Source organism: Capricornis sumatraensis, chromosome 2 (assembly GCF_032405125.1).
Source record: "Capricornis sumatraensis isolate serow.1 chromosome 2, serow.2, whole genome shotgun sequence".
NCBI lineage: Eukaryota > Metazoa > Chordata > Mammalia > Artiodactyla > Bovidae > Capricornis > Capricornis sumatraensis.
In genome coordinates this window covers 16,529,938-16,663,693 of record NC_091070.1, presented here as the reverse complement: position 1 = coordinate 16,663,693, position 133,756 = coordinate 16,529,938, and the positions used below count along the sequence as shown (strand labels likewise).

At 42.3% G+C, this 133,756-nt stretch overlaps 4 protein-coding genes across 5 annotated transcripts; 1 reads left to right on the top strand and 3 right to left on the bottom strand.

Annotated features, from left to right (window-relative positions):
- Positions 1-6,527: 6,527 nt before the first annotated feature.
- Positions 6,528-12,002, bottom strand: ACYP1 (acylphosphatase 1). Its single transcript, XM_068966212.1, has 3 exons — positions 11,902-12,002; positions 11,427-11,524; positions 6,528-6,761 (listed from the first exon to the last, which is right to left on the bottom strand). The coding sequence occupies exons 2-3, from the start codon at positions 11,514-11,516 to the stop codon at positions 6,546-6,548; spliced, it is 306 nt and encodes a 101-aa protein (XP_068822313.1). The 5' UTR covers positions 11,517-11,524; positions 11,902-12,002; the 3' UTR covers positions 6,528-6,545.
- Positions 12,003-17,133: 5,131 nt separating this feature from the next.
- On the top strand, positions 17,134-25,959 carry ZC2HC1C (zinc finger C2HC-type containing 1C). The gene is made up of 3 exons (XM_068966637.1): positions 17,134-17,185; positions 17,978-19,325; positions 25,696-25,959. The coding sequence occupies exons 2-3, from the start codon at positions 17,997-17,999 to the stop codon at positions 25,957-25,959; spliced, it is 1,593 nt and encodes a 530-aa protein (XP_068822738.1). The 5' UTR covers positions 17,134-17,185; positions 17,978-17,996.
- A 3,028-nt stretch (positions 25,960-28,987) lies between these two features.
- NEK9 (NIMA related kinase 9) lies at positions 28,988-68,739 on the bottom strand. 2 transcript variants are annotated; one of them, XM_068966772.1, is made up of 22 exons: positions 68,521-68,739; positions 65,935-66,112; positions 63,991-64,046; positions 63,370-63,440; positions 62,051-62,156; positions 60,267-60,398; positions 58,606-58,716; positions 57,542-57,606; positions 52,829-52,879; positions 52,175-52,367; positions 50,248-50,392; positions 49,368-49,598; positions 49,164-49,216; positions 47,791-47,946; positions 46,072-46,180; positions 45,044-45,205; positions 40,883-41,053; positions 40,083-40,142; positions 37,352-37,554; positions 35,810-35,971; positions 33,222-33,431; positions 28,988-31,722 (listed from the first exon to the last, which is right to left on the bottom strand). In XM_068966772.1, the coding sequence occupies exons 1-22, from the start codon at positions 68,737-68,739 to the stop codon at positions 31,600-31,602; spliced, it is 2,967 nt and encodes a 988-aa protein (XP_068822873.1). In that variant the 3' UTR covers positions 28,988-31,599. The 2 variants fall into 2 exon arrangements, with proteins under 2 accessions (XP_068822873.1, XP_068822874.1); XM_068966773.1 differs by having other exon boundaries at positions 49,164-49,210; positions 49,398-49,598.
- Positions 68,740-74,161: 5,422 nt separating this feature from the next.
- On the bottom strand, positions 74,162-108,888 carry TMED10 (transmembrane p24 trafficking protein 10). The gene is made up of 5 exons (XM_068963603.1): positions 108,633-108,888; positions 90,690-90,801; positions 85,261-85,334; positions 78,146-78,272; positions 74,162-77,701 (listed from the first exon to the last, which is right to left on the bottom strand). Exons 1-5 carry the CDS (start codon positions 108,855-108,857, stop codon positions 77,580-77,582), a joined length of 660 nt encoding a protein of 219 aa, XP_068819704.1. The 5' UTR covers positions 108,858-108,888; the 3' UTR covers positions 74,162-77,579.
- Positions 108,889-133,756: the final 24,868 nt, after the last annotated feature.

The following is a 133,756-nucleotide window of genomic DNA, read 5'->3' as shown; positions in this document are numbered from 1 at the left end:
GAATGAGTCAGCTCTTCGCATCAGGGGGTCAAAGTATTGGAGTTTCAGCTTCAACATCAGTCCTTCCAATGAACACCCAAGGCTGATCTCCTTTAAGATGGACTGGTTGGATCTCCTTGCAATCCAAGGGACTCTCAAGAGTCTTCTGCAACACCATAGTTCAAAAGCATCAGTTCTTCGGTGTTCAGCTTTCTTTATAGTCCAACTCTCACATCCATACATGATTACTGGAAAAACCACAGCCTTGACTAGATGGATCTTTGTTGGCAATGTCTCTGCTTTTGAATATGCTGTCAGTTCAGTTCAGTCGCTGAACTGAACTGACAGAGTCGTGTCCGACTCTGTACGACCCCATGAATCGCAGCACACCAGGCCTCCCTGTCCATCACCAACTCCCGGAGTTCACTCAGATTCCCGTTCATCAAGTCAGTGATGCCATCCAGCCATCTCATCCTCTGTTGTCCTCTTCTCCTCCTGCCCCCAATCCCTCCCAGCATCAGAGAATTTTCCAGTGAGTCAACTCGTCACATGAGGTGGCCAAAATTACTGGAGTTTCAGCTTTAGCATCATTCCTTCCAAAGAAATCCCAGGGCTGATCTCCTTCAGAATGGACTGGGTGGATCTCCTTGCAGTCCCAGGGACTCTCAAGAGTCTTCTCCAACACCACAGTTCAAACCCATCAATTCTTCGGCACTCAGCTTCTTTCACAGTCCAACTCTCACATCCATACATGACTACTGGAAAAACCATAGCCTTGACTAGACGGACCTTAGTCGGCAAAGTAATGTCTCTGCTTTTGAATATACTATCTAGGTTGGTCATAACTTTTCTTCCAAGGAGTAAGTGTCTTTTAATTTCATGGCTGCAGTACCATCTGCAGTGACTTTGGCGCCCCCAAAAATAAAGTCTGACACTGTTTCCACTGTTTCCCCATCAATTTGCCAAGAAGTGATGGGACCGGATTCCATGACCTTCGTTTTCTGAATGTTGAGCTTTAAGCCAACTTTTTCACTCTTCTCTTTCACTTTCATCAAGAGGCTCTTTAGTTCTTCACTTTCTGTGATAAGGGTGGTGTCACCTGCATATCTGAGGTTATTGATATTTCTCCCAGCAATCTTGATTCCAGTTTGTGCTTCCTCCAGCCCAGCGTTTCTCATGATGTACTCTGCATATACATCATGGAGAAAAGGAAAGATATACTCATTGGAACACAGAGCTTCAAAGAATAGCAAGGAGAAATAAGAAAGCCTTCCTCTTTAAGAAAGCCTTTCCTGCTTAAATAAGCAGGGGGACAATATACAGCCTTGACGTACTCCTTTTCCTATTTGGAACTAGTCTGTTGTTCCATGTCCAGTTCTAACTGTTGATTCCTGACCTGCATATAGGTTTCTCAAGAGGCAGGTCAGGTGGTCTGGTATTCCCATCTCTTTCAGAATTTTCCACAGTTTATTGTGACCCACACAGTCAAAGGCTTTGACATAATCAGTAAAGCAGAAATAGATGTTTTTCTGGAACTCTCTTGCTTTTTCTATGATCCAGCAGATGTTGGCAATTTGATCTCTGGTTCCTCTGCCTTTTCTAAAACCAGCTTGAACATCTGGAAGTTCACTATTCATGTATTGCTGAAGCCTGGCTTGGAGAATTTTGAGCATTACTTTACTAGCATGTGAGATGAGTACAATTGTGCGGTAGTTTGAGCATTCTTTGGCATTGCCTTTCTTTGGGATTGGAATGAAAACTGACCTTTTCTGGTCCTGTGGCCACTGCTGAGTTTTCCAAATTTGCTGGCATATTGAGTGCAGCACTTTCAGAGCATCATCTTTTAGGAGTTGAAATAGCTCAACTGGAATTCCATCATCTCCACTAGCTTTGTTTGTAGTGATGCTTCCTAAGGCCCACTTGACTTCATATTCCTGGATGTCTGGCTTTAGGTGAGTGATCACACCATCGTGATTATCTGGGTCGTGAAGATTTTTTTTGTATAGTTCTCTGTATTCTTGCCACCTCTTCTTAATATCTTCTGCTTCTGCTAGGTCCATAACATCTCTGTCCTTTATTGAGCCCGTCTTTCCATGAAAAGTTCCCTTGGTATCTGCAATTTTCTTGAAGAGATCTCTAGTCTTTCCCATTCTTTTGTTTTCCTCTATTTCTTTGCATTGATCGCTCAGGAAGGCTTTCTTATCTCTCCTTGCTATTCTTTGAAACTCTGCATTCAAATGAATATATCTTTCCTTTTCTCCTTTGCTTTTTGCTTCTCTTCTTTTCACAGCTATTTGTAAGGCCTCCTCAGACAGCCATTTTGCTTTTTTGCGTTTCTTTTTCTTGGGGATGGTCTTGATCGCTGTCTCCTGTACAGTATCACGAACCTCCGTAAATAGTTCTTCAGGCACTCTGTCTATCAGATCTAGTCCCTTAAATCTATTTGTCCCGCCGCTGTATAATTGTAAGGGATTTGATTTAGGTCATACCTGAATGGACCAACCTAGATAGCATATTCATAAGCAGAGATAATACTTTGCCAACAAAGGTCCATCTAGTCAAGGCTATGGTTTTTCCAGTGGTCATGTATGGATGTGAGAGTTGGACTGTGAAGAAAGCTGAGTGCCGAAGAATTGATGCTTTTGAACTGTGGTGAAGAAGTTCAAATTGATGCTTTTGAACTTCTGTGGAGAAGACTTTTGAGAGTCTCTTGGACTGCAAGGAGATCCAACCAGTCCATTCTAAAGGAGATCAGTCCTGGATGTTCTTTGGAAGGACTGATGCTAAAGCTGAAATTCCAATACTTTGTCCACCTCATGTGAAGAATTGACTCATTGGAAAGACTCTGATGCTGGGAGGGATTGGGGGCAGAAGGAGAAGGGGACAACAGAGGATGAGATGGCCGGATGGTATCACTGACTTGACGGACCTGAGTTTGAGTGAACTCTGGGAGTTGGTGATGGACAGGAAGGCCTGGCGTGGTGTGATTCATGGGGTTGCAAAGAGTCAGACACGACTGAGCGACTGAACTGAACTGAACTGAATGGTCTAGTAGTTTTCCCCACTTTCTTCAATTCAAGTCTGAATTTGACATTAAGGAGTTCATGATCTGAGCCACTGTCAGCTCTTTGTCTTGTTTTTGCTGACTGTATAGAGCTTCTCCATCTTTGGCTGCAAACAATATAATCAATCTGATTTTGCTGTTGGCCATCTGGTGATGTCCATGTGTAGAGTCTTCTTTTATGTTGTTGGGAGGGTGTTTGCTATGACCAGTGCGTTCTCTTGGCAAAACTCTATTGGCCTTTGCCCTGCTTCATTCCATTTTCCAAGGCCAAACTTGCCTGTTACTCCAGGTGTTTCTTGACTTCCTACTTTTGCATTCCAGTCCCCTATAATGAAAAGGACATCTTTTTGGGGTGTTAGTTCTAAAAGGTCTTGTAGGTCTTCACAGAACCGTTCAACTGAAGTTTCTTCAGCATTACTGGTCATTTACACAGCATTACTGTGTGATTAAGTGTTTTGGAAATTGACCAACCTTCAGTTGTTTCTTAGTCTTGTTTTCATTGGGTATTTTTATTTTAAAAAATTTGTATTTATTTTTTGCTGTGCTGGCTTTCTCTAGTTGCAGTGAGTTGGGGGTACTCTCTGGTTTGAGGTGCACAGGCTTCTCATTGTGGTGGCTTCTCTTGGTGTGGAGCACAGGTTCTAGAGTGAGGGCTCAGTGGTTGGGCTGTGAGAGGTGAGATCTTCCTGGAGCAGGGATCAAACCTGTGTGCCCTGCACTAGCAAGTGGACTTCCAACCTCTGGCTCACCAAGGAAGTCCAAAACCTTGTATTTTTAAAGATTGGAATTTATGACCAACGTGTCAAACCCAGTAAGCATTTGATATATACTTTTTTAATGGCTGACAAAACCAAATCAGGAGATAGATAATCTAAGTCTGATGAAGGAAAATGCTTACTGCTTGAATTAGTTCATTCCAATCCCAAAGAAAGGCAATGCCAAATAATGCTCAAACTACTGCACAATTGCACTCATCCCACACACTAGTAATGTTCAAAATTCTCCAAGCCAGGCTTCAGCAATACGTGAACCATGAACTTCCAGATGTTCAAGCTGGTTTTAGAAAAGGCAGAGGAACCAGAGATCAAATTGCCGACATCCGCTGGATCATGGAAAAAGCAAGAGAGTTCCAGAAAAACATCTATTTCTGCTTTATTGACTATGCCAAAGCCTTTGACTGTGTGGATCACAATAAACTGTGGAAAATTCTGAAAGAGATGGGCATACCAGACCACCTGACCTGCCTCTTGAGAAACCTATATGCAGGTCAGGAAGCAACAGTTAGAACTGGACATGGAACAACAGACTGGTTACAAATAGGAAAAGGAGTACGTCAAGGCTGTATATTGTCACCCTGCTTATTTAACTTATATGCAGAGTACATCATGAGAAACGCTGTGGAAGAAGCACAAGCTGGAATCAAGACTGCTGGGAGAAATATCAATAACCTCAGATATGCAGGTGACACCACCCTTATGGCAGAAAGTAAAGAGGAACTAAAAAGCCTCTTGATGAAAGTGAAAGTGGAGAGTGAGAAAGTTGGCTTAAAGCTCAACATTCAGAAAACGAAGATCATGGCATCTGGTTCCATCACTTCATGGGAAATAGATGGGGAAACATTGGAAACAGGTATCAGGCTTTATTTTGGGGGGCTCCAAAATCACTGGAGGTGGTGACTGCAGCCATGAAATTAAAGGACACTTACTCCTTGAAAGAAAAGTTATGACCAATCTAGATAGCATATTCAAAAGCAGAGACATTACTTTGCCAACAAAGGTCCATCTAGTCAAGGCTATGGTTTTTCCAGTGGTCATGTATGGATGAGAGAGTTGGACTGTGAAGAAAGCTGAGTGCCGAAGAATTGATGCGTTTGAACTGTGGTGTTGGAGAAGACTCTTGAGAGTCCCTTGGACTGCAAGGAGATCCAACCAGTCCATTCTGAAGGAGATTTCTGGGATTTCTTTGGAAGGAATGATGCTGAAGATGAAACTCTAGTGACTTTGGCCACCTCATGTGAAGAGTTGACTCATTGGAAAAGACTCTGATGCTGGGAGGACTGGGGGCAGGAGAAGAAGGGGACGACAGAGGATGAGATGGCTGGATGGCATCACTGACTCGATGGACATAAACTCCGGGAGTTGGTGATGGACAGGAAGGCCTGGCGTGCTGTGATTCATGGGTTCGCAAAGTCGGACACGACCGAGCGACTGAACTGAACTGAACTGAATTAGTTTGCTAAGGCTGCCATAACAAAATACCAGACTAGACAGCTTAAACAATAGAAATGTACCTTATCCCAGTTCTGGAGGCTAGAAATCTGAAAGTCCAAGTGTTGAAATGATGAATGATGATAAGGCCTCTTTCCTTGACTGGTAAATTGCTATCTTCTTCCTCTATCTTCACAAGTTCTTTCTCTGTGCACACACACACCTGTGTCTAAATTTCCTCTTCTTATAAGGACACTAGGGTGTATTGGATTAGGGCCAACCCTAATGACCCCATTTAACCTTAATTACCTTTATAAAGTCCCTCTCTCAAATGTAGTCGCATACTGAGGTACTGAGAGGACTTCAACATGTGAATTTGGCAGGGGTGAGGGGGTAACATAATTTAACACATAGCATCAGTTTATGTGAATTCCTTACCTGGAGGACAGAAATGACAGTAGAAACTCCAGAACACATAAAATAATTAGTCCAAGATATCATTTGTGTATGTGCTGTGCTCAGTCATGTCTCTTTGCAACTCCATGAACTGTAATAACCCACCAGGCTCCTCTGTCCTTGAGATTCTCCAGGCAAGAATACTGGAGTGGGTTGCCTTTTCCCCCTCCAGGGGATCTTCCCAACCTAGGGTTTCCTGCATTGGTAGGTAGGTTCTTTACTATCGAGCCAACAGGGAAACCCAGATATCATTTGAACAGTTAACAAATGGAACTTTAGGATTTTTGTTCTTTTTAAAAAATATTTATTTTTATTTATTTATTTGGCTGCACAAGGTCTTAGTTGTGGCATGTGGGATCTAGTTCCCCAACTAGGGATCAAACCCAGGGCCCCAGCATTGAGAGCTCACAGTCTTAGCCACTGGACACCAGGGGAGTCCCAGGATTTTTGTTCTTATTAGGTACAATTTCCTGAAGAAAATTTCATGGAAACTATTAAAAAGAAATGATGAAAAGTAACTGCTTTTTCTTTCAGACTTCCTTAAGTTACCTCCAAATTCTCTTCCCAAAGATGTTCACAGAGTAAATGCCTCTTATTTTGCCCAAAATGAAGTTCATCAAAAAGAAAATAAGTTATCTTACACAGAAAGTTGTTTTTATTGATTAGAATTGCATATAGTTGTAATTCTTTCATCACACATATAATACACAGTAACCATCAAGTAACGATGCTAAAATAACTTATTGACAAATTCTAATATTGAACACAGAATAGTTCTATCTCTATTAACAATGAAAAACAAAACCGCTAAGTATCTTGGAAAATTTAAATGCAGACCATTATTTCACAATCTGGAAGTCTGCGTAGTCCAGCTTTACGATGACCTTCTCATTGTGGAAGCTTGCCCTGTCGATGTGTGACTTGGGACTTCCTTTTGTCTCAAGCCATTCCTGCATATGACGTACTTTGGAGGTAGGCCCTTGCAATCGTCCTTGCACTGTGCCCTGGTCAGTGTTCTGGACCCAGCCTACTAATCCAAGCTTTTTACCCTCAGCCTAAGGGAAAGAAAAAGACAAGAAAGAGAAATCCAGTGAGACTGAACAAAACAAAGCGAGACGACAATCTCTTGCCAGAACCTTGGCCTACAATCAAGCCACTGAAACTAATTTGATATTGTCCAGCACAGTCAAAACAGAACTACAGCAAGGAGAATCTCACTGCTGATCTTAACATGAAGTGTTGACCACTTGACTCCATTTCTTTCTTCTACCCTATAAAACCCAGGCACCAGAATTTTTCACTGTTTAGTCAATTTGATTAAGTACTAAAGGTTTAAGACCAAATCAGATGTTTTCAAAATGATTCTCTAAGGCTGATTGTTGTTAGGATACTGGACTATATCTTGTTCATTTTCCTTCTCCTAATCAAGAATCTAATGAATATATTAAATAGAAAAAAGCATAAAGTTATCTGATCCTTCTGTTTCTCTTTAGCCAAGACCATACCTAAACAAACCCAGATGATTAAGTGTCCATTATATCTTTAAAGATCATTAGGGAGTATTTCACAATTTCCTGGGCAAATCATTCCATTGTTTTCGCTGTAGAGAAACTGTCTAATCCAAGGTCTTTACCTTGCATTCAAAGCCCACTTTCTCTCATCCTCTGACAGAAGGAAAAAGTTGCTGGTGATCAGCCTCTAAACACCTACATTTCATAAGACCACGTTAACTATTGTTTTCACTTGACTTTCTTCTGTCTAAATAATCACAAGGCCTTTAATGCTGAATAAGCTTAGGAAAAACATCTAATCATTGTAACCGCTCTTTTCTTAGACATTTTCTTGTTCTTTCCTATAAAGCATTAACTGTGAAATAACTGAAAACTGGGGGAAAGCAGTAATGTTTCAGAGCCAATTTTATTTTTGTAAAATTTCCAACTAAGGATTTATAAAAGTTATTGCTTGTTACATTCTATCTAAATAGAAGGAGTTGGATTACAAAAGAAAATGGGAGTTAACATGACTGCATGTCCAAATGCTGGACTAGTGATCTAGTAAATATGGGAAATTGCTGGAGGTGGCCAAAGAAAATGTTATGCAGAGCAAAAGTATGTTTGATGAGGAACTGAAGTATTCATCAAATCAGTTATGTTCAAAGCAAAGACATGTTTGCATAATGAACAAAAGAGACTTTGGTCAAATAACAGTTTAAAGGATAGGGAGGAAATTAAGGAATGAAGAAAAATAAGAGATATCTACAGCATGATTAAGGGTTGCAGACTGAAGCATTAAAAAAGAATACAGAAAATGGATTTGAATAAGACTCCATATCCCACTGACTTTGTGCAACAACTGCACCCTCTCCTACTTCATATTAACCCAGGGGAGTGGGCCGTGTCTAGTTCGTAGTTACCTTATATGGTAACTTGCTATAAGAATGATTGTGTTGAGGCTTTGAGCAGGAGGTTATAATAGTTCAATACATTTTTAACTGCAGCGTGATTTATGTGAACTCCTGAGAGTAAACAAAACACTCCTAACTTTGACAGGTGTTGAGAATGGGGATTTCCTATGGGTTTTATCTGGGCACTGGATTCTGTTATTTTTAAATGGTAACACAATATTGCTGAGTCATGTTCAGCTTTGACTATATATCTAAACAAGCAAGTAGTGTTCTCTCCTAAGAAAATTCCAAAAAGCTGATTCTCCCTCATAACCGTATTTCCTCTTGAACAGTCATCTGGAAACATTTTAAGGATTATAATCACCAATTCTAGTCTCAATCTAAAAAAAGGTTATCCTCAAACCAATAACCTAGACCTTCCACATTAAGAAACTAGAAAGAGAGGAGCAAACTGAACTCAAATCAAGCAAAAAAGGGAAATAATAAAGATTACAGCAGGAGTTAATAAATAAAACAGAGATAAAGAAACTTCTCTGGTGGTACAGTGGTTAAGAATCTGCCTTGCAATGCGGGTTTGATCCTTGGTAGGGGAACTAATTTCCTACATGCCCCAGAGCGACTAAGACACATGACCTCCCAAACCCCAACTAGGGAGTCGTTGCTCAACAACAAAAGATCTGCAGGACTCAACGAAGATCCTGTTAGCCACAACTAAAAGACCCACCACAGCCAAATAAATATTTAAAAATTGTTTTTCTGTATTATCTCTTTTTACACTGAGGGTTGGGAGGTGCTATAACGATGGGCTCTCCTGCCATCTGCTCCTTTTCTCTCAACAACTTTAATTAATCTTCATTAATTTTTAATCCATTTATTAAGCCACAGGAACTTGCCCTACATGAAAGTGAAAGTTGCTCAGTTGCATCTGACTCTTTGTGACTCCATGGACTATATAGTCCATGGAATTCTCCAGGACTGGAGAATTCTCCAGGCCAGAATACTGGAGTGGGTAGCCTTTCCCTTCTCTAGGGGATCTTCCTAACCCAGGGATCGAACCCAGGTCTCCCGCATTGCAGGTGGATTCTTTACCAGCTGAGACACAAGAGAAGCCCAAAAATGCTCAACTGGGTAGCCTATCTCTTTTCCAGGGGATCTTCCCAACCCAAGAATCAAACCGGGGTTTCCTGCATTACAGGTGGATTCTTTACCAACTGAGCTATCACGGAAGCCTACCCTACATAACTGGAGGCAAAGCTATCTGGAACATAGCTCTTGCTATGACTTTCAGTAATTCTTTTCTTCCAACAGGCACTTCATATATGAGCAGGGAACAGGGGGAACTGATTTGCAAATCATTGGAAAAAGAGGTAGTGGCACTTAACATTCACATTTCAAAGATTCAGGTTTGAACTTTAAAGTGGCTTTGGCAAGTTCTGCAGTCTTAACTCATTATCTTTGGGGTTGGAGATACACTGGGAAGGCAATAGCCTGATATTCCCCTATAGAAGACAGAAGGCAAACTAAGATTTCATCTTTGTCATTAGAGAAGATTGATGAAAGTGAAAGAGGAGAGTGAGAAAGTTGGCTTAAAGCTCAACATTCAGAAAACAAAGATCATGGCATCTGGTCCCATCACTTCATGGGAAATAGATGGGGAAACATTGGAAACAGTGTCAGACTTTATTTTTGGGGGCTCCAAAATCACTGCAGATGGTGATTGCAGCCATGAAATTTAAAAAAAGACGCTTACTCCTTGGAAGGAAAGTTATGACCAATCTAGATAGTATATTCAAAAGCAGAGACATTACTTTGCCAACAAAGGTCCATCTAGTCAAGGCTATGGTTTTTCCAGTGGTCATGTATGGATGAGAGAGTTGGACTGTGAAGAAAGCTGAGCGCCGAAGAATTGATGGCTTTGAACTGTGGTGTTGGAGAAGACTCTTGAGAGTCCCTTGGACTGCACGGAGATCCAACCAGTCCATTCTAAAGGAGATCAGTCCTGGGTGTTCTTTGGAAGGACTGATGCTAAAGCTGAAACACCAATACTCTGGCCATCTCATGTGAAGAATTGACTCATTGGAAAAGACTCTGATGCTGGGAGGGATTGGAGGCAGGAGGAGAAGTTGACAACAGAGGATGAGATGGCTGGATGGCATCATTGACTCGGTGAACGGGAATCTGAGTGAACTCCGGGAGTTGGTGATGGACAGGGAGGCCTGGCGTGCTGTGATTCATGGGGTGGCAAAGAGTCAGACATGACTGAGTGACTGAACGGAACTGAACTGAACTGAACTGAGTGAAGTTAAGGCAGAGGCTGTCAATAGTCTGTTCATCCCCTCAATTACTGATATGTCACAGTAATACCAGGCTCCATGTTCAGTGTTACTATTACTTACCCCGGAATGAATAAAGTATTTTCATTAGAAAAGCTTCACCTGGAAAAAGTGTTGTTGCTTAGTCCCCAAGTCGTGTCTGACTCTTTGTGACACCTTGGACTGTAGCCCTCCAGGCTCCTCTGTCCATGGCATTTCCCTGACAAGAATATTGGAGTGGGTTGCCATTTCCTTCTCCAAGGGATCCCCAAGGGATCTTTCTGACCTAGAGATAGATAGAACCCACGTCTCTTGCATTGGCAGGAGATTCTTTACCACTGAACCACCTGGGAAGGCCTCCCCTGGAAAAGGTACTTGTTCTTCAAGAGAATAAAAGGTCTGAAGAAAATGCAACAGCTACAGATGAAGTAGTTACATAAATTACATAGTTATTTAAATGTCATCTCTTTGATCAGTGTTAACTTTCCTGTAAGAATTGTGATTTGTTTTGATGATGCCCCAATAGGGAGAACTGGGAAAGCCCTTTCTCTTTGTAAAAGAGAAGCTCATCCATATGTGTGTTGGTACTCAATACCACTTAGACCAATAATAACAGCAGACAAAGCTTCCAGTAGGGATTCCCAGGTGACTCAGTGGTAAAAGAATCCACCTGCCAATGCAAGAGACCTGGGTGGAGAAGATCCCCTGGAGGAGGAAATGCCAACCCACTCTAGTATTCTGGCTGGGAAAATCCCATGGACGGAAGAGCCTGGCGGGCTATATAGTCCATGGAGCTGCAGAGTCGGACATGACTGAGCATGCACACACACAGAGAAAAGCTTCCATTTGCGTTGTGGTTTACCCATTGCAAAACATTTTCATACCTATTCTTCCACAAACCACCTCTTTGCCATTCAGCTACCAAAGAGCCAGCTTCTCCAAAGCATATTTTTCGGGAATATGTCTCTTGTTTCCATGCTGATAACGTAGGTAGGGCCACATACCTGAGTGTACTTGCGGAAAAACACTCCTTGCACCTTTCCAAAAATTTCATAATCCACTGATATCAGGGTATCCCCTTCTGCCATGCTCATGCTCAAACCTGTCAGAGACCAGGAGAGCAGAAAAGTAAAGGACTCATTATCCTATTCCAGGGCCCCCAATCATTAGACAGAAAGGGTCATCACACCCATAACCCCTACATCCTTAACCACTGCGACCTCTCCCTGACCTTAAGGTGCCCGTACTTCGGATACGAGGAAGGGCGGGTGTCTGAAGTAACAGGAAGACACCTGCAAGGGAGCTTCGGGTCGCGATTGCCCACAGAGGCCTCTTTTGGGGCAATTACCTGCTTATCCAAATACCTCCCTACACCCATCCCTGGTCCCGCTCCCTCTCCATCCTTCCCTCTTCCCACAGACCTGCCTTCCACGCCGCCAGTACCTCCTCCTAGTAAATTTTATGCCTAATCGAACTCACAGGCACGCCCCGGGTCCCTGTCCCAGGCTCAACCTCCTTGTCGTCCTCTCAAGCTTTAGGGACTAGCCGGCAGACCACCAGGCCAACAGTCACCCCTCAGCCGCGTAACCGCCGCGCCCGGAAGCTTAGAAGGCAGCTCCTCCTTCGCCGCCTCTCCTGTCCATCACCTGCACCGGCCAATCACGTACGGTACGCTCGGCCCAGAGCCCGCCTAGAGGGTGGGATTTCGGGAGGCGCGTGTCTAGGAGCGCCCGAGCCTGGGGCTTGGGGAGGATCTGTCCAGGGTCTCGGCCACGAGTCTACAGACCGAGTTCTCATCCTACCTTGGTCACTAAGCGCACCTCACTTTTTTTTTTTTAAGTTTCTCCTGGGGAGAAGGACGAAGACGAAGAAACACTTGAGATAAATCCAATCATTCTGTAAATAATTACTGAGAGCCTCTGTGCCAGGCACAGTTCTAGGTCCTTGACACGCGTTAACGAAAAGAAAGGATCCCTGGATTGGAGGAGCTTAAATTCTGGAGACAGAGACAGACGGCAAACACTAAACATCATAAACAAAACAAAAAAATCATAAATTTTTTCTGCCCTTTTCCTCAGTTCTCCTCCAATTCTGGGTCATGCCTAAGTTTGGAATTGGTAGCAGCAGCGATAAGAGTATAGGAGGTCGCACACAAGGTTATTTCTCCCACTGTGATTCTGGAAGCTGCCCACCAGAGTCTACCTTACTAAGTAAGTCTACCTTACTAAGAAAACTCTAAACAATGCTTATCTAAAGCAACCAATCACAAACACAAACAAAATAACCCAGGGCTCCAGAATCACAACTGAATCAGTCAACCTAAGCCAAGTGACCCAGAGAAGGCAATGGCAACCCGCTCCAGTACCCTTGCCTGGAGAATCCCATGGACGGAGGAGCCTGGTGGGCTACAGTCCATGGGGTCGCTAAGAGTCAGACAGGACTGAGCGACTTCACTTTCACTTTTCACTTTCATGCACTGGAGAAGGAACTGGCAACCCACTCCAGTGTTCTTGCCTGGAGAGTCCCAGGGCTGCTGTCTATGGGGTTGCACAGAGTCGGACATGACTGACACGACTTAGCAGCAGCAGCAAGCCAAGTGACCAAGTTGCATGAATTTCTTTAGAGAGAAGGGAACTGTCTAGGAGAGTTGTGGGTGTTGATTGTTAAAAGTAGGGTCATCTCATGTGTATCAGTCACTCAGTCATGTCTGACTCTTTGTGACCCCATGGACTGTAGCCCACCAGGATCCTCTGCCCATGGAATTCTCCAGGCAAGAATACTGGAGTAGGTTGTCATTTCCTTCTCCAGGGGATCTTCCCCACCCAGGGTCGAACCCAGGACTCCTGCATTGGAGGCAGACTTTTTACTGTCTGAGCCACAAGGGAAGCCCAAAGTTCACCTTGCAGGCATTTATATCCAGATATCCTATGATTAAGAATGCATATGGGGCTTCCTTGGTGGGACAGTGGATAAGACTGTGCCTGCCACCGCAGGGGACTTGGGTTTGATCCCTGGTCCAGGAAGATCTCACGTGCCTCAGAGCAACCAACTCCATGTGCCACAACTACTGAGTCCATGCTCTAGAGCCTGAGAGCCACAACTACTGAGCCTATGTGCTGTAACTGCTGAAGGTCAAGTGCCTAGAGCCTGTGCTCTGCGACAAGGGAGGCCACTTCAATGAGAAGCCCTTGCACTGCAAAAGACAGTAGCCCTCACTTGCCACAACTAGAGAAAGCCTGAGCACAGCAATGAAGACCTAGTGCAGTCAAAAATAAACAAACAAACAAAAATTATATATATATGTAAAGAATGTGAATGAAGGTAAACTGTGGTGCTTACTGTTGCCCTTTGGAGTGCTGTGTACCTTACATCCCTCCATTTAAGACTCCATATGTATGCCAGGTTGGCACACTTGCCAAGGTGAGATGGATTTGCAGGCCATGGAGATTCATTATTCCATTAGTTCCCCACTACAAAGTGAGGGTCCAGATCCTGGAGAGTCATATGACCTCAGTGCTGGTATGGGGGTGGCAGTGAGGTTGGAAACTGGATTGAATTGTCATGCTAGGCAATATTTGAAAATAATGCTGAACAGAGTAACTGGCTGATGTTATTTCCTTAACATTTATTTTAAAGAAACCTAGTTTCTCTGTAGCATCAAACTATTTAGTACCTACATGTATACACACTGTAGGATATACAAAGATGGATGGTATATAATCTTTGTCCTTAAAGAGCTTTTTTATTTCACATAAGGGACAAATATGCATGCAAATGATGACAATGCAATGCACAACATGCAAATTCAGTTCCATGAACATCCATTGAGAGTTCATCACGAGCCAGCCCTGTGACAAAAAAATATTATGAGAGCACAAAGGAGCAGAGCGATTCCTTCTGGCTGGCAAGACTGGGAAAGCGTTCTTGGAGGAAACGGCATATTACCCAAGGTTACACAACCACAAAGAGTAAGTGATGGAGCTGGGATTTAGTTCCAAGCAGTCTGAGTACAGAGCCTACTCTGTACTGAATGCTATGTTCTACTACTTTCCAGCACATGGAGTTGGAGGAAGGCCACTGAGGTAAGAGAGTATGAGTAGTCAGATGTGGCTGGACCCTGAGTGTATATTACTGAGTATATACTACTGATATACTACTGGGTATATATCAACCCTGGCTGTACATTAGGACTTTGGGGGAAAGTTTACACAAGATTGATACCCAGGCCTTAACCTCCAGAAAAACTGCTTTCCAGGTAGCCCTAAAACACAGCTAGGATTGACTCTGGGGAGGCAAGGCATGTTTCAGCTTTATCCTGTAGGTAAAGAAGAAGCCATTGGGTAGGAGAATGACAGGTTCAGATGTATTTAGGATTTAGGATAGGGACTTTCCCAGGGGTCCACTGGTTAACCTTTCAATGCACATTCAATCCCCAGTCAGGAAACTAAAACACACATAATAACTAGAGAAGCTCCTACACACCACAATGAAGACTCAGAACAGCCAAAAGAAGCAGATGTATAGCAGTTAGGAGAGTGGTGCCGTCCCAGTGAGAAGTGAAGAAGAAACTCACCTAGGGTAGGAGAAATGAAAAGGAAGGGACATATATGAGACACTGGAGAATAAATTCAACAGAGCCTGCTGACCCGTTAGAAGGGGTGACAAACAGGGGGGAGTGGAAGAAGACTGAGGTTTCAGCATGAGAGGGAACACTGGAGAAGTGGCTTGGGAAATAGGGAGGTAATCACAACTGTGTTTTCTGTCTTACTGACTTTGAGATACCTGAGGAACATTCACGTGCATGTGCTACGTGGGCACTTGGAAACTTGAGTCTGTTACTAAGGGGGAGAACTAAGCTAGATGCCACTGAAACATAGGTGAGAACTGAAATTCCAGCATTTGGTTGAAATCATTAAGGAAGAGAATGTCTGAAACTGCATTTATATGAGAAATAAGCGGGCTTTGGAGAACAACTACATTTGGGAGGCAAGTGAGGAAAAGACATAAATGCAAGAATATGAAAGAAGATGGAACAAGGACATGAAAAAAGAAACCAAGAAGGCACAGAGAAGCAAGTGAGAAGAGAGTTCCAACAGAGAGAAAAAATCAATATTGTCAAAGAGTAGGTTGAAGAAATAGCAGCTTTTGTCTTTAGGGTCATTGGAAGGTCACTGGTAGACTGGCCAGTTCAAAGCAGAGACGGGGAAACCAGACCACAATGGACCGGACAATGAGGGAGAGTCAAAGAAGTGAGGCCAGCTAATGTAAAGCTTTCTATTAAGAAATCTTGCGGAGAAGAGGAGAAAGGACTGGGACCCTAAGGTGAGAGGTGAGGTCAAGGGAAAGGAAGTTGTTTTTTTTTTTTTTTTTGTAAGGAAAAGCTAAGCATATTTTAAAACCAGAGTGTGTGGATGGATACAACTTGAAGTTAGCAAGATGGATGGGTATGGTGAGTCAATTCCTGGAAGGTACTGAAAGGGACTAAGTCAAGAGAACTCAAGGAAAGACAAAGATTTTTTTTCCTCAGAAACAAGATGGAAAGGAGTCAAGATGGAAGGAGGCACCCTGGGAAATTCTGCTAGGCTAGAGGGGAGCTTTGGGAGTTGATGACAGGCAAGCCCCATGCTGAGATAATTGGGACCTTGAAAAGAGTGACAAACCTCTGGAAATGCATACACAGAGAGGGCAGTTGAGAGACAAGTAGAAGGGAAAACAGGGCATCAAAAGACTGCTTTGGAGCACCGCCAAGGAATTTCTTTATAACATGTAAAAGCTGCAATATGACATGTTGAAGTAGTAACACCGACCACTGCTGTCTGTATTATTTTCCATGGGCATGAATCTTTTTAAGTAGTTACAAGGGAAAAAGAGTAAGCTGCCTATTTCAAACAGCTTGCACAAATGAACTGAAGTATGAAGACAAATAAACTCTCTTCTGATGTTAACAAGTTATGGGATATCTTTAGGGTTGAAACCAGGTTATACTGAGTATTTTGGATCTGGTGGTTAACTTCATTATCATTACACTTGTCTGAGTCATTCTTGGGCCCTAAGAAGACAGGGCCAGAGTTACCACATGAAAGGAAAACATTATATCAAAATAATGAGATTGGCTACAAAAACCTCCCCGGGAAGAGACTGCGTAGCAAAAGCTAGCGGAGTTGCTAAAATCTGACGCAAGCTCCAAACTATGTGCGAGGAAAAGCATGGACAGAGTCGACAGCCGTACCTGGGGCCGGTACCAAGCAGCCGAGCGTGCCGAGAAAGGCGATCAGCATGCCCACTCCCGCTAAGAGGAGGGCCGACACCGGAATCTTGCGGCAGAATGACCTGAGGGCGCATCTAGGCGCTCCTTTTTTTGCCAGAGAAGGGCACACCCCAGGATCGGAGAGCATCGCTCTGAGAAAAGTACAAGCTCTTTGATGGAGCCCCAGAAGAGCCTCTCCCACCCCCTACCCACGTTCCCCAAGGGCAGGGCTGGACTGAGCTGCAGAGTTGGCGGGACACCGAGTCTAGTGACCCTGCTGGACCGCGCCCGCGGCCCCGGCGGCCCCGGGTGCGCGGACTGCGCTTGCGCACGCCCCGCGGAATTCGCGGCGGGGCGGGGGTGGGCGCGCGCACGTGCCCCCGTCTCCAGGCAACGGGAATAACAGCTGCCCTCTGAGAGCGCCTGCGCGGCCGGCGGCTGCTGGAGGGCGTGTGGTGAGGAAGCCTGAGTCCTGCGGCTTCCCCTAAGCGGGAGCCGCCTCCAAAAGAGCCTCAGGTACGCGGAAGGGCGGGAAGGCATGGGGTCAGCGCATCGATCTCCCAAGGCCCGACGGACTGAAGAGCTGAGGCCTTGTCTCCGAAGCGGAGTCACAAGTCGGGGACGTCCCGGGTGACCCTCTAGGACAGAACGCAACTTCCGCGTTCCGATCTAAACCCGCGGTGGCCGGATCGTGTGGTCCTTGCGTGAGGGTTTGGCAGCCAGGCACCTGCTGCATGCCCTGAGCCGGCTCTGTGCTCTTTAGGATCAAGCACGGTTCCAACAGGAGGGAAGCCCCGAGAGTTTTTGTGCCGGTCACTTACCAATGGGCTGCAGTTTTCTCGCCTATAAAATGATGGGGCTGGACTCACAGTCCAACGGCCCCTAAATTCCAGTCCTGTAACTCTGGGCGAATCCCCAGCGAGGGGAAGCTGCTTGTCCTGTGTCACAGGCCTAAAAACTGACTTTCAATCCAATAGCTCTTTCCATCTGCTGTGGAGTGTATTATTGTGTATGAGGAAGCGTCACTGTGTATGGCAGAGGCTGGTAGTGATATAAAGGAAAGGTAGGTGGCAGGAACACCTGTATCACACTCCTTTTTCTATCCTCAGAACCTAATAAGCACCCACAGAACACAGTAAGCATTCACCAAATGCTTATTGAATGAAAGCTCTGGTGGACCCAGCACCAGCGTCCCTAAAAAGTCTAAGGGGAATTGTGGGTAGGCAGATGTAGAAACAGTTATACTTTAACAGTGGAGGTAAACCTCAGACAAACTCCTCACATGTGTCTGGTTTAAATCTCCCCTAGGCTTCAGTCCAGGCTCTGAATGGCTGGTCTCCAGTTGGCGTTGCCTCTGCCTATGGGCGTTATGCTCCCACATAATAAAAGGGATGCTCCAGAGCTCCATTCAGCTAAGCAAGACCCCTATGGAAAAGGTGACTCTTCCCAGCGGTCCTCTACAGGGCACCCGAGGAACAATTTCCAGCAGAAGCTTTTGAGTAACCAAGAACTGATGCTGGATAATCTCTACACTCACCCCAAGTGGAACACCTGCACAAAAGCCCAGAGCTGTTCGTATCCCCACTGTGCTGGAATGAGCCAGCACGATTCAAGGAGCAATCCCCAGGGCCAAGCCAAGGGTTTGTTTTACACATCAGACCCTCAGTCCCGGTATCCCAAAACAAATGACCAAGAATTCATCCCCTTGACAAAGAAGCGAGTGGGGGTTGACCGAGCATACCCTCTGAAACCTGTGTTTCATCGGAAGTCCCATAGTACAGGTGAGGCTGGCACTGATGGAGACCGGAACGCCTCTCCAAGAATCCCTGAGCCAAGAAAGTATTCGTACAGTAGCTTTGGTTCGAGGAACTGGGTGAATTCATCGATGGTTGGTCCAGTTGCTGCCACTCAGGAGGAAAGGGTCATGGCAAATGCCAACAGGACGGAGTGGATGCAAATCCAAAGACTAGAAGCTGCAGGGGAGAGCTTAGGGGAGGAAATCCGCAGAAAAGAGACTCTTCTGAGGGAAAAGCTGAAGAAGACGGAGGAGGAACTCAGAAGGATCCAGAAGGGAAAAGAACAGGCTGAGGAAAATGAAAAAAGAGAGCTTCAGAGAATGGTGCTCTCCCAGAGGAGAGTAAAAGATAATAGCATCACCACATACAAACCTATCTTCTCTCCAGCACTCAGGTCTGAGGAGGTCTTCAACAGAGACACAGGAGAAGATGAAACTTGGGGACAATCTCGAGAGAATTCTAGTCCATTCCAGTTCTCTAATTATAGAATTCAGAAGCTCAAAAGGGAAAGACTGGTGGCAAGCAATAACAAAATCCGAGACCGAGTCTCAAGGCCATTGAAGGAGAAGTTTTCTCAAGCTACAGAAGCATCGCTCAGCGCTTTGCAGAGATACACCCGCAATTCTAGTTCATCCAGGGCACCAGACTCCTCAGGCTCCAGCTGTTCCACTGAAGAGCCAGAACTGGGCGAGTGCAGCCACTGCGGCCGAAAGTTTCTCTTGCTCAGGCTGGAGAGACACTCCAGCATCTGCCGCAGGATGCAGGGTTCCAAGAGGAAAGTGTTTGACTCCTCCAGGGCCCGGGCCAAGGGCACAGAACTAGAGCAGTACTTGAACTGGAAGGGTCCAGCTTCAGTCAAGGTAACAAGGGCCTTATGGATTTGCCATTGAGTGGGGATCACTTTTAAGAGCCTGTTATGTCCTCATCCGTTTTCTTTAGAAAGATTTCATGTGTCTTACAGGGAGAACGAATTCACATTTGATTTATTGATTACTACTGTGTGCCAGTCACAGTGATGGGAGGTTTTCATATGTTCCTCACTACAGCCCTGTGAAGATTTCATTATCTTATCAGTTCAATAATCAAGTCTCAGGTTAAGCTGCTTAAGATCACAAACAGCTTTAAATGGCAGCATATAAATCTGGGTCAGAATGACTCCAAAATCTAGACTTTAGAAATATGTCATTTTGATTGTATAAGTAATAAACACTTACTGTAGAAAATTTAAGAGAATGAAAAAAAAATATGAAGCATTTCACTACCCTGACAAAATTCCTCATTCTTTATAATATATTCTACCATCACCCCAAATTAGGACTTGTTACCACTCCTGGAACTCTTATCTAATTTTTCCAGTTTGGCTAATTTTGATATACCTTCTTAGTAAATAGATGAAACACACGATTAAGTTTGGAATTCTTTTTCTCCCCTTTTAGAGCGTAAACAACTTAAAGGTGGAGGACTTTATTTTTTTAATAATTTTTATTGGAGTATAGTTGATTTACAATGTTGTGTTAGTTTCAAGTGTACAGCAAAGTGAATCAGTCATATATAGGTATAGATATCTCTATATCTATACATATATAACTCTTTTTTAGATTCTTTCCCCATATAGGTCATTGCAGAGTATTGAGTTCCCTGTGCTATACAGCAGGTCCTTATTAGTTATCTATTTTATATATAGTAGTCTGTATATCTCAATCTCAATCTTCCAATTTATACCCCCCCCCAACTCCTCCTTGGCAACCACAAGTTTGTTCCCTACATCTGTGACTCTTATTTCTGTTCTGCAAACAAGCACATTTGTACCATTAAAAAAAATTTTTTTCCACATATAAGTGGTATCATATGATGTGTGACTTTCTCTTCGTTCAGTATGACAGTCTCTAGGTCCATCCATATTGCTACAGATGGCATTATTTTATTCTTTTTTTATGGCTGAGCAATATTCCATTGTGTATATGGACCGCATCTTTATCCACCCCTCTGTTGCTGGACATTTAGGTTGCTTCCATGTCTTGGCTATTCTAAGTAGTACTGCTGTGAACATCGGGGTGTGTGTATCTTTTTGAATTATGGTTTTCTTCAGATATATGCCTAGGAGTGATTTTTTTGGGGGGATAGAGGACTTTATTTTTGGTGAACATTCCTAGCTGCAGAAAAACTAGGTTGTAAAAAGTGACTTCAAGACACTTCCATATGTTTGGGAGAACTTCATAAGCACATTTGGACAGTCAGATCGGGAGAAGATTGTCTGGTTATACCTTGTCAAGGTTATACCAGCGGGATTGTAAATAAGTGTTTCTCAAAGTATGGCATGCTGACAAACACTTTTTAGTAATTTTAATGTGTATTAGGAAAGTAAACCATAATAAGCCCTTGATTTCTAGGAATATTGGCTTTAAAGAAAAATAGTAAGGAGGATAAGGTGAAAGTGGTATGCAAATAACCAAAATGTGGGAAAGCCTAGACCACATGATCTCAAAGCCCTGTCTCTAAACTATGAAAGCATTATTTTATTTTCATTTCCTTCCAACCCTCCCCACTGCTGTGCTAGCATTTCTTGTCCATTAGCACTTTATAGTTTATGTGTGTATTTGTGGGGCCTTTAAAAACTCACATTTATGTGATGGCTGTTAAGAGATGTTTTTTGCAGTTAGAGTTATTTCTTTTAGTATGGGAAATGACTACAAGAAAGTGGTTTCTATGTTTATCAATGATCTCCCTGAAATCCTGTTGCCAATGAGAAGTCAACATTTTGCTCTTGCAGATAATGATATGATCACAGGTTCCTGTTCTTTCCTGTTTTCTTTCTGGTCAACCCAATAATCCACCGGGGAGTTCTCTGTCCCACTACAGTGGTTCATTTCTGGCCAGAGCCAAAAAGAATCTTGTATTTCTTAAATTCCCAAATACCATAGCAATGAAGCAAAACAACTGGATTTCTGAGATCAGATGCCCTGGCTTTGTGGAAACTTGTTTGAGGAAACATGTTGCGTTGAGGATAGAAAGGCAGGAAGTATCTGGATTGAGATGCACTCCCCTCCTCGGACTGTCCTGAGTCTTACTCCAAAGCTTTGTGCCTTTGCAAGCTGAATGGTTTGTGTCTGTCATTCCTTCTGTGTACTCAGAAGAATGGGTGATTTTTCTTCTCTCCTTTAATATTCACATAATTTCCGATAGACTCATACTTCTGGTCTCTCTACTGTACATCGTGCATTTGAGTGTAAGAGGCTACATCTTTGTGCTTTGTGATTCATAAGTGTTAATTGAATGAACTTCAATACAATGAAGAGTTAAAGTGTAAGTATCATATGGTTGAGGAACTTATACCATCTCTAACACTGATTCTCTTACCTTGTCTCTTTCAGTAAGACTCACTTGATGGATCCTTCCTTTCCCTTTGATAACATCTCTTCCTATATTCATCACCAATAGCTACTTGCCTTTTTTCCCCTTGTTTTTAATATTAATTTTATTTTCATCAAATGGTTGAATAAATTTAAAAAATCATGTATTACTAAGTGACCTGTAGTGCAGATCAAGAGTCTTCTGCCTCATCCCTCTCTTGCCTTTCAGCTATCCCCCACAGGCAGTTCTGATAGATGACTCTTCTGGTATATATATTTCTAAATAATATACTTATTTTCTTGATTTATCAGTTTGGCACAAGATCTGTTCACCTCCACTTATGGACACTGTGGGTTCATATCCCCTCTCCTCCCACTTCTGTCCTTCCATTGTCGTGAAATCCCAATTTTGGGTTAAACCAGTAGTCAGCTATTTATGTTATAATAATCACATAAATTTTGTTCACTGCTCAGGGAACAGAATCTGCCCCTGCCCACATGTACCCAGAGTTAATAATTGACTCATGTTTTAATTTGCTTGGTTTCCTACATACCGATCTCAAATGTTTTTCCCTCCCTAAATGATCCTCCCAGGTCAGACACCTGTTAATGTTTTTGTAACTGCCAAAACACTACTCATAGTCTATCTGTTTGACTTTTTTATTCTGAAACCTCCCTCCCATTGTTTTCTTCCTGCTCCAGTTCAGACTGGCTCTCCTCGAGGCCTGGTGCAGACCTGTTGTCTGGGACCTTTTCTTTGCTTCTCTTCTGTTCCTAGCATCTTGAGTCTTCCTTTTTCTTGCTTGACTCCTTGCTTTGGAGAAGCTTATTAAAAAAGGTGAATGGGGGCATTTTTTTTGTCATGGGATGAATGAAAATATCTATCTTACAGTCTTATTTTTGACTGATGAATTGGCCAGATAGAGAATTCTAGATGGAAAATTATTTTGTTAGAACTTTTATGATAGTTTCCCACTAGCTTTCAGCATCTAGTGTTACTGTTGAGAAATCTGGTGCTGTTTTGTTTCCTTCTCCATTATATGAAATCTATATATTTTTTCTGTTTATTAAAGCTTATAGGATTCTCTCTTTAATCTGAAATTCTACAGTGATTGTGTTGGGTAGTGCATAGGCCATTTCAGTCTCAAGGGTAAGGACCTTTATTTCTAGGAATCTTTAGTGTCTTATTTAATAATTTCCACCTTGTCCTGTTTTTTGGAACTCCTATTGGTTGGTGTTGGATTTTCTGGATTGGCTTTCTAATTTTCTGATGTTTTCTGCTTTCCATCTTAATTCTTTTTTCCCATTCTGAGTAATTTTTCTGACATTATTTACAACAGTTCTGTTTTTTAGCTACCACAGCATTAATTTATAATAGTTACTTCTGGTTTTCTCATTACTTTTTCATAATATATATATATTCTCATTTCATAGACAAAATCTCTTCTAATACTTGTTGATATTATGATTTTTAAATAAACTTTACTTGGAGGATAACTGCTTTGCAGTGTTGTGGTTCCTGCCACGCACAGGCGTGAGTCAGCCATGGCCTGCCTCTTGCACTGTGCCTGCGCCCCCCGGCTCACCCCACCCGTGCCAGGTTGTCAGGGAGCGCCTGGCTGAGCTCACGGCACCCTACAGCAGCTCCCACTGGCTCTCTGTCTACAGATGGGTCAGTGCTGCGCTCTCATTTGTCCCACCCTCTCCTACCCCTGCTGTGCCCACAAGTCTGTTCACTGTGTCTGTGTCTCTGCTGCTGTCCTACAGATAGGTTCATCAGTACTATTTTTCTAGATTCCATATATATGTGTTAATACGCAATATTTGTTTTTCTGAGTTACTTCATTCTGTGTAACAGGCTCTGGGTTCATCTACCTCACTATAACTGAGTCAAAATTTGTTCCTTTTTATGGCAGAGAAATATTCCATTGTATATATGTACCACAATTTCTTTATCCATTCATCTGTTGATGGACATCTAGGTTGCTTCTTGGCCTAGATGTCCTGGCCATTGTAAATAGTGCTGCAATGAACACTAGGATACATGTCTTTTAAAATTGTGGTTTTCTCAGGGTATATGCCCAGTAGTGGGATTATTGGGTCATATGGTAATTTTATTCCTAGTTTTCAAAGAAATCTCCATACTGTTCTCCATAGTGGCTGTATCAATTTACATTCCCACCAACAGTATAAGAGGATTCCCTTTTCTGCAAACCTCCTGTAGCATTTATTGTTTGTAGATTTTTTTGATGATGGCCATTCTGGCTTTCCAGGTAGCTCAGTGGTAAAGAATATGCCTGCCAATGCAGGAGACATGCATTCAGTCTGTGGGTGGGAAAGATCCCCTGGAGGAGGAAATGGCAATCCACTTCAGTATTCTTTCCTGGAAAATCCCATGGACAGAGGAGCCTGGCAGGCTACAGTTAATGGGGTTGCAGAGTTGGATATGACTGAACACAGAGCAGAGATAGAGCATTCTGACCAGTGTGAAGTGATATATTGTAGTTTTGATTTGCATTTGTCTAAAAAGAAGCAATGTTGAGCAAATTTTCATGTGTTTATTAGCCATTTTTTATATCTTTGGAGAAATGTCTGTTTAGGTCTTTACCCATTTTTGATTGAGTTGTTTATTTTTCTAATATTAAGCTGCCTGAGCTGCTTGTATATTTTGGAGATTAATCCTTTGTCAGTTGCTTCATTTATAACTATTTTTTTCCATTCTGAGGGATTATCTTTTCATCTTGTTTATAGCTTCCTTTGCTGTGCAAAAGCTTTTAACTAGATCTCCTTTGTTTATTTCCATTACTCTAGGTGGGTCATAGAGGATCTTGCTGTGATTTATGTCACTGTATTCTGCTTATTTTTTCTCTGAGTTTTAGTTTCTGGTCTACGTTTAGATCTTTAATTCGTTTTGAGTTTATCTTTGTGTATGGTGGTAGGAAGTATTCTAATTTCATTCTGTTACATGTAGCTGTCTTGTTTTCCCAGCACCACTTACTGACAAGGCTGTCTTTTCTCCATTGTATATTCTTGCATCCTTTGTCAAAAATAAGGTGCCCATAGGTGCATGGGTTTATATCTGGGCTTTCTATCTTGTCCCATTGGTCTAAATTTCTGTTTTTCTGCCAGTACCATACTGGCTTGATGACTGTAGCTTTGTAGTGTAGTCTGAAGTCAGGAAAGTTTAAAGTCAGAGCTTTACTTAAATATCTAGTGATCCTTGTCTGTCCATTCATATTTAAGCTTAAGTGGGGCTTGTTGACTGAGGGCTTTCGTATTAGGGTTATCAAACAGTGAGCCTTTTAAGTGGGGTTGCTCAGAGTCATCATTTCAACTTCTCTCAACTGCCTGATGCATCCAGAGAACTCTCGTCTCCTAGGAGGGTGCCAGTGTGCCTGGTACTCTGGAGGATGGTGGGGGACACAATATATCATGTACAACTTGCCCTTCATCCCATTTCAGCTCCTAGATTAACCCTGTTCTCCATTATGCCTGGATATCCTGAGTCTGAAACCTGTCTGGTTCAGTTTCTCCAGAGAGGGTGTTGGAAGTACTGGGCACTCGGACATGCAAGGTGGAGAGGAGCCATCAGAGCCGACCTGTTCCCAGCCCTGTGCCTCCCCTTTCCGCTACCTGTATTTCCAAGCATTAAGCCTCTCAGGGAAAACCGGCTTGCCTCTCAGTGATATCCGCCTTTGCAGGCCCTTAGGTTTAAGTGTCTCCACTCTGGCAAGTCAGTTATCATTGTTGCTCCTTTCCTGTTCTCTTTGACCTTGTGTATTAACACCCTTTTAACTTCCTTACTATCATTCTAACGGAGACTCAGGAAGGGGATGACCTAGACACCAAGTTAAATGATCAGTCTTTCTTCAACTTACAGGCTGAACCTCCTCGGAAGAGCAACTGGAGACAGAAGCATGAATCCTTCATCCGTACTCTCCGTCAGGCTCGAGAGTTCCAGCAGGTGATTGCCAAAGGTGGAAACCCCTCAGACCTGCCTCCCATCCTGCCTGTAGAAAATCCAGACTATATTCAATGCCCTCACTGTAGCCGCCACTTTGCTCCCAAGGTGGCAGAGCGGCACATCCCCAAGTGTAAGACCATCAAGAACCGTCCTCCGCCTCCAAAAAAGCACTACAGTTGAGCAGACAACAGTGGAAGCCTCCCTGATGGTCCAGAAGGCTTCTGCTTCTCTTGAGCAGTAAGTAGGGACAGAGTCATTTGATGCAGAGCAGAAAGAACTAACACTTTTACATATCCCAGATCTGCCTGCAGAGCTGAGATCAGTGAAGAAAGAAAGACCCATTGCTAAGCAGCAAGATGCAAAAGGATGCCTCAGCTTCCCACTAAATCACCGCCTCCGGGTGATGTGCCTGATATAATTGCTCTGAGAACTGATGGGTGAAGAAACTTAAGAGCAGTGAGCAGGCTGCATTAAAGCTCTCTTCTCGCAAGCCTGATTATGGTTTGTGCTAGTTAAGGGCCTGCATTTGTTGTGCCTTCTTGCCGCTGCCTCTGCACGTATGTCTGTGGTTCCGGTTAACTCTTCTCGTTCTTGTAAGAAGCTGGCTCACTGGTGTCACAGGATCATGCACGGTATCTCTCATAAAAAATACACTTCTGCTGTAAGGCAAATGACCTCCCTGGTACATGATCCTGGCAGAAAGTCAATCCAAGCATGTAAGGTTGGGGCGCCAGTATGTCCTAAACCCTCCCCATGTGGTACTGTGTCATAAAGGGAACCTCATCTTTATCTACTTTACAGGGTAGGGGTGGGAGAAAGCACACTATGTCTCTGTAGTTGTTCTTTTCTAATGGATTTCATATGTCAAAAAAAAAAAAAGGAAGGAAGCAACTTTAATTTCAGCTGTTGCTAGCACTCTGCTTTCAAATCAGTTTGGTTTGATGACTTTTAAAATGACGCAGCAAAATGTACCCTCCAAGCAAGCTGGGACATTTCAGTGTCACATGTCTGTACTGATTATATCACAGTAAACTTCTCTTCTGGAAAGTAAACTTTGAAGGAAAAAATGCCAGATCTAAAATTTTCTCAGCAGAATCGTGCCTACTGCAAGTAACTTTCATAATTAGGCACTGAAAAAATAGGTTTGGGGAATTTAAAATTAAATCATAAAATGAGTGAGTCCTAGAGTTGTCAATGGAGAAAGAAATGGCACCCCACTCCAGTATTCTTGCCTGGAAAATCCCATGGATGGAGGAGCCTGGTAGACTACAGTCCATGGGGTCGCAAAGAGTTGGACACGACTGAGCGACTTCACTTTCAGACTTGTCAAACAGGAGAAGTGATAAGACAGTGTCTGATGGGGGAAATATCAGTTCAGGTAGAATCAGGTGAGCACAACAGATCTGAAATACTAGTTAAGATTACTGTCCTGAGAGCATTATTCAAATTGTTAGTTTAAGATACTGGAGAAAAGTCAACGAAGCTGACCCGGGCAAAGGGGACTGTGCAGACCACAGAACCATATTTACTAACTACAGATGGCCACTCACTCTTGCTCCATTTCCTCTGCAGCTTCTACCGAGTGGCTGGGCCAACAGATCAGACCAATTTGACATGCCCGTCTTTAAGGCTTTAGCTGTGAAGCTGCTGGACACCAGGCTGAAAACAAAATCATATATATTTTAAAAAACAGCATATATTGCTTTATGCTTTTCCTGTTACAAAGAAAAAGAGGTATAACATAATGGCGCCTCTGGTTGGTCATTTAAAGAAACCTCACAGAGAAACATCAGATATGTAACCCAATATATACAGTTCCCCAGCAAGTTTAACGAGGTACCCACTTTTAAGTTTCACACTTGATAGTAAAAGCAATAGATGATGAGAATGAGTGGTAGCCAAGGTCACGAAGTGGTAGCCTGTGGACTGCTTTGCTTCACAGGTATGTTTTGACTGACATAGCATTAAAAGTATAATCTGACATTTAAAAATGGTGATATGGAGCATCTTTTGAAAAACTGTAAGTTCTGGAAACCCTGGGCCTGCAGCTCTACTCAGCACTGAGTGGGGTTCGGAACCAGTTGCTCCTTCCAGACGGGGTGGAGCACAGAGAACACCACCCGCCTGGCATGCTTCACTTATTTGCCTTGTCTGTCTGGTCAGAACCCCTGGATGATGTTATAAGGTCACAAGCCAGGGGCCTCCAGGGAGAACAAATGTGTGTGTGGGGAGTGCTTTCTTATGCTGCTAGAGAAATAAACAATAGTCAATGCCCTAGTGTTCCCTTCGATCTCAACATGTTTAGGCCTTGATTACAACAGGAATATCCATTAGCCTTTTAAATTTAGCTTGATTGGATCTTTGGGAAGAAGTAAGAACCCTTTTTCTAAGTCTCTTCCTGGATAGCAGAGGATGACAGAGGATAAATAAATGCTGCTTGTTAATGTCTCTGTGTTATACTACTGTATCCAAGAACCTTTAGTAAGTAGACGCTATAAATTTTTGAAGTTCAAAAGGTTAAGGAATGGGAAAAAAATCTCAACAGTAAGACTCACTTCCTTGAAAAGTATATGCAGACATGCTGAGAGTATTAGCAGCAGTCTGTTGAATGCAGCACAGCACCTTTGGCCAACATTTGCTGTAGGTCATCCATTTGTCACTTTTCACAGCTACACAGGAGGTAGCAGAGAAATGATATAGTGTTTCCCTCCTTAATGTTCATGATTCTGTGAGATTTAATGATCAGCATGAACCACTAAGTTATATCCATGGTTAATCACTGCAGCGATAAATGATTTTTTGCTTTGTGGCTGGAAGGAACATGTTTTGCCGTCCTGACTACAGCCACTCTGCCCTGACACTACCGTGAATAATACTACTTTGGAGGCCCAGGGATGCTCATTTGAAATAATTTATTTACAATACATCCTTGCACCAGAGTTGTTCTATTATGAATGTTTCCAAATATATGGCAAAATCGAATGAAATGTGAGTTTAGGTCTGTTCTTGCTTTTAACCTTAGTGAAATGTTCAGCCAAGAGAAGTTACAACTTGGCTGTGCTATGTCAGGGAGACCAAATACAGTTCAGCCTTTTTGAGGGAAAACAGTTTTATAAACATAAACTGGCAGTATCACTTGAAAAAGCCCACTGTGACTGAGGAGATAAGTACAAGACATCACCCTTCCTCTTTTAATGGCTCATGTTTTTTTCCTTCGGCACTTTGAGCACTATATTTTAGAAGTTTGAGGGTCAGGGGAAGAAAGTTGTAGCAGCAAAAATGATTCTATTAGCAAGAAAAAACAAATTGGAAAGAAGCAAAGATTATTTCTTTGCAAATGCCCCTTGCATTTATTTATTTATATAAAGACTCACTGAATCAAAGATTCACGAAGGCCTGGAGTCTGTGTGTATCTGATCCCCAGTGACTAAGGTCATGTGCAGGCTCAGAGGCATAGCACTGATTGAGAGTTGAAATGTTTATTTAAAACAGAAATGCCAAACCACTCCACCCTCAACCTTTCAAACATCTGGCTAACAACAATAAGCTAATTCTTCAGCAACAATGTCAGAGCAAAGGAGTAACTCAGGTTATACTATAAGGCAAAAGCAATACTACTGGAAAACTTAAAACACCTAGCACTACATAAAGAAGAAAAGTAGGACACAATTTAAAATTAGCGATAGAAAACCAGTCAAAGGCATTTCTGCTGCCTCACCTTTCACTTTTTTATCTGATGTGTGGTTGCCACCTATGAACTGGTTTCTGTTTGCATAGCTTTTTGGTGGGAAAAATCATATGGCTGTCCCAGGCACAATTTGGGAAAGTGCAAATTGTCTCTAAGGCACAGAACTTAGATTCTCAGCCAGATTAACAGCAAACCAAGATTTCCCAAGGGAACATGCTAGAGCAAACGACCCCAGCGTCTCACTGCTGGAGAGTGACTCCCTCTCCGGAGCCAGGGCTCCCACCCTCCCTTCAGTGCTCCTTCACCCCACGGTCTCAGCAACGTGCCCATGTCCCTCGGTTCCATGGCACAAGCAATACTCATGATTAACACCCAAACTGACCCTGCCTCTCAGGCCTGCTGAGATGGTGAGCATAAGGGATACAGGAACATGAAAGGCCAGTCAGTCCTTTTTAAAAAAAAATCAAAGCTGCATTTACATGATGAACCAAAACCCACTGTTAGGGTTTGTTGCAAACCCCCCAAGTCCCCAGAACTTGTAACTTTAATCCAGGGTTGGCCCCTTCCCTTATTTTAAGAAAAGGCTTCGGTGATTACATTAGTACCATTGTACTAGGCTTCCCAGAATTGAGAAAACAATGGGAATATCAAACCAAAGAAGATCCCATTGAGTAGAGTTGCCCATCCCCAGCTGTGGGGTTTTCCTGGAGCAGCAGCCTTCACACCACCAATTTTAGGGAAATGGCAAAATTTCCATTGCACAGGTCCTTCCAAAATATTAAATAGATACCAAACATTTACTTGTTGGTTGGGGAAAATGAAACAGATCATTTCAGCTCTTTCTAAGGAGGTAGGATGTGACAGTCATCAAGGCAGCTCATGTAAAGGTGAGCTGGAAACACAAAGCTCACCTCCTTAAGTAAAACCATCAAACGTTTCTAGGACACTTGCTCTCTTTGGAAGAGCTGGCTTGCTGCTGTCTACAAGGACACGAAGACACAGGGATTGGCTCTCAGCCAAATTCCTCTCCAAATTGGCAGGATCCTCCTGTTCTGTCAGGCTTCAGGGACTACCAGGTTTGGGTGCTGGCTCTGGGCCACTCAAGTAGGAAAGATGATACAGATTCACTGATATGGCTTCATAAAACACCAAAAGGGGAAAAATACTGACTAGACATACAGAAAGGGAGTGGCTGGGGCTGCTGATGTCAAGATTAGAACCCTAAGAGCCACGAAGGCAGAGGCACAAGTAGCCTTCTCAGGGGAGAAGACTCAAGTCACTCTAGGTCCTCTCGAAGATGCCAAGCAGAGGCAGCTAAGGAGGATCTCCCCTCATGGTTTCCTCCAAAGTCCATTCCCTCTGCCCCATGGACTCAATTCTCTATGAGACGCCTCATCTCTCAAAAGGCTTTTCCAAAGCTAGGAAATCCCACCCTGACACTCCTGCTGTGTGACGAGGAGGGACCTGCCCTTCTTTCTCTGCTCCTCACTGAAAAAGTTCCACTCAACTCTCAGAGAAAAAGCAACCTAAGCCCATTGTTCCTCCTAAAGCATTCAGCTGCACAAAGTAATTCAACTTTCTGAAAACAAGCTGGAGATTGGCTCCACCAGACATACTTTCCTGGACTAAGGCTCCTGAGAGGGCTTAGAACACTTCACCACTCTCCAGATGACCCTGGACGGGCTGCACCTGGTTGCAGCCCTCTCCAGCTTTACACTTTAACCTCCTCCACCCAGAGGTGCAATGCCTGGCACTGAATTCCCAAGGCAGCTTCCAATTAACGGTGAAAGTGATAAGTGGGATATAAGCTGCTAGCAGCAAAATGAACGTGAGCATCGTGTCTCCTCTTCAAAGGTGGGATCACCAGATGAGGTACAGAGCTGCTGTTGCTATGGCAGTCACTGAGGACAAAGCCAGGGCCATGGGGCCCTCCGTTCTCCAACACAAAACCACTCCTAGATCCTAATAGGCAGTGCTACTCTCCAAGTGTACACGGAAAGTGCTTCAGAACCTCCGCCTTGCGCTCCTTGTCTGCAAGTGAACGAAGCCAGGAAAGCGCGCTCTGCGTTCAGTAAGTGTGCTGTGAAGGTCTTTGGATCCCAGTTTCCCGGAGGCTAGACAGGCTCAGGAGACTAGAGGCTGGGTCTACAGGAGTCTGTTCCCAGGAGACACCAGGAATCTGAATCTAAGTCAGGCTTTGGATCCATTTCCGTCTCATCCTTTGCTGTCTGAGTTCCTTTGGAATGCATCCCCACCTGTCCAGATAAAACACAGTTCCAGGTTAACTGCCACTTGGTTACGGCAGTTCAGGACTACATTTTCAATGCCAACCCCTAAGAATGTATAGGGCTTTGTATAGGGCTCACGGTTTTGTGAGCCCATACTACTACCTGAGTAACAGGACTTTATGTAAGGTCCACTCCTGTACACTTGTTGCAGGTAGGGTGACCAAGTGTTGCAATTTGCCTAGGGCTGCAGGGTTTTCTGGGCTGCAGAATTTTTGGTTTTAAAACTCTAACAGCCCTAGGCAAAATGGTCCTCCTGCCTGCTACTGCTGCCAATCACTCCATGCTTACCTCAAGTGTGTATATTACTTTCCAAAATACCTTCACAGACATTATTTCATTTCATCCTCAAAACAACCATACAGGGTAGGCAGTATTATTTTCTTCTTTCAGGTGAAAACAAGGGCTCAGAGAAACAAACTGATTTGTGCAAACGTGTAAAGCTGGTAAAGGAAAAAGCCAATGGTTCACAGTATTTCCCTATCCTAGTTCACTCTATACAGAGCAATACTATGACCCTTTAAAAATGATGCAAGCAGCAACACCAGTGAAGTATTTTTTACCAAAAATGCTTAGCTTGAATCTTATCAAGCCTTAAGTCTAGCTTATAGTTTACAGAAATGACAAGGGACAAAAGAACAAGTGAAGCAACATCTCGAGAAGATAAAACAAAGCCAGAATTTAGGACATTCTGTTACACGACTGACCCTGCTTCTTCTATAAACCAATGCTATGAAAACTATTTTTAAAAAGCAGGTAGGAGTGGTAATGCAGGGAATTGTTCTACATAAAAGAAATAAGAAACATAATGTAAAAGGAGGTTCTTAACTGGTTGCTGGTCTGATAAAAAGTTGTAAAGAACATTTTTTTTTGTGGGAAACCTTGGAAAATTTGAGTGTCAACTGAGTACTAGTGAGAATTAAGAATCCTAGTGTTATTTTTGTTAAGTGTGATAATAATATTATGGTTCTCCAGAAGAATGAATGTCTATTTTTGGATGTATGTAATAAAGTATTTAGGGCAGCTATGTCATGACTTTCATAATTTATTTGAAAATGGTTTAGCTCAAGAAAAAAAATATATACACACATACACACAATCCTATTTCAAATACACACGGATAAATACCAACACATATTTAAACATATACACTTTTGAAACAATCACAGCAACATATTAACGACTGCTGAATACAGATGGTGGATATACGGGAGTCCACTGAACTGCAATGTTTAAGATTTTTCATAAGTAAAAGAAAAAGGTAACAAAAAAACAATGGAAGTTATGTGATGAGATGATTCAATCCAGGTGCCTAAAGACAGACCGAGCTTCTGGGGTTAATTACAAAAACTACACCATCAAAAAATAAGTACTTGCAAAGAAGTAAGTCCATTTCAGTGACTGGTGTTCTGTTTCTGTGATTCCTCAAAACAAAATTAGAAACTGAATTATTCTTTTAATGCTCTCACCTGCTGCCCTCCTTCTAATTTCTTGTTCAGCTTCTGTAGTTGGGTAAAAATCTGAAGGTTTTCTTGTTGTAACTTCTGTTGTTCAGCCAGACACTTCAACACCAGACCCTGCAATCTCTCAACCTCCACCTGCAGAGTACTGCACGCACAGGTAGGAGCCAAGGGTGTTGCCTTCCCAGCACATGTTCCTGCAGGATTCAGCCGAGGTGGCTAGAGAGACAGGAGAAAAGGGGTCATAGGAGCTTCTGCCTGGATGCTACAGCTCCCTAATCCAATGTCCCTTCTATGTGCTACCAGATTTTACTTTTAAAGTAACAAGAAAAAACACACATACACATGAAGTCAATGTAAGAGAAACAGAAAACTTCTGGGATTACTGTAGAGGCTGGCTCTAACGTCACAGAGCAAGGGAGCTCTCAGTGCCTCAGTTGCATTATGGTAAGGTAAAAGAAAAATCATCTATTTTGGAGGACTCTGTGAAATAATTTAAAGTCATTAATATCTTCCCAATATAAAGTTGTGGGAGAATACACAATTTGGTTTGGAACAAGTATGATCACAGTGAGGACACCATAATTCAAAGGGTCAGTATTCATGAAATATAGTGGATCACACTTTAGAAGAGATTTAAGAGGTGTTCCATAAACTGTATCACTAAAACAATTCAAGACTGCTAACTGACAGAGGAATAAAAATGTTTACCTTGAAGTTGCAAAGGCCTTATTTCCTCTTCAGGGAAGCTTTTCAATTATGCTAGCCTGGATTTTTCTCCCGTCTTCTACTATACTTTTTAAAAAGGATTAACAAATGATAGCCATAGGCCAAATCCAGCCTACGGCCTGTTTTTGTAAAATAAAGTTTTATTGGAACATAAACATGCACATTCATTAGGCATTATTTTTGGCTGCTTTTATGCTACAATGTCAGTGTTGAGTGGTTACAAGAGAATGTATGGTCTGCAGAGCCTAAAATAATTACTATGCAGTCCTTTAGAAAAAGTTTGATGATCCCCAGTTTACAGTTTTATTGAGATATTTACCACAATTTGATTTCTACCAAAGTTGAGAATAAATGCATCGCTCTCCCAATAGACTACCAGTATTATTTCTTACATATACTTAAAACTCCAACCTACCCTCACAATGTCAGGAAAAACTGGTCTTGAATTTTGGAATTTCAATTTTGGTACTTCTAAGGCAGAGAGAAAAACATCGACTACTGCTTTATTGACTACACCAAAGGCTTTTACTGTGTGGATCACAACAAACTGTGGAAAATTCTTAAAAAGATGGGGGGAGTACCAGACCACCTGACCTGCCTCCTGAGAAACCTGTAAGCAGGTCAAGAAAGCAACAGTTAGAACTGGACATGGAACAACAGACTGGTTCCAAATCGGGAAAGGAGCATTTCAAGGCTGTATATTGTCACCCTGCTTGTTTAACTTACATATAGAGTACATCATGAGAAACGCTGGGCTGGAAGAAGCACAAGCTGGAATCAAAACTGCTGGGAAAAATATCAATAACCTCAGATATGCAGATGACAAGACCCTTATGGCAGAAAGCGAAAAAGAACTAAAGAGCCTCTTGATGCAAGTGAAAGAGGAGAGTGAAAAAGTTGGCTTAAAACTCAACATTCAAAAAACTAAGATCATGGCATCCAGTCCCATCACTTCATGGCAAACAGATGGGGAAACAATGGAAACAGTGAGAGACTTTATTTTTGGGGGCTCCCAAATCACTGCAGATGGTGACTGCATCCATGAAATTAAAAGACGCTTACTCCTTGGAAGGAAAGTTATGACCAACCTAGACAGCATATTAAAAAGCAAAGACATTACTTTGCCAACAAAGATCTGTCTAGTCAAGGCCATGGTTTTTCCAGTAGTCACGTACGGGTGTGAGAGTTGGACTATAAAGAAAGCTGAGCACCAAACAATCGATGCTTTTGAACCGTGGTGTTGGAGAAGACTCTTGAGAGTCCCTTGGACTGCAAGGAGATCTAACCAGTCCATCCTAAAAAAATCAGTCCTTAATTTTCATTGGAAGGACTGATGTTGAAGCTGAAATATTTTGGCCAATACTTTGGCCACCTGATGCGAAGAACTGACTCATTTGAAAAGACTCTGATGCTGGGAGAGATTGAAGGCAGGAAGAGAAGGGGACAACAGAGGATGAGATGGTTGGATGGCATCACCGACTCTACGGACATGAGTTTAAGCAAGCTCCAGGAGCTGGTGATGGACAGGGAAGCCTGGCGTGCTGTAGTCCGTGGGGCTGCAAAGAGTCGGACACGACTGAGCAACTGAAATGAACTGAACTGAACTGAAGGCAGAGAGAAAAGAAAGACAATCATCTGGTATAGAAAGGTGTGGGCCTGTCAGAAATACGAAAGGGTAAATACTTTCCACAGAAGTCAGTTTAGCCTTGCGTAGAGGCTTTAAGCACTACTGAACAGGAGGTGTGAGTTGATGCTGGGCAGCTGGGAAACAATGAAGCTAGAGGGAGAGACAGGGAGGCCAGGAGAATGGGGCAGAGCTTACAGCCACTGTTTATCTAGTCTTGATTTAAAGGCAAAAGCTCAGTTACCCAGGCTCCTGCTGGGGGCCTGTGTTCCAAAGGCGCTTCGGAAGCCATCTTGAGTCCTTGTAGCTCGTCATATGGCAGAGTATCTTTCTCAGATTCTGAAAAAGCTGCACTTAGGGGAGATGGGCTGTCAGGCATAGGGATGAATTCTGCATTTTCCAGCTCCTACGTATGAGAGAAAGAATCTCATCAGTTCCATCTGAGCCTTTCACTTTCGTCCAAATTCCTTCCCTGCTATAGCTTTCACGCTGACGTGTCATCGGCACCCTCTAGCGGAGCAGGACAGTTGTGGTTACAACACAGCTTGCCCTGTCAGTCAATGGACTGGCAGTCCTTCCTTTGAGGAGCAGATAGGGAAGGGAATTCAAACTCAATTTCAAGAACACTTTTTGATACCCAGTGTGATGCCTCAACACACTCAGTCAACAAAGGCTATTCAAGTTGGGAAGCTCTAAGGTGATGGCCGTGAGGCTAACTGCCAGGCTGCTAAAGGCTGAAGCTTTAGATGGAACTGTGCGCTGCTTCTTTCATTCACATTCCTAAGTAGCTATCAAGTTTAATATTGTTACAGAGGGAGCCTTACATCTAGAGGTTCCCTCTTTTTTGTTGGGGGTGGAGCGTGATTTAAAATTTCTCTTTACTATAATTTTAAGATTTTCTTTTTTAACGTGAACCATTTGTAAAGTCTTTTTATTGAACTTGTTACAATACTGTTTATGTTTCATGTTTTGTTTTTTCTGGCCACTAGGCATGGAGAAGGCAATGGCACCCCACTCCAGTGCTCTTGCCTGGAAAATCCCATGGACGGAAGAGCCTGGTAGGCTGCAGTCCACGGGGTCGCTAAGAGTTGGGCACGACTGAGAGACTTCACTTTCACTTTTCCCTTTCATGCACTGGAGAAGGAAATGGCAACCCGCTCCAGTACTCTTACCTGGAAAATCCCAGGGACAGAGGAACCTAGTGGGCTGCCGTCTATGGGGTCGCACACAGTCAGACACGACTGAAGCGACTTAGCAGCAGCAGTAGCAGGCATGTGGGATCTTAACTCCCAAATCAGGGATGGAACTTGCATCCCCTGTTTTGGAAGGCAAAGTCTCAACCACTGGACTGCTAGGGAGGTCCCTAACTATAAATATTGACTGTAGAAAATGTGCAAATATTGATAGGCAAAGGGACATGATAAAAATCACCTGTAATTCCATCACTCACAGGTAACCACTGTTAAGGCATTTTTCTACTGTAAGGCATTCCAACTACCTTGATATTCTACGAACCACAGTACAAAATCTATAAGCTTAATCTTCGCACACATGCATTACAAACACTTCTTTCAAGGAAGGCTACGTTAATTTCCATTCACTTAAGTAATATAGGTATGAGACCACCTTATCTTTTCTTGTCAGAAAGAAAAAGGATTAGAGATTTTATGATTTCGGCTCAGGCAGAAATCAGAAACCTAGATGCCTGCTGCAAAGCACTTGAGCAGCACATGGGAAACAGAGATCCTTCTAGCCCCTACAGAGTTCCTGTCACCAAAGGAACTACCTTTCGAAGCCAGCCAGGACAGGAGCTGCTGGCCCCACTGCTGATCCGCATGGCCTCAGTGGGACTGACGAGACCTTCCATGCCTCGGTCTGCTTCCATTGTTCCTCGGAAGCCTCCACTTGGATCAGGAGTTTCAGATTCCTGCTGACTGTCGTCTTCTCTTCCGCCACCGCTGCCACCTCCTGGGCTAGAGCTCTGAACCACTGGCAGATACACAGCACAGAAATATAGAGCTTTGCTATGCAACAGTATTTACCAGCTGACAGCCCCACCAACCCCTGGAGAGTTTCTGAGAGTTGCGTGAAGTGGAACAGCAACAGTGTAAGTCAGACACCTGAGCCTAAATTTCTAGTTCTTCACACAAGGTATTGTGCATCAGGATCTTTATGACAGTATTCACTTCTACTTTCCAAACTTGCTTGTACTTATGTTCAGCAGATTATCAATGTTCTACTAGATTACTGAATAATCACCCCAACTACTGCATCCAAACCTTAAATATTCAGACTCCAACATCCTCCATAGAGGTTCATCTTATATATTGAATACAAAAGATTTTTCACATTTGAGCCAAACATCTCTTAAAGTTGCCAGATAAACTCACCATTAATTCCCTTTCTAGGAAAACAATTGAATAGAGAAGTCCTCAACCATTAAATTCATCAAATTCTTTACTGACTATCTGTAAGAATTTAAAAAAATATGAGGGCTTCCCAGGTGGCTGAGTAGTAAAGAATGTGTCAGGAAGATCCCCTAGAGAAGGAAATGGCAGCCCATTCTAGTATTCTTGCCTGGGAAATCCCAAGGATAGAGGAGCCTGGTGGGATATAGTCCCTGGGATTGCAAAAAGAGTTGGACACAACTCTTAGCAACTAAGCACAACAACAAAAACAAAAAATGTGATGGCTGATTCTTTAATGTCACGCAGCAGATTCCAAGTTACCTTTAATGAAGATGAGCTGATGCACAGTCAGGAAATGAAACTGAATTTTCAAATGGGCCAAAGAAAAATATAACTAAGAAATTTGCCAAAAAACAACAACAAAAAGAATTGCATGGTATCTTCTACAGTTAAATGTAAAGGATTATTTATTCATGGCCACCAGCTAACTTGGTTTGAGGACTGCACTGTGCCACACTGTGCTCGTATTGAAGCAGCACAACTGTAGATGCCAAAATAATCTCTGAAGCTTGCTTTTTTGTCTTAAATGGCTTTTAAAAAATTACATTACAAAAAATAAGTTATATTACCATTGACATATACATAAGGCTATTTATAACGTGTAAGTTTTGAAGCCTAACAAAATAAACATACATGAATCTACTATGTGAAAGGACAATTACTTTCCAATATGCTAGCAATTAGCTATATTTTGTTATTTAAATTTAAACAGGATTAAAAATTCAGTTCTTCAGTCACAAGAGCCACTTTTTAAGCGCTTGGCAGCCACATGCGATTGGCGGCTATTACACCGGACAGCACAGATACAGAACATTCTGACTGTTGCAGAGAGAGTTATAGGACAGGACTGAACAAGGATATTGCTCTATCGACCTTGTGAATTCCCTTCCTTCTCTGGCATCCTACTTAGATATAACAATCTGATTAATTTTGTATTTTTCATTTCTTCTTGAGAAAAAAAAAAACAAACTTTATCACACACTTATGTATCTTTATACAATATATTATTTATTCTGCTTGAACTTTATAGATGTTGTTCATTTGAACACATATAATATTTCACTGGATGGCTGTAACACATTCAATCAGCAATACTTACTGACTAATTATAATACCATTTGCAAGGCACTCTTCTAAGCAATGTGGATAAAATTATTGAAGAGAAAAGACAAAAATCCCTGCTCTTACAGAGTTTACATCTTCCAGATAACGGACATGTGCTTTTAATCTTATGTTTTTCCTTTAAATACTGTTCCAGTAAAATAAAGCTATAATAGAACAGCTGTGTTTAGCAAAAAGATACTTTATCATTTGTAACAGATATTAATATGGACAAACAGATGCTGAGCAATGAGTTACTAAAGAAAACTAATAATAGGTATGATGCGTGTTTGTGTCAACTAGAGTTTAACAAGTCTGGATTAGATTTTCAGCTGTCTTTTTGGAGGATTAATCTGCTTTCATTCTGGGTCTTTATCTGTTTTGATTCTACAAAATATCCAGTTTTGAGACATCAAGGACTATAGATAGGTACTCTAGCAAATGGAAAACTATTCAGTTTCCTAGCAAGGCCCTAAACAAGGGAACCATGAAGAAAGCAGCCAAAGGAAAAGTATTAGAGACTTTTGGGCTGACTTTCCTGACCACACTGAAAGTAAAGCCAACTTTTAATTCTGAGGGCCTGTTTTGAAGGCCTATTTCTATAGATTAGAATATCCCTGGAACACCATAGAAGTAAAGGGTGGCCAGAACACATGGCCCCCGGCATTCTAAGGAAAGAACAGTACAGAAGTCACATTGCAGTGTTGGGCTAGCCGCGTAATTACTCCCACATGTGTGGTGGCAAAGATGTACTCTCCCCCTGACCACAAAACGAAAGTCATCATCTATTGTGAAATCTACCAAAATATGCTCTTCCCTCTTGATCACTGTGCTCCTAATTTCCCAAAGATATTTCCTATTTCCTTTTTTTGGGGGAGACTGCATGGAATTCAACCCAAAGACTCGCACCTGAGAAAAACCACTGGTACCTGAGATACTGCTACTTACCAGTTCCGATGGATAAGCCACTGCTATTGGAACGGATGGTCTTAGAATTCAATACTTTCTCTGAGGAAAAATATTCAGTAGGTAAGCATTGTTTACAGCTAGAGGCAGGAAAAGTGACAAGACTTGGATAGGGACTTAATCTAGGCAATAACTGCTATCTCTCACACCAGACAACTAATTACTATTTTAGATATAAATATTAGAAGCCAAGCACCACTAGCAGCTCTAACTATAATCACTATGTGAAGTAGCAACTCTACCTTAACTATTCTTTGGAATTAGCTGGGAAGCTTTAGAAAGTAGCAATGCCTAGGTCCCAATCCAGAGGTTCCGATCTAATTGGTCAGGACAATGGGATTTCTGAAAACTCCTCAAGGGATTCTAATGTGTAGCCAAAGTTGAAAACCACTGACCTTTGAACTTGTAGACCTTTACACAGGCCTTTATAATTTAGTTCATAACAAAGGAATCTTTATGCAGAAAATAGTTATGATTTAGTTTCTTTTTAAAGGTGTACTAAATGTTTCTCACCAAAGCATGATTACAGATAAACTAATTAGCAGACGACCAGAAGTAACAAATTCTATGTTAAGGGGGCAGAGCCCAAAGTTTTCATGAGATAGCAAGTGACAAAACTGAGGAAATAACAATGTTCTGTTCCTCCCATCTGATCACTGTTAGATTACAGAAGTAGCTTCTTTTCTTTAGGACACCTTGTTTGTAAGAGTGTGACCCTCAGTAACTTAGGTGTGGGTCAATCCTCTGTCAAAGCCATCCTAACCAACACGTGGAACCCTTACCAACAATGAGAATGGTGTGCCAGCCTCGGCAAGACAGGTCTGGGACATGATGCAAAGATCCAAAGATGGGCCGAGGCCATGAAGTGCAGATATCTGAGCCGTGGGGTCTCTCTGTGGGGGTCATTGCCAAGCGACCATTACCACCATTGCCCCAGGCAAAAATGTGATTATCTGTAAGAAATAAATAAATAGCAGAAAGTTGAACAGAACACTGGCTTCCCAACTCTTTTGGATTCCCCACCTTTATGCTCTAGAGCTAAAAAGATTTTTTGCCCCTGTTTATTCCCTTGTATAAAGCCTAAACAATTTCTGATGCCACCCAGGTAAAAATGACCATCACTTCTACACCCTGCCATCCATTCATTCACTCATTCAACATTTTTGGTCATCCATTCAAGTATTTATTGGGCATCTACTTCATGACAAGCACTGCTTGAGGTGCTGGGAAGACAGCAGTGAACAAAACAAAGTTGCTGCCCTTGTAGAACTGACCTTCTAGTGGGGAGAGACTGATTAATTACTTTAGGTAGTATTAAGTGCTTTGAAGGAAGATCAACAATAAGGAAAAGTGGAAATAAACTGTAACAGTGGAGTATCATTTCTTTAGATAGTGTAGTCAGAGAAGTGCTTGCTGATACTTGAGCAGACCTACTGAAGTGAGAGGGAACCAGGTCTATCCAAGGGAAGAGCCTTCCAGGCAGAGAAAACAGCTGAGTACAAAGCTCCATGTAGGTAAGGTGAGTATCACAAACACAGAGGAAGAAGTCCTCTGCAGGTGGAGCAAAGTAAAGGAGTGGACGGTGGCTACAGAAGAGGTCAGGAGGTGACTGAGGTCTGGGTCATGTGGGCCACTGCAACGACTTTAGTTTTTATTGTTTGAGATAGGAGACCAGTAAAGATACTTAACAGTAGGTATTTAAAAGTATCCCCCAGGTTACCATGAGGAGAACGGACTGCAGGGGCCCAAGGGTAGAAGTAGAGAGATCAGTTGTAGTCATGAACTGACGTAGTAGTGAAGTGGTTGGATATATTCAAAGATAATCTATAGAATTTGCTAATGGATGGAATGTGAGGTGTAGGACAGAGGTGTTATTTTCCGAAACAGGAAGGCTGCAGGAAGAACGAATTTGAACAAAAAATCAGAGATTTGTTTTGGAACACAGTAAGTTTGTTTGGGATGCTCATTACGTCTTCTACAAATCAGGACACTTTTTAATGAAAAGGGGGTGCTATTAACAATTAAGCTCAGAGAATAGGCATGAATCAGGACCAATCTGGGAAGACTGGGCTATAAAGCCACCTTATCTTTAGACATTCTGTTGAATTAGTGGGTCTGGGAGTCAGGGATGGTAATATAAGGCTATTAGTGTACAAGGGAGGATTTAAGGAAATAACCTCACTCAGAAAATGAAGGGAGGGAAGGATTGAGCCCTGGACACTTTAAGCTTTAGAGCTGGACACTGCAATTAACAGCAGAGAACCTACCTGACTGCACTAATCTGTTTATATGTGCATCTCCCCTACCCTACTAGACTATGAATTCCCTGAGGAGAGCAGCTTTCTAAGACTTTTTTTTTTAATTTAAGTATAGTTGATTTATAATATTTTATTAGATTCAGATGTACAACATAGTGACTCAATAGTTTTATAGATTATATTCCACTTAAATTTACTATAAAATAATAGCTATATGTTCTTATGCTATGCAATATATCCTTGGTGCTTATGGTTTTTTTTTGTGCTTATGTTTTATACACAGCAGTTTGCATTTCTTAATCTCATGCCCCTAATTGCTCTTCTCTACTTCTTCCTCCCTGCTGGTAACTACTAGTTTGTTCTCACTCTCTCGGTGAGTTTGCTTGTGTTATGTCATACTCATCCATTTGTTTTATTTTTGAATTCCACATGTAAGTGCTAATATAGAGTGTCTGTCTTCCATTGACTTATTCCACTAAACCTAATACCCTCTGGGTCCATATACGTTGTTGTAAATGGCAGTATTTCATTCTTTTTAATGGCTGAGTAATATCCCATTCATTGTATAGGTATATCACATCTTCTTTATCCAGTCGTCTTTTGGAGGACATTTATGTTGGTTCCATGTCTTGGCTATTGTAAATAGTGTTGCTATGAACACTGGGGTGCATGTATATTTTTGAATTACTCTTTTCCTTTTATTTGGAGATAAGCCCAGGCATGGAATCGCTGGATCACAGTTCTATTTTTACTGAAACTCACTTCCATATTCCCAGGGTCTAAAAGAGGATCTAGAGCATAGTAGGCACACAGTTGATGTCTGCCATGTGAGTGAGGTGATCAAGTCCAGTTCAGAGAAGTAGAGGAACATACATCAATAGGTAATATGCCCAGTCACAGAATCTAATTCTAAACTCATCATTCTGAAGTTTAACTTGAAAAGTACACAGATGTTTACACTGAAGAAACGTTCCCTCTCTAAGGCCCTGTCAGAAAGTGGTACTGAATTTGCTACAGTATTTTTAATTCTCAATGACATCCTGATTCTATTTCTAACATTTCCAGTTATCTAGCATGAACTAACCAGTCTGTTCCCTAAAACCCGCTGTTTTGAGACAAACAACTCTGAAGGCTGGTTCACTTCCTTAAGTACGGTAACAGATCATTTGTCTGACACTATTGCTGGATCTCTCCTGTATAAATACCAGGCACAGACTGAAAGAAAACAAAGACATCTCTGAGCATGAGCAATAACAACAACAAAAAAAGAGTCAACAGATAAGAAAATGAAACGTGTTTTGCTGTTCACCACTTACCAAAAAGAAGTGGCTACAAAAATCAAGGTGATACAGGAAGAGAGAAAAAAAGAAAGCAGAAGAAAGAGGAAAGGGAGTAAAGGGTAGCAGAAGTAACAGCAAGAAGATGCTGAGGAGAAGAAATAGCTGAAAGGAAAGAGAAGAAAATCCCATTAGACCAATTCAGAAAGTTGAGAGACACACGGTATACAGCCTTTCAAGTTTTAGCAATCCCTTATGACCAACCTAGATAGATAACATGTTGAAAAGCAGAGATATTACTTTGCCAACAAAGGTCTGTCTAGTCAAGGCTATGGTTTTTCCTGTGGTCATGTATGGATGAGAGAGTTGGACTGTGAAGAAAGCTGAGCGCCGAAGAATTGATGCTTTTGAACTGTGGTGTTGGAGAAGACTCTTGAGAGTCCCTTGGACTGCAAGGAGATCCAACCAGTCCATTCTGAAGGAGATCAGCCCTGGGATTTCTTTGGAAGGAATGATGCGAACGCTGAAACTCCAATACTTTGGCCACCTCATGCGAACAGTTGACTCATTGGAAAAGACTCTGATGCTGGGAGGGATTGGGGGCAGGAGGAGAAGGGGATGACAGAGGATGAGATGGCTGGATGGCATCACTGACTCGATGGACGTGAGTCTGAGAGACCTCCAGGAGTTGGTGATAGACAGGGAGGCCTGGCATGCTGCGATACATGGGGTCGCAGAAAGTGAGACACGACTGAGCGACTGAACTGAACTGAAGGACGTCACTGCAGTGCAGTGACCTCAACCTAGGAGCAAGGTCAAATCATGATGTTCTCCTCTCTAGCCAGGTGGCACCAGTGATAAAGAATCTGCCTGCCAATGCAGGAGACACAAGAGATAGGTTCGACTCCTGGGTCAGGAAGATCCCCAGAGTCAGGAAATGGCAACCCACTCTAGTATTCTTGCCTGGAGAATACCATGGACAGAGGAGCCTGGTGGGCTACAGTCTGGTGGGTCACATCGAGTTGGACAAGACTGAGCACAAAGGTGCGCACACACATTCATCTCTCTAGCTACTCAGCCAACATTTATTGGAACCAATATGGTGCTGGGCAAGGTATAAGTATTTGATAATTCTTAAAACATTGTGCCAAAAAAGTAAAAGTAAAAAAAGTAGGAATTTAAGAGTACTAACTTGCCATTTCCTAGAAATCTAACCTTTTTACAACAATCACTATGTTGGACAGATGAATAGTTAATAAGGTTACATAAAAACATGACCACCAATTTAACACAAATAAAAAAGTAAACATATGACCCAGCTATACATGACCAGTCCACCTCTTTCACACCCCCAAATTAAAATAGACCCATCTGTCCAGCAAGTTTGAAATAATGTGAACAGACTCACCATCAGTAGCAGCAATGGTAAACTCATCACCGCAGGAGACTCTGATCACTTGTTTTCCACCTAAGGGTCCCCCCAGCAGGTTGATTCCTAGACGCTTCTTATAATTTCCAACGCCCAGCTGTCCACACTTATTGCAGCCAAAGGTCAGCAGCCGGCCTCGCTCTGAGACAGAAGCAAAAATAAATAACCGGGTACAAATGGTCATGAAACAGAGAAAAGGCAGACAATGCAGAGTCCCATGGACTAGCTTCTGGTTATTGAGAGTATACAAGTATAAACTGCCACATAACTTCGGACCTAGGGCAGTTAGGGGAACTATGACCAATTAGAGAGAGGGAATGACTCAATATTATATATTCTTAAAAAAAAAATAATCGTATTTATTTATTTTTGGCTGGCTGGATCTTCACTGCTGCAATGGCTTTTTCTCTGGCTGTGGCGAGTGGGAGCTACTCTTTCATTGCAGTGTGCAGGCTTCTCATTGCCGTGGCTTCTCTTGTGCAGCACAGGCTCTAGGGCATGTAGGCTTCAACACCTACACCTACACACAACACCTGCAGCACAGTAGTTGCAGATCCCAGGCTCTAGAGCACACGCTCAGTAGCTATGGTGCACAGGCTTAGCTGCTCCGTGGCATGTGGGATCTTCCTCAACCAGGTATGGAACCTGGGTCTCCTGCATTGGCAGGCAGATTCTTTACCACTGAGCCACCAGGGAAGCCCTATATACTCTACTTTAAAGGTGGGAAATGGGTACTATTTAACTTAGAAAACTTATAGATGGTGCTAATTAGAGACAGTATTTGCCAGAAATTATAGGTATGACATTTTCCTTAAGAAATGTATTGATTATACATTTGTAATGATTATCAATAAAACATTTACTTGAATGCCCAAGTCGTTAACAAGATAATACTTGATGATGGGGGGAAATAAGGAGAATACATTTAGTTAAGAAGAGCTATTACTTGATAGAATAAAATAACCTGAAATTCTAAGGCCTGTGCACACAGTTGTAAATCAACTCACCATCAATAGCAGCAGTGTGAGTCTTGCCTGGGGCGATTGTACGAATCTTATAAAAGGACAACTGTTTGGCCAAGGTAAAGGAGGTGGTGTAGGGAACTTCGTGGTATGCCTGGAACAAGATAAGCAAAGACTCATGAGGTAAAAAATGGAGGGAAAATAGGCTGAAAATATTGTCAGGGTGACCAAAAGGACTTTCAAGCAAATCATGTTATTAAGAAGGTACCAGGTAACTTTTCATCTCCAACAGAATAAAAAAAGAAATAAGTTCAATATGTAATCAGAGAATTTAGTATGAGATTGGACTTTCTAACAACGGAATTTTAAATTCCTAAATTAGGGTATGCAAAACATGAACTCTCCATCCCAGAAGGCATCTATATAAGGACAGAATCATTGACATTTGTCTTGGTTATACACTGTGCATAGCTAACAAAAACAGGGCAAGGAATTAAAGAATCTTGAAGACTCTCTAACCTACTAAGCTATCAGTTTACTGTGACCTAATTTTACCTACAAAGTTCTCAACCTGTTAAAACCCACATCCCCTTAGATTAGCATAAAAATAAATCTTGTCATGTTAAGTTTAAAATTTCACAATATAATGCAATAACAAAACCCAAATCAAGTAATGTTAATTCTGAATATATCTTTTCAAACTACACAGACACCCTCCCAAGACTTGCTCCAAATGTGTACTCCCCCATCTCACAATCACTACTTTAAAACAGAGATTGCTTAAAATTAATTCCATTTTTTTCCATTGAGTCAGCAAACTTGTCTATTAATACCAATCTTTAGAAAAGGATGAAAACTCATACTACCACAAAGAGAGGACTAGGGCTTAATATTAGAGCTGTATTTTATGACATGCTTGAAGGAGGTAATAGTAATTACATTTAATAAGCCTATATAGGATCAGTGATTTGAGAGTAATCTTAAAAACTCTCCTGGGAGGTGATACATGGAAAAATGTTTCTTTTCATAATGTTAATTTTCTTGTGTTTATATTTCAGGGACAAGGTAGAATCTGAATTCCATCACTTGATTGTTTATAATCAACTAATTTATTGAGGTATAATGTACTATATAATACTATACAGCTTGATATATTTTTCTACAGGTATATAAACATAAAAACTACCCAGATCAAGATACAGACCATTGCCACCATCCTAGGCTCTCTCCTATCTTTCCTGTTAATGCCTATACCCCTCCTTCCAGAAGTAACAGAAGTGGTTACTTCTGTAACCACTATTTTGACTTCTGCCATAAGTTAATTTTGCCTTTAAACTTCAAACAATAGGCATCAGTGGGCTTTCTAGGTGGCACTAGTGGTAAAGAACCTGCCTGCCAATGCAGGAGATGTCAGAGATGTGGGTTTGATCCCTGAGTTGGGAAGACACTCTGGGGGAGGGCATGGCAATCCATTCTAGTATTCTTGCGTGAAGAAGCTCATGGACAGAGGAACCTGGTGGGCTACAGTCCGTGGGGTCGCAAAGAGTCAGACACGATTAGAGAGACTTAGCACACACAAATTTCAACTAATGGGCAGCATATAGTATGTATTCTTTTGTGGCTGGCTACCTCTGCTGGACTTAGCATCTGTGGAGATCCTCACTTTATTCTTAAGTGATCACAAACCAGTAATGGCATTTCCAAAGAAATTTCAACCTAGAGAGGTTCTGATGGTTTATTTAGGACACCAAATGGGATACTCACTTCATGGTTGATGATTCCAGACATGCACTGATTCAGACCCAGTTTGTTGAACTCATTGAGTCCACAGGCTAACACTTTGCCTGACTGGGTCAGCAGAAAAGTCCCATCGCAGCCACATTGAACCGCGACAATAATTAAGGCCTTGGGAACATCCACCTGCAAGAAAAAAACAAATTAGAAAAAAAAAAAATCTACCCAACATAACTTGTATTAGGAAAAAAATCCTCAAATTCTTTCAAAACTGTAATGTCCTGCCTTTAGCAGAATGACTACAGGGAGTTCTATTCTCTTCAGATTTGCCCAGCAGCTTAGAGGCTACTGTTTTCAATAAGGAGCTTAAGTTTTATAATAAAGAGGCAACTGCAGGTTGGCTAAATAGATAGCGCCTGTCAAATTTTAGCAATAGGTACTTAGTTACTACTTAGGAACACTTCTCAGAAAACACTGGGGAAGGAGAAGCTTCAATCTATTACTGATTTAGTCCTCTGAGATACAATATCCCATGATGGTTACAGAAGAACTCAGACCTGTAGAGTCCCAGTCATACAATAAGTGAGGTGACCAAGGATTGAGGCAGCAGCCAAGATGTCTGAAGGCTCATATCCCTCTGCAGTTAACTAGACAGGGCTGGAGAATGGTGGGGGACATGATGGGTGTACCTGTGAAATCTGAAAACTCAAACCTTCTAACAATACTAGAGCCTTTTCAGGTGAAGAGGAATAGCTATGAATTCTACTCAGTGAGAATGGTCCCACAGATATATCAGTTAATTTTTAAAATGTAAATAAACATCTTTAATAGTGAATGGTATAGCCGATTACAATTGGCCTTCCCGTGGGTGAGCCTGTGTCCCAGGGTGGGAACGTGGCCACGCTCTCTCTCAGCTGGTTTCCCCTCCCACGCAGGCTCTGGCAGTGCCCGCTTCCACAGTGCTGAGGAATTAGGTATTATGCTTCATACACTATGACCCCAAATACAAACAACTACTTCATCTGGTGTCCAGTTGTGGAAGGAGGAAGGGAAATGGCTGTGCCAGGTGAAAGGATAGCATATTGCTTTCTAGCATCTTTCCACGCAGGGTGTGTTTAGCTTGATGTAACTTTTTCACTGTACATGCTAATTTCAGTGCTCACTAATGAGCAAGCTGTGACTCCAGAGTGTCCACAGTGGCTACATCATTTCTCAACTTTTCATGACTTAGGCAGATGACAAGACCACGGAGTGCTAAATTAGGAATCCTGGACTGTCAATCTCCCAGATAGGGAATATTTCAGAAAGAAAATTCCTTGATATGAGGCGGCAGGGAAGGAGGACTTTTACTGAAGGCTGTGTGACCTAGACAGGCTCTAAGAAGAAGCTGCCTCTGATTTTACCTTTTGTGGTGTATAGTAATCCTCTTCTGAATCCAAACCCAGGCGTCCTGAGACAGACATGAGAAAGAAAATCATTAATGTGAGGGCTCCCGTCCCAATGAAAATGTTCCGTTAAGATTCTCTTTTACTAAATTAACACTTAAATAGAGGCTGCATGACATGTTTAGAGGTGCACAAGCTTGAAGTCAGGCTGTGCCCCTGCGAATAAGTGTAGAGAGTCAAGGCAACACCTACCATATTCACCACAGCCCCAAGAGTAGACTTCTTTGTTTCGTGTCAAAACCACCACATGATTATCTCCACAGGAGACCTGCTCCACTGGATTGCTCAGGAAGAAGTCCAGCTGCATGGGTTCTAAGACTTCAGCACCAGCAACCTTGTCCACCCCCATGCAGCCATAATAGTCAGATCCAAAGGCATAGAGCTGACCTTCATCTGTGAGAGGAAGGAAAGCAGAATCCACCAAATGAATTACTTGTTTTGTCTAATGAGAAAGCTGGACAGGACTGGAACGAGGACGACCTCAGACACGGAGCTCATATGAGATGGCTGCAGCAGAGAAATCTGACAGACTGTCTATGAAGCCTAGAGTTCTTTGTATTTAGAGGGTCATGCATACTGTTATGTAACAGTTTTTTAAAAAATGGTGGGATGATTGTGTTAAAAAGGCTTAAAATTTTAAGCCTATTTTACATCTCTATTTTACAGAAAAAAAAGGAAGCACAAAGCAATCATAAAGTGAATAACGGTAGACCAAAACTAAATTTTAGCTCCTGATTTCTGATTTAGTATTATCTACACCTGACTAGGTAGTGAGGTTATTCCTTCTCAGCCCCCTCAAAATAGGACAGACAATATATTTCTCCTAGTCCCACCTCTTTTGTTACCCACCTGCTTTCTCCTTGCTCATCACTCCTGTAATGCTATATCAAGTTGGGCATGTTGCTATTAAAGTGTATATTTGCTCACTGTTTTTGGTTCTTTGGAATCTTATCTTTTGTGTAAAATCCCAGCTAAAACTGCATAGAATTAAGTACATCACTCCACCTGAAATGCACCTGGGTGCGTTCTGCTGCTGGCTTACCTGTTACACAGACAGTGAAATCATCACCACATGACACCTGACGGATAGCTTTGCCTTGCAACTTTTCTACGTGCTTTGGCTGTCGGTAGGAGGCTTTGTCACCATGGCCCAGCTGACCATGGAGTTTAGTACCCCCTTGCATGTTCTGTGAAATAAACAGGACTTGTGAAGTTTTAAACTTTTCATGCGAAAGCAAATCTTTAACATCACTTCTTATCAAGAAAAACAGTAGGAAAAAGAATCAGCTGATAATTAAGAAACGAAAACAAAACAAAAAGGAAAGGGCATTACATCTTTTAATGACAGATAGTAAAAATCCCCTGCCAACAGATAAAGATTTTTAAAATATCTTATCAGGACTTAAAAGGAAACATTCCCAATTCTGTCTTTTTCCTCCAAGTCTAAGGTAAACTAATTATGGGTGATGATGAAAACAATGTCTTTATATAGTTTAGCTTGATTTTTTCTATAGGAGGACAGGCTCTTGGAAATCCTTACAAAAGTTTTTACAAATTTTGGTCACAAGGGGGCTTCCCTGGTGGCTCAGCTGGTAAAGAATCTGCCTGCCAATGTAGGAGACCTGGGTTCGATCCCTGGGTTGGGAAGATTCTCTGGAGAAGGGAAAAATTACCCACTCCAGTATTCTGGCCTAGAGAATTTCATGCACTCTATAGTCCATGGGGTCGCAGAGTTGGACACAACAGCATCTTTCACTCCCTGAAATATGCAAGTCATGAGGAATTTGGCTACATCAAAGAGGCTGCTAGAAGGCACTGACAATAGTCCTAAATGACTTCCCAGCAGTTTTCGAGAGGCGCGACATTCTTCCCATTTAATAGCTCAACTGTAAGGCCTTCTATAAATGTTTTTTAAGGCACTAATTTCACTCTACCTCTAGAAGTACCCCCAGAAGCTAGTCTTCAAGTGAGAGGATTTTTGGAAATAACAGCAAGCTAAAACTCTGTAACAGAGGTCAAATCACTCATTCTTTCTCTCAACCAATAGCTGAGTGTCTACTCTGTCACACGCTGGGGATAAAGCCTGTCCTCTTGGAGAACTTACCTGAAACTACTGGAAAAAATGAGCTCCCTCCAGAAGGAGGAAGAGTGGGAAGAACTGAGGTTCTAAGACAGGTTGGGTAATGAAAAAGCAGCATGAAGTGAGCCTAAGAAGGCACAGCTGAAGAGACAGGAGGGAAGCCAAGAGAACATGCTCCCGTGGAAGCCAAGAGAGGACAAGGCTTCCTGCAAGAAGGAAAAGTGACCAATATGTTAATACTAGAGGTCAAGCAAGGACTCAAGGGCACCTATCTGTTTCGTTTTCATAATTTAGAGGTCATTTTGTCAAGAGTAGTTTCAATTGACTGGCAGGTGAATGAGGAATGAGTGGGAGATAAGAAAAGAGACAGCAAAAATATGCAATATGTTCAAGGTGAGAGAGAAGGTAGAATCTAGAGGGGAACAAAGGAAAATTCTACTCAAGATATACCATCTTCAATCACTGATGGAGGTCTTAGAATTTTCCTGACATGGTACACTACTTCATTTATTTACAAAGCTACTTCACAGATATAAGTTGCTCTGAAATGCATGGTAATAGAACAGAGTAAACAAGTGACTTTCTGAAGTCACCCATCTGTAAATGAGAATCCAGTCTCCTGAGTCCGAGCCTTTTAATTCTTTCTCTCCTTCTCTTGCTCTCTCTTTCATTCATTCATTCAAAAAACACTTAAAAGTGTCTAACATGTACCAGGCACTTGGGATACATCAGTGAACTAAACAGAAAAAATCCCTCCTCTCAAAAGAGCTTATATTCCATCATCTTATGCTGCCACTTCTGTAGCACATACTCAATCAACAAAATTCTTATATATCCTGGGCCCAGTGAGGTGCACATCATTGTTCTAAAGTATGTAGCTTTCACTTACCACCCAAGTGTATAGCTCCTTCTCCACTGTGACCACAGCAAAGTGGGTATTCCCTGCACACACCTGCCGGGCACTACAGCCACTCTTGATGACATCCAGTTTCTGGGGAGTGGACTTCCCACCACCCCAGACATAGACTTCACTTGTTCGGGATGTTACCACAGCAATGGGTGCTTCAGTCACAGTGCTTGACCTGCCAACAACCCCCAGAACAAAGGCACATTTAACATAAAAATTATATCAAAGAAAAATGCTTTCAGCCTGTTCCCTGAGTAGAACTGCCAATTATGGTATGAGAAAGTATGTTCTTTCTCGACAACTTACTCCAACCCTCTATCATGGCAGGCTTTGCAATTCTTGCCTCAGGGCTTCATCACAGCCCAGCCAGATTAGATACTAGTCTGATCCATAACACCTACACTTTTCAACTTTTCAACATTCACCATGATAATGAGGTCCACTTTGGTAAGAGGGTGAAATTACAGCTTTCTTTTCCTCTGAAATGACTATTTGATATTTAAATGGATGCTGGGCTTCTGAAAGGATGCCAAAGGCTTCTTACTGGGATCAAACAATGTCCAGACCCAAGAAAGAAAGACCCCCTGGTGGTAATTTAAGATATATTACTTTTTTCAAGAGTCTCCTGAGCATTACCTTGGTCTCTTTGTAGGTGCATTAAGCAGTGTGACTTTTTCCTCCATCTCTCTACCAAAAGAAAAGCAAAGATACATGAGAGAAATAATAGGCTCTATATTGCACCAGTGTCTCTTTAAAACCTTTCACAGACTTAATCTTCTGTAAACCATATGCCTCATACGATGTTATAATACTTTTAGCAAAGTACTTCGATACAACTCAAACAGTTACATAGGCCTAGCATTAGACAATTCATTAACCACAATGAGGCCAGCAGTCTGGGATCATTTGTTTTCTATCTCTGAGGAATGTTCTAGGCTGCACCAGAGAGCCTTGAGAACTTCTTTCTGATGCACATTTTAGGAACCTGCTAATATCTCCATCTAGTCTGTCCAGTGACTCCCTAAACTCTACATTTCTAAAGGTCAGCTCATTGTCTTTCTCCCGATACAGATTTTCTTCCTTACTCTCCTGATTCTTTAACCGGTACCTTCAATCCTCCCAGTGAATTAGGCTTAAAACTTCAGCAATTTTGGATTCAGCTGTCTTCTTTTCTTCAATATTCAAATTCTACAGATTCTACTTGTACAATGCCCTTTATCCTCACCTGTCCTTCCCAGTCTCACCACTTTAGCTCTGGGCAACTTTACTTCCCAACTAGGCCGTTCAGTTCAGTTCAGTATGTCCAACTCTTTGCAACCCCATGGACTACAGCACACTAGGCTTCCCTGTCCATCAGCAACTTCCGGAGCTTGCTTAAACTCATGTCCATTGAGTCTGTGAGGCCATCCAACCATCTTACCCTCTGTTATCCCTTTCTCCTCCTGCCTTCAATCTTTCAACCTTTCAATCCTTCAACCCCAGCATCAGGGTCTTTTCCAATGAGTCAGTTCTTTGCATCAGGTGGCCAAAGTATTGGAGCTTCAGCTTCAGCATCAGTCCTTCTAATGAATATTCAGGACTGATTTCCTTTAAGACTGACTTGATCTCCTTGCAATCCAAGGGACTCTCAAGAATCTTCTCCAACACCACAGTTCAAAAGCAGCAATTCTTTAGTGCTCAGCTTTCTTTATGGTCCAATTCTCACAGCCACACAACTAGGATATGGTCCAACTCTCACATCCATACAACTGTCCAACTAGACTGTCAGTTCAGTTCAGTTGCTCAGTCGTGTCCGACTCTTTGCGATCCCATGATTCGCAGCACGCCAGGCCTCCCTGTCCATCACCATCTCCCGGAGTTCACTCAGACTCACGTCCATCGAGTCCGTGATGCCATCCGCCATCTCATCCTCGGTCGTCCCTTTCTCCTCCTGGCCCCAATCCCTCCCAGCATCAGGGTCTTTTCCAAGGAGTCAACTCTTCGCATGAGGTATCCAAAGTACTGGAGTTTCAGCGTTAGCATCATTCCTTCCAAAGAAATCCCAGGGCTGATCTCCTTCAGAATGGACTGGTTGGATCTCCTTGCAGTCCAAGGGACTCTCAAGAGTCTTCTCCAACACCACAGTTCAAAAGCATCAATTCTTCGGCGCTCAGCTTTCTTCACAGTCCAACTCTCTCATCCATACATGACGACTGGAAAAACCAAAGCGTTGACTAGATGGACCTTAGTCAGCAAAGTAATGTCTCTGCTTTTGAATATACTATCTAGGTTGGTCATAACTTTTCTTCCAAGAAGTAAGCGTCTTTTAATTTCATGGCTGCAGTCACCATCTGCAGTGATTTTGGAGCCCAAAAATATAAAGTCTGACACTGTTTCCACTGTTTCCCTTCTATTTGCCATGAAGTGATGGGACCGGATGCCATGATTTTCGTTTTCTGAATGTTGAGCTTTAGGCCAACTTTCTCACTCTCCTCTTTCACTTTCATCAAGAAGCTTTTTAGCTCCTCTTCACTTTCTGCCATAAGGGTGGTGTCATCTGCATATCTGAGGTTATTGATATTTCTCCCGGCAATCTTGATTCCAGCTTGTGTTTCTTCCAGTCCAGGGTTTCTCATGATGTACTCTGCATAGAAGTTAAATAAGCAGGGTGACAATATACAGCCTTGACGGACTCCTTTTCCTATTTGGAACCAGTCTGTTGTTCCATGTCCAGTTCTAACTGTTGCTTCCTGATCTGCATACAGATTTCTCAAGAAGCAGGTTAGGGGGTCTGGTATTCCCATCTCTTTCAGAATTTCCCAGTTTATTGTGATCCACACAGTCAAAGGCTTTGGCATAGTCAATCAAGCAGAAATAGATGTTTTTCTGGAACTCTCTTGCTTTTTCCATGATCCAGCGGATGTTGGCAATTTGATCTCTGGTTCCTCTGCCTTTTCTAAAACCAGCTTGAACATTAGGGAGTTCACGGTTCACGTATTGCTGAAGCCTGGCTTGGAGAATTTTGAGCATTACTTTACTAGCATGTGAGACGAGTGCAATTGTGTGGTAGTTTGAGCATTCTTTGGCATTGCCTTTCTTTGGGATTGGAATGAAAACTGACCTTTTCCAGTCTTGTGGCCACTGCTGAGTTTTCCAAATTTACTGCCATATTGAGTGCAGCACTTTCACAGCATCATCTTTCAGGATTTGAAACAGCTCAACTGGAATTCCATCCCCTCCACTAGCTTTGTTCGTAGTGATGCTTTCTAAGGCCCACTTGACTTCACTTTCCAAGATGTCTGGCTCTAGATTAGTGATCACATCATCATGATTATCTGGGTCGTGAAGATCTTTTTTGTACAGTTCTTCCATGTATTCTTGCCACCTCTTCTTAATATCTTCTGCTTCTGTTAGGTCCATACCATTTCTGTCCTTTATCAAGCCCATCTTTGCATGAAATGTTCCCTTGGTAGCTCTAATTTTGTTGAAGAGATCTCTAGTCTTTCCCATTCTGTTGTTTTCCTCTATTTCTTTGCACTGATTGCTGAAGAAGGCTTTTTTTTTTATCTCTTCTTGCTATTCTTTGGAACTCTGCATTTAGATGCTTATATCTTTCCTTTTCTCCTTTGCTTTTCGCCTCTCTTCTTTTCACAGCTATTTGTAAGGCCTCTCCAGACAGCCATTTTGCTTTTTTGCATAGCTCGTTGGTAAACTAGGCTGTAGTAGCACCTAATTGGTCTCACCAAAGTTTCAATCCACTTTATTCAGTCCTGGACTGACTTAACACTGATATTAGTATTGCTAAATAACTTTTCCTAAGATTCCATCTCTCATCACATGAATTGCCCTCTCAAATATCCAACACTTCCATACAATTCCCTGAATACAGCACAAATTCCTTCATCTAGCATTCAAGATCTCTACCTACTTTTAAAGGGTTCCTTCCTTTAGTTCCCATGTTTCAGCTCAGGGTTCCCATTCTGCCTAAACCAATTATACCTGAAGACCTGGGGCGGTGCTTAAGCACCAGTAATTTTTGAAAGTTCTAGTGGTGTTGCTATTGAGAATGCCAGGTCTAAAACCTCTAGTGTAGTCAAATAGGACTTAGTGCTTCCTGAATATTTTCACAATTCTCTGTGTCTGTGCTTTATCTGGAAAGCTCTGTCTTATGTTCTTCCATCAAAGAACAAAGTTCTAAGGAAGTACTATCTGTAAATCTCCAATTATCTCAATAAAAATGGCAATTAAAAATTATCAATGGAAATATTTAAATAAGAGATTTAAACAGTGATTATACTGTTAGAAAATAAGCCAGATAAAGAATTTAAATATGCCTATCCAGCCCTAAAGGGTGACTGCCTGAATATGAATAGAACATAAATAAAAGGTTACAGTGTTGCATCTGGAGTGTTATATGTAATTCTAGGCACTAAAACTCTGGCTAGAGATCAACTGGAAAACCAGAAAAGATCAATTTAACACAACAGAATAAAGGTACTGACCAAAGAACAGAGATTATGGAATTAGCTATACACGTAATGCATCCAAGGGCAAGACTTGAATTTGAATGTTGGGAAGATTCACAAAGAACTGGCAGAAGAAGGAATTAGTAAGGCAAAAATAGTGTAAGAGGATGAAACAGAGACTAGGACATTTAAGAAGCATAAAGAAAGTCTTTTCTTTTGAGCTAGGGTTTGAAGCCTCCTACAAAAGGTGAGGGATAAAGGGCCTTCCTTCTACCTCTAGAGACCTCTAATACTGAATAAATCTCAGAAAATAACCCGTCAGGAATCAGTCAAATTCGACTATGGGACATGGGCAAAAGGTATCTGAAGAGGACCCCTACAATTACAACCTATCATCAAAACAAGTGCACTAAAAAGCTATGGCCCAGTCCAATCCTACACTCCTATCCAACAACTGTTGAGCATCTTGTGCCAGGCCCGGGGCTGAGCCCTTTATATGCATTGCCTCCTTCAATCCTCAGCCTACTTCACTTCATAGAGAAGAAAACTAAGGGTCAGAGATGTTAAATAACTTGACAAAGACAGTGACAGAACTCAGATACAAACGTAAGGATGACTGAGTCCACAGCCTTCCTCTCTTAATTACTACACTCTCATGCCCAAACTCTAGAGTAGAACTCACAGAAGATGGGGGGTCTAGGGCCTCATCAGGATCGATTCAGAACAAACTAGCAGGGGCGAGGGAGGTCGAAGTCGAGCGATGAAAACGGAGATGCTGGAAGAAAATAGCACCAGAGTGGCCAGGTCAGGAAACATCACCCTCTCTCTGCGGTACTCTGGTCAGGCCTATACAGTTAGTTGACCATCTACAGAAAAACAATGAAGCAACTTCTTTGTTTTTTACCTTCTGCGTTTCCTGAGAAGGGGTCTATCCAGAAGTTCATCTGCAGTGGGTCTCTGCTCAGGATCCTAAAAAGTACCAATGAGTTAGTTTTAACTTAAAGGAAATGGGCGAAATGGGATCTAAAGAGGCATTTTACTTTTTCTTAGAAGGCTGTAGGTTTGCTATTCAGAGACCACTATATATCATCCTTTTTATTTCAAAAACCTATTATGTCACATTCTATGCTTCATGCTCATTATCATCAGCACTTACATGTGAGAATGAGAATGTACCTTCCTCACGGATTTTAACTGTTAGGGTAGTGGTTCTCAAATTTCAATATACATAAAACATAAGAATCTCCTGGAGTACCTGTTACAAATAAAGATTTCTGGGCTTTATTCACAGAAATTCTGATCCAGAAGGCCTGGGGTAGGGCCCAGGAATCTTCATTTTCTTCTTGTAAGACTTGCCCACCCCCTGGCGATTCTCATGCCCGTGGTTCCTGGACTACCTCTGAGTAATACTGACCTAGAGCTACACTGCAAGGCAACTGTGACATTTAGAACTATATACATTCTGTACATGAGGAATTCTAAATTACCTCTTATACAGTTTATAAAAATTAATCTTGATTATAAAAAATGGAGCACAATTTCACAAACTAATAAAGGAAGAATTTGTTGGCTGAAGCACACAGCTCACATGAATTGCCAATGCTTATTCATCTGAATGGACTTCCTTGGTGGCTCAGATGGTAAAAAAAATCTCCCTGCAACGCAAGAGACCTGGGTTTGGTCCTTGGATTCGGAAGATCCTCTGGAAAAGGGAATGGCTACCCGCTCCAGTATTCTGGCCTGGAGAAGTCCATGGACAGAAGAGCCTGGCGGGCTACAGTTCATGTGGTCGCAAACAGGCAGACACGACTGACACTTTCACTTTTCATTCACCTGAATACAGCCACAAATACATCCTACCCTGGGGACGTGGACGTGGTTTTGTGCAAGTTCCTCTGTGCCATACTCCAGACACTAAGGCTGGAAGGGAAAACAGTGAACTGAAATCAATATGCAAATCACACTTACCTGGTCAAGGCACGCATGGACCATTTGGATCAGTTCCAAAGAGTACTGGCTAGAATCAACTTCCATGGCCCGGATGCCTTGTACAATCTTCACACACAAGTTGAGTGGATTCTATGAGAAAATGATTATTGTATTGTCCTTGGTTATATAAAGATGGCATTACAATCTACCAGTAGGGGCTTTGAGATGTCTGTGCTGATCATATAAAGAAATGGTAATAGCTGTAAATTAGGTCTGACTTCTTTTTGCAACTATTAGTATACTTCACTAAGAAATGGCTGGAGATGTACTACTATCATCAGAGAGAATGAAACCAATTGGCCAACACGGAGGTATGACTACGTGACCAACAGAATAATATTCAGAGTATATTATAATCTGACCCCTCAAATGACTCCCAAGAAAAAGGAAAGCAAAGTTAGCAATGCTTCTTGGCTCTAAGTATCTCCTTTGCCAACTAATTTGCCTCCTGATTTATATTTCCTAATAATGGTCAGGTGATACTCTGCTGCAAAAGACAAGGCAATGAATAAGTTGATAGTGGTAAGAAATTATTATAACAATGCCACCACCACCTTTACTGAGAGATCACTATGTAACATAAGTTGCACATATGTTTTTTAACTCTTGTAAACACCACACAAGGTTATCATCACCAATTCAGAGATGTAAAGTAACCTGCCCAAGACTACACAAACAGTAAAAAAAAAAAAAAATGGAGGCATAATTCCAATCAAAGTCTGTCTGACTCCAAAACTCATTTTCCTTCCACTATATTATTTAAGAAAATAAACTTCAGGACTTAGAAAAATAAACAGGTCTCATAAAAGGCCAAAGAACTTTGCATTATCTTACATTTGCATTTTCATATACATTAGAAGAGCAGCTCTATGAGGGGAATATGTATCTTTTCTCTTGTTACTGACAAAATAGAGAATCAAAGAGATGAGGTGATTTGCCTAAGTTCTCACATCTGGTTTTTAGAGGATAATGGATGTGAATCCACTTGTGCTACTCAAATTGCGGTCCATGAACGAGCACCAGAATCGTCTGGGAGTCTGTCAGAAGTGTAGAGTATCAGGACTAGGTCTAGACACACTAAAATAGAGTCTGCATTTTAACAAGATGCCCAGGTGATTTCCTATGTATATTAAAGCTTGAGAAGCACTACTTAATACCAGGCTTTACTTTAAGAAGAAAAGAGACTTAAAGGTATTTGTTGTTTATAACACAGTAAGTTTCTAGTAAAACTAAGAGGTCAGTGTGTAAGCTTTCACAAAAGAGACCAAAACACTTTAATGAGTATTATATAATTTGCCTTAGCTTTTATAAAACGATGTAGCTGAAGTATAAGAAGTGAAATGGCTTATCCAAACCGCTGCATCACACAGTTGATCCCAGAGTCAGTTTTAAAATTATAGTCAGTGGATTCAAGGCATGCTCAAACTACTTGATTATGATTTTTTTCAATGGGGAATTCAAGTTGGAAATAAATCTGGTCTGTAGTACTTTACAATACACTACTAAGCCAGTGCCTGAACATTGGTTATTATTTTGCCTACAGTTGATTTCTGTTCAAGAAGTCAGAAGCTCAGGGATAGATTCTCTCAACCAAATTGTACCATTTGTAAGGACAATGTAGGGATAGTACATCAACTTACTGTAGCATCAAATGTTCTCTTCAGTGTAAGCAATTCAAAAATGACACAGCCTACTGCCCAGATATCAGACTTGAAATTGTATTTTACTCCTTGGCAGAGCTCTGGAGACATATAATATGGCGTTCCCACAAGCTAAACAACAAAGAAAGCAATCAAAAATTAACTTCTTTTCTGAGGTAACTATATTAATATTGTAACAACTAAATTAAATTTCCCAGGAGTTAGTGATAACTATAGAACATTCATCAGCATATCCTAAAACATTCCCATCAAACAGCATATCCCATCATCATTCTGAGCTGATGCCACTCTGGGGAGAAATCTTATTCATATCAAATGTCCTAGGCCAGTTATAAAGAGACAATCTCTGTGGTGAAGACCTGTGGTAACTTGGGAGGCAGAACAGCTCTGTGATTCCTGGATCACAGAAGATCCAGGCATTCAAGGACCACTGAAGACTTCACAGACTTGGAAAAAGCATACTTGGTAAAAGTTCACCAATGGAAAAAAAAATACAAAAACTGGCAGCGGGAGATGGTAATTGAATAAAGGGGTTTAAAAGTTCTAACTGAAACACACAGTAGTGAAACTCTGTGAACAACTCAATTTAACATTTGTAATACTAACATAGTGAACTTCTTCCAAATTCAAAAAGATCTTCTGAGTTCAAGAATGTGTTGGAAGGAAATAAATGTCCTAAATGGAGGTCATGTCTCTCCCGAGATGAGAGACAATGAGTACCCAAGAAATTCCAGTAACACTGACAGCCATCTTTCATAAGGAAAGCAAAGCAATTTTTCAGACAGCTTACATGACATTTATTTTATTGGATTATTCTTGATAAGAAAAATCCATGCCAGGGCGTGACTACTTCCTCAGAAACTCAGTATAGCAACATCATACAAGCAGACTCTGAGTCCCTGAAGCAGACTCCCAACCCTGGCTATCAGTATCCTTGGATGTTTCTAGATTGCTTGCAGGGATATCTCAATATTATTTAAAAAAAAAAAATCAGGACAAAATTAATTTTAGTACCTTACATTTTCCAGTTCTGACAGAGCACTGTGAAACCAGAAGAGTAATAATTGGGTTTTATAAGTCCTAAAAGGATCAGATCACTATCGTCAGAGATCAATTTACGTCTACTCTTTATCAATGGTCTTTCACAGGATCAGGTGAGAAGGGAGTCCTGTGGTGCAGACTGTGTATCATATTAAGGATGAGATTGTTTTCTGGGCATCAGCCTTTATTTGTAAAACAGGGTTTCTGAACCAGAAAAAATTCAAAGGAAACACATGAGACGTCTAACATTTGAAACTCAAAACATTAAATGAGAGATAAAGTAAGAGCTACTAAAGATCCTAAGCTGGAAAAAATGGTAAAGCATTTTATTGCTTTTGGAAAAGTCTTTAGTTAGGGTTGGAAAGGGCAATGATGTTTGAGCTGTTATATGGACAATGGCTCTTAAAAAAACACCCGAGCAGGTAAATTAGTGGGTCTAGGAAGAAGACTCCTTTTCTAAGTATGACTTATAAAAGACTTGCTTTATAAGTATGAAGAACTTGCAAAAACATCGTGAAAAAGCATGCAGGATTTAGGGGGTATAGTTGTATCTCAAGGTACAAGAAAGGAAAAGAAAAAAAAAAGTCAAGGGGGGATTCTCTGGTGGTCCAGTGGTTATTAGAACTTTACTTAAGGTCCCTCATGCTGTGTGGCACCACAAATTAAAAAAAAATTAAAAAATTAAAAAACGCCTAACTGAGTTAATGATAACACATACTTACTGTCTCAGCCATGGAATACTCAGAATTCAGTTTCTTTGCTAGGCCATAATCTCCAAGTTTTATCAGGTTTGCCTTGGTCAGAAAAATATTTAATGTCTTTATATCCCTGGGGAAAAAATGCAGTATATTAAATCCATACACTAAACTGCTTTATCTCATCTACCTTCCTGCCCAAAATTAGTACAAAATAAAGAGTGTGTTACCACTGTTCAGGCTGTTATGGAATCCAAAAGAGTGTTCATTATTTTCTCATACATTTCAATACTGAGAAGGGAACTTGGGGGAGTAGAGGCAGAGAATTACTTCATCCTCCAGGGATTCACAGCACAGGCACATTCCCCCAAACACTGAAGTCATTAGGAAAAGTTGAAAGGTCAGATTAAAAAAAAGTGCCCTAGGTAATTCCTATAAGGTGCACTGCCTCTTCAATTACCACTGGTGCCTTGAATTAAGTGATATCCAGGCAATTTTAACACTGAGTTTTGTCAAAGTTTCAAATCTGTTAAGGCAAGAGAAGCACATCCCAGCAGCAAAATGATTAGGCCATACAGATCACCTAAATAAAATCACCAGCTATCTTTCTGAAGATGAACTGACCATTTGTAACACAAATAAACTGTGCCTGGTTCACACTGTACCTTGCTTTATTGAAAGATGTGAAAAAATCAGAACAATATTTTTGATAATTTTCAAAAATAAAACAATATACAACTGTAGCCACTCAACAACTATCAAGAACTATATGTTAAATGGACAAACCAATAAAAAAGAAAACTAGTGTATTAATATTAATCTCTAGCAGTAGTCCATGACTCATTTAAGGGTATAATGAAGTGGCAATGTTCTTATAAAGGTTCTCTCCTATAGCTAGAAGTGCATAGAAAGCTGTTTCCCCCTGGTCAAGATCTGGTAAAACTGCATAATTAATTATAAAACAATGAATAAGCTTTTTACTTAAATTAAAAACAAATGCCAATTTTACTGCTCAGAGAAAACATTTACTGTGAATTCCAACTAGTCTAATACGACTTTTATAGTGGCCCTCTAGGCTGTACTGATGAATTAATGAACTCACCTCTAAAATAAAGAGATGACTGAGCAGTACTAAGCTATTGAGGAGACTCTTCCTAGATCACAAACAGTTTAACTTCAGGAAGTGAAGATAACGCCCCTCATTACTCACTCTTTCCTTCCTAAATCATTATCAATGGAAAAGCCTTGACTGTTTAATCAAGAAAATAATAGTGCTGATGGGAGGTACCCAAGGTGGGGGTTGGACTGATAGAAAAGAATCCATCCCATATTCTCCCACTTATTACCTATGAAGGATCCCAGCTTTATGGATACAGCTCACAGCTGAAACAATCTGAAATAGGTACCATACCACCATCTGCAGAGAAAAAATAAATTATACTTGGACTGGAAACAAACAAAAAAATACCATTTAAATAAACACACGCACACACACACACACGCAACAAAGAAAACTGCAACTAGAGGTTATGATTCAACATGACTTGACACTTCTTGCTTGTAGGTTGAGTAGGCAAAGAAAAGTGGTAGGGGTAAAAAAAAAAAACACAGCAGATTATCATAAAATAGTTTGAATGTTGTTATAAAATATAGTATGGTGAAGCAGACTTGTGGAAAGAAATCCAGGAAGAATGCAAAGGTAGAGAAAACTGGGCATACCAGTATGCAGTAATAGAACCGGGAAAGAAAGCCCATAGACAATCATGATGTGGAGGTAAACCGTTTAGGAAGCAGCTATAGACAGCTTCCTTGTTAGAGGTTTCCTTTCTCATGAATATCAATCAGAGCCTGGAAGGAGTATGAACAAAAGGGAAAAAACACTCTTCATTGTTGGAAGAGTAAACACAGAACTAGAATGCAAGAATCACAATACAATTCTAGCTTCCTTTCACAGAAATATGAATTACCTCTTCTTCAAACAACTTGTCCTTCTGACGAAGGATTTTATCATACAGGTTCCCTCCTGCAATTAAATAAGAAACAGGTTTGAACTGCTTAACAGAGATCAAAGCTACTAGGATTTTAACAGGTGGCACAGCAAGTAAAATATTCTGCATGAGTGTGTGCATGCTCAATCATGTCTCACTCTGAGACCCCATGGACTGTATCCTGCCAGGCTCCTCTGTTCATGGGCTTCTCCAGGCAAGAACACTGAAGTAGCTTGGATTTCCTCCTCCAGGGGATCTTCCTGACCCAGGGATCAAACCCACATCTCCTGCATTGGCAGGTGGATTCTTTACCACCAAGCCACCTTGTTCTGCTTCCTTTTAAAAGATATCCCCTCTTCCTTTCAGCTCTTCACATGGGTACAAAACTTCCCATCTGTCAAGGACTATATCTGAAATATTCTCCAAAGATTCCCCTCCCTAATAGAAGAGATTCAGTATGAAAATGGGAAGTACAACATTTTTAGAAAAGATAAAAACAAAGACCATTTCTCTAGTACCCTAATTTATGAAAGTACTTTGAAAGTCTTCAAAATCAATGACTTTCTTTTCCAAAACTCCTATTAAAGGAATCTGCAATAATTTGGTAACAACTTCCACAGTCTATTAGAAGATTTGGGTTATACCTGTGAGGTGATGTTTTACAAAAATAGGTATATATCACAATCAACTTCTTTTTCTTTCCACTTCACACTGAAAAGGTTTCCCAAAATTTAGGGTAGACTCTAGATTGCTTTCAATTATCACTCCCTTTATTAACTCACTCCTTCAGAGTAAGTCTGAATTTCCTTCTCCTCTTTATTATCAGGTGACACAGATGGCAAATGATGATGGTTCGTTTTATTTCCTATCTGCAGCTATAACTTACACTGTAGTCCTAGTTAAGTTTCACAACTTCTTCATAATTTAGTAACTCAAAAGTTTCAATAAGTGTACCATCCGTTCTAGTTCCTCCTAACCACAAAGGAAGTTAAGAGGCCTCTGCTACTTCAAAAATCTCTTAATATAATTTCATACATTTAGGGTTGAAAACAATCACGATACACAAGAATCTAGCAAATAAATGACAAATCTAGGAGCTCTCTCTTAGAGATTTAAATGAAGAATATGCTTGGACCATTTTAGCATTTAGCTCAAGAATGGGCTTTGGGCATTCTCTTAGGTAATAAGTTAGTACAAAATCTATCAAAAATGTGCCACATATCAAGAACTACTGTAAATAGTACACTTTCCCGTAAAATAGAAATGTTAGAGTTGATGGGGCTTTATAGATTCATTTAATACAATAACCCTAGGAGGTAAGTACTGCCTATTAGCAAACTTACTTAAGATGAGGAGGCTGAGGCACAGAGAAGTAGTCTGTGCAAGATTACAGAGATTAAAAAGTAGTGAAGCTTAGGATATGGGTTCAGGGTCTATTTTTTAACAAATAGGCTATATGGCTTTTTTTTTTAAACAAGCAAAAGGGTTCAAAGAAATCATTTTCAGTCAGCTATGGTCTTTAGACCACTATTCAGTAGGACAGCTTTAGCTAAAATCATTATAAATAAATATCACCTACAAGATTTTACTATCAAGTGTCAAACCATACTATGCTTCTAATGCCTGTCATTTCATAAGGGAAAAAACCTTGAAAAATGAGTGTAAAATTCAACTGAACAAATAATTTGAAGATGGAATTATCATCACAAAGCAAAATTTGAGTATGCAGGGGGGAAATCCCTCCCCTCATTTTGTGGATCACTTCAAAACTTTTCAGGGCCTGAACTACTTCTCTTAAACTCTAGCAGTCCATTTAAAGTTCTTGTTCTTTGTCAATATGGATCTTATTTTTCTCTCCCCCCCAAGGTAAGTATAAGCAAAGGAATGTCTTGCTGGAGGAAGTCCCACTGAACTCTACCTTACCATTACAATATTCCAGCTCAATCAGCAGGGTGGTATTATCCATGAAGTGATTGTAGTAGGCAATAATGTTGTCATGCTGCAGCAGTGCCAGAATAACAATCTCATTCAAGGCATCACGACGTTCCTTCTCAGAGAGTCGGATCAAATCAACTTCCTTCCACACGACCAATGAGTCATCCTATAACACAGCAACAGAGGTATCGTGCTTTCCTCGAGCCTGGCAGAGAATGAATCCACACCCGGATCTGAGCCTAGAAAGAAAACTTCCTAGATGGGCAGAAACTGACTCCTTTTTCTCCTTTAAATAAAACATGAAGACTTTAAAAATTCTGCATACAATTGAGCATCAAAATGTACTGCAGGTCTAGGGAAAGCATTAAAATGTTGTTTCTACACTTAATTTACCTAATGTCAATTCCAGGTAAAAAATATGGCATGGAGGTAGATCTCAGGGCTTCTATTGAGGGACATTATGAAAGACTGCTAGTCATGGTGAGGACTGTAGTATGGTTCGACTATTGGAAAAACAAGAGAACTGGAGAGTGGTTATCTATGGCTGATATTTCTTGTAAAACAGACATGTTAAAATTGCCTCTAACTTTATACAGATTTCTCTAGTGGTTTTCATTTATTCTGTATAGATAAGAATAAGTCATGTCTAATGGCTCTGACTCGATGGACATGAGTTTGAGTGAACTCCGGGAATTGGTGGACAGGGAGGCCTGGCGTGCTGTGATTCATGGGGTCACAAAGAGTTGGACACGACTGAGCGACTGAACTGAACTGAAGGGCTCTGAGTTCACTTTCCTTACTCTGTCACGTTCTGTGACTCTGTTTCTCCTGCAATTTTATGTTATCACGTTTTCTTCTATTCATGAAGACTTATCTGCAGCTCCTAATATTCACTCCATTTTATAACATCTCTAATTTACTGATGTTGTTCCCCAGCTCAGAAGCATCCCCACCTAAATAACCCTCCCTGTCCTTTAGGATTGCTGTGCTGGGCCTTTGAAACTTCAGCAAAAGATCAATGAACCTTCTACTGTGCACTCCCTTAATTTCCTTCCACTGAAATAAATGTCCATTCTTTTACACTTATATACACATACAACTTAAATGCTATTTGTTACTAACAAAACTAACATGTCTTGCCACTGAAATATATGCTTCTTGAGGGAAAAATTTGCTTCTAATTAGACCGTGGTAAACTCACAAAAGTAATAAACATTTGATGTTATGGATAATGCTATGCAATTTTGGGGAAAGTGTAATCAAACTTAACTTAAAACAACCTTGGTAATCAAGTTCAACGCAATAATCATGGAAAGGCATGGACAAGCAGATGTGACCCTCCATTCCAGCCCAGGATTTGCTTCTAATTTAAGTGAGCGAGTCACTTAAATATACTACCTTAGTTTCTTCAACTATAAAAATAGGAATACCAAATCACATCTCCTCATTCTCATGAGAACACTAACAGTAACTCATAATACGTTAATCTTGCAACCACCTCTCTCCTCATCCATCTTTTAGACTTAAAAGTACTTGGAACACACAACAGACCTGCAGACAGATCACTGATAGAATCTCATCTTCAGCAACCCCACACTGATTAACTATTCTGAAAGCAGAGTTTTAAGACTTTAGTGATGAAAGTTTATGATCAATTTTGGAAGTAGACTCCCCACTCTAGGGTTTTAATCAGTGAAAGTGAAGTCGCTCAGTTGTGTCCGACTCTTTTCGACCCTGTGGACTGTAGCCCACCAAGCTCCTCCATCCATGGGATTCTCCAGGCAAGAATACTGGAGTGGGTTGCCATTTCCTTCTCCAGGGGATCTTCCTGACCCAGGGATCGAGCCCAGATCTCCCACATTGCAGGCAGACGCTTTAACCTCTGAGCCACCATCAAAGAATCTCTTCAAAGGATTTGTATGTGTCCAATAATGGATAGGCGGGAAGGTACCTTTACATTAAGTTCTCAAAGAAGTCCTTTATCCCTCCTGAAGTTAAGAACGAATGGTTTAAAATATACCAAAAAAAAAAAAAAAAAGTATTTCCCAGGCATAAACGCTGCTGGATCATCACTGATGAAGAAGCCCACACGCTACAATCTTACCAATGACCTTTAAGAAAAATCCCCGAGTGTTCATATCTGAGCTTAAAGATTTGGCAAAGCCAGTGGAGCTGCCGCAGATGTGGGAATTTTCAAGCTGTCCCCACCTCTCCACCTCGGCCTTGGAGAGATGTACAGCATGAAAGGTAGGAAGTTTTGACAATACTCCCCATTCATATACTACTTTAACTCACAGTCTCCAAAGTATCCTCCTTCGATGATCAAAATAATCTTAAATAATATTATTTTTAAGGTACGTTGCTATTTCTAATTCCAACTTACAGACGGGAAAACTAAGGCTCAGAGAAGGTTCAATGCCTTGCTCAGTCCCCATGGTAAACAAAAACCACCGGTTAGAAAAACCAGTGCTGTTACGAACTCCTAGTACAGGAGCGGTGAGTACCCCAAGACAGACACTCCTGCGGGACCCGATCGCAGAGCGAGGACGAGGCGGGGGAGAGCGGGGCCGCTACCTCGGTGCGGCGGTACAGCGTGGCCTCCCCGAAGGCGCCGCGGCCCAACACACGGATGGGGATGTAGTGCAGCTCCTCCTGCTCCGCCGCGCCGCCGCCGGCTCGCGGCACCGGACCGGCGCTGGGCCCCGGGCCCGAGTCCCCGCCACCCCCGGACTCGCTCCCAAAGTCCGAATTGAGGGAGTCGCAGTGTCGCTCGTACTCGCCCAGCACCGACATGGCGGCGGCGGCGGGGACGGGACCGGCCTGAATGTCCCCGGTGGCGCTGGCGGCGCTGCGCCTCTCCCGCTTCAGACGCCGGCCCGCGGCCCCGTCAGCCCCGCGGCCCCGTCAGCCCTGCCACCCCGCGAGGCTCCATGGCGACTCCTTCCCCCTTGGCCCGGAAGCAGTTCTGAGTGCTTCCGGCCCAGGGGGTTTCCTCCTTTGCCTGTTGTTCCTTTAAGCCCTGGGGCAAGATTTCTTTCCCTCCATGCAGGCTGGGAAAACGAAGCCTCGGGCAGGGGTTGGCGGCGCCCGGTGGAGACCGAATGGGACCAGATGGCTCCCGCAGGGGCAAGGGCGTCCTCCTCGGGTCTATAGACCCCTCCCCTGATTCCTAGCCCGGTGCCCAGTTTTGAGGTCCAGAGGTCGTCCAGTCTCATCTTGGCGCCAGGCCTATCTCAAGGGCAGTCACTGGGGGAAGCAGCCCTTCCTAGTGTAGCACAGCGCTGTTTGTTTTAGAGAATTGTTACAGCAAAGATATCTTTGCGTGCGTGTTAAGTGGCAGTGGTGTCCGATTCTTTGTGACCCCATGGACTGTAGCCTGCCTGGCTCCTCTGTCCATGGATTCTCCAGGCGAGAATACTGGAGTAGGTATCTTCCCAAACCCAGGGACTGAACTATGTTTCTTAGGTCTCCCGTTTACCTCACCTCCCTTCCCTCTCCCAGCGTAAAATTCTTGCCTCCTGTCATCTGTTAGTGGGACCAGTTATTTCTTCCAGAACTACCCTGGGTCCCTGTCTTCCACACATCTTAGAGAATATTTGAAGTCAACCCTCCTGACACTCACTCCTCCCTTTCCAGATTTCACATTCTTCTTCCAAGTGTATTTCCAAATCTCTGATCACCTGATGATCTCATGCAACATTCTTCATGCCGTAAGTGCCAGATACTGTAATCGGAGGTGGGGAATCTGCAGAGCCCTGAAGTCACTAAGAGAACTGCAATACAGTGGAAAAGCGTGTTCCATCAGTTATGTGCCTTGAGCAACTTTACATCGCTAAGGTAACTTTTTAGTTGTAAAGTTATGGGAATTATTGACCTACAGAGATAACAGCTAACATTCATTATATTTATTATGTTCCTGGCACTATGCTAAAGGTTTTCTTTCCATGTGTCATTCCATTTAATCCTCACAGTATTCCCATTCTGCAAAAGGAGCTGAGATAGGGGGTTAAGTAACCTACTGTATGTTACATAGCTATTGAGGGGAGCTGGGAGTCAAAGCCCACACAAGGCCTGGGATCTCTTTCAGAGGGCAGGATATTTGGGGGCTAAGAGAAGATCATGTGGATGGAGATCATGGTATTTGTGGGATAGAAGCAGAAGACAAGGCCTCAAATATTTATTTATATAGAACGATATTTCCTGTGGGCAATGGAAAATACTAGACATTTTTAAGCAGAGGAGTACATGATCTGTGTGTCTGTATGTCCTGATTTGCTGGGGGTGGGGGGGGGTCCCAATTAATACTTTTCCCCACAGCATAATTAGTGAGTCTTCTTTGTTCATGTGCCCAGCACAGATAATAAATAGTAAGGTCACCTTGCATAAGACCAAAGCTATACTTTACAAAGAACTGATGACAACATGGAAGATAAAGACAGGAGGCCTAGAGACAGGCACTCAGGTGCTATCAGTGTGAATGGAGAGGGGGGCCAGATTTAAGAAATCCATCTGAGAAACATTTAGAACTTTGTGATCAGTTGGGATATGGTTGGTGAAGCAAATCTGAGTCCAGGAGACTTGCATCTAGGTTTTTAAGTAGGTGGATAGTGACAGCAAACATAGGAGGAAGAGAATGGGTAGAATGGGGTGAGGGGTATGGGAGCTAATGAGCTCACGTTCCTCTGACCTCTCTGAGTTCATCAGGGTTCCTTTTAAAGTATGATATCCTACACTCTGTGTAACATTCCACATTGGGTCTGAATAGGAGGGACTTGTGTCTGTCTTGATTTGGATCCATTTTTTCTATTAGTGTACCAGACTTAATGATGGTCTGCTTATACTGTGCTTATATTTAAGCAAACCTCTTTTTCACATCCAATCTGATCCAAAGTAACACAGTTCTCCCTCCAGATCACATCACTCCTTATTTTCTTCACAATGTTTATCTTTAAAATTGATGTCTTATTTATTGTTTACTTTGACTACCTCCATTCATTAGAACATAAGCTCCTTGAGAGCCCGGATTTTGCCCTCTTGTTCACAACTATGTATCATCAGTGCCTAGAAAAGTGCTTGATATAACAAGCCTAAAATTTATTTGTTGAAAGAATATCAGGTCATTGTTATTGCATATGTACATCTCTTAAACCAAAATGCCTGATAACACCATTAGATTTTCTACTGGTTTCATTCCAGGGTTCTAGACTCTACAGATAGTTTTCAATTTTCAATTCATTCATCCAGCAAACACTAAATACCAACTTGTGCCAGGTGCTGGGTTACAACAGAGGACAAAATAAACATGGTTCCTCTTCTCCTGAAGCTTACAGTCCATATAAACAGACAAATAACCAGGCAATTACAATGGTGTCTAAGTGCTATTATAAGGAAAGCACAATCTTCTAGAAAGGTGTTTAAGAGGGGCATCTTTCCTTACCAAGACAAACTAGCTGGGTTAGTGAAAGCTTCCTTAACATCCACAATGTTAAGTCAGTGGTGGCTAAAGCAAGCATGGAGATCATGCTGGACAGAAGCCATCCCATCTACTTCCTCCTATGAATTAGAAAGCACTTTGAGGACAGGTATTGCTTCTTTTTTATCTGGGTCTACTCCAGAGTTTAGTTCAGCACATTAAACAGATGATCAATAAATTTTTGAGTTGCATGGAAAAAACAATTGCTTATAGCTAGAAGTGCTAACTTGCATTTGGAGAAGCTGAATAGGTTTCAGCCAAAGCTTAAAAATTCATTTTTGTGTGGAAACTAAAAGTTTGCAATGTATAAATAGTATTCTATAACTTGGTTAGCCTGATATTGTGAATTATTCTGGTTATAATACATAGATAAAAGCTTAACAAATGTCCCTTTCCATCTTAGACAATACAAAACAGAAACTCAAGCTCAGCACTTCATTACATCAGATGTAAATGAAACTAAATATCTGACTTTTGAATACTCATAAGCCCAGAAATACTCAACATTTTAAAGGTATAACTGATTTTAAAATGCTTTTGGTAAAAACTGGTATTTCCATTTTATATCTTAACAAGTAAATGGTTAAATTGCCAAAGTACTTAGCAAAGTCTATAGCTTTGTTGTTCAATATGGTCGCCACTAGCAACCACTTGAATTATGGCTAGTCTGAATGAAGACATGCTGTAAAATGCACACCAGATTTCAAAGACTATAAGGAAAAAAGAATGTTAGACATCTCAGTCATTTTTACATTTCTATATTGAATTTTATGTTGAAATTCTATTTTGGATCCGCTAGACAGTATTACTTCCCTGGTGGCTCAGACAGTAAAGTGTCTGTCTACAATGCGGGAGACCTGGGTTCGATCCCTGGGTCGGGAAGATTCCGTAGAGAAGGAAATGGCAACCCACTCCAGTACTCTTGCCTAGAAAACCCACAGACGGAGGAGCCTGGTGTCCATGGGGTTGCAAAGAGTCGGACACGACCGAGCAACTTCACTTCACTTCACTTCAGACAGTATTACACACTATTTATAATAGCCAGGACATGAAAACAACCTAAATACTCATTAACAGATGAATGGATAAAGAAAATGTGGCACACAGATATCACAATGGAATATTACAATATACAATGGAAATTCAGCCATCAAAAGAACAAAATAACGTCATCTGCAGTGACTTGCATGGACCTATATTGTCATACTAAGTGAAGTAAGTCAAAGACAAATATGCTATCGCTTATATGTGGGATCTAAAAAAAGTGGTACAAGCAAACCTATTTACAAAACAAATAGTCACAGATGCAGAAAACAAACTTATAGTTATCAAGGGGGAAAGCAGGGGAGGGATAAATTGGGAGATTGGGACTGACATATACACACTACTATGTATAAAATAGATAACTAAGAAGAACCTATCATATAGTACAGGGAACTCAGTACACCGTAGTGACCTATTTGGGAAAAGAATCTTAAAAAGGGTGGATTTATGTAAGTGTGTAACTGATTCACCTTGCTGTACAGCAAAAAACAACACTGCAAATAAAATAAAAAAATGTCATGTTCCTTTATACTTTTTAAATGTGGTACTTGAAGGACTTGAGTAAGAACATAAGAAGGGTTGGAAGAACTCCTACAAATTAAAGGGTCTTGCCCCACTCCAGTACCTTTGCCTGGAAAATCCCGTGGATGGAGGAGACTGGTAGCCTGCGGTCCATGGGGTTGCTAAGAGTCGAACACGGCTGAACGACTTCACTTTCACGCGTTGGAGAAGGAAATGGCAACCCACTCCAGTGTTCTTGCTTGGAGAATCCCAGGGGCGGGGGAGCCTGGTGGGCTGCCGTCTATGGGGTCACACAGAATCGGACACGACTAAAGCGACTTAGCAGCAGCAGAAAAATTTATATTATTCATGGGGCTTATGCTATAGGAGATTGTAGCAGACTGAACAGATAATTTGCAGAACATGCACAACCATTTAACAAATATGATACTGCTGAGACAATTACATTTAAATTTATTTAAATTCACACAAACATTTTGCTGCCTTCACTATTTATGTTCTCTAAAGTATCAGGGAGAAATGAGACATTTTCTAAAGTATTTCAAATGTTGAGAACCACTACTTTATAAACTAGAGATTCACTGACTTATTAACTTTTTTTGAGGATTAGAGAAAGAGGCTAAATTGGAGGCTAGCTAGTCAATGTGTAAAGCACTTCACGGTGACTCTTATAAAGAAGCTTTATGGAAAATACTCAACTGCAAGTAAAAGGAAAGATGATCTTGCCTTTACCTGCTGGAGTAGCGTTTTACATAGATGTGTTGGTCCAAAAAAATAAGTCCTAGAGGTTCTAAATTAGGAGGGGTATTTTGAGAATGGAAGGAAAGGGAGAAGACTCTATAGGAATAACTTCAAAATCAGTTTCTAAAACAGAGAAGCTACAGAGAATTCCTGGCTTACAGAACCCTATTTAGTCTTTCTGAATTAAGAATATTATTTCAATATACATATTATATAGTTATACATTTACAAATTAAGTATAATGAACTTTTGCTAGATCACATAAACTTTATCCATCTGGAGTAAACTACAAATATTTTTTTCTCTAATTTGTCACATATAATTTGCCATGCTTTTAATACTGAGGAATATGGAGGAATTATTGCCAATCCAGACAAATAGATACTCATGAGTAACAGAAAAATACACCTAAAATGGTTTCTGCTAGCCTTTATTTGAGAAAATTTACATAAAAATCCCAATCCAACACTTACAAGTGCATCTGTATAAATCCCACATGCCTCTTTCCATTAAACAAACAGAAAAACAGCTTATGACAGGGGCTTATGACAATGATATAACAAAGCATACTTAAAACTATCACTCTGATCAGTAATTTAGACTGTGTTGAACCACAGATCCCCAAATGGAGGAAAACAGATAACATCCTTGTTTTTAAAGTTGATTTGCTCTTGCACTAGTCTTTTATCAAAAAAGAATAAGTTTACTTTTCAGATAAAATCAAAGTATAATATCAATGAACTTTAAACCCAAAGCACAAATGTCCAACTTGGCAGTCTTGACATGAGGAAGGGAAAGGACGTGAAAGAATTTCAGTTTCACAGTCACGTTTGGGAACAAAACATTAGCAAAATAAAATATCTTCCTCTCCTATCTTCTTCTTTGACACTCTGTCAGAAGACTACAACCAACGGAGCAGCTTTCATTGCTTCTAAAAAGGGGAAAGACACCAGTTGGAAACGAGGATCTTGTTTGGCTAATGGTATGAAACAGAATTTCACCTTTAAATGTCTGAAGATGGAGCTTAACTCACAGGTTGGGTTATTCTCGCCCCTGTTTCGATGTATCCTCTGTTGTTTAGTATAAGTAATACCACAGACTTCCTCAACATCTGTTGCTCTTATGGGGTGTCCCTGATGGCTCAGATGGTAAAGAATCCGCCTGCAATGCAGGAGACCTGGGTTCGATCCCTGAGTTGGGAAGAACCCCTGGAGAAGGGAATGGCTACCCACTCCAGAATTCTGGCTTGGAGAATTCCATACTGTATAGTCCATGGGGTCGCAAACAGTCAGACTTTCACTGAAACTAAACACTGTTGCCCTTATGATGAGATCTGGCTGTCTGGCTCTCAGAAGCAGTACCTATTTTTCAACAGCAGATGGCAGTGTTACACAAACTGATGAAAGAACCACTTCCATGCCACATGGGAGGAATTTGTTGAGTGTGTGCTCAGTTGCTGAGTCGTGTCTGAGTCTTTGCGACTCCATGGACTGTCTGTCGCCCACCAGGCTCAGACTTTATCCATGGGATTTCCTAGGCAAGAACACTGGAGTGGGTTGCCATTTCCTTCTCCAAGGGATCTTCCTGACCCAGGGATGGAACCCATGTCTCCTGCATTAGTTAAGTGTATTCCTTACCACTGAGCCATCTGGGAAGTCCAAGAATTCATACAGGGAGTCAAGAGAGGATGAAAAGCCTTTTGTGTTTACAGTAGCTGGAACATTAACAGAACAGGCTGAGATTTTAGCAACATAATTTGCCCCCCTTCCCCCTTGGTACTTTATCCAGGTCATCACAACAGTGTTCTGTTAATTCTAATATGCTGCTTCTTAACTGCAAGCTGCACAGCCCTAAGTCCTGTAATTCTTGTCATTGCAATGGGACAAGCCCTGTAAGAGTCAGTAGACTTAAAACACGAGAGAGAGAGAGAGATTACAGAAAGGACAAACTCCCACCCACTTTACTGGGAGAAGTGGAGAAAATGTCAAGTGATATTATGTCACTAACTGTCAATGAACATAGTCATTTGTGCCCACACTTTCTCTTATTCATATTAGTATTGGCCTTTAGGCAGGCACATGTCCCAAAACGACTCTTGGCTTTGCTTTTACAACAAATATTTTCAAGTATTTACTCGGTTCATGATCCTTCTAGGTGTGTTTACTTCATATATCTTAATCTCTTCATGAACACATAAGAACAGAAATTAAGTCGGTGACTTACCATGTAAGAATACTCGGCAAATTTTACTTGTTTTTTCTTCTGTAGAAGTTATGTTAAAATTTAAGCAACCACAAAACTGACAAAGGACTTGTATCTAAGATATATAAGGAATTCTCAAACTCAATAGCATAAATCAACTATACTTCAATTAAAAAAAAAAACCTCAGTAGTGAAAAGAACACACAATCTAATCATAAAACAGGCAAAAGAATAGATATTTCACTGAAAAAGATATACAGATAGCAAATAAACACATGAAAAGATGTTCAATACCATTTGCTAATAGGAAGATACAAATTAAAACCACATGCCTCTCAGAATGACTAAAAAAAACTTTTTAAAAAATAATAGCAAATACTGCTGAGGATGTTGAGAAACTGGATTGGTCAGACATTGCTAGTGGGAACCTAAAATGACACAGTAACTCTGGATAAAGAGCAGGACGGTTTCTTACAAAAATAAATGTGTGTTTACCATACAACCCAGCAACTGCTCTTTTGGGCACTTATCCCAGAGAAATGAAATTTGTGTTCACATAAAAACCTGTACATGAATGTTCACAGCAGTTTTATTAGTAATGGCCCCAAACGGAAAACAACACTGATGTCCTTCAATAGGTGACTGGTGAAACCACGGTACACCCACACCACGAAAGACTCCTAAGCAATAAAGAGACACAAACTACTGACATATGCAACAACTTGGATAAATTTCAAGGGCATTATGCTGAGTGAAAAAAGTCAATCTCAAAAGGTTATATATATATACCATTTATATAGCATTCTTGAAATGACAAAATTAGAGAGATGAACAGCTTAGTGGCTGCCAGAGGCTGGGGCTTGGGGTTACAGAAGGAGATGACTGCGGCTATAAAAGGGAACCACAGGGATCCATGTGATGAAATGGTTCTGCATCTCGTGGTGGTCACACAAATCCATACATGTGATAAAACTGCGTGGAACTAAACACACATAAATACACAAAAAGAGAAAAGTTCAAGCAGCTGAGCACAAATGTTTTAATTCTCTAAAGTGAAATTTTCTTTAAGAGCTATCCACAGTTCAAAGCTCATTTCTATGAGGTGTCACAGCCATCACCCTTTTAAGAGACATAAAATTATGAAAAGGTATCACCAGAAGCTAACTAAACATTTCAGCTAAGGGTCAAGAGAAAGTTAAGGGTGTTGTCACACAGAAATCCAAAGAGGACAATCAGAAAGAAACAAGTTCAACATGGCCATACAAATGTTGGTAAAACAAGTAGAATGGAAGCCCAAGCTGGTGAGCAAGTGGGAGAAGGAAAGAAAACATGGTTCAAACAGATCATACGAGGAAACCCAGTACAAATGCTGGCTTTGGCATTATCTAGGTAACCCCTGTTTTTTGTCATAGGTGACTCTAATAATAGTCTTGTTGCAAAACCAGTCCAAATCCTACCAGGTTAAAAAGAAGTCCCTCTTTGACTTCTTGGGTGAAGGTGGTAACCCACGTCCTCCCACATCAAAGAGATCAGTTCTGGCAAGAAAGCTCCAAGGTGCCTTGATGGTGCTGTTGGTAGGATGCCTTTTGCCAGGCATGTCCCAGCGATGTTCTGCTGGCCAAGATTCAAGGTGGGAGGAGACTGGGCTATATTACTCAATCAACTTCTTGGCTTTGAAGAAGCGACGCAGGTAGAAGACCTGCCAGGTGGCCAGACCAATGAGGCAGAACATGGAAAAGATGCTGAAGTACAGGACCCGAGTGTTCGTGGACTCTAAAAAAAAAGGAAAAAAAGAAAGCGGTGTAAATATAGTGGAGTGAGGCTCAACAGGCTAAATGGCCAGGGGAAAAGGCAATTAATTAGCTTCACTCTGCCCCTAAACCTTACAGTAGGACTTCAGATAGTTTTTTCTTTAATTTTCATTATCCTATATGTAAATGTTAAAATTACGAAGATTAGTGCTATTAATTTGATACACTAAGCTGACTGATATGATCAATTGCTTATTACAGAAAAAAATGCTATTCCCTTGAAAATCAAAGAGGGCTCATTTACCTGTAACAGCAAGAGCACTGAAGTGAGCAATTGCCCTTTCATAAAATGCCCTTTGGTAAAACTGAGAAAAGGGTACACCAGAATTTAAAGTATGGGGACCTATCTCCTTTATGGTGCTGAGAAGTAAGAGTCACTGAGAAATAAGAGTCGCCCTCCCCTCACCATTGGTATCGCGCATTTCTTCTTCTCGCTTCTTCATGTAGGCAAAATCATTAACAATAGACTCTGAAAGGTCTTCTAGGCGTCGCAGCTCCACCTCCAAAGGTTTGAGCTTCTCAACTTTTGCAATCTGGAAAAGAAAGGAATTATAAACCCATTCCCTAAAAAAATTACTCTGGTCAAGAACACTATGTAACAGAGGAGTCTTTTTAAAAGTTTTACCGATCTTAAAATCTGTCATCATTCTAACACATTTTGAAATTTGGGGTTCTTCCCATCCCTACTGTCTAGATGTTTCCATCTCAGACTTTTTATATACTTTAATTTTGATTAAAACCTCCTTAGAAATACTAATAATATAGTAGGCTATATTTCCCAAGATTTCTGACTTTAATAAAGCATTTTACTTGCCATTTCACTTTTGTCTAAGAAATAAGCAATATTATTAGACGTAAGTGTGAGCATCATAGTATTAGTCAAATGTGATTTTAAGAAGAAAACATACTAAATTCCCAATAGGGAATGCACAGGAATGAGAGAGTACAGATAACTATAGCACTAAGATAATAACTCAAACTGCAATGCCAGTTATCAAAATAAATCCCCAAGGATATCCCTGTGTGCTAAGGAATATACAGTGTGAGAAATAAACTTGCTTCTTTTTTCAACCCAGACCACTGTGAAACCTCTAAGAGCATTTAGTAACTGAAGGCACATATGACCAGAGCAAGGATTTCATTATCCTATTTGTTTTTTCTTATCAATCTTAGATTATGATTTACTTTAAAAATGGGAATATAGTATCAGAGCTTTCCATATCTTAAAACTCATGCACCAGTTGCTCTTAATTTTCTACCACAGAGAATTCTTCAAAAAATATTTCTGCATCTGCTTCTTTATTCCCTATACATTCTTTACATAACTCCCTACTTTTTCTTCTCTTTTGTCCAATGAAACTTTCTTGTACTTTCTCTGTTAAATGTTGACAGCACTTAACATGGAGTGAATGGGAACAGTTTGAGGGTGTTCTTATGTTCTATTTACTGAAGAACAAGCCAAAGTTATTTAAAAAAAAAAAAGAAAACTAGAAACTGTTAAGATAGGGATATAAAAATTGACTTTATATTTAAGGTACCTAAAAATATGGTGATGGGTTTGTAATGATCCACCTAAGTTTTCTTTCACTGGATGTACATTTTCTTATAATTATAAAGGGTTGGGTAGAGTTAATGGCATGACTGACAGCTGCAGAACAGAATAAAGCTAACTGGGTATGAGATTTACACAACAGTCAATACATTGAGCTAACACTCCTAGCTGAACACACAAATGTCAGGTTTTACCATTAATCTACAATACATATCTATTAATTGATCTCACATAGAGATGGAGAGCAAACCCCCCCCCCCCCCCCCCCGCCCAGGAAAAGGATATAAGACACAGAATTAAATAAGTTGAACCCTAGCCTGTAAACATTTTCCCTCCTGGAATATGCTTTCCCCTCCAAAGCTTCTTGAATGTGATAGTATAAAGGCAACAGCATGATACGTCTTTATAGAGGTAAATGATTTAAGGCTCCCGAGATAGAAACTTGGGCTTCCCTGGTAGCTCAGCTTCCCACCGTTGCTCCCTGCTGCGTGAGAGACCTGGGTTTGATCCCTGGGTTGGGAAGATCCCCTGGGGGAAGGCATGGCAGTCCACTCCAGTATCCTCGCCTGGAGAATCACCATAAACAGAGAAGCCTGGAAAGGGCTCCCGTCCATGGGGTCGCAAAGAGTCGGATACAACTGGACAACTAAGCACAAGCAGACAGAAACTTACAAAAGGAACGGGAAGTGAAACTGGCTGCACCTTTCTCTGCCAGCTGAAACTAATATTCTTAAAAATCACTTTGAAGGCTACTTCTAACTCCCCATCCTGTTTTTGGGTTAAGAAACAATAGCCCAAAGACCTAAGATCCAAAACAGGAGGACCTAATGAAAATAAATTTGGTACTGAGAACAGCCTTAGTAGATAGTCTCCTAAACCTGCTCCCAGTCCTTTTCCTTTCTGGTGCCTCCTTAATATTTTAGTTGCACAAGAAACACATTCCTCCTACTAAAGAATTTAAATTATCCAGAAGTAAAGAAAATAGAAACAAAAGGCCCATCTTCACAGCTCCTCAATCCCTACATCCGCCCATTCCTCCCTAAAGATAACTTTGGTTATGACTTTAGTGTATATCTTTAAAGACTTTGATAAAAGATACCACACTGTTCATGCCTTGTGTGTATACAAATGTACAAAGGAAAATATAATTTAAAACGTATCTATAAATGTGACCATAAAGTGTATGTTGTTCTATGGCTTCCTTTTTCTCATTTAAAAAATCTTTCTAAACACTTCAGTGCTTGTAGATTTACCCCATTCTTAATTGCTGCACAGTATTCCATACAGTACAGGGGCCACTGTTTAATCATTCAATTTCCTAACCCCTTTTCTGGTATAGATCCTATTCTAGACTCTGTACTTCTATTCATAACATATCATCCAAGTTGAATCTCATTTCCCCAATGAAATCCCAACTCAATCCTGTCTTTAATTCAGTAAATTATCTCCACACTTCTGAGTGGGATGAACATCAGTACAAAGAGCTAACAAGAAAATCTGTATCAATATCCCTACTGACTGTTCTGCTACTCTAAACATCTGATTTAATGTTCATAGAGTCTTTAAGAATGTAAAATTAAACCTGTTTCGTGGAGGCAGGCCATTATTATCCTAGTCTACTCTTCTCTTCCATGACTAGAAGGATGACGTGTGTTTTGCCAACAGTTTGATAAAAGCAAAAGCCTATTTCACAGGTTCTCCACTAGGAGGTAGCATTCCCCTTTTAGGCTGTATTTAACCATTAAATAAATACCAGGGCTAAGAGAGACTTCATTTTACAAATGAGGAAACTGACGATTTCATAAAGTTACTCAGTCCTCTGAGTGCAAGACCAAGACCACCAGTACCAAAGTCTCATGACTCCCTATTCAGGGCACCAAAGCATTTATTTAGCATCAAAACTCCAAAGCTCTGCTATAAAATGTAAGCAAAAACGAATCCCTGACTTCCAAAAGCATACATATTCAGTGTATCCAAATCCCACCTATCTTTCCAGCCTTAACCATGAAGCCTCCTTTAACCACTACTGTCCACACTGATCCCCTCTTCTCTAAAGCCCCACAACACTTAAGACTGCCACACAATTAACACTCAGACACTGTCATATCCACGTTGTTGTTTTTTATCCTTTTCCCCCACACTAGTTTGGATCTTGAATGCAACAGCATCAGAATGATATATACTTTGTGTCGTCCCACATGCCTAATATAAGGTATATACTTGAAGCTGACCCATTATGTCCATTCTATGCCTTCTTTAAGGAGTCAACTTCCTATAGCAGATATTAAGTGCTGCTGGTCCCCTGAAGCAAGTGCTTCTTGAATGTTAAGAGCATCAACTGTCAGCATTCACTTTCACCAGGCCCACTGCCTAGGAGAAAGTTTTCTCTACCACAGTTATCTATCACTCTCATCTGTAGTGGAAGGTATTGTTTGAAAAAGCTTTCCCTGCACATCTACAATACCTTCCAAATAACTGTGAAGTTACCCTTAAACTATACCCAAATCTTCCATTCCTCTAATGATGATTTGAATTCCAAAGAGTTCAGAGTTCTATGTAATCATACCAAGGGAAGGTGGTAAATCTGAAAGACTGCTTCTTGAAACACACACGTGGAACCAGCCTCTAGGGGATCACTGGATTCTTTCCCTTGGTGGAACTTTGAGAAACTCAAGACAGAAGCTTCATGAGGAGAGCCAGATTCAGGCAAATGACTGTTATCTCCATACCCGCATCCTCAGCCCCTGCAAATTTTAGAAGCATAGCAATCAAAGAGGAAACCACCCAGTCTTAACACAATCAAGACAATGAAGATAGACTTACACCCAAAGCCAAGTCTACTTTTGCACGAGGGCACATGGATCACAGGCTTCTTCAACGAAGGTCAGAAGGTCAACAACATGCCAAAATAAGTCCAGAAAAGACTGCCAATCTTAGGACTAAATGAATGAAATTTAGAAAGATCCTATTCACTCTGTCATAGCCATGTGGCAGCTTCTAGGTGGGGTAGAAGGGAGCTAAAATCTACTGAACTGATCGCCTATGTGTCAAGTAGCTTACCCACGTTATTTCATTTAAGCTATGTCAAGAAAGGGCTTTTGGATCTAGTATGTAGAACCAGAGTTCCTCCTTCATGAGGGCATTCAGAGAAACAGCTTTTGAAAAGGCTTCAGCTGATGCTTCAAAAAGTGCAACTGTGTTTTTGGTGTATCTGTTGGTAGCAAATGGCATACTAATAGAACATTTAGGCAAAAAATGATTTTAGTTGTGCTGAAAATACAGACATCTAAGCAAGAAGGGACATACACAGCCCAGTGAGTTAGAGGATATGTCAGACAGCTCCTTCCTGGTGGGATAACTGCCTTTATTCCCACAACTGTAAGATTAGATAAGTCCCTGCAAACAGCTGTTCTAGCTCACAGACCACAAACTAAAAAGAAATGGCTCGATTCACATACTGATTCTACCAAAATGGGACCCTCTTAGGGGCAAAAGATAGTGGTGAGAGATCCTTAAAATCTATTGGAGGGAATTAAAAATGTTTTATTTCTGAGGAAATATGCATTCTTTCTATTTAAAGATTTCAAACTACAAAACTACATTTCTTTACAAAATGTCAACCATTCTGCCTTCAAATAATGTCACCTTACATTTGTCAAATGTAATTTGACAATGTAATTACAAATTACATTTGTTCACATAGCAATTCACACGCGTTAATTCACTAAACCTCCATAACAATTTGGCAGCTAGTGTGGTTCTCTGTCCAGGTGTTTAGACAATGATTACTACTTAATTGTACAGGACCATGTGGGATTTCAGAATTATGAAGTCCACAACTGTGAGGCAGAGAGATGTTTGATGTGAAAAAACATTAAAAGAAACATGCCACCTTCCTGAATTCAAACACTGATGCCAAAGGGCCCCACTCCTCTGGAGATAAAGCCTTACCCTCGCCCCCAGGGCCTGAAGTTAAATGCCTCAAAACCTCTACATATGCCCAGTGCTCTCTGCTAATAAACTACACAGCAAGCGCTTCTATCATCCATGTTCCTGTCCCAGGCACTGGACGAGCGACAACTAAACAGCCATTTCTGAGCAAGGTTCAAGGGAGCTGGCCTAGCTCTGGCCTGAGAAATGGGCTGGTCTTTGGCCTGTGTCATAATCACATGTCATCCTCTGTCTCAGTTTGATCTGCTTTTTGATTGAGGGGTGGGGGAGTGGGGAGGTAGGTCACCGAAGAAAGTAGTGGGAGGAGTTTCTTGGTTAAGAAAGAGAATTTTGAGCTGTGTTGTAACCATGTGCGTAAAGAAAGGTTTAAGACGTGCTAGGCTGCTGAAGCAGGAAGCAGCAAAGGAAGCACCGTGGTTTCCTTTCTGCTAGGGATTCCCCTCTTGGGTTAAGTAAAAGGTCAGGAAAGATAAAGGCCCTTTCCTAGTGTCAACAAAGTCCAAGGATGATGGAAATTCCAGGTGTCGGGGTATGGGGGTTCTAAAATGCCATACGGTGGATGTACACATCACTGTATATGTAAACTCAGAATAACACTGTCTGCTTTAGAGAAGCAGCAGCTATGTCTAGCATCTAATTTGAGGGTGAGAATATAACAGCAGTATTCAAAAACTGGAAATTCTTTTACCTATTCTTCAACATAATAATAATACAACATTTTTCTTAGTGTTTTATATCATACAACAGTGCTTTAACTTATTAAATACAATTAGGATTCCTCTGACTCATAAAAGTTTAAAAGGATTTTTCAATTTACTCTTAAGTTCATTGAACAAAAAAGCTCTTGGCTTTATTTCTTTTAATTAAACTAGCCTGGAGACAGAAACAAGCCAACCAAAGTCTCTATCAGGAATTGCCTTCCATTCACAACTGCATCACTTGCTCCGATATACTGCCTACAAATAATTCAGTCTAGTTTTGTTCAACTGAACACATGAACTAAGAAAAAAGAGGAGAGACCTGGAGAGCCACAATTACTGTACTACTACTTCCTGTTGCAGAGCCAGCCACTGGCTTCCAATCCTCTTCCATTTTAGGATATTTCCCTTCCAAATTCTGACCAAAGATAGAATAACCTCTCCTGTTCCACCATTCCTAGAAAATTCTCTTAAATCACTTAAAGCAACTTTCCTTTGTTTATTCAGTTTACATTCTTCAAAATCCATTTATACTTCCTATAGCCCATCTCTTCTATATGCCTTTAGGTACTTTCATAAAAAGACTGACCTCGGCAAAAACACTTATCTTTCTGTAAAGATCAATCCTCCAGTCTTAAATAGGTCTTGTGGTTTTCACAGGCAGTCTTCATTTAAAGAAGCTGTGCTGCCCCCAGAGTCTCTCACAATAGATTAAAAGAGCCTAGTCCCCCTCCCCTAATTCTAAGCACACTTCCAGCTCCCTGCCACCCAAATAACAGCAAAACTCCAAGTCTCTTGTAGTTTTCTTCTTCCATCTTGCTCTCTTTTTGAAAAATTTGAAATTATTTTAATTAAAAGCTACTTTTGATTATTGTGTTTTTTCAAAGACAACACAATTGTTCAAGTCTAAACAGCACTGAATCTAAATATACACATAGCTGTCAGTCTGGGAATAAAAACCATAGGAATAAAAAAAATCACTTTTCGTAACCTTGAACATCAACATTAATGAATTCTAGCTTTTAGAAATTCTAAATATATATCTGGTTTCTGTCTCAAAAGCATTGCTGGCATGTGCTTGAGTGTTTTATCATACCAACATTTCTATGGGACAGTTGGTCCAGTCATTTGGCTGACAGCACAGCCAGAATTATTGTTCAAGGCTGTTAACACAACTTTTTTATATCAAGCTGGCTGTCACATGACTGCTGAGAAAACCACAGCCTTCTGGGCAAAGCACAGCCTGCTGGCCTGACTAGGTCACAGAAACCTCACAGAATGGCAAGCTACTGCCTCCACTGGCTGTTAAGCAGGACGTACCTCTTCGTAATTTTTTGCTTCCACTCCATGCTTCATGTCTAGGATCACGAGTTGGTCAGGTATCCGCCCTGTTCCTGAGAAAGAAATCAAAGGGTTCATTGTGAGGAATATTTAAAATTCCGGGAAATCACCCACCCGCCCTCCCTCTCCCTAACCCCTACCCTCTCAATAGAGGGAAACAGTCGCAACTCCTCCCCCTACTCAGCTGCAGAAAATTCCTGGCTCTGGTTAAAAATCACAAGCATTCCAGACAAAGCCTCTATGTGTGTGGGGTGCCGGAAAGCGACAAGAACATGCTGCTGGCAAACATCTCTGAGGGAGCAGGACACACGATCCTGCAGCTGGCAGAACAGGAACAGAATGGGAGAGGAGAGCACACACAGGCTCACTGGTTAGGAAACCCACTGTGGGGCACAGACCGGCAGGCAGTGGGCACCCACGCAGGCTGCTCAGGCACAGTTCCACATCTGAAAAAAGTCGACCTGCCAAATTCTGAGAGAAGGATTACTAGGTATATGCTGAGCTTGGATTACTTAACACAAATATGAGTACTGAAAAGTACACAGGATTTGTCTACTATTCCACTTATTTCAAAGGTTTTGGTCAATGTAAGGCCATTTCAATAGGTAAATAAAATGGTACAGGACTATCCTCACAAAGCCCCTAGAGGAGCCCAAGAAGAAACTTAATAGTAAGAATACAATTCTCAGGAATACTTCTTACAAACAGAAAAGTCCATCTGGGATATAGTAGGACCAACAGAGCAATGTTCCCATGAGAAACGGTAATCTGATCAAAAAGAATTCTACTCTTATCAAGTAGGAGAAAGGGAAAGATTGCAAAGGGCCCCAGAAAACTGCTCAGTACTCATCCTGTAAAATTCACCTGATTACTTATAAAACTAACAACTACCTGCATGAAATCAGGAGTTCTGGGAAACAGTGCCACTTAACCATTGTGGTTTCTGAGACCATAAGCCATAGAGAACGGTACTGTACCCTGAGAAACACTGGAGGTTTTCTGAAACATCAATTCAAAAAACAACTCACTGAGAACTCCCAAGGTGCTAGGACTGTGGTGGTGACTGCAATCTGTGCCTTCAAATAATCTGATGGGCATCTAAGACACAAATATGCATAATAGCACAGTGAAATACAAAGGAATCTAAAACTTTAAGGAAAAAACCAAACCAAAAATGGTTCAGATAATCCTGGCTATTGAGCAAAGGTTAGAAGAGGGAAGAGATTAGCTGTGGACAGACATCAACACCTGAATGCAGATAAAATATCTAGGCAGAAGGGAACACATGGGCAAAGACTCAGCTATTGAAAGGAATGGAGGACTTCCCTGGTGGGTACAGTGGATAAGAAACCGCCCGCCACAACTAAAAAGTAGTCCCCACTTGCCTCAACTAGAGAAAGCCTGCGAGCAGCAACAAAGACTCAGCACAACCAAAAACAAATAACCAGGAAGGAAGAAAAGAGTGTAGCACGTTTAAAAGACAGTAGAGACGTTCTTTTGGATAAACTGGACATATCAAGTTGAAACCAATAAAGTAAGACTGAATAGGTAGGATCAAGAAACTAAGCCCTGGTGGTCCAAAGGCTAAGGCTCTGCACTCCCAACAGGGGACCCTGGTTTAATCCCTGGTCAGGGAACTAGATCCCGCACACCACCACTAAGAGTTCACATGCCACCACTAGAAAGTCTACATGCCGCAACAAACACTGAAGATTCCAAAACTAAGGCCCGGTCAAATCAATAAACAAATACTAGGGGAAAAAAAAAAAGAAACTAAGCCAAATCACAGAGCCCTTCTGAGCATTAAACCAATTAGGGTTCTAAGAACAAAAGAAAGCAAAACAAAAAAGGGACCCTCATAGAGGTCTCTTCTCCCAAATCCAAGTCTTTTGCTTCTTTTTCCTCATTTAAAAGTGAAATCCAAGCAGCTCATAGCTCCATCTGCTCCAAATGATCAAGATACTCTCCTAACAGACTTCTCCCACAATCTCTCTGTCACAGCACAGCTTTAGCATTATTCAAACACAAGAGAAACCACAAAACCACAGACCATTGGAGTCAGATCATACAGTTTCTTGCACAGAATAGCCAGCCTATCCCCTTAGCTGACATCATGGCTCTAAAGGGTCTCCTTTGTAAAAAGACCTGTTAGTAATCTCTTTGTACTTGCCTGGCAAATGGACCATCTTTTAAAAGGTGCTCCAAAGACCACGGGGTATCAGGTCTTCATATCAGAATAAACAAATGGATAAACACAAATAAAACTAGAAATTCAGTGTTGACTATGTGTGTGTATACACGTTTATATATATATATATATATATATATGTACACAGTTTAAAACTAGTTCCTAGGCATTTACATGCACGGCATCGGCATATAAGAAATTTAAAACAAAAGATCTTTGCTTTCAAAGAACTCAAAATTGGGAGTGTAAAATATACACATAAGACATTTAAACAACACAAGGTTGTGTGTATGAGATACATGTATCTCCAGTAGTAAGTGATGCGCTATTCAGAAGAAGCCACAGTTACCCCCTTGCTATTTCTGAGACATGCTCAGCATCTCAAGGTGTTTGCTTTTTCCCCAAAGCCCTCATGACCATCTGACTTATATTTGCCTATTATCTACTTGCTCCAATGAAAATGTAAGCTCCATTGAGAGCAGAGACTTATATTGTATTCATTGCTATCTCCCCAACACCTAGAACAGCAATGGATAAATCAGTTTATTGAGATATTAAGCAGACTAGAACAGCTAAGGGATGTATTAAAAAAGATGTATTCTAAAGGTTCAGGTCAGTTCAGTTCAGTCGCTCAGTCATGTCCAACTCTTTGCGACCCCATGAATCACAGCACGCCAGGCCTCCCTGTCCATCACCAACTCCCGGAGTTCACTCAGACTCACGTCCATCGAGTCCGTGATGCCATCCAGCCATCTCATCCTCTGTCGTCCCCTTCTTCTCCTGCCCCCAATCGCTCCCAGCATCAGGGTCTTTTCCAATGAGTCAACTCTTCCATGAGGTGGCCAAAGTACTGGAGTTTCAGCTTTAGCATCAGTCCTTCCAATGAACACCCAGGACTGATCTCCTTTAGGATGGACTGGTTGGATCTCCTTGCAGTCCAAGGGACTCTCAAGAGTCTTCTCCAACACCACACTTCAAAAGCATCAATTCTTTGGCGCTCAGCTTTCTTCACAGTCCAACTCTCACATCCATACATGACCACTGGAAAAACCATAGCCTTGACTAGATGGATCTTTGTTGGCAAAGTAATGTCTCTGTTTCTCAATATGCTATCTAGGTTGGTCATAACTTCTCTTCCAAAGAGTAAGCGTCTTTTAATTTCATGGGTGCAATCACCATCTGCAGTGATTTTGGAGCCCCCCAAAATAAAGTCTGACACTGTTTCCACTGTTTCCCCATCTAAAGGTAAACATGTTAATATAGATGAGAGCATTCCAGCAAATTAATAAATGTGACAAGTTTAGAGGGAAAAATGAACCAGAGTGGCTGAAGCCTGATGGGCAGAGGGTGATAAGGCTGGATGGAACAAGAGTATAAAGGCTATTAAAAGCCATGGTACCTAAAATCTCGTCTAGCTTGAAAATTTCATGATTATGGGGTTTATTCTACAGAACAGGAACATTACTGCCACTATAAAGCAGCAAAAGCTTTCAAAGAAGGACTGATATAATGAAAGTTTTAGGAGATAAATCTGGTGGCAGTATCTGGATATATGAAAAGCAGGGATACTAGTTAGAAGGCTACTGACATAATCCACAATTTTATAGTCAAGAGTTCAGAGTTGTGTGGTGGCAGATATAGGAGGTATTTCAAGGAGATCCAACCAGTCCATTCTGAAGGAGATCAGCCCTGGGATTTCTTTGGAAGGAATGATGCTAAAGCTGAAGCTCCAGTACTTTGGCCACCTCATGCGAAGAACTGACTCACTGGAAAAGACTCTGATGCTGGGAGGGATTGGGGACAGGAGGAGAAGGGGACGACTGAGGATGAGGTGGCTGGATGGCATCACGGACTCGATGGACGTGAGTCTGAGTGAACTCCGGGAGTTGGTGATGGACAGGGAGGCCTGGCGTGCTGCGATTCATGGGGTCGCAAAGAGCCGGACACGACTGAGCGACTGAACTGAACTGAACTGAACAGCATAACTTGATGACAGACCAGAAAAGACATAAGTATGTAATTTCAAAACTGTGAGCCCAGATAACTGGATGGACAGTGGTAATACTGATGAATAAAGGGAGCTAGTCTGAAAGAGGTGGTCATGAATACAGTCTCAGATGTCTGAGTTTTGAGGTAAGAACAGTACAACCATCTAGAATACTACTGAGACATGGAACTGGCAGGGAGAAGGGTATCAATCATGAAATCATTATTATAGTCTTTTAATGTTCCATTCTGTTGTTCCATTTACTTTGGGAGAACTCCTTTAGCTTTCAGACTAAACTGACCCATTTGAGGTCAAGGGGTCAGTTTTTGGTTAACTGTTAAAAGCTGCTAGTTCTTTTGCTATTCCTGGGAATCCATTGGTGCTGTTGGTGAAGGTGCTTGCTTTTCTTCTAGGATCATTATGTTCTGAACACTGTATAAATGTAAAATTGCCAGAAGTCCTTTTGCTACCCGACGGAGAAAGCCTGAGAATAAAGTCAAATGGAGGCAAAAAGCACTAAAAATGAGGTAAAATGCCCATGATGCTGTTTTAAAATGCCCAAGATACTGTCGTGCCTGAAGCCAGCACCACACTGTCGACTCCCCTGTTCACAGTCACACAGTCTTTCTTTAAGCCAGTTTGAGTTTCGTTCCTTTAGTCCTGCAGCCCCAAAGGGCCCCAAGTAATACAACAGGTATACATGCGTACAGTTTTTAGAGTCTGGTGTCCTTGAAGCTGAAGAACAGGGAGTGAAGAAGCATCTGCTTTTTCACCAACCACCATGAGCAGAAGCCATCAGATAATCAATCAGCCTAAAAGTTTCTAAGGGCTCTTGGCCTTGATATGCACAGAACAAGCCACAGCAAGACACCAGGACTGGGAAACAGCAAGTGCCCTGGAGATCAAAAGTGTTTCTGACGAGATGTGATTTGTCAGACAGACCCTACTTCTAACCTCTAAGAAGACATGTCACTAGCATATAAATACACTATTTTCTAGCATCTATACAAAATTTAACTCTGTTATTCAAGCCAAGTACAGCATTCAAGAAATGCCTACTCCTGTACATGCAGAACTCTACCCACTCGCCGACTTTGATTTATATGTGTATGCACCCCAGCAAATGTTTTCATTTCCTCTTCCTGCCAGGAGAGGCCAGGAGAGAAAAAGTTCATGCTCTAACTTACTTGGAAGATGCTGCTTAATTCAGGGAAAACACTCTGATTTACTTACCCTTGCTCTCAAAACACACTTCAAACATGTCATAATCTTCAGTGGTAAAGGCAAACTTCCCCTTGGTTGCATCCTCCTTGGAGTACAGAATATGGCCAGCAGAATCTGTGATCTAAAAGTAAAAAGTAAGTAAGAACAGGTAGCAAATAGTACTTGGGAAGAGAACTTATAGAAAGTGGAGAAATGGAAGAAAACACTGTCTATAAGACAGTCTATTATGATGATATGGTCCAAACACTCCCAAAGACAAGAATTAGATTAGAAGGTGAAACCCAAATACAGTAAATTTCGAGTATTCTAACAGTTGATACAGTTGGTATAAATGACTTTATTAGCAAAAGCTCACTTTATAGATTGCAGGCCAGTATCATTTCCTAGAGAGAGACATGTCACAAAAATACAAGTGAACAATTACCAAAAGAATATACTACAAAAGGAGAAAGATGTATGAGGACACATTTCTTGTATAACACAAATCTTGATGTGGTGCCAGTAGAGAGTGGAAATGGGGCCCCTGATACAAGGAGAGACAGAAAAGAAGGCTTGCTGGAGGACAAGTCTGGAAGAGCTACTCCTGCAAATTTCATGTTAATTATGCCAAGGACTACAGGAGGTGTGGGAAGATGGGCGTGGGGATAAAAAGTTACTCTTAAAAGAAGATATCTTTGCTTTCCACAAATAACAATCCCTGTCTTCTGAGTTGTTGGCTCTTCTAAGTTTTCCAAACTTAAACTGCCCCATTCCTAGAGAAAGGCCTGTAACAGAAGCAGCCGCATATATTGCTAAGTGAATGGTGGCAAATAAAGCAAGGGTTTGACACAATATTATGACAGACTGGGTCTCAGGCTTCTTTTCTAGAGCACATGACTGTCTGGGCAGAAGGCATATTTCATTACCTAAGACAGGAAGCTACTTGCGATGTGGAACACAAAAGGAGTGGATTCCTTATAATAAACTGGATGTTCTAATACTATCTGTAAATCAAGATTCAATTATTAGGTGAGATTTTAAACACTAAAATTGAGTAGCATACATATAAACATATCTAATTAAACCATTTTAATAATATTAGTTATTTTTGAGCAGTGAGATTTCTCTACACTTTTTTTAAAAACGAGAGTAATGTGACTCAGCCTGCAATTTAGAAAGGTAAGTCTGCTAGCACTGTGAAGAGACTCAAGAGGGGAGAATACCGAGGAAGACGGCTTAGGACAGTAACCCGTCATTCAGGTTAGAAATGATAAAGGCTGTGGGTATAGAGAGACAGGGGCCAGATTTGAGAAATTTTAAAAACAGAGAGCCCACAGAACAAGACCAAAAACATATGCCCACAAGGATTAAGCAAGCAGCATAAAATGAATTTAATGGGTCAGAATAAGCCCATAAGGTGGCAAACAGCAAGCTCGTAAAGGATTCCCTCTTAAACAATAAAAGAACATTTTTAAAATTTACTGTGAAGTTCTTAATTAAACAAAGGTAATATCAAGCCATAAAATCTGTCCATATGACATCAGGGAATGGGAAGTTAATAAAGGTCTGTTTCTAGACAACACCTTCTGAAGAAAAAAGGCATGGCAAAGTTCACAACTTATAAAGTAGGAAAATGTTAATTGTACATGCACAGTAGCTGATGTCAAGAATATGTGAATACTCACATCATCAAATAAGTGAGAATACAGGTCCGCTGGGAACACAGACTCATTTAAAACTGAATTTTCTTGGACCATTCTAGGTAGTGGTCGAGAAAACAGGTTCTGGGCAGGTCCTGCTCCAGAAGCCTGACCCTCTTCCTTTGCCACTCATTCAAGATAATACCCTGCCTGCTTCAAAAGGATCAAGTAACTTAGGCCCAACCACCAGGCAAATAAAGCAATTAAGAATTTAAGGAACAGCGTTCACCTGGAAGAAGAAACAAATAGGTACTATCAAACAGAATGAAGGCACTAACAATTAGAACTAAGCAAATGGCATCTGCACAATAAATTTGGCTCTCAGTTTTCCGGAAGCCAAGATTAAGAAAGAAATAAGTTGGGTTACACATCATTTGTTTACCGATGAAAGCTCACAAATTTATCTTCAGAGATTAATTTTCCTGGAACTAAACGAGAAGAACAATTTATCAGGAAGGTCCTTGTGAAAGGACTGTGACCGATATTAGACTCTCCACTTTCAAACATGGCCTGGCTAAAGATACAAATATTAACACAACTGAGACGGATCCTTTTAGTGACGTGCCATAACATCCACCTGATGTAATGCAGAGGCAGGACCTGAAGGAACTGGGTGAAAGCTCCTGAGCCATGGCCTCCACCCTTTAGCACCTAGGTCCTCTGGCTGCCGTGTGTGCGTGCGTGTGTGTGTGTTTAAATGTCAGGAAAAGATATCTTAAAATACTACTACCCATCCAGATCTTGGGCTCTAATTACGATTCTTCAATAAAAGGCCCCCTTGGAGAAACAGCTGAATCCAGGACTGGGGCAAGAAGCACACAAGATGAGCCTGGGGCATCTTGTAGTGCCAGAAAGTAGAGAAGCGCTCAAAAACAAACCAAGACAAAAAACGACAATGGGGTATGTCAAAGGGACACATGGACCAAACGAAAGGACACACAAAAGCCAAAGCTGAGACAATCTGAGCAACAGAATAAAGTAGCGCTGGGCTGTAATGCAGAGTATAAAATAAACAGCCATGAAGCCATACTGATATAAATGATCAAACAAGCAGGGGAAAAGAGAAAAATCTCCCGTGAAGAACACTCTCAAATAATTTATGCAGAGACAACATCCTCAAGGAGGTCGCGCATAACTCCCCACTCAAGTGTGGGCCGTACACAGTGACTTCCTTCCAAAGAGTGCAGTACAGAAGGGGAGTAACTTGAGAAGCCTACAGACACGACCTCTGCCATATGATCAAGGTCAATACAACAGTGATAATTCATGTTGACAGTATGCTCCCGTATGTTCCATATGATATGATGAAAATGACACTTTACTTTTGTGTTCTTCCTTCCCTAAACCCATAATTCCAGGTTTCATCACAGGGAAAACATCAGATGAACTCTAACAGAGGGGTCTCTTGTAACATACTTGACTAGTATGCCTCAAAACTCAAATGGCTTTAGAAACAAGGAGAATCTGAGAACTGTCATAATCTAGAGGAGCCCAAAGAAATATAACTGAACGTTACAGCTCAAGGATGGGACCCTGGACAGGAAAACAAAACATCAGGTTAAAAACTAAGGAAATCTGAATCAAGTACAGACTTCAGTTAATAATGACATATCAATACGTGTTCATTCCTGTGACAAATGTACCATACAACAGGGGGAACTGGGTGTGGGGTACCTGGGAATTCCATTATCTTCACTGTTTTTCTGGAAATCTAAAACTGTTCTAAGATTAAAAGTTTATTTAAAAAATACTATTCAGAAGGATGAAGTTAAACACATACATACACATATACCTCCAGAGTCTTAAGAAATTTATAATCAAAGTCAAGCAAGCAAACAAACAATTTCATTTACTTATGTTGTGTCTTAGTTGCTCAGTCGTGTCTGACTCTTTGCAACCCCACGAACGGTACCCGCCAGGCTCCTTTGCCCATGGAACTCTTCAGGCAAGAACACTGGAGTGGGTTGCCATTCCCTTCTTCAGGTTATCTTCCCGACCCAGAGATCGAACCCGGGTCTCCTGCCTTGCAGGCAGATTTGCCACTGTCTGAGCCACCAGGATGTATTTAATCAGGTAATTCAGACAGGTCTATACCTACTCTTGTAAAGTGACATATTGTCTGTGGGGAAGGTGGCAAGGCTGTGACTTTCTACTGACACAGTTCACACACTGCTTTCATTTGCTGAATTGGCTCCACACTCCAGCAGTCCAGCTCCATACACCACTCAGCACATAGCAGCAGAGGTCAACCAACTTGAAGCTTGAATGTAATTGGTGAAATTTTGAAAACGTAATTTCCTTCATACAGGCTCCTACCCTGCACTGTCTTCCTTAGGTTTATGATCAGTCTGTGGTATAATACTGAGTATACAAAGTGTGCATGTCATTTTAAGGATAAACATCAATCTTGTAGCTTCTGAACAACTAAGGAATTCAGAAACAACCAAGTCCCTATACATTGAACAAAATGAACTAAATGTATAGAACCAAATGAACCCTATTCAGTTCAGTTCAGTCGCTCAGTCGTGTCCGGCTCTTTGCGACCCCATGAATCGCAGCACGCCAGGCCTCCCTGTCCATCACCAACTCCCGGAGTTCACTCAGACTCACGTCCATCGAGTCCGTGATGCCATCCAGCCATCTCATCCTCTGTCGTCCCCTTCTCCTCCTGTCCCCAATCCCTCCCAGCATCAGAGTCTTTTCCAATGAGTCAGTTCTTCACATGAGGTGGCCAAAGTACTGGAGTTTCAGCTTCAGCATCATTCCCTCCAAAGAAATCCCAGGGCTGATCTCCTTGCAGTCCAAGGGACTCTCAAGATCTTGTCTTCTCCAACACCACAGTTCAAAAGCATCAATTCTTCAGCGCTCAGCTTTCTTCACAGTCCAACTCTCACATCCATACATGACCACTGGAAAAACCATAGCCTTGACTAGACGGACCTTTGTTGGCAAAGTAATGTCTGTGCTCTTCAATATGCTGTCTAGGTTGGTCATAACTTCTCTTCCAAGGAGTAAGCGTCTTTTAATGAACCCTATAGAATGAACCAAATGAACCCTATACAATGTATAGAGAAGCTCTATACATTGCACAAAAATGAACCAAAACAGAAACACCTACCCTTCTCTCCCTGAGAGACAGTAGAGCACAGTAGTTAGACTGAAGGTTCCAGAGTCAAACTTCAAGTCGGTGTTCAAGTCACAGTTGTGCCACTTACTAGCTGTAAAGCCTTGGGTATGTTCCTTGACCTCTCTGTGCCTCATATGTAAAATAAGAACAAGAGTAAGTGCTTCATGAGGTTATTGTGAGAATTAAACACTTAGGTAACTAACCATGCTTCCAACCTAAAAGTGCTAATGGATGGCAAACTAGATCAAGTAGTCTACACTGACTAAACCCAGGGATGACTAGGGCCAACATGGCTGTTACATGAAAAAGGAAAAGACAGGTAAACTCAAAGGAAGCTGCAGAAAGATTCAGAAACTGAAGGGACACAGAGTACCTGACAAAGCAGGTACTTGGTTTGTTAATGCAGCACTTTAACAAAACATGTTAAAGGGATTCAAGGGATTAGATCTGATAGAGTGCCAGAAGAACTATGAACAGAGGTTCACGACATTGTACAGGAGGCAGTGATCAAGACCATCCCCAAGAAAAAAGAAATGCAAAAAGGCAAAATGGTTGTCTGAGGAGGCCTTACAAATAGCTAAGAAAAGACGAGAAGCTAACGGCAAAGGAGAAAAGGAAAGATACACCCGTGTGAATGCAGAGTTCCAAAGAACAGCAAGGAGAGATGAGAAAGCCTTCCTCAGTGATCAATGCAAAGAAATGGAGGAAAACAGAAGAATGGGAAAGACTAGAGATCTCTTCAAGAAAATTCGAGATACCAAGGGAACATTTCATGCAAAGATGGACTCAATAAAGGACAGAAATGGTATGCATCTAACAGAAGCAGAAGATACCAAGAAGAGGTGGCAAGAATACAGAGAAGAACTGTACAAAAAGGATCTTCATGACCCAGATAACCACGATGCTGTGATCACTCACCTATAGCCAGACATCCTGGAATGCAAAGTCAAGTGGGCCTTAGCATCACTACGAACAAAGTTAGTGGAGGTGAAGGAATTCCAGTTGAGCTATTTCAAATCCTAAAAGATGATGCTATGAAAGTGCTGCACTCAATATGTCAGCAAATTTGGAAAACTCAGCAGTGGCTACAGGACTGGAAAAGGTCAGTTTTCATTCCAATCCCAAAGAAAGGCAATGCCACAGAATGTTCAAACTACTCCACAATCGCACTCATCTCAAATGCTAGCAAAGTAATGCTCAAAATTCTCCAAGCCAGGCTTCAACAGTACATGAACCATGAATTCCCAGATGTTCAAGTTGGATTTATAAAAGGCACAGGAACAAGAGATCAAATTGCCAACATCCGCTAGATCACAGAAAAAGCAAGAAAGTTCCAGAAAAACATCTACTTCTGCTTTACTGACTACACTGAGGCCTCTGTGTGGATCACAACAAACTGTGGAAAGTTTTTCAAGAGATGGGAATACCAGACCACCTTACCTGCCTCCTGAGAAATCGGTATGCAGGTCAAGAAGCAACTGTTAGAACCAGACATGGAACAAGGGACTGGTTCCAAATTGGGAAAGGAGTACGTCAAAGCTGCCTACTGTCACCCTGCTTATTTAACTTACATGCAGAGTACATCATGCAAAATGCCAGGCTGGATGAAGCACAAGCTGGAATCAAGATTGCCGGGAGAAATATCAGTAACCTCAGATATGCAGATGACACCACCCTTATGGCAGAAAGTGAAGAACTAAAGAGCCTCTTGATGAAAGTGAAAGAGGAGAGTGAAAAAGTTGGCTTAAAACTCAACAGTCAAAAAACTAAGATCATGGCATCTGGTCCCATCACTTCATGGCAAATAGATGGAGAAACAATGGAAACACTGACAGACTTTATTTTCCTGGGTTCCAAAATCAATGCAGGTGGTGACTGCAGCCATAAAATGAAAAGACACTTGCTCCTTGGAAGAAAAGCTATGACCAACCTAGACAGCATGTTAAAAAGCAGAGATGTCAGTTTGCTGACAAAGGTTCTTCTAGTCAAAGCTATGGTTTTTCCAGTAGTCATGTATGGATGTGAGAGCCGGACTATAAAGAAAGCTGAGAGCCAAAGAATTGATGTTTTTAAACTGTGGTATTGGAGAAGACTCTTGAGAATCCCGTGGACTGCAAGGAAATCAAACCAGTCCATCCTAAAGATGATCAGCTTGAATTTTCATTGGAAGGACTGATGCTGAAGCCAAAACTCCAATACTTTGGCCAGCTGATGACTCATTGGAAAAAACCCAGATGCTGGCAAAGACTGAGGGCAGGAGGAGAAGGGGACAACAGAGGATGAGATGGTTGGATGGTATCACCAACTCAATGGACATGAGTTTGAGCAAACTCCGGGAGTTGGTGATGGACAGGGAAGCCTGGTGTGATAAAGTCCATGGGGTGGCAAAAAGTCAGACACAACTGAGCAAATGAACTGAACAAAGCAGGTATTCAATGAATCATTTTAGCTGCTACCAGCCCCAGTAAGAAGTATCAGACGACTTCAGCAATTCCTGCATGTGTTTTACTGATAAGTAATAAACACGAAGGACTCAACAACATTAAGTTTGGGGGAGAAGAGAGGACTGTGGATGCATATATAATGACCAGAGGCTGCAAGTCTATACGTTTCATTCTGTAAGAGTTCACGCTGCATCTAAAGCTGTAGGGTCTATTACTCTAATGGGAGAGAACACCAAATCACCGAAGATGCTGCAGTTTTACACTAGAAAAGTAGTATCAGAAACACTTCCAAGAGGCCATATACAAACAATATGGATGACTCTTGATAGCCTAGCAGCCGTATTTAATGGTCATAAAACAAATTTACTCTGATCTTTCAAACAAGATTAAGTATGAAGTCTACCAACAGCATCCCTGAAATCAAACGACATCTAGATTTTACCCAGAACAGTCAAACTTAGAAGGCCATAAGCAGCATCTGCTGCTGCTGCTAAGTTGCTTCAGTCGTGTCCGACTCTGTGCGACCCCACAGACGGCAGGAACAATGCTAAATCCTTTCATATTTCCAACACAATTCAGCAAAGGCATAGCATAGCACAGAAGTGACGTTTAAAGAGGCTTCTGAAGTACTGAAAACTAGACATGGAAAATTTCCAGGCAGTGGTATGATAATGGATAGATGCTCTCTTCCTGATTCCATCAGCATTTACTGTATTAACTCAACACAGGCAATACGTCATGGGGGGGTGGGGGTGGGAGTGAGGGGGAGTGCAGGGTAGGCAGGGGAGAAAGAGAGGGAGGAAGAGAAGGGGAATGAGAAGGAAAGACCAGTTGGTGCCCTAACAATACTGCTGCGGGGGTGAAGCCAGATCAAATGTTTTTTTTCATACTGTTCCAAAGTTATTTACGGTAAAAACCTCCAGTGTGACCCTTTCAGGCACAAATAAAGCCTTGTTCTTTCTTAACAACTAGTCCCTTGATTTCCCACAAGTTGTGTCGAACAATGAGGTTGGGAGCACAGGATAAAGCAGATGACATCAACCTCCCTCAAGTCGGGGGCTTGTTTGGGAGCCCAAATTCTGGTCTGTGGCCAGCTGGCTGATTTCACAGAAGGCTCCACTGTCCAGGCTGCGAGGCTGCATATGCATATGGGGGCCACAGCTCAGTATCAACCACCAGCCACCAACTCACACAAGAAACAGTAAAGAAGCCACTGCAGCCCACTAGATTACCTTTAGAAGTCAGCTCCCCTTTCCTAGAAGCATGAGAAGTCATCATAAGGATATGATACAGCAATTTCAAATTCTAAGCAGCCCCCTTCTCTAGATCACTTGAAAAGAGAGAAGGCTGTGGACAAATGTCGAACGAGAGAGGTTTAAATGAAGTAATGTTGTTTAACTTTTATGGAGATGGAAACACACAATCAGGTTTTAATTTAAATCTAGAAATTAGTATATAATACAAAAAATAAACTAGATTTTAATATCATCACATTTTCATGTACCAATGAGCCTTCTGTACTAAACCATCTATTTACTGATCTGTTTCTAATCCACTGGATAACAATCACATCAAATGTAAATTTGAGAAAGATGTAGTGTTCTAACTTATGAGAAAAAGATCAGCCCTCAGCATAGACAACAGTAATCATGAGCTGAAGCGTAACTACTCCAAATAAAATCAATTAAATGTGTAGTGCACGAGTGTGCACACATGTGCGTGCACACAGACACACACACACACAATCTTTTCATACAGCTTTCAGTGTGAAAAAAATTACAGGCCAATGGTTTCCCAATGGCCAAGGTTCTTCTTGATCATTTTTAGGCTTAAACTGTGATAGGCCTATGACTTAAGGCTGAATTTTCCAAATGATCTTGTTTGGCTTTCTCATCTGTAAGCTAGCTGGGAAACACTGGGACCATATCTGAGTGTAACAGCCAAATAAAAAATAATCTCATTTGGCAAAATGAATTATTAATAGCAACAGCACTCTTGAAGAATGACAATGAGAAAAAAGTTAGACCAATTGGATTATTTGGAAGAAGCTAAAAATGTATAAGTGACCTAAATTATTACCATTAGGCTTTTCTTTCTCTTCTGGTGATGTTTATGACATCTCCTCACAACTGCTTTCTCTTTTTTCTGTAATGTATTTCCAAAGTATAAATCACCCTGAGGCAATAACTCATCTCATCCCCTAAAATTAATTCATCCTCCAATTTTCACTATTAACACGGATTCCAAAGAACAACTGATACCGGAATCTGGATCATTTAGTCTTTATGAAAATGTGGTTTGTAACTCACAGATTCTGAGTCCCTACAACAGCCTTTTATTATGGACCTGAAGTAACGAGGAAACTTCTATATTCACTATGCATGATGAGTTGGTACTTCTTGCTTCAATTCTGTGCAACAATCTTGAAATCTGAAATTATTTAGCCTGATTTAGCCTCATTTTATGAAATGAGTAGGGAAGGGATAACCTCAATTAGAAATCTCAACAGAAAACACATCCCAGTATGGGCCTGAAGGAGAAATCTTTTGCAACATAGTCCCACCCATCATTTCAATCCACTTCTCTCTCTGCTCAGAAAGGCCTTGGCTGGGGCTTCGCTGGTAGCTCAGTGGTAAAGACTCTGTCTGCCAACTGAGGAGACAGGTTTGATGCCTGATCTGGGAAGATTCCCGCATGCTACCAAGCAACTTAAGCCCGTGGACCACAACTACTGAGCCTGTGCTCTAGAGCCTGGGAGCCGCAACTACTGAAGCCTGTGCGTCCTGGAGTGGGTGAAGCCACTGCAAACCAGAAGCCTGCTCACCGTGACCAGAGAGTAGCCCCCACGCCCAGGACTGGAGAAAAGCCAATGCACAGCAATGAAGACCCAGAACAATGGAAAACCAATTAATTAAAGTATTTTATAAAAAAAGAAAGACCTTGGCTGGCCACTCAAATACATTTTACCCTATTAACCACTCCTTACCACCTATTGCTTGATTTTTCATTATAATCCTTATTACTACCTGAGATTTGTCTGTATCTTTTTAAACTTATATGTTGTCTTTGTTCTCACTAGAGGTCAAGGACCTTGTCTGCTATTCATGCCTATAACCCCAGCTATGTCTGGCATTTGTACTAAGTATTAAGTAAATATTTACTGAATGAATGGGAAAATCACAAAACCTCAGAATTACTCTCATTAAAATGCTCTTTATCTGTCACTGCAATGACACAGGGAAAGGAAGTCAGATAAGCAATTCAATTTTCATTTACTAGAGAGAAAAGCAAAGTACTAATATCTATGGCCCACTGCAATAAGCCCTGCACAATAAAGAGCTCATCTCCATTAGCCCTTCTAATAATTCTATGAACACTATCATCCCCATCTTACATATAAGAGACTCAAAGAGAAAGGTTAAGTAATTCCCCTAAGACCATACCCCCTTTAAATGATGGAGCTGATGGGATCTGAATCCAAATCTGTTTGACTCCAGACCCAAGCTCAATAAGACTAAAATATTTAACTCAGTTGTACAATAATGCCTACACAGTAGGCATGACATTACTTTCCATTACTGGGGAAGCACACAGGAGAAGTGTACAGGCAAAGACTGGTCCCCATTAAGAGAACATTGTGCTCAAAGAACTGCAAGGTATTCAGAATGGCTACAGTGAGGAGTAGGAGGAGACAAGTGAAGAGGAAAAGATTAGATTTGAGATTAGGACAGTGCTAATTCATTTATTCATTCATTCCTTAGGCTGAAGTCCTACTATGTACCATCCACTGTATTCAGTTCAGTTCAGTCACTCAGTTGTGTCCAACTCTCTGCAACCCCATGAATTGCAGCACGCCAAGCCTCCCTGTCCATCACCAACTCCCGGAGTTCACTCAGACTCACGTCCATCGAGTCAGTGATGCCATCCAGCCATCTCATCCTCTGTTGTCAACTTCTCCTCCTGCCCCCAATCCCTCCCAGCATCAGAGGCTTTTCCAATGAGTCAACTCTTCGCATGAGGTGGCCAAAGTATTGGAGTTGCAGCTTCAGCATCAGTCCTTCCAATGAACACCCAGGACTGATCTCCTTTAGCATGGACTGGCTGTATATCCTTGCAGTCCAAGGGACTCTCAAGAGTCTTCTCCAACACCACAGTTCAAAAGCATCAATTCTCCAGCGCTCAGCTTTCTTCACAGTCCAACTCTCACATCCATACATGACCACTGGAAAAACCATAGCCTTGACTAGATGGACCTTTGTTGGCAAAGTAATGTCTCTGCTTTTTAATATGCTCCGTAGGTTGGTCATAACTTTCCTTCCAAGGAGTAAGCTTCTTTCAGTTTCATGACTGCAATCACCATCTGCAGTGATTTGGGAGCCCCCCAAAAATAAAGTCTGACACTGTTTCCCCATCTATTTGCCATGAAGTGATGGGACCAGGTGCCATGTTCTTAGTTTTCTGAATGTTGAGCTTTAAGCCAACTTTTTCACTCTCCTCTTTCACTTTCATCAAGAGGCTTTTTAGTTCCTCTTCACTTTCTGCCATGTGTTATCTGCATATCTGAGGTTATTGATGTTTCTCCCGGCAATCTTGGTTCCAGCTTGTGCTTCTTCCAGTCCAGCGTTTCTCAGGATGTACTCTGCATATAAGTTAAATAAGCAGGGTGACAATATATAGCCTTGACGTACTCCTTTTCCTATTTGGAACCAGTCTGTTGTTCCATGTCCAGTTCTAACTGTTGCTTCTTGACCTGCATATAGGTTTCTCAAGAGGCAGGTCAGGTGCTCTGGTATTCCTGTCTCTTTCAGAATTTTCCACAATGTATTGTGATCCACACAGTCAAAGGCTTTGGCAGAGTCAATCAAGCAGAAATAGATGTTTTTCTGGAACTCTCTTGCTTTTTCCATGATCCAGCGGATGTAGGCAATTTGATCTCTGGTTCCTCTGCCTTTTCTAAAACCAGCTTGGACATCTGGAAGTTCATGGTTCACGTACTGCTGAAGCCTGGCTTGGAGAATTTGGAGCATTACTTTACTAGTGTGTGAGATGAGTGCAATTGTGCGATAGTTTGAGCATTCTTTGGCATTGCCTTTCTTTGGGACTGGAATGAAAACTGACCTTTTCCAGTCCTGTGGCCACTGCTGAGTTTTCCAAATTTGCTGGCATACTGAGTGCAGCGCTTTCACAGCATCATCTTTCAGGATTTGAAATAGCTCAACTGGAATTCCATCACCTCCACTAGCTTTGTTCATAGTGATGCTTTCTATGGCCCACTTAACTTCACATTCCAGGATGTCTGTATTAGACACAGGCATTTCAATGATGATTCAGACACAGGCTCTGCTCAAGCTTAAAGTCTACCTGAGGAGATGGGTAAACACTGAACTACAAAGCAGAGTGATATATGGTAACACTCACGTATTCATTGGACATTAAGGTGCTCCTTGACAGGATGATGATGAATGAGAGAGGTTTATCAAGACACTACATTCACAAAGATCCTTCTAAGGGAGACTGCCTCAATCAGGGAAGTAGCTAAATGCCAAGCCCAGGTGACCAACTTTTGCAGAAAGTATCCATTTCTCCAAACCGTGGCTGCTTAAACCAGGGGTGGATATATGACCAAAAGGAAGATAATTAACAGGCTGTTTGGAGACCCAGAATATGGCCTAGGATATAAAAAGAAGCTGAACCACTCAGATCCTTGCACTCTGGAGTTGCACCTCAGAAGGTAAAATGATGCATAGAGAGAATTCTTGAGGCAGAGTCTGGGCAGTGAGTGGTCAAACTTTAAGAGAAAGCAGAACTAAGTGGACAGAGGCTATGAAAAAGGTTGCATATTGTGCTAAGGAGTGTGATCAAGCTCACATATAGGTTCTGCAGCCTGCAGAATATACTAAACTTTTAAAAATGATACCTGACTTATGGTCTCTAAAATTCCATGCCTCACAAAAAGGAACCACAACTTCTTGAAGGAACAGCTGCATCCAGGTCAGGGGTTCGACATACAAAAGATGAGCCAAGGGTACCACCTAGCTATTCCACAAAAGAGGGAAGCCATCAAAGTCCAACAGGACTGGGTCAAAAGGATATAGGTGCCAAAGGGACAAGTACACATAAAGAATGACTGCAACTGACTAAAACAATCACTCCAAAAATGGAAGTACACAACAATAAAAAATGATCTCAGTATAATACTTGAAACAACCACCTTCTTCAGACTACAGTGGAAAGGACAAGGGCAACAACTACTTGCTGTGAAAACCAACAATAAAAAGGAATGAACTCTGCACTGAGCCCAAGTTTCCTTCCTGAATTATAAATTTTAGAGTAACCAAATGCTTTACGTGATGAATTTCTTAGGAGTAATTCCAGCTAGTAAGTATGAAATGAACAATTAGAAAATCTTCATTTCACAATCTTAATGAAACAATATATCCACATAAATCATCAATAGCTTCACAAGTTAATCAGCTTTACATTAGAGGCTCCAGGCTGTTACCAACTTTGTAGGCAGGACAATGTTCCCAACCCCCAAGAGATATCCATATCCTTATTTCCAGAACTTGTGAATATGTGATTCCATGTGGCAAAAAGGGATTTGCAGATGTGGATTAAATTAAGGGTCCTTATAAGGAAAAGAAGGAAGTAGGAGAGTCAGAGGAGATGAGATGATAGAAGCTGAGAAGAGAGGTTCGGGTAGGAGAAAGGAAGAGAAAGTCTTGGAGATACTATGCTTCTGGCTTTGAAGATGGAGGAAGGGGTCACCAGTCAAAGAGTGCAGGTGGTGGATTCATGTCAATGTATGGCAAAACCAATACAGTATTGTAAAGTAAAATAAAGTAAAAATAAAATTTAAAAAAAAAAAGAGTGCAGGTGGCCTCTAGAAGTTGAAAATGGCAAGTAAATGGATTCTCCCCTAGAGCCTGCAGAAGGAACACAGTCCTGTTGACACCTTGATTTTAGGATTTCTGACCTCTAGAACTGGAAGATAAATGTGAGCCGTGAGCCACCAGTGAAAGTCGCTCAGCTGTGTCTGATTCTTTGTGACCCCATGGACTATATAGTCCATGGAATTCTCCAGGCCAGAATACTGGAAGTGGGTAGCCTTTCCCTTCTGGGGATCTTCCCAACCCAGGGATCAAACCCAGGTCTCCCACATTGCAGGCGGATTCTTTATCAACTGAGCCACAAGGAAAGTCCAAGAATACTGGAGTGGGTAGCCTATCCCTTTCTCCAGTGGATCTTCCTGACCCAGGAATAGAACCAGGGTCTCCTGCATTGTAGGTGGATTCTTTACCAGCTGAACTACCAGTGAGCCACTAAGTTCATGATAATTTGTTATAGCAGCAATTGGATTTTAATACACACGACTGAATCCACTGATCTACCTTAGCAGCACCAAGGGGCACAAAAGTACTGTGTGCAGTGCCGTGATGTCCCATCAAGTACACAATACCACTCATGAAGCAACCTCACATAAACCCGAATCTAGTTACCTATTTGTAGTTGATTACTTTTACAAGAACACGGGGGACAGACTCATCAAATGACACCTCAAGGAAGCAGAGACAAATCTATAATGTAGGACATGATTTAAGGACTACTGACTCCAACAATATAATTTCAAGCATATAAAAAAAGGGAGCTGGGCAAGAGAGAGTGAAACTGTTGTAGATTAAAGAGACTTGAGAGATACAACAAATTAATTTTAAATAGCTATTTTTGAGACAAGTGGAGAAATTTGAGTTTGAAGTGGGTAGGTGGCTCAGTGGTGAAGAATCCGCCTGCCAATGCAGGAGATGTGGGTTTGATCACCAGCTTGGGAAGATTCCCTGGAGGAAGAAATGGCAACCTACTCCAGAATTCTCGCCTGGGAAAGCCCATGGACATAGAAGCCTAGAGGGCTACATTACATGGGGTCACAAGAGTCAGATACAACTTAGTGACTAAACATCAATTATTAGACAGCATTAAGGAATTATTAACTTTGCAAGGCATGAAAATAGCCACATAACATTGTGATAAGTTCGTATTTTTAAAGAGATTCATCCTGAAGTATGAAAGTCTGAAACACCATATTTAGACTTTAGTTTAAAACGATTCAGCATAAAATGAGAAGGGAGAAGCAGTTAAGATGAAATAAGTGTGACTGATTCCAATAATCTGGGTAACGTATACACACAGTGGACAGACTGTACTCTTCTTTATAAAAAATAAACAAATGCCAAGACCAACTTGAATTAGTTGGTGATATTTTAAAATCAAGAGCTTTCGCTTAAAAATCTTGATTTCTAACTTCATTTAAAAACCCGATGTGGCAACTGGTCCACATCAAGAGATGAATACTGACTGTTCCAAACTGACAGTTTCCACTACTCCCAGTTATCCCCCATTTATCAATCACAGCTGCTGTTTTTCTTATAGCTGGCCCAATTCATTCATTTTTGTTACCTACTTGGCATCCAGGAGAAGGACCTCAGAAGTAGTCTGAGTAAGCTGGCCAGTAGCAAGAGAACAGAGCAGACAGAGGATGAGATGGTTGGATGGCATCACCGACTCAATGGTTATGAGTCTGAGAAACTCTAGGGGATGGTGAAGGACGCCAGGGAGGCCTGGGGTGCTGCAGTTCATGGGGTTGCAGAGTCGGGCTCGACTTAGAAATAAACCACCACAAAGCAAGAGAACAGAGCAGACACGGGGAGAGCAAGTGTGTGATGGTAAACTGCTAGCGTTTAGATACAGATTCCTGCAGCCGAGGTCCCTTCGGTTGCCTTGGATACAAATGTAATTCCAGTAAGAACGTGCTATATTATATGCTTCCTGTATTAAGTGCTTACTAGAAGCAAGGCAGTATGCTTGACAGTCAGAAAAAAATGAACATGAATATAATTACTGCCCTAACGATACTAAAAGTCTAATGAGGAAGACAAGATATAAATACAAGTAGTTACACTGTAAGATGAAAATAAACTGAGTTTAGGGTACTGTTCAGGGTGGCTCATTTATAAAATGCAAAGGGGAGTGATGACAAAGTACATAAAGCTTCAGGAACAGATCATGAAGAGTGCTACAGAGTATGCTGGAAAATTTAAACTTTACCAGGTAAAGAATAGTTAAGGTTTTAAATCATAAGTACACATCAGAGAGGTAACACTAGAGATGAGAGTAAACTCTCCTTCACTGCTCAAATTCTTTGATTCTATGCACTATACCCCTTGAAGAGCCAGAAGCAGGACCCCCAAAATACTGTATCTAAGCCTATAAAGTTATGCCATCATTCCTTTCTTGGCCAGAGAGAAGTTTGGGGCCTGAAGAGAATAACAAAAGTCTGGGTCATGGTGCAACAGCGGTGAAAACAGTTTATATCTCTCAAAGTTTAAATAATCTGCATCTGTTAACCACTGTGCATACTCAGTCGCTTTAGTCATGCCTAACTCTTTGTTGACTGTAGGCCCCACCAGGCTCCTCTGTCTGTGGGATTCACCATGCAAGAATACTGCAGTGAGTTGCCATGCCCTTCTCCAGGAAATCTTCCTGCCCCAGGGATCCAACCCTCATTTCCAGAGTCTCCTGCACTGCAGGTGGATTCTTTACCCTTTGAACCACCAAGGAAGCCATCTGTTACCACTACTGGGTTCCAATACCTTAAAAATAAACTATGGTTTTATTACACCCAAAGCTCTAATATAGTGTAAAAATGTTTCTTCCTGTCTGGGTTCAAGACCTCTCCTTTTAAAAACAAAACCCAGGTGCTTATAGTGAATGAATAAAATTACCTAAAATACAATCAAATATTGACAGATATCAAACACATTAACGCTTCAAAGATCAGGTCTGGTCATCCCAAATAAATATGGGACCAAACTGGCACTTCAGTAATACTTGTCACCATCCAAGAGTATCACTGAAATTTACAGAAAACTTGGCCAAGCCCGGACTCTGGGGAACCAGAAAGGAAAGGACTAGAGACTGAGACCGTTTTGTCACCAAAAATCGACTTTAATCAATCACAGGAATGACAAATAAAAGATACGTTGAGAATAAGGCTGCAGCAGTTTTCTGTCACCTTACTTAACTCCCAACCTAAGAATCCACTTCAGCTCTGACACCAGCTCTAGTACCTTTCTGAGCCTCAGTATTATCATGTGTAAAATGAGTCTAAACAATACTTACTTCATAGGGTAGTGTACGAACTAAATGCTAATATGTGTACAGCAGCACGGGACCTGAACACAGCTGAAGCTCAAGAAATAACAGCTTTTTATTATTCACAGTAAACTTGAGTGATTCCATTATTTTCCTGCAGGTATCAATGTCTCATGATGCTGATCCCCACAAACAATCAGCCTCCAAAAACTTCTTTGAAGACCCCTAGTTACCAGTTTAAGGTACCTAAAACCAAAACAGGGACAGGACCACAAGGACCCAAAATCAAGGCCGCGGCCGCTCAGCGGTCACCACATCCGCCAAGGCCCTGGCGGGCCCTCCTAAAGGGTTCCCGGCTTCGGTGCGCGGTTCCCAGTCCCGCCCCACGACCGCCAGCGAGCGGGGTGAGGGGGCGGTCTCGACGGCGCGCCCTTCGCGCTCCGCGCGGCCAGGCCGGCCCTCCAGACCTCCGCCCGCCCGATTCCCCGATCCTCGGCCACCTCGCCGGCGCCTGCGGTCTCCCCTCCCCGCCCCGCCCCGCCCCGCGCCGCACCTTGAGATGGGTGCGCAGGCCGCCGGCGCCCCCAGACTGGTCGGTGATCTCGTACGCGCCCGTCACCAGCAGGTCCTTGTGGATCTCCTCGCGGAGGCACTTGCGGGAGTTAACGGGCAAGTGGAAGGAGATGGCGAGGACCGAGCTGGGGCCGAGCAGGAGTAACAGCAGCAACGCGAACGGGCAAGGGCCACGCTGAGCCTGTGGGCCTGAGGAGCCAGACATGGTGCCGGAGACTGTTCGCCGCCCTGGGCCTCGATCGCGCCGGAACCGAGAGGGCCCACGGAACTCACCTCTGACCTTCCCAAAGTCGCCGGCGCCATTTTGGAGACTGGCAAATAGATTGGGGGAGGGAGAATGTATTAGTACACCTTTATAAAGTGAAGAAGGGATATGATACTACGTCATGCCCACAAATTAAAGTGGTTAAATGAGATTTTTCTAGGAGTTTCCAGGAAAAGTTTCATTTTTATTAAGCTTAGTGCCTGCTCAGTCGGCCATAGCAAGTACGGGCAGCTCAGGAAGTAATTTTCTTTTAACTTCCGGAAGTAGAGCCCGCGAGGTTTAAGGTCGGTGATACCATAGCAACCAAGCCCCAATAGGAAACAGCCACACTGCCTATCGCTGGGCCCACCCACCGACCACCCCGCACCGGCTGTGGGGCGGTCCTAGCACTCTGGTGACACTTGGGACGTAGAGCACCTAAGAGGAAGACTTCGAGAAGCTGAGGAAAGATTCTAATTTGGCTATTAGGCGAGTGGGGGCCAGAACTTCAGAGAAGTTGTAGAAGTCACCTGGTGAATGTGAGCTGAAGGTGTCCAGTTCGTGCGCCTGAGTGGGTGTTATTTGGGCTGTAGTAAGTAATTTCTGAATGTGAATCTTATTTAGCAAATATTGAGCACCTACTCTGTCAGGTAGTATTCAGACTAAATTTGGATTAATATTTAAATTGAATGAACACTGTAGATGGACCTCATGTGGTTTACCAGATAAGAGTTGTACATGGAGGGCAAGTATTGGTGTATTTTTAACGTTTAAAATACCGTCTTACTAGTCATAGCAAGAAAATTTACATAGTAATCATTCATGCTTTCCTGTAATAAATATTTGTTGACTCCCTACTGTGTGCCAGACTCTATACCGTTCGTACATACTGACATGTTTATTGATTTAACCATTATGGGGATTCAAGGCTGAAAAAAATAGGAAGATGAAAAAAAGAGTAATTAGTTTGAAATGATCTTACTTTGATCCATGTTTATTGAGCATCTACAGAAATACTCAGAGGGTGGACTGTCTGCACTTAGCAAATTAAATAACTGTTCCGTATTTATAACTTCTTTCAGTCTACCTAGTTTTTCTGGAACTGAAGTCTCACAAACAAAACAAGAACAAACATAAAGGAGCTGTAAAGCGTTTTCAGTTCAGTTCACTCAGTCGTGTCCAACTCTTTGCAATCCCACGAACCGCAGCACGCCAGGCCTCCCTGTCCATCACCAACTGCCGGAGTCCACCCAAACCCATGTCCTTTGAATCCTTTGATGCCATCCAGCCATCTCATCATCTGTCGTCCCCTTCTCCTCCTGCCCTCAATCTTTCCCAGCATCAGGGTCTCTTCAAATGAGTCAACTCTTCGTAAAGCATTTTAAAATTTGACAAAAGGCATATAATAATTATTTTATGAGGTGTCTACTTAGGAACACTTCAGTTTGATTATTTTCTCCCTCTTCAAAGAGATATGATTGCTAATCTACTCATTGATGATTTAGTCGCTAAGTTGTGTCTGACTTTTGTGACCCCATGGAATGTAGCCCACCAGGCTCCTGTCTGTGGGATTCTCCAGACAGGAATACTGGAGTGGGTTGCCATGCCCTCCTCAAGGGGATCTTCCCAACCCAGGGATCGAACCCAGGTGTCCTGCATTGCCGGCAACTCTTTAACGGCTGAGCCCCAGGGACGCTCTCTTCGTGTGTGTATCCGAAGTCGCTTCAGTCATGTCCGACTCTTTGTGAGCCTGTGGACTATAACCCACCAGGCTCCTCTGTCCGTGGGATTTCCCAGTACATCCTGATAATTTGCATTGGCCTTTTCCTTGCCAGTACATGGAATCAGTACCAAGTCATTATCTAATTCATTGTTTACTCACAGTCCTGAGGCTCTGCTGATCATCAGCAAGAGATTGCAAACCATAAAAAAAACCCTATGTGTATGTTTTCTTTAGATTTCTTACATTTAAATAATAGCTTATATGTTTTAAAATATTTTCACACATATTAATTATCTTGGTTGGCACTTTCAAAAACCAGTGTGACATAGGCTGAGCAAATCTTTTGATTTTATAGATGAGGAAACTGATGTTCTGAGACCCCAAAGAATTCTTGCACCCAAAGTCCCGTAGTTTAAAAGTGACAAAGTCAGTCTGAACTATCTTTGGAAAGGTGCTATTAATATTATTTATATTTTACAGGTGAAGAAATTGAGAGAGAGAAAGTTCCTTTCCTCAGTCATAGCTCTTAAGTCCTTTCCTGTCTCACTTACCCTGGCCCCCAGCTCTTTCCTGGCCCCTGCCGCCTCTACTCCCCCTTCCCTCCTTTATATTTTCTCCTTAGTACTCATCACTATCTAATGCTGCATATTTTACTTATTTATCATTAATAGTTTAATGATAAATCTGCCTTAATATTAATCTGTCTCCTTAATTAGGATATCTATTTTGTTAGGCACAGGGATTTTTGTCTATTTTGTTCACTACTTTATTTTCTGAATCTCAAATAGTGCCTGGCACTTAGAAGGCACAATAAATAATGATTCAATGAATGCAAGATTAATTCCTTAGCTCCTAGCAGGAGGTCTAACAGCAAATCTATTCCATTATTCCTTAGCTGTTTTCACACAAATTTATTTAATCCATAATGTATTCAAAGTGTAGGATACCACTTCAGTTTCAGCAACAACATGTTTTTTTTTTAATTGAAACAGGTGTTCCTGTTTCCATACAAGATTACAGGGGAAAAAAAAAAAAAAAAAACAACTCTCCTCTCTGCTATGTAACTAGAGGGCAGAGTAGATACTCCAGGGAACGAGAACGTTTCAACTGTGCCTCTGTGTTAAATAAGGATTTCCCTGGTGGCTCAGATGGTAAGGAATCTTCCTGCAATTCAGGAGACATAAAAGATGTCAGTTCGATCCCTGGGTTGGGACGATCCCCTGGAGGAGGGAATGACAAATGAGGTACCATTTCACATCCCTTTGGGGAGAAGGCCTCATTCTGAATTGGAGAGCAAATGGAAAGTGTCCCATAACTAAAGAAAATGTTTTTTTTTTTCACCCCCTGGCCTCACAGTGCTCTGCTATCCCATCATCCTGAAACTTCCCCAGCCAGCCTCACCTAAGATTCCTGAAAACTCCACTCCCCCACCCCAGCCTCTGGAGGTGAAGAGATGTCACCAGGATGCGCCCTCCACCCAGTCTGTCTTTAAGCCACAGAATTCACAAACTTTCGTTTGTATGAGAGGGAGTTTGTTTAACACACACCTCACTCCAGACAGTGAATCAGAAGCTCTTATTAAACATCTGCATTTGTAATAAGCTTGCTGGGCAGCTCTGTGGTTGGGAGTCTCTGGATGAGCTATGGCCCCTTGATGCCTCCTTCAAGCAGCCTAATCCTCTGGTGTGGCTTGAGGCTCCCCGGCTCCCACGCAGAGGCAGTCAAGGATGCCTACCTCCAGTATCCCTGCCCATTTGCGTGTACAGTCCCACTCACAAAGCTGTATTTGAATAGCTAAAACAAGATGGGTTCTGTGAAGAGACAAGAGAGCCTTTTGGAAAGCAGTTTGTCATGTGTCATACTCTTTGACCCAGAGAGTGACTCCAAGGATCTTTTCTGTGGGTCCTCTAAGTTCTAGAGTCCCCTGGGGAGCTGATCCTGGAAACTCTATGCTGCCCTGTGGGTGATCTCATCCAGTCCAGGACTTGAAATGCATCCTTAGAAGATAACTCCCAGGTGTGAATCCCCAGCCCTGCCCTCTCCCCTATACTCCAGAGTCTGTATCAGGCTCCTGACTTGACATCTCCACTTGGATGACTACTAGGCAATTCGCACTTAACTCTTGATTTGCCCTTTCCCCCTACTCCCAAATCTGCTTCTTTCCCCATCTCAGTAAATGACACCACTTTCTACTTCTTCACTGAGACCATCCTTGTTTCCTCTTTCTCTTACCTCCCAACCCACACAGAGCCAGTTCATCAGCAAGTCCTACGAGTTCTGTGTCCTAAATATATGCCTATCAGTTTCCACTTCTCTCTGAGCTAGGGATTGGCCAAAAACTGCCCAGCTAGGCAGGCCAAATCCGTCTGGCAGCCTCCTGCTTTTATATTGCCCGGGAGCTAAGAATGGTTTCCACACTGAGGTTGTTACAAATGAAGGAGAAGGGTCAGGAGAGAGAGGGGGAGAGGCAGAATGTGTGCAAGAGAGCTTATGTGGCTCACAAAACCTATTTACTATCTGACCCTTTACAGAAAAGTTTTCTTCTCTCACCAAGATAAGACTATAGCCTCTCTCCTGTTGTTTCTGCTTCCATTCTTGCGCCACTATAGCCACACTCCTTAATACACCTTGTCATTTTCCTGAAAAGATGTAAATCAGATCGATCAGAATAAAGCCCAAATACTTTAGCACATCCCACTGATTGCCACTGCGATCAGTCTCCTGCCTACCTCCCTAATCTCACCTGACTCGATGATCACTTCCTCCTACCACCCACCTGGTCACTCCCCTACAGTCACCTGGCCTTCTAAACAGTTGAGGCTTCTACCTGCATCAGGGCCTTGGCACTGAACACCTACCTGGAACTCTCTTCTCCACACCTTTTCCCATGGGCCCTGGACGCTGCAGGCTCCTCCTGCTGTTCAGGTCCCAATTCCAATATTACCTCCCAGGGAGCTCACCTTACGTAAGCAACCCTGTCCTCAGGTTACTTTTTATCATGTGATCTGGTTTTATTATCTATATAGGGTTCATGTGCATGCTAAGTGACTCCAGTCATGTCCAACTCTTTGCAACCCTATTGGACTCTAGCCTGCCAGGCTCCCCTGTCCATGGAGTTCTTGAGGCAAGAATACTGGAGTCAGTTGCCATGCCCTCTACCAGGGGATCGTCTGGACCCATGGATGGAATCTCTTACATCCCTGGCATTGGCAGTCAGGTTCTTTACCATGAGCACCACCTGAGAAGCCCTTGCCATTATTTGACAGTATCTTGTTCTTTCATTTTTGTTTGTTAATTATCACCCAACCCAACTGGAACTTAAGCTCTAAGAGAGCAATCTTTGCTTTGTGCCTGATGTATTTCTGAGGCCAGGCACAGTATTCTGTGCACACTGGGTGGTCAGACATTTGCTGAATGAAATACTACAACATAACATAAAGCACTTAGCACACCAGCATAGACCAGTTGCTCCATAAATGCTAGTTCCTCTATCTAGTATTTTAATTGCCATTTTTACATGGAGAAGCTGAGGTCTAACGTTGTTTTAGTGACTTGCTTCAAGCCTTATGATGAGTCAGTGTTCGAGCTGAGAATAGAAATGAGAGCAGACCAGTTTTCAGACATAACTGTCATTACATCTGATAAAACATGATATATATTATTTAGTCCCCACTCTACTAAGAAGTTTTCGATTCTTCTGGGTTCTTTTTCTACTCTCACTTATATTCAAAAATACAACTTTTGTGGGTTTAAGTAAATGTAAGTCTTTCAGGACATTCTTAAAGATGTTGATAGTTGATGTGAAACTTGTAGAATCAATTAACATCTCCCCTTAATTCATTTTGCTTAAAAAACAAGATTTATCTTCTCTCCAGATTCTCATGATGCTGAATTTTTATCTCCCTCGTAGGAAGCATGACCTCCTCCCTAACCCTCCATCACAATTAATGCCCTTCATTAGTGTTGTCTCTAGAACATTGTCAAGGTAAGGTAACCTGCATGGCATGTGGAATCTTAGTTCCCAGACCTGGGATCAAACCCGTGTCCCCTGCAGTGGAAGCAGAGTCTAAACTCCTGGACCATGAGGAAAGTCTCAGGAAGAACTTTAAAAATGAGGCAAGCACAAGATAATAATATATGTTCCCAAAGAAGTTTCAGAAAATATAAGAACCATCGCATGAACCATCACCACTATCCATGTACCTTGAGAGCAAACCAAAGCTGACAAGGGCAGGAGTGGAAGGGAGGTGTCACTTCTGTCCCATCGGCACTGTTTGCTTATGGAGAACACCAGCCCCAGAGCCCAGGGCAGAGAGGTGAAGTCCTGGAGGCCAGGAAGGCAGAATCCCAAGGCAAGAATGAGATGAAAAGAAATCCACCTGGCCAGCTGGAGTGGAGGAACCAAGGTGCAAAAAAAAAAAAGAAAAAGAAAGGAGTTGCAAAGATGAGACTCTAGGGGAGAAGGATATAGGGTCAGGGAGCTAAGATGGAACTGCAGGGGCACCATGCTTACCTTATGTCTGTAGCCAATCAAGCTTCTGAGAAGAAACAAAAAATGTATTGAGAAGGAAAGACAGAAATGGGGAAATTGCTCAGTGCTTTGTGAAGCAGCTCCAGAGTTGAGGCACCGCAAAGGAAGATTCATAGCTAAATGGCATCTACCCTCATGTCCCTGGAAACAGCTGTGCCTGCAGCCTGCACACATGCAGGTCCTAAGAGCTCTCAGGATCACTTCAAAAAGCCCTCTGAGACTTAAAAAGCTTGGTGACCGAGAGCAGAGGACTACACTGGTTTTGGCCTTCACTCCTGGTTCTGAAAAGGTTTTGTTTTCTCTCCAACGCACTGTTCTTGATAGGCCACTAAGCGGTCAGCATCTGGTGTCTGCCATCACCAGCTATCTCTGGAATCTACCAGAAGTTATTCTCCTCCCCCAAAAGCTCTATCTTGTGAGTGATACATACCATACAGATGGGAAAAGACCAGCAGCTGCAGACACCTTGATAATGCCCACTTGACTTTCTCTTTATTATTTACTTGATTCAGCTCTGTACACTGAATTCACCTGGCAGATTTTTAAAGACTGCTGATGCCTAGAACCCGCCTGGGACCTAATACAGTCCCAGGTCTGCAGAATATCTGGCTCTTGTCCGGGGGAATAGTGTATGTCAATTGTTACCAAACTTTGCTATACACTGGACCCATCTGGAGATCTTTAATAAACACTGATGCCTGTCTCTTCCCATGACACCCCTTCCCCCAACACCCCTTCCCCCAGATATTCAGATGCAAATAGCATGGGTGCAGGCTGGGCATTTAGACATTTTGAAACTTCCCAACGTGGCACCCAGAATTGCAAATTAATGCTGCACCTAACCCTTGGCCATTCCTATTTCCATCCCTGACCTTTCCACACCTTCCAAAGAAAACACTACATAAATATTTCTCAGTCCGATTTCCATCCCTGTTTCTCCTGCCCGAGCACTGCTGCCCTTTCTCCTGGGACATGACACGAAATTGGACCTCTGGTAAGGGCAGTTTCTGTAACCTTGTCCCAAGCTGGGGGACAAAGTTCATTCCTGGGCCAGCCATGTTCTGCCAGCTCAAGTGTCAGCAAAGGGGGAATGGGAAGCCATGACTTTAGATGAAGAGGAAGTTCTCTTGCAGGCACATGAGGGAGGCTTTTTTTTTTTTTCTCTTTCTTGCAGAAAGTCATTGTGGCACGTGGGCAAATGAAGTATTAATAACCTTGCTAAAGAGATACTTCTCCAAGATTTGGTGTTTCACAGACCACAGCCAGTGCTGTCAGTTCTACAGATGGCCAACTTCTGCATTTCAGATAGTGGCTTCCGAAGATAGCTCAGCTTGCATCCCTAAAGCAGAAGACCCAGCTGTGGGGAAGGGAACCATCAGAGCCTCTAAGCCAGAGGTCAACGCCACTACCCACATGAGGGTCAGGGGCAAGCAAAATCATTAGAAGTGACTCTTTCGGAGTGAAGTTTAAGTAACAACAGCCAGGCTTGCAATAACCAGGGCTTTGTGGCAAACCCACAGTGAGAGCCTTGGACTGGACTTCCCTCAGGAGATGTGTCCTTTAGACAGGGGTCCTGGCTCTGCCCTGCCACCCACTCACTGGGCGGCCTTGGGCTAGAAATTACGCCATCTAGGTGTTGACTTCCTCCTTTGTAAAATGTGAAGCCAGAGACTGAGAACAGAGCCTTTCTTTGACTTTTTATAAGCTTGCATCAAAAACAGTGGAGAAATCGCAGACTCACAAAGGTGATGCCACCGCATTGCTCACAGCCGGGTTCCTCTACCCTCCTCCTGGGCCCAGTGTCCTGGCTGGGGGTTCAGCAAGCACAGCTGAGCCGTCTCCGGGCCAGGACATCCACAGTTCAGCTTCTAATCGCAAAGACCTCTGATTGCGAAGACCGCCAAAGGATGGGCCGAGGATGGGAGCCTCTGTATTACTAGTCTCCCAAGCTCTGCCAATAACACATTACCACAAACTTGGTGGCTTAAAACAGCAAAAGTGTATCCTGTCACAGTTTTGGAGGCCAAGAGTCTGAAATCAGGTTGTCAGCATTGACAAGCTCCTTCTGAAGTCTCTTCCCTTGCCTCTTCCGGTTCTTGGTGGCTCCAGGCATTCCTTGGTTTATGGCACCAAAGCTCCAATCTCTGTCTCTCTCTTCAGATGAACTTCTCTTCAGATGAACTTCTCTTCTGTGTCTCTCCTCTGTGTCTTGTAAGGACACTTGTGTTTGGATTTAGGGTCCACCCAGATAATCCAGGATGATCTCATCTCAAAATCCTTAACTCAGTTACATCAGCAGAGACCCTTTTTCCAATTAAGGTCTCTTTCACAGGTACCAGGGATTAGGAGGACTTCACCATATCTTTTTGAGGACACAATTCAATCCAAAATAGCCTCCAAGTGGAGGAGGGTAGAAGGATGTGAAAAAACATAGTCGATACTTAATATCCACAGTTTGTTGTGATCCACCTAGTCAAAGGCCTTGGCATAGTCAACAAAGCAGAAGTTTTTCTGGATTCTCTTGCTTTTCAATGATCCAGTATGTTGGCAATTTGATCTCTGGTTCCTCTGGCTTTTCTAAATCAAGCTTGAACATCTGGAAGTTTTCAGTTCATGTACTGAAGCCTGGCTTGGAGAATTTTGAGCATTGCTTTGCTAGCATGTGAGATGAATGCAATTGTGCGGCAGTTTGAGCGTTCTTTGGCATTGCCTTTCTTTGGGATTGGAATGAAAACTGACCTTTTCCAGTCCTGTGGCCACTGCTGAGTTTTCCAAATTTGCTGGCATATTGAGTGCAGCACTTTCACAGCATCATCTTTCAGGATTTGAAATACCTCAGCTGGAATTCCTTCACCTCCACTAACTTTATTCATAGTGATGCTTCCTAAGGCCCACTTGACTTCACATTCCAGGATGTCTGGCTCTAAGTGAATGATCACACCATCATGGTTATCTGGGTCATGAAGATTGTTTTTGTATAGTTCTGTGTATTCTTGCCACCTCTTCTTAATATCCTTTGCTACTGTTAGGTCCATACCATTTCTGTCCTTTATTGTGCCCATCTTTGCATGGAAAGTTCCCTTGGTATCAGTAATTTTCTTGAAGAGATCTCTAGTCTTTCCCGTTCTTTTGTTTTCCTCTATTTCTTTGCACTGATCACTGAGGAAATCTCTCTCATCTCTCCTGCTATTCTTTGGAATTCTGCATTTAGATGGGTGTATCTTTCCTTTTCTCCTTTGCCTTTAGCTTCTCTTCTTTTCTCAGCTATTTGTAAGGCCTCCTCAGACAACCATTTTGCCTTTTTGCATTTCTTTTTCTTGGGGATGGTCTTGATCGCTGCCTTCTGTACAATGTCACAAACCTCCGTCCATAGTTCTTCAGGCACTCTATCAGATCTAATGCCTTGAATCTATTTGTCCCTTCCACTATATAACTGTAAGTGATTTGGTTTAGGTCATACCTGAATGGTCTAATGGTTTTCCTTACTTTCTTCAATTTAAGTCTGAATATGGCAATAAGGAGTTCATTATCTGAGCCACAGTCAGCTCCTGGTCTTATTTTTGCTGACTGTATAGAGCTTCTCCATCTTTGGCTGCAAAGAATATAATCAATCTGATTTCGGTGTTGACCATCTGGTGATGTCCATGTGTAGGGTCATCTCTTGTGTTGTTGGAAGATGGCGTTTGCTATAACCAGTCCATTCTCTTGGCAGAACACTGTTAGCCTTTGCCCTGCTTCATTTTGAACCCCAAGGCCAAACTTGACTGTTACTCCAGATGTTTCTTGACTTCCTACTTCTGCATTCCAGTCCTCTATGATGAAAAGGATATCTTTTTTGGATGTTAGTTCTTGGTCTTGTAGGTCTTCATAGAACTGTTCAACTTCTTCAGCATTACTGGTTGGGGCATAGACTTAGATTACTGTGATATTGAATGGTTTGCCTTGGAAATGATGAGAGATCATTCTATCATTTTTGAGATTGCACCCAAGTACTGCATTTCAGACTCTTTTGTTGACTGTGAGGTCTACTCCACTTCTTCTAAGGGGTTCTTGTCCACAGTAGTAGACATAATGGTCATCTGAATTAAATCCGCCCATTCCAGTCCATTTTAGTTTACTGATTCCTAAAACGTCGATGTTCACTCTTGCCATCTCGTGTTTGACCACTTCCAATTTGCCTTGATTCATGGACCTAACATTCCAGGTTCCCATACAATATGGCTCTTTACAGCATCAGACTTTACTTCCATCACCAGTCACATTCACAACTGGTGTTGTTTTTGCTTTGGCTCCGTCTCTTCATTCTTTTGGGAGTTAGCTCTCCACTGATCTCCAGTAGCACATTGGGCACCTACTGACTTGGGGAGTTCATCTTTCAGTGTCCTATCTCTTTGCCTTTTCATACCATTCATGGGGTTCTCAAGGCAAGAATACTGAAGTGGTTTGCCATTCCCTTCTCCAGTGGAGCACATTTTGTCAGAACTCTCCACCATGCCCCATCTATCTTGGGTGGCCCGACATGGCCTGGCTCATAGTTTCATTGAGTTAGACAAGGCTGTGGTCCATGTGATCAGTTTGATTAGTTTTCTGTGATTGTGGTTTTCAGTCTGTCTGCCCTCTGATGGGTAAGGATAAGAGGCTTATGGAAGCTTCCTGATGGGAGAGACTGACTGAGGGGGAAGCTGGGTCTTGTTCTGATGGGCGGGGCCATGCTCAGTAAATCTTTAGTCCAATTCTCTGTTGATGAGTGGGGCTGTGTTCTCTCCCTGTCCTGAGACCAAGCTATGGTAGGGGTAATGGAGAGAATGGCGACCTCCTTCAGAAGGTCTGCTACACACACTGTTGCGTTCAGTGCCCTTGACCCTGCAGCAGGCCACTGTTGACCCATGCCTCCGTGGACTCCTAGACACTCACAGGCAAGTCTGGATCAGTCTCTTGTGGAGCCACTGCTCCTTTCTCCTGGGTCCTGGTGCGCACAAGGTTTTGTTTGTGCCCTGCAAGAGTCTGTTTCCCTAGTCCTGTGTAAGTTCAGTGATCAAATCCCAGTGGCCTCCAAAGTCAAATTCCCTGGTGGTTCTCAATCCCTTTGCCAGATCCCCAGGTTGGGAAAGCTGTTGTATAGGTCCTAGAACTTTCTTAACAGTCAGAGAATTTGTTTGGTATATTTGTTCTGCAGTTTGTGGGTCGTCTGCTCGGAGGCTCTATGGTGGGGTTAATGGTGGCCTCCTCCAAGAGGGCTTATGCCACGCACTGTGTGACCCAGGTCTGTTGCTCCAGGGTGTGGCCACAAATTAATTAAATAATTTTTTTTTAATCTTATGATAACTTGTAAGGGAAAAAAGGTGAAAATAATATATATTTATATATATACACATAAAACAGAGGCACTTTGCTGTACACCTGAAACTGATGCTGCTGCTAAGTCACTTCAGTTGTGTCTGACTCTGTGCGACCCCATAGATGGCAGCCCACCAGGCTCCCCCATCCCTGGGATTCTCCAGGCAAGAACACTGGAGTGGGTTGCCATTTCCTTCTCCAGTGCATGAAAGTGAAAAGGGAAAGTGAAGTCTCTCAGTCGTGTCCAACCCTCAGCGACCCCATGGACTGCAGCCCATGAGGCTCCTCCATCCATGGGATTTTCCAGGCAAGAGTACTGGAGTGGGGTGCCATCACCTTCTCCAACACCTGAAATCAGCGTGATATAAATCAACTATTGTTGTTGTTTAGTCATATCTGACTCTTTTGTGACCCCATGGACTGTAGCCCGCCAGGCTCCTCTGTCTTGGGATTTACCAGGCAAGAATACTGGAGTGGGTTACCATTTCCTTCTCCAGGAGATCTTGAAACTAACATAATGTTATATGTAAGCATACCTCAGTTGAAAAAAAAAAGCCCAGGTCAAATGCCACCTTGTCCAGGAGGACTTGCCTGTTTTCATTGCCCAGATGTTACCTCACTGGGCCATCTAGTAATTTCTGCACTATGTGTTCCCCTCCCAATTCCAGACCATGAGCATCAGAATCACCCACAGAGCTGATTAAAAATACAAATTTCTGGCCTCCGTGCCTCCAGGGTCAGGCTTTCTGAGCCCTGCCCCTCAGTGTGTGCATTTTAGATCATCTCCCTGGGAGATTCTGGTGAAGCAGAGGTTTGAGAAGCCATGCTGTGTATACTCCGTGACCACCTCTCTGCTGTATCTCCAGATGCCTTACATGTATTTAAGCTGATGAGAGGCAGGATGTAAGTGTGTGGTCCTGGAGTCAGAATACTCAAGTTCTGTTACCCATGAACTGCATGACTTCAGACTGGTTACTTAATCTCTCTGTGTGTTTGCTTTCTAATGTAAATGGGAAAAATTACAGTGTCTACCTTTTAAGCTTATGGTGAGGATTAAATGAAATAAAACATTGACAACATTAAGAATAGTTTCTGGCATATAGTATGCACTCAGTAAATGTAAGTTGTCATGAAACAGAACAGGCTGGCACGGCTTTTTTTTTTTTTTTTCCACTGTATTCCTAGATCCCTCCCTCCCAGGAACATCCCCTATCATCACCAATTAACTACTAATATTATTGAATCTTTTTCTTTTTTGGGCACTGTGCTAAGCTCAGTACATGTGTTATCTCATATTACTCTCTCAACAATGATATAAAGTAGATGGTATTATTTCCTCCCATTTTGCAGATAAGGAAACTGAGGCCCAGGATGGTTAAGTAACTTGCCCAGAGTGTTGCAGTCAGGGAATGGTGAGGCTGGGACGTGCAGTATCAGCTTGGGTCCCCACTCCCTCTGCTTGCCTACGTACTCTGTTTCTATGATCCCCCCACAGGCACCCCCACAATGCTCTCATCAGGCCCAGCCATCTCTCTGAACCAGCCTGCCAAACCTTCCCTCCGCAGCTTCCCCACAGCAAGCTCCACCTGTTTTTCTGATCCCTCTCAACCATGCTTTTCCAGGCTTTGCCTCCTCGGTCTGGGGCCCTCCAATAAAATGTCCTCTTCTCAGAGGTGTTGAATCAAACCATAGTTTCCCTCCATCTTCCTGGGGAGCACCTTCCAATCCTACCTCTGCCCCTAGGGTCTTCCCAAAACCCAAATCCTTCGCCTCACACACAGCCACTTGGGCTGGTTTCTTCCTCAACCCCCAGGTGGCCCTGGTGTCCACAGAAAGCCTGCCTCCCTCTTCCTTCCCTGTCCCTGTTGCCCCTTCAGGTGGCTGAGACTTGGATGCCAGGGAAGCAAAGCCAGCCAGGCTCCGGGATGCGGCTCTCATCCTCCACCGAATCCCAGGTCCACAGCCTCCCCCTGAGTCCTCCACTCAGCTGCTGTCTGGGAGGGGCTTCTTACCGGGCCCCACTCTGCTGCCCACACTCCCGCTTCTTGTCAGCAGCCCAGGACCTGGGGCCACCATCAAGCACACAGGCCTTATCACTACACAAACACTTCCTCCTTCCCCCAATATTTTCTCTCACACAATGGGTAATCAGGCTGAACTTCCTCTGACAATTTACTGAGCAAACACTCACTAGGCCCCTGCCCTAAGCTGAGGCTTGTGGGGCAGCCCAACCTGGTCCCCACCTCCAGGAGCCTTGAATCTGGTTGAGATGAAGCACACACAGGAGTGTCTGGGGCCCTAGTGCTCTGTGGCCCAGAACACTGGGGTGCTGATCCCATTTCTGCTCTTCACTGGCTGGCTGTACCTCAGAGCAAGTTACTTACCCTTTCTGATCCTGAGTTGTCTTAACTGTAAAATAGGAATGATGCTTCTTAGGTTGGCCGTGGGAATTAACTAAGATATAATTCACAAAGGGCCTGGCAGAGCCCCTGAGGTAATTATGTTAACTCCTGAGTTCCAGGGGGATGTGGGGTAGGGTCTTCCGGGAGTTGCAGGAAGTTCCCACCTTCCTTCAGGTGGGAAAGGATCATGGTTATAGGAATGGTTTCCTCCAGGGACTGAGTTTCTGCTTTGAATGCAAAACATCATGCAGAATGGCTTCTTTCTCTAGTCCCTGCTCTTCTGAGATCTAGGTGGAGGTGTGGTTTCTACTTCTCAGGTTTCAATTGACTGGTCCCAGCATATAGGTCAGCCAATCACTTAGTCAACAAGAACTCATTGGTAACTCAGGTGCTGGGAAACCCAGATGGAGTGTACAACAAAACCCCTCAGTCTAACATGGGGTGGTGGCAGTGGCTGGTCATAACATGCCCACATGCAACAAGAGAACGTTAGAGGAAAAGTCAGTTTCCCAGGTAGGCGCTAATACTGTGGGCACAACCTTTAAAACAGAGATCACAGGAGGCCTGGAGAGGTTGGGAAATTTCTCATGGCTGAGGAATCAGTATGCAAAATCACTGCAATGCAGGTGAAGCATCAGCTTCGTGTCGAAACAGGAGTGAAAGCGGTTCCCTCCCAATGCCCTTCCATCAAAACTTGCAAGCAAAATGGACAACGTTTCAGCCTCCACATTTGGCTTTTTTTCCCCTAACACTTTCACTTTAGAGTTTCTTTGTGTTCTGGCCTGGGTTTGTAGGAAACACGGTCGAGGAAGAAGAGAGAGGGACCAGAATCGGCTGGGCACTGGTAAAGGGCACCCAGGGGGCCGGGGCCACAGAGCAATTGGCGTTGGGTAGCAGGAATTGGGAAGCTGGCTCCTGGCCTCGAATGGGGTGGCCTGGGGGAAAAGGTGAGGCTGTTTATCCCTCCAGTGAAGGAAGATTCTAGAGAAGGACACCAAGAGGGAGCATGGTACAGTGGTAGACAAAGGCTGAGCCAAAGTCAGAGGCCGACTCGGTTTTACATTGAGCGCTGGACACTGATCTGCCAGGTGACCTTGGCCAGGTAAGTTATTTACCTCTTTGAACCTCAGTCACCCAATCTCTCAATAAGAAGAAAAGCATCTGCTCCGTGGAGCTTTGGTGAGGACTGAAAATTACAGAGCACAACGCCTGCCAGAAGGTAGGTGATCAAGCTCCCTTCCCCCTTCTCAACCTTCTAGGAATGCCCCAGAAATACAAGACTGACTATATTTAGTGTCTGACTCCCTCCTCCGCCCACCCATGGTAAACTTAGAATTAAGCTACTTATGCTAAAGCCCCTTTCAGTTCTCAAATTCTCTGGTAGCACGCGTGGACTGAGTGGGAGGGGACAGTCGTCAGTTCACCTCCTGGAGCTGTGTTGGCTATTGCTGCCACAAGCCTGGACACTGAACAGCCCACACAGTACCCCTGGGTGCAAGAGCCTACTAGTTGGGACCCTGCAGGGGGTGGGAAAGGTGCCCAGAAGCCTGACAGCTCCTCCTTTTCCTGTCCAAGTTTCCCATATTTCCTTCACTCCCCTTTGCCAAAATTTGCCTTGTGTGATGGTGGGTGTGGAGATGGGGGCGAAGGTGGGGATTCCCCACAACAGTGGTTGTACAGGAAAGCTACCCAGAGGCTGATTTTAGTCCACTCTGAGAAAGAACATTGTAGTAATGGGATGTCCAACACTTGGAACCGTGTCTCAGGCATCAGAGAGAGCTTGGGCTCTGGAGAGCTCACCCAGACACAATGGTTCTCAATTCTGAATATCTTCCAGGGAGTTTTGGAAAAAAACCCAAACACTCCCATTAGCCTGGCCCCATCTAAGAGACTCTCATTCTTTTGGCCCGAGGCAGTGGCTGTGGAGCCTCGGAACTTTGTTAGCAGTGCCCCTGGGGGATTGCACAGTGCAGATGGAGATGAGGATCAGGGTTCCCCAGGCTGGAGACCCTCCCAGGCATCTCTGCGTCTCTGGGCCAGAGCTCCTCCGTGCTTCTTTCTGAGTCTGGGGAGTCCACGTGTGCGTGGTGATATGTTGCAATCACGTGGACTTGCTTCCATCCTGGCTTCTTGTCATACCCTGAGACACAGCAGCCAGAGCGATACTTTTTAAACATAAAATAGGATTCCATTCCTTTCCCACTCCAACATCTCTTCCCTCTGCTTGGGGTGCTCTTCCCTCTTCTGGTTCCAGCTTTGCTCCTCATCCTCTGGACCTCGCAGGCCCCCTCTTCAGAGAAGTCTTCCCTCACCTGGCCAGCCCACGTGGCACTCCTCTCGCACACCTGCACCTCCCCATCACATCACTTCCCCACTAGAAACTAAGTCCCATGAGAACAGGGAACTTGTCTAACTGGTTTAACCACAGTGGCTGGCACAAATGGATTCTCAATAAGTATATGTACATAGAATATGCTTGTATATTAAAATCACATGTTTTATGTGCATATTCCTGTATATAGGAGGCTTCCCAGGTGGCTCAGTGGTAAAGAATCTGCATGCCAATGCAGGGAGATGCTGGAGACAGAGGTTTCAGATTCCTGGGTTGAGAAGATTTCCCCTGGAGGAGGAAATGACAACCTATTTCAGTATTCTTGCCTGGAAAATCCTATGGGCAGAGGAGCCTGGCAGGCTACAGTCCATGGGGTCACAAAGAGTCAGACACGACTGAGTGATTGAACATGCACACATACATCTGTATATAATGAGATAGGAGGTCTGGAATGGAAATGAACAGACATTGCTAGGGAAGATGCTCTTGAACCGTGGTGTTGGAGAAGACTCTTGAGAATCCCTTGGACAGCTAGGAGATCCAACCAGTCCATCCTAAAGGAAATCAGTCCTGAATATTCATTGGAAGGACTGATGCTGAAGCTGAAACTCCAATACTTTGGCCACCTGATGTGAAGAACTGACTCATCTGAAAATTTCCCTGATGCTGGGAAAGATTGAAGGCAGGAAGAAAAGGGCACGACAGAGGATGAGATGGCTGAATAATGGACATGATTTTGAGTAAACTCTGGGAGCTGGTGATGGACAAGGAGGCCTACTGTGCCGCAGTCCATGGGGTTGCAAAGAGTTGGACACGACTGAGTGACTGAGCTGAAGTGAACTACTAGGAAAGAGGGCACTGTAGGAGAAGAGAAAGGAATGTCTATTGTGGACAAACTGAGAACCAGGCACTAGGTTAGGTTTTCATACATTTGATTCTCACAACAAAATTCTCATGTTCCACAGCCACCACAGACCAACAGAATCAGAAACTTGGAGATGAAGGACAGTGTTATTGTCCCCATTCCACAGATAAAGAAACTGAAACTTACAAGAGGGAAAATCACTTGCTTGAAGTTAAATTGCTAACAAGTGCCAGAGTTGGATATAAACCCCAGTTCATTGGACTCCAAGCTTGCCTTGTTCATTGCATCATTCTTGCAGGATAAATTAATTATTACCTCTCTTCACTATTGGGAAATATAAGACCTCTGGTGAATGCGGCTGCAGATAGCAATGGCTAGTTGGTAACTGGAGCTAACAATGTTGGCAGACGGAGCAGAACAGATACGGAAGGGAAAGAGAATTTACTAAGAGTCTTGCCATCAGATCAATCCAAAATCAGCACTTTTAAATTTTATTTTGTGATCAGTTTAGAATTTGTTTTGCTTTCTTCTCTCAAAAAAATTTTATGGTCTTCTAGACTTGAGTTCCTAAAACTCAGCACTTATGAATGAGATTTCCTGGGTCATTAAGATGTCCTGAAGGTACAAATAACCTTTCTGAACACCCAAATGCATAATTCAGAGGATTATGATATATTAAATCCAGGAGTATCTGGCCCCATTGAGCATCAGGCCCTCTATCTTAAGTTTCCAAATCTAATTTCTCGCCAGAAAATTAGAATATATCCTCTAGAACATACTTTAAAAAATTTCCTCAGAACTTGATACCCAGATTCTCTGTAATCTTAGTCTCTGGAAATCATTTCTACTCTGAGCCACAGAATGCCTTTTCTTACTTTAAAATGTCAGAGCTAGTTCTCAAGTAAATCTGACCAGAATATATTAAGCCATCTGGCATAGGACAGAAATGGGTTAGACCTCCTTCTTGCCCATAAAATGCAAACAGTCTGATAGCTATCTCCCAGGGGATTGTTACACAAGGGCTTAAGCTTAGTTAGGGAAGAGCCAATAAGTGAGATGCAAATACAATGCGGAGAATTTGTAACACAGGATGAGAAGTTTGTCTGCTTCCTTCTGTAAAAAAACAGGGAGCTGTATCATTCAGGGCTCTTCAGTTTCAGAAGACAGGAATCAATTCTAGGTTAGCTGAAATGAAAAAGAGGACAATCTGTTGGAAGGACATTGGGGAGTTTATAGAATTGAAGGGAGAACTGACTAAGCGAGAGGAGATCTCCAGAGGATGAATCCATGACTCAACTTCAAATCTCTCATCCCTGAATCCCCACTCAGCGGTCAGATTCTGAGGACAGAGTCTCATTGGCTTAGCTTGGGTCACGTGCTCACTGCAGAGGCTTTGGGACTGACCTGCAGAATACTGCAGAAGTGGGAAAGGGAGACAGTTCCCAAAGGAAGAGATGCCAGTCAGCCAGACTAAAGGAGACATGTAGACTCCACGAGCTAGTGGTGCTTCTGAGCACAGAAACAACGTGGTTAACTTAGATCACATGTCACTAGCTGCTTGGATCCATAGTTTTGTTTGATCCTTACAACAACCCAGTAATGTGGGTACATTTCTTAACCACTACTTCTAAAGATGAGGAGAAGAACAATTTTGAGAGTTTACACGATGACTTTTCCCAAGAAGGAAAGCTCTTTTTGGACACCAAATCCTATTTCTCTTTACTGTATGATTTTCCTGCTCATTAGAGGCATTGGTTTGGCTCTAAAGTGTTTAAAGATAAGAGAGAGGCAGAAGATGGGTTAGTGAGCTGTCAGGGTCAACGAACATGGGAGAAAGGAACTAGGCTGGGCCCATGGGGAACGGAAAGAAGCAACGAGACATGCGTCACAAGGGCTCAAAAAGTAGTTTGAGAAGTTGACTGAACATCAGAACTGTCAGGGCGGCTTGTTATAGGCACCAGTCCTGACGGTCTGTCTCTGACCTGAACCAGAATGCTCTCTGGGTGGTGACTGGGCATCTACAATTTTAAAGCACACACCCATCCTACGGTGGCAATCATTTTGCAATATATAAGTACATAAATGAGCACATTGCACACCTTCAATGTACACAATGTTATATGTCAATTACATCTCAGTAAAGCTGGAAAAAAAACTTAAAAACACACACCCATCCTCCTTACAGGTGATTTTTCTGTAGCCAGCAGGACACTGGTCTCTAGACCAGCACTTAGAAATCACTGACCTATTAGACCCTTTTTTCTAAATGTCCTCTAGTCCAGTTTCTTGTCTTATCTCCCTGCTGCTGCAGTTAAGCTTTATCAAGGTAAAGCTTTCGAATAGTTGCAATTTGTACTCATTACATTTAGCGTCATATATCTGCATTATCTTTTCTGAGGTCGGAGGGATAAAAACTAGAACAGAGAGGTAGGGTGGCTCCTGGCTGTCCCCTTATTTTGTCACTGTGTCTGGGGTTGGTGGCTTCTGACAGGGACTCCTAGGAGATGACTTTGCCAGCTTTCCCTCTGAGAACAGTCCTGGGTTCTTCCTCTCCCTCTCGCTATAGTAAGTCTCCATAACAAACACACCCAAGTCTGGCATTTCTGAACTTCTGGCTCCATGCTGAATACATACTGTTCCTGGAGCTGGGCTCATTCTACAGTCTCTCCTCCCAGCCCCACCCTTTGATCCTGCTGATGGGCCAGTCCAGCCTTGACACATGATAACTCCAGGGTTCTTTATGTTCTCTCAGTGACATTTCAAAGAATTATAGACTTTGTGTCATGTCTGGAGTTAAAAAGAATGGCAGTTTGGGGGATGGGGTCTGGTAGAGGCTGAAGCACAGGATTTACGGTTTCAAATTGCTTCCCCTCATTCATACAGTGATAGGACTCAAGAATGAGTTACTAGGGGACTTCCCCGGTTGCCCAGTGGTTAAGACTTCGCCTTTCAATGCAGAGGGTTCAGGTTCAATCCCTGGTTGAAGAGATCCCACATGCCTCACAGCCAACAAAAGAAAAAAATTAGTTACTAGAAAAGGGTTTTCCAAACCTCAGTCACTTGAATACCATCTCCATGGTTGTTGCCAATTCTGTGTGCCATCTGTTATTTCTTTCATATTTTCATTAAATTAATTAACATGTTTTTCTGGAGTGCCCACAATCCATTCTAGCCTTCCCATAAACAATAATATTCATGAAGTCACTGACACATGAAATCAGGTCTGATATGCTACCCATCAATTTTCTTCTAGAACATTTAAAAATAAATATGCATCCACTAAAACTGTGTAAATGTTCACCCATGTACTATCTAAAATCCTCCCATAGAGGGATGCATATGTATCATTAGAGCATCACACTTTGGGAACCTTATCCTAGAAAAGCCCAGGTGCTGGACACATGTAGTCCCAGACCCCTTAATTCACCACAGTGTGGATGTCTACCCTAAGAACATTTTTTGAGAGTCTGTTTAGTGGCAAACTATGCTTTTATATACTCTTGCTGCAGAATTTAAGGTTCAAAGCTAGAAACAGAAGCCACTTAAAGTATTTTAAGCCAGAAGTAAAATTCATAATTTTATAATTATCAGAAGAGTTGGAGGACTGAGCTCCCTCTTGGAATGAAAACCAGAGCACTGCAGAACTAACCTGCCTGGGGAACTATGACTCCTCCATAAACGAGGCTACTAATGAAACTGCTCGATTTAAGAATTCACTACCATGGCTGTAATCCAGGGATCAAGTACCACCTCTGCCACAACTTCCACCTGACACTCACAGATCTTGAAACTGAACACTGGACTGCCGCTGTAGCTGTCCATATGGTTTCAACATTGCTCTTCAGCAGATATAGCCAAAGTATCAGAAACGTGCCCCCTGACTCCCTTCTGCCATTTAAATATCTCATGAGTGCATTTAATTGACGGAGCCTAATTTGCATCGTTCAGAACGCTAGCCACAAGGGATTCTGAAAAACAAAGTTTATGGTTCTCTAGCTTTTAAGACCGGAGAAGGCAATGGCACCCCACTCCAGTACTCTTGCCTGGAAAATCCCATGGACAGAGGAGCCTGGTAGGCTGTCATCTGTGGGATCACACAGAGTCGGACACGACTGAAGTGACTTAGCAGCAGCAGCATCTCCAGTAAAAAGTGGAAGTGGAAGTGAAAATTGAAAGTGTTAGTTGCTCAGTCGTGTCCGACTCTGCTACCCTATGGAATGTAGCCCTCCAGGCTCCTCTGTCTGTGGAATTCTCCAGGCAAGAATACTGTAGTGGGTTGCCATTCTGCCATTCCCTTCTCCAGGGGATCTTCCTGTGCCAGGAATTGAACCTGGATCTCCTGCGTTGCAGGCAAATTCTTTACCATCTGAGCCACCAGGGAAGCCTTTTGTAAAAAGTGGAACTGGATGCTGAACACCAATTCATCTCATCTAATACTTTGCCTGTCAGTGGCAGCTCTGCTGCTGAGTCCCAGTGAACTAAGAAATCAGCAAGCCAAAGGGAAAAAAAAAAACAAAATCAATGCAGGTTGTTAACCAACAGTTGTTCTTTTGTGAATCAGAAGTGTTTGTGTGTGTTTAAAAGTGGGTTTTGTGTAATCTGAAAGTATACACTTGCAAACAGGCTGGCTGAGTCAATAAAAAGTGACTTTGGTAGCATAAACTGACATGCTAGGCTAAAAACCTCATTGGCTCCTTACTGCCTGCGGGAGGGAAGTCTGGTAATAGCCTCATGTTCTATGCCTTTTATCAACTGGCCTTGACACCCAGCGTATTCTGTGACAGCACTCCACTCAAGTCAAAAAGGTCTGGTAATGCACAAGAAGGCCCTACCGTCCTCTTTCTTCCCTGCCTTTCCTGCCAATAGGTCCCTGCTTGGAAAACTGTTTTATCTTCTCTGGTTACTTGAATCCTAATCTTCCTTCAAGGTCCAGTTCTGTGCTTCTTCACTTTCTAAAACAGGCTTTGATCACTCTCTTTCTCTCTCTGCTCCCACTTTAATACAAACTATTCTCCTTAGTTGGGACCTGGTTTCTACCCTCCTAGTCACTGTTTCAGGTCTTCCCTTCCCTGTGACCCACGAGGGGAGGTGCTGCAACCCTGTGCTCCCCCTGTACTTGAAACTTCTATCCACAGGGATGTGAAACGACTGTTGCCCTCACTCCCCTGGAAAGACAAAGACTTGGGAGGAGGGCAGTCTTGACTTAATGACTGAATCTGGTAGATCCTTACAAGTGGTGACATCAAAGCGTTAGTCAAGTCATCAGCTGTGCAGAGGAAAATCTGGAGCTGGGGAAAATGGAATTGCTCTACAAATGATAAAGGGAGAAATGGGGTTGGCTTCTGAGAGGCAGGAAGAGGTAAAGTGGTGCAGGATGGGAAGTTAGGGAGGGGGCGAGGTTGTTGTTGTTGTTCAGTCCCTAAGTCGTATCCGGTTCTTTGCCACCCCATGGACCGCAGCACGCCAGTAGAGAGGGGAGAGGGCCAATCATCACAAAGGAACTCCAGGGAGAGAAATGCTTAGTGCTCTTGGGGCGATGATAGGGCGCATGTCTCAAAGCTTGGTAGGGTCTGCTGCTCCCACCAAAGCCATAGCGAGTGACTTTGGGGGCCAAGACTGAAATGGGACTGAGCTCCAGATCCCGGTTCTCACGGAACAGAACAGAAGAGACCTTTCATGGGGATGGCAAGAAGATTTACAGGCTGACCTAATTCAGGGGAAGGAGGAGCTTGGCCCCAGAAGTAACCGTGATCACCAGAATCCTGAAAGAGATCAGATAAAACACAAGGTTTATCTGTGTGCAATCTCTGAGTGTCTGCAGTCAGAACAGGGCCAGGACACGCCTCCCCAGAGCGCATCAAAAACATGGCACACTCCTCTTCCCACTCTCACCATCAACCTCATGTGGAACCAAGACCTGCTAATTAAGATTCCAAAACTCCATTTGATTCCTAGCTCCTGTAGCAGACAGCATTTCTAAAATGGTCCCTGGTCCCCATCTGCAAACCCGCAGATAGCTGACTCCCAGAAACTCTGCAAAGATGATATGACTCCCTTGATTATAGCATGTTGTATGGCACAGTTGACCTTTAGAGAGGGAGATTATTCAGGTGGGACTGATCTAGTCATGTGGTCCCTTAGGAGCAAGGAGTTTTCTCAGCTTGCAGCAGAAGAGGAAGTTGGAGATTCAGAGAGTGAGGGAGCTTTTACTGGCGGCTCACATGGTAAAGAGTCTGCCTGCAATGCAGGAGACCCAGCTTCAATCCCTGGGTGGGGAAAATCCCCTGGAGGAGGAAATGGCAATCCACTCCAGTATTCTTGCCTGGAGAATCCCATGGACAGAGGAGCCTGGCAGGCTATAGTCCACAGGTCGCAAAGAGTCAGACATGACTTAACAACTAACACTGATGGCTTTGAAGATTTAAGAGGCCACTTGAGAAAGAATGTGAGTGGTGTCTAGGAGCGGACAGCGGTTGACTCTGGCTGGTGGCCAGCAAAAAAACAGGGACCTCAGCTCTGTAGCCACAAGCACTTGAATTTTGCTAATACCTGGATGAATTTAGAAATGAGTTCTTCCCCAGCGCCTCCAGATAAGTACCCAGCCTGGCTGATATCTTGAGTTCAGCCTTGCGAGAACCTACGCAGAGAGCGCAACTGAGCCTGCTGGGCTTCTGACCTATAGGACTGTCAGCTAATACATGGGTTTCTTCTTGAGACACTAAGTATGTGGTGATTTGTTATGCAACAATAAAAAATGAATGCAAGAGCTGACCTTGGCATCACCTTTTGGGCCTATGGGACCCATGTACTCTTTAGTTAAAGGATGATTTAGTTGGGATCCCTTTTCTTAGCCCTTCAATATTTGTCACACTCTACTGACCCTATGTGAACATAGGCCTAACCTCCCTATGTTGCATCTCAGGGATCCTTGAGCTGCACCTGCAAGGCCTCTGGTGTACTATGCACCGTTTTCCTCCAGTTGTTTGGGTAATTACAACATTTAACTGACCTGGACTAGAGTCCTGTATTGAATGGGATATTTATTACCCATATCCCCAACACCTAGCACGGTGCCAGCCATGCAGTTGGTGCTCAATAATATGCATTGATGATGCTGGTGAATACAGAGAGAAGGAAATCTCTGGATCATCCCCATCGTACATTCCCAGAGTTGGCATGTGATGCTCTAGCCATGTTGTACTATGTGCAATTCCCAGGAGATACCATGGTCTCCCTTGCCTCTGAGTTTCTCCACCCTTAGCCTGCTTTTCCTCCACCCTCACCCCTTGTATCTTCCTCCCTCTTTCACCTGGCTAAGTCTTCTTATTCTTCAGCTCTCAGCTTAAATATGACATTATAATTGTCAGTCAGCTTGTCTGGAATCCCCACTAGGTGGTGGGTATGTTCTCTGATGGTGGGATGTGCTTCCTTTTTTTTGCTTGAGACTCCAGCATCTTTATAGGGCAGGTTTTCAAGAAATGTTTGCAGAATGGCCATGCTTCTTTGTCACCTGCGAATCCTGTTAAAGCACGGGTTCTGATTCCTAGATCTGGGTGGGGCCTGAGATTCTGTATTTCCAACAAGCTCCAGGGGATGCTGATGCTACTAGCCCATGACCCACACTTTGAGTAGCAAGGTAATAGGGTAGACACTCCCACCACTATCCCATT

What these genes read in the sequence shown, in the direction of transcription:
- TMED10 (XM_068963603.1), bottom strand. Translation starts at nt 108,857, where the DNA reads ATGTCTGGCTCCTCAGGCCCACAGGCTCAGCGTGGCCCTTGCCCGTTC. An exon ending in AAGCAAAAAATTACGAAGAG is followed by an intron (nt 78,273 to 85,260) that starts GTACGTCCTGCT and finishes TTTCTTTTCCAG; the next exon opens with ATTGCAAAAGTTGAGAAGCT. An exon ending in AGAAATGCGCGATACCAATG is followed by an intron (nt 77,702 to 78,145) that starts GTGAGGGGAGGG and finishes CTTTTTTTTTAG; the next exon opens with AGTCCACGAACACTCGGGTC.
- NEK9 (XM_068966772.1), bottom strand. Translation starts at nt 68,739, where the DNA reads ATGTCGGTGCTGGGCGAGTACGAGCGACACTGCGACTCCCTCAATTCG. An exon ending in AGTATTCCATGGCTGAGACA is followed by an intron (nt 60,399 to 62,050) that starts GTAAGTATGTGT and finishes TTTGTTGTTTAG; the next exon opens with CTTGTGGGAACGCCATATTA. An exon ending in TACCATTGCTGCTACTGATG is followed by an intron (nt 41,054 to 45,043) that starts GTGAGTCTGTTC and finishes TATTTCTTACAG; the next exon opens with ATAATCACATTTTTGCCTGG.
- ZC2HC1C (XM_068966637.1), top strand. Translation starts at nt 17,997, where the DNA reads ATGGCTGGTCTCCAGTTGGCGTTGCCTCTGCCTATGGGCGTTATGCTC. An exon ending in AGGGTCCAGCTTCAGTCAAG is followed by an intron (nt 19,326 to 25,695) that starts GTAACAAGGGCC and finishes TTCAACTTACAG; the next exon opens with GCTGAACCTCCTCGGAAGAG.
- ACYP1 (XM_068966212.1), bottom strand. Translation starts at nt 11,516, where the DNA reads ATGAGCATGGCAGAAGGGGATACCCTGATATCAGTGGATTATGAAATT. An exon ending in TTTTCCGCAAGTACACTCAG is followed by an intron (nt 6,762 to 11,426) that starts GTATGTGGCCCT and finishes TCTTTCCCTTAG; the next exon opens with GCTGAGGGTAAAAAGCTTGG.